We start from the raw sequence: 125,985 nt of genomic DNA, 5'->3' as shown, positions 1-125,985 counted from the left end.
TTATTAAACAGGTAATTATGCACAGACCCTGGGAACCACTGACTGGCCTAGAAGTTGTCTTCCTTGTCCACATGTGAGTCCTCAACACGCTGTTGCTTCATGGTCCCTGTCTGAAAGTGTTCCCAAACTGGGGACTCCCCTAAAGGCATAATTTTCCTCACTGCCATGGCCCACCCGTCTTCTAGCGTTTCTTCTTTGCCTCTTCTCCTCACACACACTGCCGGGTCCTCTCTGATCAGCACTCTGGTCAATGACCAGGAGCCGAGCAACATGCCCACTCTCGGCCCTAAATCGCTAGAACCAAATCAAGTTGTTCCTAAAGGGCTCTCCCCCCGGTCTCCTGGTGGTATTTGGCGATTTCGTCCCAAATAATGGACGCAAAACCCGCAAAGTCACTTCTCCTCTCGGCACACTGGCCGACCATCACCTTGGAGCACGCCGTGGGCCACATCTGCCTACCTGCTCTTTGTAGCACTGGCCTTCATCATCAGTGTTGCCCGGATGTTCTTGGTGTACTTCCTATGTACGGTAACAGGAAGACACTGGAATCTCAGCAGCTGGAACCCAAGAGAAGTTTCCTTCTCACTGAGGCTTAGTGTAATCAGCAGGGCGTGTGGAAGATTCTGCTCCATGTGGTCACACGGGAGCCCAGGCTGCCCGCTGTGCAGCCCTCTTCCACAGTGGCTTCCAAGGTCATATTCAGCGGGCAGATGCGGGGCAGGAGAGCGGGTCAGGTTGCACATGGGATGGTGTGATGGCATGCCTGTATTCCACGTGCCTTTAGTCACAGAGCCAAGCAGGGTCACAAAGGTGCTGGGAAGTGCAGCGTGGCTGGGTGCTCCGTGGAGGGCAGAGGGATCTGTGAACAGCTGGTCTCTTTGCCCCAAAAGGATGAGACTCTTCATTTTGCTAGCTAGCTTTTTTCCCCTCCCTTATTCTTCTAGTTGGAAATAGAGCCATCTCCTTTTCTCCTTCGGGTGGTTTGTCCCCAGGCAGTCCTCCAGAGACCTCACTGCCCACTCAGCCCAGGGGCACTTCTTTCTGGTCCACCTTTGAACCTTGGTGGGGCTCCTACCCTGCCGTGGGGAAGGAGCTCCAGGCAGCATAACTTCCTCCAGGGATGCAGTTCCCACAGATGTCTGCCAAGGGTCTTTTAAATCAGGCCTCAGGGAAAACCCTGGACATCAGACACTGATTAGGACTCTGGGACAGTAGGACAAGATAAAGTCTTCCTTCCTCCATCCCCAGGGTCCAGGGAAGGTGAGCCTGGAAGACAAGGAACTCACCTGATGGTAGCCAAGCATGCGCCCTTGAATCCACAGGACCGTGAGTGATAAAGAAGGAAATGGATGCCGAGTGGAGCCAGGGCGCTCTGGGCAGCTGACAAGCTCAGCCCAGGGGACTTAACATACCTTCCTTAACACAGAACCATAATCTCCGTCATAATGACCCCACCTTGTGCCCAGCAGCATGGTTTACAAAGCCCTTTACAGATAGTGTGTTATTGGGCGCCCGGGTGGCTCATGTGGCTAAGTGTCCGACTCTTGATTTCAGCTCAGGTCATGATCTCACAGTCCATGAGTTCGAGCCCTGCATTGGGCTCTGCGATGACAGCGCAGAGCCTGCTTGGGATTCTTTCTCTGTCCCTCTCTCTCTGTTCCTACCCCCACCTGTGCTCTCTCTCTCTCTCAAAATAAATCAACTTAAAACTTAAAAGTAAATAATGTGCTATTTACTTCTCTCCACAACAGAACGCACACATTGTGTCCATGCCTCCTCTCTGACTGTTAACCACCACCCTGCTTTGGGCGTCTGTCTCTCTCAGTGGACTGTTGGAACACACCCCCGGCCAGACTCTCTGCTCCAATTTCCCTCCCGCCGGTCCATCCTCTACACTGCAGCAAGAGTAATCTCTCCCACAAAGAAAGCTGTCCTCTCCCTTCCCCTCCAAAGCCTTCAGTAGGTCCCCTTGCACTTAGGACACAAGTCCCGATCATTAGCACTGCCCACCAGGCCCTTCATGATATGACTCCCGCCTGCCTCCAGTGCCATTTCTTCCCACTACTCATGCTGAACTCTGTGCCCCTGAAACACCAAATGGCTTTCGGTTCCCCAACTTCTGTGCAGGGTCCCACCCTTGTATCTTGAATTTGCTGCCCTCTCCCAGTTTGGTTTCTTGACTCCTCCTCACCCCTGAGGGGCCAGCTCGAACATCACTTCTGAGAAACCTTTCCCAATGATCACACACACACATGCACACACACACACACCTGTGTGCACACTCACACGCATGTGCACATACACACGCGTGTGCACAAACTCACACTTTGCACACACTTGCGCACACACGCACACACATGCAGTACTCATATGCACGCACACTCACACATACTTGTGCACACTCACGTGTGTGCAACACAGAATGCTCACATGCACACTCTCTTGTGCTTGCGTGCACATGCTTGTGCGTATGTACTCACAGATGCACACTTGTGCACACACTATGCACACACGCATGTGTGCACACTCACAGCTGCACACAACTGTGCACATACACGCACACACACAATACTCGTGCGTGCACACTCACACATACACTTGTGCACACACTATGCACACACACACGCATGTGTGCACACTCCCAGCTGCACACAACTGTGCACCTACACGCACACACACAATACTCATGTGCATGCACACTCACGCATACACTTGTGCACACACGTGTGTGCAACACAACAGCGTGTGCATTCTTGTGCTTGCGTGCACACGTGTGTGCGTGCACACATACACACACTTGTACACACACTGTACACACACATACTTGTACACACTCTGACATGTGCATGCACACATGTAAACACTTACATGCACACACACATTTGGCTGTGCCCAGATTGTGCTCTGAAGGCTCTATCACTGCACTCACCACACTGTACTGCCATGATGTATTATAGTGTCTGTTTATCTCACCAGATTGTCTGCTCTTATGTGGAAGGTTTATTACACATTCATCTTTATACCCCAGCACCTAGCATTGTGCCTGACATGTAGTAGGCTTGCAATAAATGATTATTGAAGCATTATTTCAACAAGCCTGCATTTTAAACCCGGGAAACTACTGCTCGGAGGGCTTAAGGGATTTGTCCAGGATATAAACTAATAAATGGGAGAAATGAAATGCTAATCTAGGTCTGTCTGATGCCTCAGACACTTCCAACTACTCCACACCACCTTCAAAGTGAAAAACCCAGAATTCTGTGAGCTGAAAAAGTTACATCTCCTGAGGGAATTTTTTTCCATTTCCTTTTGTTTTTACTTCTTTTGAATCGCAGATATTTTTTAATCTGAGGGGAAATATGGGCTTTTTCCCCAGAAACATGTACATACACAACAAATTTTGTGTGAAACATTAGAATATAATTAGTCAGAATAGAGTAGCTATTGCTGCAATAACATATAAACCACAAAATCTCAATGACATAACAAAAGTTTAATTCTCAGTCATATAAAGTTCTCTGTGAGTCCACAGGGGCTCTTTTTTTAAAGAATTTTTAAATTTATTTTGAGAGAGAGAAAGAGAGTATGAGCAGGGGAAGGGCAGAGAGAGAGAGGGAGAGAGAGAATCCCAAGCGGGCTCCATGCTGTCAGCACACTCATGAACCGTGAGATCATGACGTGAGCCAAAATCAAGAGTCAGACACTTAACAGACTGAGCCACCCAGGAGCCCCAGCAGGCTCCATCCAGCAAGTCAGAGCCATAGGCTCTATCGACCATAAGCCACTGTTATCTCAACACACACTATGAAATCACAAGGACAGGAGAAGAGAGAAATGAAGGAGGCACACTGAGTTTTAACTGCTTTTGTGAAAGTGGCGCATATCTGTGGTAAATCCCAAAATACCCACAAATTCCTTGCAACCTTGTACGCACACCACTTTGCAAAGGGACTCTGCTGTTCCTTCTATCAGTAGGTATGATTTGTGTCTCTGTCTCTTGAGTGTGGGTTTGGCCATTGCTTTGGCCAGTGGGACATTAAGAAACATGATTCAAGCAGAGGCTTAAAAGGCACTTCTGCCTTGGAGCCTGTCCTTTCTTGCTGTTCTTTGGAACCATGAAATCACCGTGAAGAAGACTGAGTCTGTTTGGAGAACTGTGGCCCACTGACCCCATTGCTTCAGTCAACAGCACTGATAGACAGAATGAATCCTCAAGTGGACAAGGCAATGCTGTATCAGCCAGCCCCCTCCCAACCCACCAGCTGGTTGAGGTTGCATGAGTGAACCCAGCAAGACCAGCAGAATGACCCAGCTTAGCCCAGACCTATTTGATAACCCAAAGAATTTTGAGTTAGTAAATGACTACTAAGTTTAGGAATTTTTGTTATGCAGCAAAAGCTAACTAATACAAAAATAGGTACCAGGGGGAGAGTATTGCCGTAACAAAACCTAAAATGTGTGGGATTAATTATGGAAATGGAGGATAGAAAATTAGTTATCAAAGACTGAAAAAATCAATGAACTCTTGGTGGATCCATAGGCATACAGTTATGAGTTTGTACAATTTAAAGGCCTGGAGACATATGATCATGTTCTAAAACCTACTCTTAGAGAAGAGAGCTATGGCCAGAGAGTGGTGAGGTGTGATAATTGTGCTATACCTGAATCCATCCTGGAACTTCTAAAAGGAGGGTAAAGCCTTGGAATTACAAACAGAAGACTTTGGGAGTCAGGAAAAAACAAAAAAAATAACAACATAAAATCCATACCTGATCGTAGGTTTCCTCGTGGACTCAGTTATGGAACCCCATGTCAGAGGCATGGAAAATGACAGTTATTAGCTTATCGTCAAGATCAAACAAGATGACATACGGGAAAGCCTGTTAAATTGCTAAGAACTCCCCACGAAAAATCTGTTTTATCACTGCTGCCTGAGGCTGCCATCCTCCTGGCATAACCTCAGGTGAGCAGCACTGTAAGCCACCAGGGGGCAAAGGACCCCAGGAGAGTCATTTGGGAAGGTAACGTTAGTATGAAACACAAACAACGAATTCTGTTTAACCAAGTGGCACATATTCTGGGTAGAGAGAACAGCATGCGCAAAAAATCTGGCGAGAGAGCACCTGAGTCATTCATGTAACTGGCCGCTAAAAATTGCAGGGTCCTCCATGAGTCCATCGGGTTGAGGAGGTGGAAGGGGAGCCTTGTCTTGCAAGGATGTGGCTTCTCTTAAACGCACGCAGGCGCGCGAGAGAACATGGATCTTTCTCGAAATGCAATTTTCTGCGTGTTTACAAATGATTAACTACCACAATCAATTGTGGCAAAGTTCGGGTCGCTGCATCCTTTGGGACAACAGCGAGATAGTGCCTTGTGCTTGGGGTAATGATAACTGGGATGCACACAGGGTGGTCTGACAGCAGAGTTTGTGTTCTGTGTTCTGGGCCCAATTAACGCGAAGGGATGGCCTCCCTCCATGGCCTTCCATCCATCCCTTTGCCGCTCTTGCTTCTCTGCCTTCCCAGCCCTAGCCCGGCCCCTCTGGCACATGTGGCAGGATGGGGTGCCGGCTGACACTCAAGAGTACTCCACCCTATGAGGGGAGCTAGGTTAAAGGCTTAATGTGTTCTATATCCACTCCCCAGAATAACCTTGATGAGTTGTTATCTCCATTTTTCAGAATAGAAAACAGAGAAATGAGATCGCTTGTTTAAGGAAATGCTATGCAGTCTTCCTCCCAGCGCATCGCCAAGCTGCCTGCTGCCTCCCCCGACCCCGGGTCCCCTCATCTACACCTGCAGCATTAACAGCAACAGGACCGTCTTCCACCATGTTTATACAGCCCTTAATGCCCTGCAGGTTGGTTTCATAAATGCAAGGTTAGTGCAGTTTGGACTTTAATTTGTTGATTCTGAGGAGCCAGTGGTGGTTTGCAGAGAGGTGTGTTTGGGATCCTTGGCCACTTGCACATTGCCTTTGAGTCTGTGCTATGCTTCCTCCAACCCCACGCCAGTGCCCCCCACCACAGGGACGGCAGGTGCCATCTCCGGCTGAGAAGTGGGGCTGACGCTGTGTCAGCCAGAACTGAAAATGTGAACACCTCCATCCGACACCCAGCCACGGGTCCTCTGGGAATCATTTCTAGACGTATTGAGGTGAACATTTGCTTGGATTACGCCCTTGCAAGAGAGTCTCATGTGACATTTTCTTTTAATCCCGTTTAAGGGGGACGCCACATCGAAATGGCAGGGCAATCGGCGTGCTACTCAGAATAATGAAAAGTCAAAGGAAAATCCCTCTTCCAGCCTCAAGTTTATTCACCATACATGAGTGGCACCTGCCTTTGCTGGGTTCACCCCTAGAGGAGTGAGTCCCTCTGACCTGCAATGTGGGAGACATGGTAGGTGGAAGGCAATGGTGTTGACTGAACTCTTTTCAGGTTGCTACCACGTGGGGTTTTGTAGGGTCACTAGCAAATATGGGAGACGCATGTTCAGTCTACCACTACCGATCACCTAGTACCCTTTCCGGCAAGGTCAGGAAAGCTCTCTGTTTTTCCCCAAACCGTGGTGAAGTTCCATGTAAGTTATATAATAGCAAACAACACAGATTTGGATAATTACTCTTTCACAGTTATTTTTTTTTAAGTGTATTTGCTTGTTTTGAGAGAGAAAGAGAGCACACAGGCAGGAGAGGGGCAGAGAGAGAGGGAGAGAGAGAATCCCAAGCAGGCTCCTCACTGTCAGCACGGAACCCGACGTGGGTCTCAATCCCACAAACTGTGAGATCATGACCTGAGCCGAAATCAAGAGTGGGATGCTTAACCAACGGAGCCATTCAGGTGCCCCTACAGTTACTGCTTTTATGATGCCTATTTATGAAGCACTTTCACAGTTAGTAGCCCAGTGACTCTCCCAACCCTGAGTGACGGGTAAGCCTAACTCTCCAAATTTCGTGGACGAGGGAACAGAATCAGAGAAAGTCAAAGAAAAATGGCAGGTCACTTACAGAGAGGGCACGTAGAATGTGCCAGGCACCCTTCAAAGTGTTTTAAATATTTCAGTTGATTTGGTCTTCACATCAGCCTTGTGAGTTGGGCACTATTATTCTCGTTTTATAGATGAGGAAAGAGGCTCCCAGAGGTTAATGATTTGCCACGGGTCACACAACTAGTGAAACATACCAAGAGAATTCTAACTCGGGTAGACAGGTTCTAGAGCTCAGCAGCTCCTCATTGACTTGCTCAAAGTCGCACGGCTAGAAAGAGGCAAAACGCGAAGCTTGGTTTGACTTCCCATGCTGCCTTCCACTTCGTAGTAATAGCTCCCACGTGCGAGTGTTTCCCACGGGCCTGTCCTCGTCGCCTTACTTAGGTTACTTTCCGTAAACCTCACCACCTTGCAAGCGAGGAAACCGAGGCCTAGAGGTAAAGTGACTTGCCAAAGGTGACAAAGCAGAGAAAGGATTTGAACCCAGGCAGTCTGGACCTAGAGCCCACGGTCCCCACTGACAGCCTGTCCTCTCGGCTGCTTCCCCAGATAGTCTGTGTCGTGTGCTGCACAGTTTTCCACCGTTCTCATTGGTGTCTGGGGTCACAGGCACGGTTCTGTCCGTGCAAAGTCTAAGGGGTTTCCAGGCACCACTGGCTTTCTGTTTACTTTGCTGAACTGTTTGCTCTGTGGGGACAGAAGCTCCCTGTGCAGACTTTTCATGGACCTCGGAGCCTCAGCTGAAGCTCCATCACGTAGAGACAATGAAGATATTGGTGCCGTGGGCTCGGAGGACACCATCAGAACTGATTCTTCTCTCTGCTGCCCTGGGCTGCCTCAGTTTGCCCGGCTCCAGGTAAGTGATGGTGACAAGTGATTCGCCAGTCAACAATGTGACAGGGAGTACGAAGCCACAAAATGCTGACCGCCTCTTTGTCGTGCGTCTATTGAATAAGGAGCGTCTCCTCGAGCAATTTGCATGCATTTGATAAAATAATATCAACAACTGTCTTCAGATTATTATGGAACCAAGCGTCTGACTTCAACACAAGTTCCCCTGAGAAACTGACATGTTTAAATATATTTTGTCACGCCGAGAATAGGATACTTGTTCTGTGTTCTGAACAAAGCTTCTTTGCGCAAAAGAAGGCCTGTCATGTATGGAAAAAAGAGCCAATTCACATCAGTGACTTTAATGTCTGAGTGGGACCCACTCTACCTTCTCATCAGCCCAAATTCTGTGGGTTCTCAGGTTCTCTCTCTCTCTCTCTGTCTCTCTCCCTCTCTCTCTCTCTCTCTCACACACACACACACTCCTGTATGTTCCCAGCAGTTAAGTTCTGACTGATTTATTTCATTATTTTTGGTATTGTTAATAGGATACAAGACAGGCTAAAGAAAATATCTTAGTGAAAGCTCAAACGTGGGCTCCGGTGAAAGATGTGCCAGTGACTTGGCAATTAGGAGATCCTCCTGGTACATGAGAAGCCCTTCCATGACGCTGAAATGCTCAGGTATCCCAGGCCTCCTTGTGAGCAGGCCTTCCCTGTGGGAAGAAGGGCTGTTCGTGCCATTCCTTTTGTTGATTCCATAAATGCTGTCTGAGCACAACCTCCCACTTAATGTGAGGAGCACCAGTGCCCATTGGACACACCCCCTGGTCTCACCTCTTCCCAGCACTCAGCTGCCACTGGGCACCACCCCTAAGACCAGAACGGAGAGGTTCACTACCCATTGGGCACTCAACAAATAATAGCTATTATGGATTATCAAGAATCTCAACTTGGCCCCATGAAGAACCAAGCTGCCAAGGCCTGCCTTATATGCGTGTACTATGTATACACAGAGAAGGGTTAAAGACCCAGGGATATGTGTCTGGAATGGAGGTTGAAGGGGCTCATAGCAACCTGACCCCCTGCAAATAGGAGTGACCCCTTTGCAAGACCCCTTGTCAGGCTCTAAGGATACAGAGATGAGTAAGACACAGAGAGCTTGTGTTCTCATGGAAAAACCCACCATGTGGGCACACGCTCTAGGTACAGTTGCAAGAGATGATACAGGGACAGGTGAGAAGCAAGAGAGGGAGTGACCAGCTCTACTGGGCATTCAGTAAGTCTGGAAAGTCTTCTAGAAAAGGATGGTATTTGAGCTGAATCTTTATATAAGAAAAGATGTTCGCCAAATGACCCAGGGGGTGGAGGGTGTTCAAGGCAAAGGAAGCATCACAGACAAAGGCATGGAAATACGAGAAGCCTGGCTTGTTCCTGAAGCTTCAAGTCTATTTCAGGAGGCCTCCAGCACGGGCCAAGGCGAGGCACTAGCAAAGACGAGATCACGTGGGAGTCAGCAGGATCAGAGTGGGTGGAGTGGAGGAGCACTAGGGTGGGAGCTAAGGACCTTGAACCTTACCCTCTAGCAATGGGGAGCCATTGCAAGGTTCTAAGCCAAGGAGCAGCACGATCATATTTCTATATTCGGAAGTTCACTCTGACATGGAAAGTGGAGGTGTCTTGTTTGATAGGCGTGGTAGATAAGTAGAGTGTCTTGTTTAATCCTCCAGCCATGCCATGAGATGGATATTCTCTGTTATTCACACTATGTAGAAAAGCAAAAGGGTCCTCAGAGAGGAGCAGAGGTTCACTCACGTTGTCAGTCTCAAACCCCCACCAGGTTTGGTGTTCTGGCCTCTACCCATGAGTTCCACTGGGCGGTCCCGAACACAGCAGGTATTTGAGTTCCATACTTGAAGTGGATGAACAGCCTTCAGTTCTGGCACAGGAGAAACTGAGACCTCCCTCATGTTAGCTCCCAAGAAAGGTTTTTGCTTAGTTCTTATAATCACGTCAGATGAAATAATCACATCGTCCTAAGACCTGTTGTTTATTTATCGCTGCTCTGTGCCAGCCACTTAGATGCATTAGCTCTAAGCCGTCACAGCTATTGGAGGTAAGTTTTATTGCTTACGGTGTTACAGAGAGGGAAACTAAGATTGGTAGATAAGGTAAATGTCACAAAGCTACTCACTTAATATGTAACAGAATATGGATTCAAATCCAATTGTTTGTTTTTTTTTTTTTTTTTTCCTGGTTCCAGAGCTCCTTTGTATCCCTGTACTATCCTGCCTCTCAAATGCATTATCCCCTCTCCAGCTGCATTGTGTATCTGACGTGCTGGGCCCCCATGTCATTTCTCTATCTCTGGGCCACACATTTGTTGCCTTGAGATGTTGCTTTAAATTTCATGTCTACAACAGCAAATGACAGAGAGAGGAGAAATTGAAACTCTGCCACCCAGAAGCTGCCTCTTCCAGCAAAGAGGAAGGATGCTATTTGCAAAGGGAATGTAGCTGCCTAACCAATTGTGTGTGACAGAGAGTTGTTGTGTCAGGGCATTTCTACAGAAAGCCAAAATATATTGACACACCCCATCTCTGTAAGTTGATGGCTTGCAATTTACTGCTGACCTAATCCTGCCTTCCTCGATGGAACCATCTTTATTTTGATCAGAAACTCCTGTTAGAAAGAGAGTAGGAGACAGGGACCCAGTGAAATATATCCTGATGTTGGCAATTGCATTCTGTACACCTCAAGGAAAGGCACATCCTTGCCATTCCTTATGTAGAGGGATATGTTACAAGGACTTGTAGAAGGGTATTTATTGTAGCGTTATTTGCGATTGCAAAACATTGGGAAAATATAAATGTCTTTCAAAAAGAAAAAGAATACATTGAATGCAACTTATGTCCTCTGATGGGACATCAGAGGTAAAGAAATGAACTAGATCTCTCTATGAATCAACATGGAGAGGGCCCAGAAGTAGAGCGTTGATTGACAAAAGCAAGTTGCACAATAATATGTATAGTATGAGTAAAGCACACAAAAACAATGTTATATGTTGTGCGTATATAATATGTAAAAATATTTAAAGGGCTCAAGGGATACATGTAAATCCCCGACAATAGTTCCCTCTGAGAAGGAGGAGAGGGAAATGTATCTGGGGCTGGTATCCAATGCAGATGTGTAATGTATAGGGTTATTTTCTATTAAAAAAAATTGAAGGAAATATACCAAAATGTTAATAATTGCCAATCATGGGTTATGACTACATGAGTGTTTATTATTTTACTTTCTGTACTTCTCCGGGCATGTTTAAAAACATAGAGAGGATTTTGAATGACAGAGTCATTTCAGTTGGTCAAAAGGTCCATCTGGTCTGTTTCCGTAAAAATCCGTGGGCATGAAATGAATGTGCTGTATCCCTACACAGAGGCCAGGATTTAAAGATGCAATTTAATGCCAGCCTTTCTTTCCAATTTGCATTTTGTAGTACTAATAAACCACACACATCCTAACTGATGTAATTTACAAACATACTATTTATTCAGCTGATTACTTCATTATACTGCCACCTCCATAATGAAAATGGGGTGCAAAAATGAGAGACCTGGTAGCTATAACTACTTTTTACCAAGTTCCTTCTGTAAACGATCATCTCGCCTATTAACAGGCTTTCAAATCTCAGAGAAGAAAATAATTGTGACTCTTAATACAGTGCGTGTACATTACCCATCCACTCAGTCTCAACTGTGCCCAGAATTGCCTTGATAGTTGCTAAAAACACAATGTAACCGTTTCTTAGTTGAAACAGGAAGAGGGTACCCTGCCGAGCTGTCAAATATATACTTAGGAGAAGCCGAATCACAGACAATATTGTTTTGTCAAACCCCAACAAATTAGTAGATATAAGAACACATTCTGAGCCCCACTCCTGGGGTGCAGCATCCTGCCTCAAGTAACCATTTTAAAAGTATCCACCTGTGGTTTCCAGGAGAGTCTTTGACCTTTCCTTAAAGATCCAACTTTACTAGGCAATTGATTTTTGCTGGTCTCTGGGGCGGTTTTGGAGATGGATTTCACTGTAGTTAATATTATCCTCTTTTTAGGACTTTTGCCAAGTGAGAATGTATTGTTAATGCCCTTGTCTGGAGTGATGTACTATGTATTTGAGACAGTGGAAACTGTGTGATGCTCTCCCTAATGACTCAATCTTGGACACAGAGATGAAAGAGACCTTGCATAGAGACAGAGGGCACTGGGAGAGTGGATGCTGTTCCTGGCACCCTTCCAGGCAGCATGGGGGAAATGGATAAAGAGGCATTAGAGTCCAACAGACCTCAGCTCAGACCCCCAGGACCACTGCATACCAGCTACGTGACTTTCAGTCATTTTCCTCATCTGCCCAAGTGGCGATGTCCTCTCGCATTGTCGTGAGGACTCAAGGAGATGGCCCAGGTAAAACACCTCACACAGAGCTTGACATGTCCTGGGTGCTCAGAAAATCTTTGTTTTTCTTTCTCATCTCTTTTGCCTTGAAAAGGAACACAGGTTGCAAGATTATGTTCTCGCCGGTGGAGGAAGGGTAAAATCTGAATGCACCCGTCATGGTTTTTGTTTGTTTGTTTGTTTTGTTTTGTTTTGTTTATTTTTTTTAATTTGTGTACTATTTATTTTTTTAATATATGAAATTTATTGTCAAATTGGTTTCCATACAACACCCAGGGCTCCTCCCAAAAGATGCCCTCTTCAATACCCATCACCTACTCTCCCCTCCCTCCCACCCCCCTCACCCGTCATGTTACACACGGAGTTAACTGGAGGCCTAGACAGATTCAATACCACGTTTGTTTATGCACTCCTTTACTGAATATCCCACCGAATGCCAGGAACTCCACAAAAAGCATCACCTTACTTTCTAGACATAGTTCATGTTGTTTGACAGCTCTATAGATGCGACACTGTCTGCCCCTTCCACCCACCCACCCTGCCCTCACCTACATCCCCTTATATGCTCTGTCTGCTCTGGACTGGCAGGGCACCATTGTCTCTTGGACTGCTGGTGGTGTTGCTGTCCCTCAAGGACTTCTCTCTGGCCTGTACCTCCTCTCAATAACAGTCTTATGCTCTCCCATAGCTTCTCAGGATCAGCTCCGTATCTCTAGCGAAAATCTCTCTTCGGAGTACCAAACCCACTTAGGAACTAGTTGCTGAATACTCTACATAGGTATTCCGTGAGCACCTGGGACTCAGCATGCCCGCCCACATCCTCTCCAACAAGCTCTTTTGCTCCTGTGTCCCCCACTCATGCACACACACGCACACTAGAACTAAGCATCAACCTGAACCCCTTCCTGTCTAACCTCTTCCTCTCATTTTCTATCCGTTCCACTGGAGCAACATCTCGTATACCTGCCCCCCGCCCCCCGCCATGTGCTCTCCCCTAGACATTGCCATGGTTCAAGTTCACATCACTCATTGATGCTACTGCATGAGCCTCCTGCCTGCTTGTCCCACCTCCAGGCTCTCCTCACCCTGGCCCAGCCTCCACACTACAGTGACGTCCTAAGGCAAACTCTGGCCCTGGAGCCTGCGTGCTTACAAACCTTGCCTACTGGATGAGTCCCAAAGAGCTAAGATATGAGACACGTTTCTCTTCTCCTGTTCTAAAATAGACGTGAGCTCCAGAAGGCAGAACCTATGTTTTATATTTCCCTGTATCCCCTGTAGCACAGTACCCCGAATGTTGTTCGTTCTCAGCAAAAGTTTCATGGACTCTTAACATGGGAGAGTGCCTTAAAGACCATCTAGTCCAAACCTCTCCTTTCCCTGGGCATAACGCCGAGGCCCCCAGTGAGGAAGGAATTGCTTCAAGCCGTACATCTAGCTGTGGTTGTATTCCCTGCTTATCTGTAGCAGTTTAGCGTTTATCAAGTACTCTCGCGTGTACTTTCTCAGTGAATCCCAGGAATGGCCTTGGGAGGGAGGCATGATTCTCCCATTACATGGATGAGAAAAGTGGAACTCACACAGGTCGAAAAGGCAAGTCAGATCCCCCAGGTGTCGATGGACTGTCTTCTGCTCTTGAGTTCAGTACTCTTTCGACGATAGCTGGCCAAAATGGAAGGCACTTATGGGTGTTCAATAACTGTTTGCTGGATGAATTAACCTATACTTGAATGATAAACTAATAGCCTCACGCAAATGAGCAAATATATATATATATTGAACGGATGGGTAGGTGGTTGTATGCATACTTAATTCTTTTTTGACACTTGATTCTGTTCTCTCATGATGGCCATTTAGAGGTGAAAGGCCACAGTCTCTTGAGTCAAATGCAGTCAATGAGAGCCTCGCCAAGAGCAGACACACACGGAATGTGGATGTCTCACTGATGCCTATTGATTGTGAACTTTCCAGCTGGTCCTCCTGGACCACGTGTGATCCCTGTCAGAAGAAAAGGGTGAGTACTCTGGCCTTGGGGGAGCTCTAAGCTTCCAGAAGCCCTAACTCTCAGCAAGAGTGGTGAAGGCACTGCTGACAGTGCCTGGCACATAGTAGGATCTCATTGAACGTTGGCTCACTGGATGAAGTCTGTTCCTCAGTGTTTCCAAGTAGTAGATCCTTTCTTCAACCTTCCAGCTACTTGCCTAGCATACTTATCCTTGCTCAGGTTAATAGCTTCCTAATCAGACTTCCTGCCTCCAAACTTGCTCTTTCAGTCCATCTTCATGGTACAACCAGGGGAGCTATTGAAAATGCAAGTGTGGCCTGTCTTTTCCCAGCTTGAAACCCGTTCAAAGTCTACCCATGGCTCTTGAGATCAGATCCAGACTCACGGTCTTCAAGGCCCCCATGACGTTGACCTGGCCGACATCTCCATAAAGCATCCCCCACTCTGGCCCACAGAACACTTGTCTCTCTCTGACCATTTCACACTCTCTCTCTGCCTTTATTCATGCTGCTTTCGGAGGCTGGAGTGACCTTTCCCACTTGCATTGCTGGCTAACACCTACTCATTATTTGAAACTCTGCCTACAGGCTACCTCTTTGGAGCCCTTCGTTGACTTCTCAGCCCTATGTGCTATTAGGTAGCCAACCTTCCAACACCTGTAATAGCTCCCTGTTCTTCCTGTCATTTACTTTTCCTTAATTACTTACCTTTCCATTAAGTGGTAAGCTGTTGAAGGTTTATTCAATTCTATACCTACAATGTAGGCCAATTTCTGGAACACAACAAGAGTGCCATAAATAGGTATTGTTTGATCGTGTGATATTTTCTGGCACCTCCATAAGGAAGGGAAGGCAGCAGTGGCACTTTCTGTTAGGCAAATAGGTAAACAGAGACTCAGAGCGGGCGGTTTGTCGGGTTCACCTAACAGCAGATAACAGGCCTTGAATTGGGGCCGCTGGCTTCTTGTCTAGTGTTGTCCCACAAGCAAACGAACGAACGAACAAATAAACAAACAAAAACCACCATAGTCCCTGCCGTATTTGTGCTTCAGGTTCCCCTGTCATACGAGGGCTGACGCGGGATCCCAGCTCTGAGAACAGCAGGTATGTGAGAGAAAAGAGAAAAGAAGAGGGTTGCCATTTCCCCAGCTCCTCAGGATATCAAAGCAGCCACGGGCTAAGACCCTAACGAGGCTGTAAAAGTGGACCCAGGACATTTACACAGTTAACTGGATCTTTGCAGAGAGCCAAGCAGGATCGTTCAGTTCCCAAAGTGAGCTTTATTGCCGAAATTATCAGCATTGATCCAATTATCTGTACAATTGTTTCATCTGCAGCATAAACCAGGAAGACTCAGCATGAGCCAGCCAGCCAGCCAGCACTCTTCACTCAGAGTTTGTTACGCACTGGCCCTCAGTGGACATCATCACTCTCTTCAGGGTCACTGGCTGCAGGGTTATCAAAACCTTTCAACCGGAATTTTGAGATGCCTCTCTCCCATCATTTCCACACCCCTCAATCCCATTTTGTCTTTGGTGCGTGGGGCTGGTCTTCTAGCAGTCTTCTTTGCAGACCTCATCCCTGTCCTGCCAGTCTCTGCCTTCTAGGACAAGAGACCCTCTGGGGTCCCATGCAAAGAAGCATGGGTGAATGGTTGTCTGTATTTTTTTTTTTTTTTTTTGGCAGGGACAGGTGGGGAGGGGTGTCCAGATGCCATACAAATAATAACTATGGTTGGTTAACATGTCATTCTGCAAAGGGGCTGCTACCCTGGCTTGTATGATTTCGTCGCACCAAACTCTTGCCTACAACTAGTATTTGGAAGCCACCCAGACGGGATCACTTTTCCCCCTATAATTGTTTCTCACTGCCTCATAGTAAAATACTAAATCTAACCTGAGACCTGGGGGGGCCCTCCCTTACTTGCCCCTGGCTATGTCTCCCTCCAGCTCTGGCCACCGCCCTCCTGTATTCTTCTCTCTGGCCAAGATGAACATCTTTTTGTTTTCTGGAACAAGGCACGCTCTTGCTAGTCTCTCAGGTTTGGTAGAGCAACTTTCTCCCCACAGATTACTCTTCTCTGCCCTCCTCACGCTGCCTCTTCCTGTTTGCCTGACATCTCGTTTCACCTTTGGAACCTCAGCTCGCTTGTCACTTACTGGCTCCCAAGTTTGTATCAGGGAGGCCTCCATCAATTCACAGAGCACTGTGTCCTTCCTCAATATGGCGGCCATCACGCTGCGTTGTCCCTGCCTGGCGCTCACCATCACTACCCCCACCATCTGCAGCGACCTCCTTGAGGGCAGGCCAGAGGGCCCGATTATGATTAGAAATACACAAGCGAGCCCTTATGGAGTGAATAAGTCATGGGGATGGAGGAACAGCCTGGGGAATATAGTCAATGGTATTGTCATCTTGTAGTATGTTGCACTTGTGGTGAGCACAGCATAATGTACAGAGCTGTGGAATCACCGTGTTGTGCACCCTAAACTAATGTAACACTGTGTCACCTGTACTTCGATTAAAAAAGAACCAAGCAAGCATCAGTACCAACCTTGTTCAACATCGGGTGGCTCAGTGTTTTGGAAATCCAATATTTCTGGAATAAACGAATAGGAAGTTAGAGATAGAGGAATATTGCCTGGTAAAGATTAAAAATAAAGAAAAATACCACTCTATGTCAACCAACGGGAATTTAAAAGTGATAACAATAAAGAAAAATAAGTACAAGAAATTGTGTGCCTCCTAGGTACCGGACAACATGAGATTTCATATTTAGATCCTCTATATAGTTGAAACTCCATAACCGTACATTTAGGTTAATTCATTACCCCTATTTCATAGGTTACCAAATTGAGATCGCAGAGGTTAAGTAACTTGCCAACATCACATAACAAGAAAGTATCAGAGTCAGATGTGTCTCCAATGTGCTTGCTTTTTGATTTATAAGACAGTGAGTAAATGAGAATAATTGAATCAACCCATTGGAGTAATCAAGCTGAGAGATTGTGGTGTTGTGTTACTGAACTGGCCACATCAGTCTACTTAATACCTTTTGACTCTGAAGCCCCAGCTTTTCCCACATTCAGCAAATCTTTATTGATCACTGCAGCTGCAGAGATCAAAGGCCAGGTCTCTGCCCTCAGAGAGCTCAGAGTCTAGTTGAAATAGCCGAGCAAACAGGCACTTGCAACACGGACCCTTCAGTGAATATCCCTCAGTTCCCGAGGTCCCTGAGTCTCCGCCCTTGGTTCACCTTCCTCCTCTCTGCCACAGTACAGACATGCCTACTTGCTCCGGCCCTCTCAGTTCAACGGGGAACCATGTAACTTCTCTGACAAGGAAGTTGAAGACTGTGTTACCAGCAGACCATGCAGAAGTCAAGTGCAATGTGAAGGCTTTGTGTGTGCACAGACAGGTATAAAGGGATGCAGGAGTGGGAGGGGATATCTAGCAAATGGGGTGATGGGGGCACTGGCCATTGCCTGCTGCTCAAGGTCAGGGTCATGGGTCAGGCCGGGAGCCCTCCTTGTCCTCTCTTCCCATGTATTATTTCACAAAAACAGCCCTATAAAATAGGCATCAATATTATTCCCATTTTACAAATTAACAAATTAAGACTTGGGGACGTTACTTGCCCAAGATCAGAGGGATCAGAACTTGGGATCAGAAACCTCGAGCCAAGTCTTATTTTGACTTTGTGACCTAGGAGAAGTCACTTAGCCTTTCTGCATGCCGGTTCTCTTAACAGAAAATCGGAAGTGACGTTAATACCTTACAAGCATACTAGAAGCATCAGGTGACACAGTGGGAATGAAAGCTCTTTGCAGACTCTGAGCCCTGCTGGCTCTCTCAGAGGCCTGGGGCTGAGGACAACATGGAAAGCCTACAGCCGTTCCATCGGGTGTTTAGACCACTTACCTCTGAAAAACGTTTGCAGAAGTAGCTCTTGACGTTTGCATTTCTGCATAACCAAGTATAGCGGAACCCCTAATGCATGAGAGTCAGTAAAAAGTTTTGATTAAAGGAATGAAGGGAGGAGCGTATAATACTCATCTATTGCGGAACTAAGTAAACACTTGTCTTTTCAACTCACATCTAGTTCATTCAAGCAAGCACATGTCTCTCTATTTCACCACTTCCCCAGCAAACGTAAGAGTATTTTGACCCAAGATGATCTAGATGGGAATTGCCACCTCTCTACGTTCCCTGTACCCATATGGACCGGGTGTGCTTCAGGATTTTTCAAGAAAGGGTTAGAGATTTTCAGAGCGATATCCAGGGCTTATTGCAAATGCAAGAATTCTGTCTAATAAATCTGAAAGACTTTTATAGTGTGTCCATGGACTCATTATGGCCAGTGTTCCATGATTCCGACCAGAGCCATAATGGTCATTCAGGCAGGCTTTAGTTTAAGTGCCTTGTAAGAAACATTTGAAGACCAAATTGAATTCTTCTGCTTTTGATATTGGTTAAAAATGATCAGACATCTCTAAGGAAACAGGGTCACCTGTCTTATAGGCTTAACCCCTGAGAATATACAAATAAGAAAGGGAGTCAAGTCAGAGGGGAAAGCATTCAAAGGAAGCAAAAGTGCCAACAGCCCTGGAAGGGAAGGGGAGATGACTTCCTGTTTTAGAGACAAGAAGATCGAGGCAGGTTAGGTAGCCCGTGGAAGGTCACACAGCTAGTGCTACTCACAGGACCCACCAAACCCACCTCTCCTCGCCAGCCTCGGGGAGAGAAGTCTAGATTTGCCTCCAGTCTGGCCACTTCGACCCCGGCCATGTAGACACTTTCCTTTTCCCCACCCTTAATAACCTCCCCTCAAAGTGGGTTCAGAAATACAACACTGGCCTCTTTGGGGGAATAAAGTGTTTACACCAGATAAAGGCCCAGCCAAATATCTGGCACATAGTAGGTGCTCATCCCCGTTTCCCTCTCGGCAGCCACGTGACTAAGGGTAACACCCTTTCTCCTTCCAGGGAGGTGTGTAAACCGCAGGCTTCTCTGCAACGGGGACAACGACTGTGGAGACCAGTCAGATGAAGCCAACTGTAGGAGGATTTATAAAAAATGTCAGCACGAAATGGACCAGTACTGGGCAATTGGCCGTCTGGCCAGTGGGTGAGTTACTGTCCTTCTGTTGTGTAGATGGGACGGCACAGAATTCAGTGAAATTCTGGAGGAGAGGAAGGGAGCTGATATTCACAGGGTGGCTCCTTTCTTCTTTTCCGAAAAAAAGAGACGTAGTGTAAGTGGATGCTTGTAGCTACTCTCTGAACACAGCTCCGGGGGCTCCAGGGACATGTCCTGTGGCTAGACACGGGCCGTGCGGAGGGCTCAGGAACACTAGAGACGGAGCTGTGCTCGGAGACCACAAGGGCCTCACACCAGGGCTGGGGGTGCATGTTTACTCAGCACCTGCCGTGTGACTGTGCTCCCTGCTTTCTCGGCATTACCTCTGAATCCTACTGACAACTTGTGGGGGAGGTTTAGCTGCTTCTCTAGTTCTAGGCCCCAGCATAGGGCCTGGCCCAGAGGGTAGGCTCCTAAGTAGTTAGTGAAAAAGTGGGTTTCTGAGGGCGCCTGGGTGGCTCGGTCGGTTATACGTCCGACTTCAGCCCAGGTCATGATCTCACGGTCCGTGAGTTCGAGCCCCGCGTCGGGCGGGCTCTTTGCTGACAGCTCAGAGCCTGGAGCCTGTTTCAGATTCCGTGTCTCCCCGTCTCTCTGCCCCTCCCCTGTTCATGCTCTGTCTCTCTCTGTCTCAAAAATAAATAAACGTAGGGGCGCCTGGGTGGCGCAGTCGGTTAAGCGTCCGACTTCAGCCAGGTCACGATCTCGCGGTCAGTGAGTTCGAGCCACGCGTCAGGCTCTGGGCTGATGGCTCGGAGCCTGGAGCCTGTTTCCGATTCTGTGTCTCCCTCTCTCTCTGCCCCTCCCCCGTTCATGCTCTGTCTCTGTCCCAAAAATAAACGTTGAAAAAAATAAATAAATAAATAAATAAATAAACGTTAAAAAAAAAATTTTTAAAAACACACGCAAAAAAAGTCAAATCTCGCTCCCCAAAGGTTGTCATTAAGGAAAGAGACTTCTCACGCGAGGAAGACTTGCTCTCAGCACCACTTTATAAGCTGGTTATTATAGTCCCCGCCTCCTCCATAAGGAAACTGAGGTCTGCAAAAGTTAAGAGAGTTCCTAGGGGTCACAGGACTAAGAGGGTGACTGAGTAGGCATTGCAAGCCAGCGGTAGGGCCAGACTGGACCCTGTAGGAGGGGACAGAATGACAGCTCGCTGGTCGTGGGACCTCCAGTGAGGCACGTATCTATGTGGGGCTTCAGTTTTGTCATCTGTAGCAGGCAGTGAATAATAACTTTCTCTCGAGTTCTGTGAGGATCAAATAAGCTCATATGATTATTGAGGACAAGCCAGTAGGCGGCAGCTTGTGTGGGGGAAGGACGCAGGCTGGCAGTGAGACCTTGGGCAGGTCAGTTACCCTCTGTGCCTTGCTTCCCTGCCTCGTAAAGTGGACATCATCACCATGATGGCTATCTCAAGGATTAATCTTTTTAAGGATTACATGAGCCAATACGTGTAAATCGATAAGAAGAGTCGCCTCCGCAAAGTGAGTACCACATTGCGTTGGTTAAAGAAAATAAACACTTAGGCGTTCTTATGATGCGTGGACCTCTGTCACAGGAAAGAGAGCCTATTGGACAATTCTGTTAGGAACAGAACCGAGGCCAGTGACAGAGGCTGAGAGAACACAGAGCTCCTTTCAACAAGAAAAGAGCTTTCAGTAGTCGTCAGAGCTGGTCAGGAACGGAAGCCTGCCTTAGGAGGCAGTGAGAAATAAGGCTGCACACTGATTTTCATCCCTTCTAACTACACACAGTGATATCTACTGCCCAGGGATTGGGGGGCGGGGGGATGCTATAGAAGGTGATCCGTATGTGGAGTCACACCCTGCTCTGTTTCTAGACATAGTCTAGACATAGTCTGTCTCAGCAAATGACAATTATTTGGTGTCTCGTGATGGAGATCATACGGAAATTAAGAATACATTTTCCTTGTCCCCATTTTACAGATGCAGAGACCAAGGTACAGAGAGGCGAGCTGGCTTGCCTGAGATCACATTACTAGTAAATGGCAGAGCAGGGATTTGACCCCAGGCATCTGACTCCAGAGTCTATTTTCTTATCTATTTTGCTAAACCATTCTCATAAGGTAACTGTGAAAATAGAGAACAGTAGCTACTTGAGGGGCAAGCAAGGGGTCTTAGGAGGGCCTCTAGCTTAGCATGGCAAATGCTAGTGAAGGCTTCCCACAAAGAAGATAAGGAAAAAAGAGATACAACAGTGAGTGGCTGGAATGGCATTCTGGGCACAGGGAACAGCACTGACACAACAGAGAAGGAGCAGAGTGGATTGGAAGAGGAACAAGCATCTCCCAGTGGCTGGGACTAGGTATATGATTGTGGTCCGGAAGGGCCCCACAGGAAGCTGAAAAGCTGGTTTGGACCAGATACTCAGGTTCTTGGACACTGTACCCAGGAGCTTCGGTTCCACTCATTAGGGTCTGCCAGCTGAGCTTACGTAAACTGATCACCCTAACCTCTTCCCCCTGTCCATGCCTTCCCTGCAGGATCAATCTGCTCACAAACAGCTTCGAGGGCCCCGTCCTCGATCACAGGTATTACGCCGGTGGATGCTCCCCCCATTACATACTGAACACGAGATTTAGGAAGCCATACAATGTGGAAAGCTACACCCCACAGGTATGTGGCAGGCAGGAAGCCACTGCAGGGCAACGGGGGGAACACACACTAAGGAGCCAGCTAGCACAGAGTCGAGGCCCAACCCTGTGAGCCGCTGAAGCAGCTTGGATGTATTACTGTTTTCTCTTCAAGCCTCAGTTCTTTTTTTTTTTTAATTTTTTTTAATGTTTATTTATTTTTAAGAGAGAGAGAGAGAGAGAGAGACAGAGCATGAGCAGGCAGGGGAGGGGCAGAGAGAGAATGAGACACAGAATCCAAAGCAGGCTCCAGGCTCTGAGCTGTCAGCACAGAGCCCGATGTGGGGCTCGAACCCATGAACCATGAGATCATGACCTGAGCCGGAGTCAGATGCTTACCCGGCTGAGCCACCCAGACACCCCACATTTTTTATTATTTTTAATCTAAATTTTAGTTAGTTAATATACACTGCAATATTGTAGAATTCATTGATTCATCACTTACATGTGACACCCAGTGCTCATCCCAACAAATGCACTCCTTAATACCCATCACCCATCTAGCCCATCCCCCCCACCCACCTCCCTTTGTCAACCCATAGTTTGTTCTCTGTCATTAATTATGCAGTTCCAAGGGCTAGGTTACGACCTTCTCCTCCTCCTCCTCCTCCTCCCCTTCTTCTCTCCACACGTACGTATTGGCTAAAAAAGAAAAAATAAAAATAAATGAGCCATGGACAAACACAACCTCCCCCGCGGTGCCCACTGGCACCCCTGGGGCCTCTACCTTCAAGGGAGGATCTCAGAGCAGCTGAGTTACCATCCCAGTTAAAATAGCCCCTGACCTGGCAGGACATACATCATAAGTGTCTCTGCATAGCCAGTGCTTTTGGAGTGCTGTGTCAGGCCCTGTGTGGTGTTGTATCCATACTGACTCAATCCTCAGAACAAGTCCAATGGGAGGGACAAACATCGTCTCTATTTGACACATGAAGAAACTGAGGCAGGGGGACCTGGGCGGCTCAGTCCATTAAGCGTCGACCCTTGATCTCAGCTCAGGTCATAATTTCACAGTTCGTGGGTTCAAGCCCTGCATCGGGTGCTGGGCTGACGGCACAGAGCCTGCTTAGGATTCTGTTTGTCTCCCTCTTTCCCTGCCCCTCCCCTGCTCTCTCTCTCTCTCTCTCTCTCTCTCTGTCTCTCTCTCTCTCAAAATAAATAAAAATGAACTTAGGAAAAAAAAAGAGGGGCACCTGGGTGGCTCAGTCAGTTAAGCATCCGACTTCGACTCAGGTCACGATCTCACGGTCCGTGAGTTCGAGCCCCACGTTGGGCTCTGGGCTGATGGCTCGGAGCCTGGAGCCTGCTTGCGATTCTGTGTCTCCCTCTCTCTCTGCCCCTCCCCCGTTCATGCTCTGTCTCTCTCTGTCTCAAAAATAAATAAACGTTAAAAAAAATTTTTTTTTTTAATAAAAAAAAAGACATTGAGCATACAGAGGTTCAGCCTGTTGTCGAAGGTTGCTCAACTAGAAAATGGCAGGGACGGGTTCCACCTCAGGCAACCTTACCCCAGGCCACAGTCGGACTCACCTCAGCTCCCTTCCTCAGCAGCTTAGTGTTATGGGAACTGCAGGCAACCAGAAGCCAATATGTGGGGGCAGAGACCATTGGGACTGGTCCCTCCAAGGACATCGAGGCAGTACCTTGGGCACAGAACAACGAGAACGGATTTTTGAGCAAACAGTTCATCTAAGTTCTCTGGGAGGCACTTCCCTGCCCCTGTCACTTTGTCCCCACTGCGTCGCCTTTGACCACACCTCATCAGCTGTCAGCTGCTCTCCCCTTACAACCTTCTCGCCAGCCTGTCTCTCTGACTCCACATTCAGCCCTTCCAGTCCAACCACCGTGCTGTCCCAAAATGATCTTCTGGGGGGCGCCTGGGTGGCGCAGTCGGTTAAGCGTCCGACTTCAGCCAGGTCACGATCTCGTGGTCCGTGAGTTCGAGCCCCGCGTCGGGCTCTGGGCTGATGGCTCAGAGCCTGGAGCCTGTTTCCGATTCTGTGTCTCCCTCTCTCTCTGCCCCTCCCCCGTTCATGCTCTGTCTCTCTCTGTCCCAAAAATAAATTAAAAAAAAAAAAAATGATCTTCTGGAGGCTCAGCTACATCCATGTTGGCTCATCTTGGATTGAGTCCAAATTTCAGACCAAGTAATACAGAAACCTCAGTGTTTTGATGACAGCACATTCCCTCACAACCCCTGTCCCTTCCCCTCACTGTTGCGTCTTCGTGGTCAACTACCCTAGAATCCCTTTACTTCGTAGAGTACCTCCTGTTCTTTTCCACCCATGTGCCTTTGCCTAAGCCGAGTCCCCAGTCCAGAATGCCCTCCTGCATTTCTGCCAGTTGAAACCCAAATCACGCACTCACCTCTGAGTATCACCCACAGTCTAACTCTCCTACTGGATTAGGAGCCCTGGGGCTGGGCACACAGTTGGCTCTGAGGTTCCTGTATCCAGGGGCTCCAGTTGAGAGCCCAGCACATGTTAAGAGTTCAGTGGGTACCTGTTGACTTGTACGGAACTGAGGTGAGTCAAAGCAAGTAAGAAACCTTTTCTTTTTTCTTCCCTTAGACCCAAGGCAAATACGAATTTGTGCTGACTGAATATGAGTCGTACTCAGATTTTGAACGTAGCATCACAGAGAGAGGAAAAAGCATGTCTAGTTCCGGCTTTGGTTTTAAAATACCTGGAATATTTGAAATTGGCATTAGCAGCGCGAGTGCTAACGGCAAACATTTTATTCGCAGAATCAAACGATTCTCTCACACCGTAAGTACCCTTTGCTGGCCTTCAGTTCCCATGCATCCATTTCGATTTTCATGCCCTGCTGTGTCTGTATTCCCCACTACTGCTAGGCCTAGCAACCAGCCTGTATTTCCGTGGTCCTGAAAAATCTGTTCACCAGAAAACAGGGTGGTCTTCCTTGAACTGACTTCTTAGAAAGGCCGGGCAGTGTGGCATATCATTATTTTCTTCTTTTATGTTCACATTCTCTCATTTTCCAATGAGCTTTATCTTGTGGTTTTCCTTAAACTTGAGCAGGTAGCTTTCCCAGACCATATCCACTCTGGAGACGTTTCAGGCTCTAGCGATCTAACTTCTGTCCTAAACATTCAGCTGAAGTTCCCCCTCCAGGATGTCACCCAAGACCCTGCTTGTCGCATGGCTTGGGGCCTCCGCTGGAGTCGGCCACACCATCATGCACCTGTTCCTCCCGCTTGCTTTCTGCTCCTCATCACTTTCCTTTCTGGGGTCTAATCTCCCCACCTGTTCTTTATTTAATTCGTGGCCATCTTCTCTTCTTACCCTTCAGCTACCCCAGTTGACCTCTGTTCATTCTCCCTCCCCACCCACCCCCCACCGCCCCCCACCCCACCCCACCACCAGGGCAAGCCACACACCTTCATGATTGCTTCTGACCTTTCTGTTACACTTTGTCCTACACAGCACACTCTTATGGGCATCATTACCTGGATGCCTCGCTGACACTCCAAGCAGGCTCTCCCTCCTACATTTTCTGTGCTAAATAGCATTTGTTTCCTTCTGGTTTTCCAACCTAAGCATTTCAGAATCCTGTTTCGCTCTCTTCTCATCTCCGCATTTTTTGGCCACCAGATCCTTCAGTGTCACATTCCAATATTTCTTAATCTAACTCTGATTACATCTTAAGTAGCCCGGACCCTTGCACCTCCTGCGTGGCCCCCGCCTTAGGGGTCTCCTGTCTCCCAACTTGCCCCTGAGATTTATGTGCTGCCAGAAAGACGTTTCCATGATACTCATCTAATCATGTGGCCTGTTCCCCCTGGCCCGTAAGATGAAGGTCAAAGCCCGTGAGTTGGTAGAAGAGGAGTAATTGGACTGGGAAGTATTGGGATATGATGTTGGAGAAGCAGGTGACAGGCAGCCTTGAGGAAGCTTGAGTTCCCGAGCAAGGAAGGTGCATTCTATTCTCTAGCCACTAAGCGTTTTCAACTTGGGTGAAATGTGTTAGAAAATTAATCTGAGTGGAACCTGGAGACCAGGTCGTCTCTAATGATTCATAGGAGGAGAAAGTGGTGAGGGGCTCAGAAAGGGCTCTGCTGCTGAAATACCAACCAGGAGAAAATGAGTAGTAAATGCTAATGGGTCTGTTACTGTCTTTGTTTTTCCTTCTAGGCTCTGAGTAACTTGGAGGCAGAGGCTGTTTCTTCCATCTTTAGACTTAGAATGGCACCTAGTAGGTGGTTAAGACTGAAATACAGTGATGAAGGGTGGTATTAATGAAAACGATCATACTTTGTTGGGGACAAAATGAAGAAACGAGAAAATACCATCTGTTTACTCCTTCCCTTTCTCCTGCTTAGCCCCTCCCTCCCTGCCTCCCTGACTCAAATATCCAGTGATAGCGTGCTTACAGTGTTCTGGGCACTATGGTAGGCTTGGGGTCCAGAGACAAATACAACCTGATTCTTGCCTTCCAGCTCACAGTCTAGGGGGAGAGGCAAACGTGTATGCAGTCAACTAATTCTTAATTTTTTTATATCAGTTGTAATGCAGCCTGGTTTGTGCTATAAAGGAAATATAAGCAAAGTGCAATGCAGTCCTGGAAAATGGTGTGTGTGTCTGGGAAATACAGGATAGTGTCACATAGGCAGCAACAGCTAAGGAGTATTGAAAATATTAGTAGACGCGTGTCGAGCCGAAAAGGGAGAGAAGAGCATTTAAGGCAAAAGGAACAGCATGTGCAAAATTGTATCATGAAAAGAATAGATTTGGCAAACAGTGAGAAGTTGGATTAGGGCTGAAGTGTGGTGTGGGGGGCAGAAAGTGGTAAGGTATGGGGAGGAACGCTTCACTACCAGGGGACAGGGTGTGAGTTCTTATATTCACCGTAAGGGAATAGATTGTATTCAGGAGACAATAGAGAGCCAATGCACGGTTTTGTTTTAAGCCCAGAGGGGCATTATGATAGAGGCATCCCTCAGAGCTATCGCAGGTTTAGCTCAAGAACACTACGATAAAGTCAATTCACAATAAAGTGAGCCCTATGAATTTTTTGGTTTCCCTGTGCATACAAAAGTTATGTTTACACTATAGTCTGTTAAGCGTGCAGTAGCATTATGTCTAAAATAACAATGTACATACCTTAATTAAAAATACTTCATTACTAAAAATGCTGACCATCATGTGAGATTTCAGCAGGGTATAATCACTGATCACCATAACAAATATAATAGCAATGCAAAAGTTGAAGTATGCAAGAATTACCAGAATGGGGCACAGGCACACAAAGTGAGCCAATGCTATTGGAAAACGGTGCCAGTCGACTTGCTCAACATAGGGTTGCCACAAGCCTTCAATTTCTAAAAATCACGGTATCCATGAAGTGCCATAAAACAAGGCATGTCTGTAATACCATCAGGGTTTTAAGACGTCAGCTCTGATTGGAACATTGACGGCAGGCTAGAGAACGGAGGGAGATGAGCGGGAAGGTTTTATCCAAACCCGAGCAGGAAAAGAAACCTACAGTATTTAGACAAATCACGAACAGAGCACTGCTTAGCTTGGAAGGGTAAGGAAGAAGGGAGAGTCATGAGTCTCTGGGGCAGAACTAGAATGAGGTGAGAGTAAGGATAGGAAACTCTCACCTCAGATTATTCTTGCACATCAGGATGTTTGCACATCACCTCCCATCGCCATCTCTCAGCCTATCCCCCACACCAGGGGTCACCAAACTTTTTCTGTAAATGGCAAGATAGTAAGTACTTTAGGCCTTGTAGGACCATAGGGTCTCTGTCACAGCTGCTCAGCTTTGCCGTGGTAGCGTGACAGCAGCTATGGACAGCGCATGAACGACAGGGCGTGGCCGCCTCCTAAAAAAAAGCTCTATTTATAACACCAGGCACCTGATGTGGCGTGCAGTCTTGTAGCTGGCTGACTCTTGCCACGCGCTGTAACGCCTAGCCTTCCTAAGGCACCACTTTCACTCTTTCTTGAGCGGCCTTTCTTTGGAATTTAAAAAGCCCAAACAAAGAGGCTGCCTTTGCAGGCAGGCAGACACTGTATCCCACCAGAGTGGCCCCAAAGTGCTCCTGCTGCTCCCTGCCATCTCTGCTTCTGGCCACCTACCCTTCTCGTTCCTTCTTTGCCGCCGTAAGGAGGTGAGTTAAGAGCAAACTCTCCCAAGCTGAAAGGACGTCGGAATATTTATGAGAAATGAAAGCTTGTCAAAGAGACCGTCTTCCCCCAAGTATCCTAGAGGAATCATAAGAGTGACGACCCCAGGCCAGGAACATCGGATGGTATTTGTAAAGTTCATCCTCTTGTTCCAGATTCCTAACTTTAAAGGTCTGCTTTTCCCATGTTGGTATTTCATTTAGAAAAGCACATTTCTGCACGCGCGCTCTGACCTTGAAGTAGCACGTTACAAGCTGAAGCCCAGAAGCCTCATGCTCCATTACGAACTCCTTCAGAGAGTCAAGCTGCTGCCCCTGGAGTACAGTTATGGGGAGTACAGAGATCTCTTCCGTGATTTCGGGACCCACTACATCACAGAGGCCGTGCTGGGGGGCATTTACGAATACACACTCATTATGAACAAAGAGGCCATGGAGAGAGCAGGTACGCTGCCCAGGGGACTATGGCCCTCCTGCCGGGGCACACACAAGCTCTGTGAGGAGGTGGGAGGAGAGTGACGGGCTTTACTCCTAGTTCCCTTCTCCCTCCCTGGCTGTAGTGTCATTTGCAGATGTCTCCTTTTTATAACCTGTTAGTGGGTCCTCCTCCGCCCAGCCCTCTGTCTGGGCAGTCCTCTTTTCTACAACTATTTCCTCTAGACAATAGCATCCATGTCTCATGGCTTTAAATGTCTTCGATATGTGGAGAACTCCCAGTGTATGTTTCCCCCTGGGTCTCTTCCCAGCACCCAAGAGCTCTCATCAGAATGTCCCCTTGACATCACCGTTTGGATGCCCAACAAACATCACGACCTTACTGTGTCCCGAAAGTCAGCTTTTGCTTTCCTTTCCCAAATTTGTGTCCTCCACAGTCATCCACATCTCAGAATGCTTTCACCATCCAACCAGTGGCTCAAGCCAAGAACCTAGGAGTCAACCTTGACTGTATTTTTTTCCTTCTCGTTGATTAGCAAGTCCCCTCAGTAACTTTGAGGCAAAACCCAAGATTCTGCACAAGCTTTGACATGACGTCATTGCTGCTGATCTGTAAACCCCATTTTAAGTAGCAGGATTGCAGATGGTTACCACAGCCACCTAACCGACATCCAACTCCTGATGCCCCTTGGCAATCTCTTCTCCCTGTGGATGTAATTACAGGACTTATCACTTGTAACCATCTGCGGGCCTAAGGTGTGATTCCTGCTTCCCAGTCCAGGGTTCTGGCACTTGCCACGTTAGGTGACCTGCCCTGGGTCACACCATTCACAGTGGAGGACCCAGGGCTTGGTTATAAGGCCACTGCACTTACAAGAGGACACATGGTCTGTAATGTATGTAAATTATGCCGGTGTGGCTTCATTCTCACTAAGGCCAAGGACACCTTCCTCCATACCACTGGTTTCCAGAGCACTTTTCTTATTTCCTCAAACTGCTTCCTGCAAAAGGATTCTGTTATCAAGCAAACTGGGGAAACATATAATGGATCCCACTTTTAGCATCCCACGAGGCTACTGCCACAAAATGACCTGTCCACCTCCTCTGATACAACGCTGGTCACACTTACTTGACCACAGAAGCACATTTTCTTATAATACTTACTATTGCAAAAATCACAAGAGATGTTATCATGAAATTCATATTTCAAGGAACATGCTTGGAGGGAAAACGGATAAACGCTTAACACCACTGGAGAACTCCATAGTCAGGACGACTGCTCTCCTCTCCTTGCCTGGCCTCAACGTACCGCGGAAGGTGCTGACCAAGTCACATCCAAGTTTGAGCAAGCCCAGGAGGAGAGCTTGCCTTGGGGAGAATTAGGGAGAAACAAGTGGGAAATGAGGCAAAAACGAAGAAGAAATAAGAGAAATCGGCCCCTTCTCTTTGCCAGGTCCTAGACCAGACACTTTAAATATATCGCCTCAATTAATTAATGAACTTGCCCTCTCTACTCCAGCAAAGATTAAAGAAGAGTGGGTCAGGGCAAGGCGGACACACTACAGCAAACTGTGCTTACTGGATCGACCCCTAGAGGCTCAGAACACAACTCTGAGCACTTCCACTCTCAGAGGGAGGACAGCAAAGACGCTCAGAGCCTTTGAGGACCCTGAAAGGGGAAGGTTCTGTCGCCCTCTCATGAGGCCTCCACCCTGATGTCATGGCTGCCTGCGTTGTTGGTCATCAGGCTGGCCACCCGTTGATTTGAACCTGAGTCACGCGACATGACATCCAGGAAGGGCAAGGCTTCTGGAATCGATGACAGGAAAAGGTGACAGGGTGAATTACCTTTAGGTCATGGGCCTCTTTTCTTGCTTCCTTCAGATTACTCCCTTAAGGACGTCCAAGCCTGTGCCAAGAATGATTTCAAAATCGGTGCTGCCATCGAGGAGGTCTACGTCAGTCTGGGTGTGTCCGTGGGCACATGCCAGGGTATTCTGAGGGAAATAAAAGGTAAGCGGCAGGGGCATGTGAAATCTGTGCTCATTATCTTTCCCTTCTTAGCATCCCCCCAAACCGAATCTTTCTTCAAGCTAAAGACTGGATATCCTAAGGAATTTCAATTAAAATCATAATTCACTCAATAAAAACTTACCTAGCTCCTACTATGTGCTGGGCATACAAAAGTGAATGAAACTGTGTTCCCACCCTCGTGGCGCTCACATGAAGTGGGCAAACAATTAAAGAAGCAATGGCACCAAACCCAGTTTGGAGAATCAGGACCGGCTTCCTAAAGGAGGGCACGTTGGAATTGTCACTCAGGGAGTAAAGCGGCAAGGTTGTTTTTAAGGCAGGAAAAAAATGACAATGGAAATTTATTCTGGGGGCCAGGAGCTGGCCTGGCTGGAGGCCGGTGGAGAAGGCGGGGGAGGCAGGTGAGGAGGCTGGTCCTTCCGAGACAATGGGTGGGGTAGAGTCTGGAGAAGCAGGCAAAGCCATAAATCGTGTAGCGGAGTCCGCACGGCAGGGGAGACCAGACTGGAGGGGGCAGGCATCAAAGCCAAGGGAACGGGAGCAGGGAACCTGGAGGTCATTCCAGGGAGCTGGGAATCAACACAGCAAGTAGAGTAGGAAAGAGGGACCAATCAGCAGGGCCCCTGGCCCCGGCCTCCGCTGCACCTCAAAGAGCAGTCCCCACCGACTCCACTTTACTGAGCTTGCACCGGGGATCGTACGTGGAGAAAGAGTTCCAACACCTGAAAGAAAACAAAATAAGACAACGACAAAAATGAACTGCTGGTCTAGAACCATCCCTTGCACTCTTGACTCATGTGTGATTGATATTGTTTATTTGCTCATTTTGGTGGGGCTGGGTTGGAAGATAGGTCCCATAAGGGAGACATGCACAGAACACAGGTGCTCTTTATTTATTTATTTTTTTAAGTTTATTACTGAGAGACAGAGACAGAGCATGAGCAGGGGAGAGGCAGAGAGAGGGGCAGACACAGAATCTGAAGCAGGCTCCAGGCTTTGAGCTGTCAGCACAGAGCCTGACGCGGGGCTCGAACTCACCAACCGTGATATCATGACCTGAGCTGAAGTCGGACACTTAACCGACTGAACCACCCCGGTGCCCCTAGGTACTCTTTAAAGAAGACTCATAGGGAGCACCTTGGTGGCTCAGTTGGTTAACGTCCGACTCTTGATGTGGACTCAGGTCACGATCTCATGGTTTGTGGGATCGAGCCCCACATTGGGCTCTGCATTGACAGCACAGAACCTGCATGGGACTCTCTCTCTCCCTCTCTCTCTGCTCCTCTCCCATGTGCACATTCTCTCACTCTCGCTCTCTCTCTCTCTCTCACAAAAATAAATAAACTTAAAAAAATAAAAAGGAGATTTGTAAAGTGATCCCTTGCACAGGACACTACATGGAATATTGGGCAGGACCCTCATCACTTGCCAACTCCTCCCTCCCTTTTGGAGATAACACCATCCTCGCTTCTGTGTTAAACACATCCTTCCTTTCTTAATAGTTTTACCACCCTGTGTATCACTAACCAATACAGCTCAGTGTTGCTTGTTTTTGAACTTTATATGGATGGAATATACTCTTTTCAGTTCTGGGTGGTGGTGGTGTTTTCGTTCACTATCATGTGTGTGTAACTACAGCTAGTTGCCATTGCTGCCTAGTATTTTCATGTATGAATATAATACTTTGTCCATTCCACTGTGGAATTTGAGTTATTTCCCGTTTCACGCAAGTGCAGTCGCTGCTGCTAGAGCATTCTTCTGTGCTTGTCTGGTACACGCATGCAAGTATTTTGCAAGGAATGCACCCAGGAGTAGAATTGTTGGGTTGTAGACCGTGTACTTTTTCTGGACTAGTGAATGCAAAGCTGTTTTCTAAAACGGTTGTACTGCCGTCCCCCTACCAGCAGTATACAAGACTCCTTTCTATGGTGCACAGGGTTGCGGGCTCAAAGCTAAGTGGTCACTTGACACCCGTTCTTTTGGCATGGGGTGAATGGACAAATTAGAATGGGAAGGACTCACTGATATGATTGAGGGCCTTCTGGGAAACTCTACATAGATCAAAATAATAATCATATTATAGTAGATGCTCTTTAGTGGGTATCTATCACACACAAAGCCCAGCTTTTACAAATTTTCCCGCCTCTGGTAGCCCATACAAAGAAGAGATGTAGCTTAGAGCTTCAGCAAGGCTACCTGGATAAACCTTTTCACCCCTAGTGCCTGAGATTTCTTATCTGCAAAATGAGGATTATATAGTTCCTATTTCATTGTGAAGATTAAGTGAGTTAATACAACACTTAGATTACTGGCTGACACATTAATGATCCATAACCTATCTCCCTATCAACCTATTTACGTATCTATGACCTATCAATCTCTCCATATATATGAATATCCATCAGGTATCTATCTTCCATAGACTCAGTGACTGGCATTTATAGATGTCCCCTCCTTATCCTGCCCCCAACTTGTGTCCTATTTGATTGGGTGAATTGCCTTTTGCCCTTTGCGTCGTGACTTCTTTGCTGGTGGGGATTGCATCTTGTCTACTGGCACCTCCAGGATGAGCTTAGGGAATATCATGGTAACTAGGTTGGGTTGCAGCAAATTCCAGGGTGCCGAAGTGGATCCCCTGACATGCCAGGTCTCTGTGTCGATTCCAGACAGAAACAAGAGAGACACCATGGTGGATGACTTGGTGGTCCTTGTGCGAGGAGGGGCAAGTGAGCACATCACCGCCCTGGCGTATAAGGAGCTGCCGACCGCAGACCTGATGCAGGAGTGGGGAGACGCCGTGCAGTACAACCCAGACATCATCAAAATTAAGGTATATCTGGGGAGCTGCTCTCTCCACCCTTTCCTCTATTTAGTAAACAGCTTATGAGGGGCTACTAGGAGCCAGCCTGGGGGATACAGAGCTCAAGAAGACCCACACCCTAATCTCAAGGCACACACATTATAGTAGATAATGTATCTGGAGTGGACCGATTACAAAATAACTGTTGAGCACCAGCTGGAGACCCCTGACTCCCTCCCACTCAGGCCCCCAAGTTGCTAAAGGAAATCAACCATCAGCTTCTAGTTCCAGCCTTCTTAAATTGATACTGTTTCCATTTGGTCAGAGACTCTCTCCAGGCACTCTTTGCCTATTTTAACATTCGTTCAACCAACAAATAGTTGCTAACTTCCTGCAGAGTGAGAGGAACTAAGCCGCTGGAGGAGAGGCAGAAAGATGCAAGTGTGAAACATACACTCTGTGCTAACCAGTAAGACCCGGGCAGCCATGACCGTCGTACAGGACAGGGTAATACTTCATGGTGATCAGTGACGTTTTGAGCACCGACTATATTCTTGACACTCTGCCAGGGTCTTTGGGCATGTTATTGCATCTAATCCTCAAATTGCGTGTGCTTACCTCTGTTTTGTGGCTGATGAAAATCGAGGTCACAGAGGGAGCATCCATCTGTGGCTGCTCAAGAGTCTTTGTTAGGTCTGGGCCCGAGACTTTGACCTCTTCCCTCCCCTCCAGACTTTCCTGTGGGTTTGGTGAATAAAAACTAATGATCCCAACCAACTGTCACCCACACAAGAGCAGTTTTGCAACCTTAAACTAAGAGGACGTTTGCTAGAACAGGACTGTCATACACATCAGCAGTAGTAGGTCCTTGCCTGTGGGGACTTCTGCACGGGGTCCGTGCTCCATCTCGGGCCATCCTCTCCTTGCTGTTGTCTGTACACTCACTGGTTGTTTGGCATCCACTCCACCCCACCCCCGGGACTTAGTCTTGCCGCCAAGGAGGGGTGACGAGGGACCGGAGCTCTTCACGTGATGCTCTGCAGCTCCCAATCCTGGCAGTTGCCCAGTGTCTTAATTTGTATGTCAAATGCATAGTTTCTGCAGAACAGAAGGCTGCCATTCAAATCCTGTCCTCTGCTGTTTTCAGTAGTGACACTTAGGATACAGCTGCTGACAAGCATCAAGGAGAATAAAGTCAGCTGTAGGTTGTCGGCAGCTCCAGAGAACTCTGGGGTTGGCTGATGGTGTGGTGACATTGCTTGGTATCACGGATGGGCATGGGAGTGAACAGAGCTCAGGGGAAAATAGATCCCTGGTCTTTAATTGTCACTTACACCTTACCTGAATTTTTTTTTCCCCAAAACCGAGAATTAATGGAGTTTTCCCTGGTCACCTACCTGAATGGGTTGGATGTGCCAGGCCGGCCACTGGGAATGTCAAGTGTCAGGCATGTGATGTGATCTGGTGTGTGTGTGCGTGTGTGTGTGTGTGTGTGTGTGTGAAAAAGACAGAGAGAGGAAAGAAGAGAGGAAGACAGGTAGGGCAGGCCAGCATGCTAAGCATCTCAGGCCTGAACATGGTCTTAGGCATGCAGCACTTTACCAAAGGCACAGAGGCCCAGCATGTGTGTGATGTAGTAGAAAGTATCACACTGTCAGGTGTGTGGGCTGAAAGGGGGAAAAGGTGAAGGAAGCAGAGATGTTTTCGGGAGTTGGGGAGGTGAGGTTACTGAAGACTTTTAAGCCCTTCCTTTTGTAAGTCCCTGCCGTGAGTTGGAAACGTATGTTCTGGACATCCCACTCTTCCATGCACTCTTTCCAGCTAGAGAAAACTGCAGATGCCTCCACATTATCTCACAATAATTCTTCTCTGCAGAGTCAGCCCGCCAGGTAGGTAGAGCGGCGACTGTTTTCCAGGACGGCAGAAGCCACTAGACAGGCGATTCCTAGACAGAGCGTTGGCCAGGGGTCGCATGCATAAAGCATTCTTGAGGATCAAGACCTGAAACACGATTGGCGTAGGAGCCAGGTGGGCGGGGAAGAAGAACACCAAAGAGCCCCCTCGCACTGTTCACTGATGGACTTTCGACCCAGAGAAACGGCTCTTTGCCCAGAGTTAACAAATAGCCGTGGACACAGAAAGAGAACTCCAAACGCAAAAGATTGAAATTACCTTCAAGATTCAGAAGACAAGCCTACATCTAAAAGTGGAAAAATAGAAGTAAATTTTGGAATGCATTTGCCTTTTTATCGTAAGCTTTAAGCAAATGAGGAATTCAGGAAAGAAAAAAGAGATGCTGAGATATTAGACACTCGTCAGAATAAAAAGGAAGTGGCTGACTACACATAACCAAAGGCACAATAGCAGAGGAAAGCCTACGTTGGAAACTGTAAAGAACAGAATTGACACTGCAGAAAATTGAGTCAGTGATGTGGGAAGGCGCCATAAAAACGTTCTCATAATGTAGCAGCGAAAGACAAAGAGATTAAAACAATGACGTAAAAGAAATATGATGGAAGAGAGTACAGAAGGAGAAATCTGCAACTCAAGGACTTCTTCCTGAGAAAGAGACAAGATTAAATTTGAAGATGGCATTTATCACGGACATAATAAGGGAAATGTCCCTGAGCTGATGACACAAAATGCAGAACACATTGAAAAGTGGGCAAAAGTACTGAGAACAAAACAATACAGAAACACATCCTATGATGTGATTTTTTTTTTTTTTAACTTTTAGAAACAAACCTATTCTAAAAAAAATGAAGGTGGTTCTGGTCTTAGAATTCTTTGCAACATGAAGTGCCTGAAGGCAGTGTAGTGACAATGTCGTGAAGGAGAAGCTCGGGGCCCAGAGAAACGGTCGTTAATGGATAAAAAAAATCCCAAAGACACTTTGCATTATTAAAGGAGTCACATAAAAATTGCCAGATTTGGCAAATGGAAAATATAGCATGTCTAGTTAAATTTGGATTTCAGACGAATAATGGATAATTTCCTAATATAAGCATACCCCCAAATATTGCATGGGACATACTGGTATGACCAAATTATTTGTTGTTTATCTGAAATTCAGCTGTAACTGGGGAGATTCTGTATTGGACTGGCAAACCTAGTCACAAACTCAACCACTCGTGAGCATTTTTATAAGTAGCCAGGGTGGCTAGGTTGTCGTCTGAGGTGCAAGCTGATGGAGAAGCTACTGTATAGAGCTCAGGCATTGCCCAGAGTAGAAGGAAAAGATATAGTTGTGAATGGTGTTCCCACAGAGGTCAGGAAGGCATTGGTTATGCTGCGGTGAAAAAACTTCCCAAATCTTAGGGACTGAGTACAACACAAGTTTATTTCTCAATCACACAACATGCCCAGAGTATATTGGGGAGGGGGCTTTTCGCATTGCCACTCAGGGATCCTGGCCACGGAGGCTTGATGTGGTCATATGCTCCGAAGATCACCGCTGCATTGGTAAGGGAAGGGGATATGTCCCTTCACTCTGTCCTGAAGGCTTCACCCTGGAAAGGATGCCCCCTCTGCTCTCTTTCCACTGCTCAAAACAAGTCATGTTGCAAACCTGCCCTTTAGAATGTCAGGGAATTGCAGCCCTGCTATGTATCCAGAAAGAAAAGCAGCTGATCACTTGGTAAGCAGTGATAATCACACCTTTCTGAAGATGTGACCACCGTACCTTTCTAAAGCGCTGTAGTCAAAGATTCTCTAACGGCAAATTACTCTGACCAAGAGAAGGGTTAAAACACAGATGTTGTGGTAACATTGCCTGGTAAGATAATGTCAGACTCAAGCCATTGGAGCTCACCCCCCAAAATAAGTTCTGGATGTCAAATAAGGAAACCATGAATGTAATTAAATGACAGGTAACACCCCCACAAGATAATTTTGCCACAAACAAAATCCTAAATGTATAAAGAATGATACAATTTCTAAGAAAGACACATTTCAAAGGAAATAGACAACTCTTAGCACTAAGATGACGAATAAATACGCAAAATGTTTAACTTGCCTAGGAATTAGAAATGAAAAAGTAACAACATGATATTTTTTTACCTATCAAATTGACAATGATTAAAAATCTATAATATTCAACAGGGCGCCTGGGTGGCTCAGTCAGTTGAGCATCCAACTCAGGTCATGATCCCCGGGTCATGCGATCAAGCCATGTGTAGGGCTCTGTGCTGAGAGTGGAGTCTGTTTGAGGTTCTCTCCCTCTCTCTCTCTCTCTCTTTCTCTCTCTCTCTCAAAAAAAAAAAAAATTGTAATACTCGATATTATTGAGAGAAATGAGATGGGCACTTTCATAAAATGAGATGAGAATATAAATTGAAACAACACTTTATATAACCATCTATACCTATGAAAAAATGTGTATCAAAGAATATTGAACACCATGGGGAAATGCCTATAATATGCTATTAAGTGAGGCAAGTGGAAAATAAACTGCACTTTTCTCATGCCACTGCTTTGGTGTAAATACCTGTCCATTTAACTATCCAAAAATATTCACTGAAAGGACGGACACAAACCACAATGCTAACCGTTCGAATCCTTTTTTGCCACTTACTGACTGCGTGACTCTGGTCCATCTTTTTAACTTTTGTGTGCCACAGCTTTTTCATCTATCTGTAAAATGGGGATACAGAACACTGTCTGCCTCAATAGGATTGTTGTAAAGATTAAATTAGATAATGTATGTATTTATTTATTTTTTTTTTTTTTTTTAACGTTTACTTATTTTTGGGACAGAGAGAGACAGAGCATGAACGGGGGAGGGGCAGAGAGAGAGGGAGACACAGAATCCGAAACAGGCTCCAGGCTCCGAGCCATCAGCCCAGAGCCCGACGCGGGGCTCGAACTCCCGGACCGTGAGATCGTGACCTGGCTGAAGTCGGACGCTTAACCGACTGCGCCACCCAGGCGCCCTGATAATGTATGTATTTAGTTCAGCACCGGATTACTGCTACCATTCCAGTAATTACTCGTTATCATTAAGAATGGTGATCACCAGGGTCCGTCACAAGGAAGGGCATGGAGTTTAATAAATAGCGAGGACCATCTCTTTGCAGCAATATGATAAATAAAAGGGCAAGTTCACAAGGGCAAGTGTGCGTAGGACCCAGTGGTTGACATGCGTAGTTAGGACTGTGTTTTGGGGGGAGAAATAAGGAAGAGAGACGGGGGAGAAAGGAAGAAGAGGAGAAAAGAGAGAAACGAACGAAAGAAGAACGGCCAGGGAACGAAAGAAGGGACAATCATGCCATATTAACTTAGAATTAAAAGGGAGCTATAGAGTCCTAGGAGTTGCTGCTCAGTTCCAAGGCAAACCCCAGTCTGCAAAATTTGGGGAACGCTGGTATAGGAATTGGAAAATGGGAATAATGAAGCCATTTTTATCAATAATTATCACGAGCTCGTAAGAAAAACAAAAGCTTTGGGTTAGAGTCCTGGAAATACTATTTAATGAGCTCTTTGACTTTGTTCAGGTCACTTAACCTCATCTGAAAACGGGGCTGATAATTGCTACCTTGTGAGGACGGAGTGGGCTCACGTTTGTGAACCGTCAGCAAAGCTTCTAGAACACAACACATGGAGGAGGTTTATTCGGGTTCTGCCACTGACTTGCTCTCTGTCCTGGAGCGCATCTCCGCGCTGGTAGGAGAAGGCCTGGGGGGTTAAAGGCAGCCTTACAAGGTGCTCTGACAGGGAATACGGATTGTTGGAGGAGCTCATACTGGTATACAGCCAACCCCCCTTCCCTCCCCCACGTGCGGCCAGCAGGCTGGACGCTTCTGCAAACCGCCTCTGGATCAATTCATTGACCACAAAACGGTGAGACAATGGGACCACCGAGGGGCCTTGCTTTGCCCACTGGAGCGAAGGTCAGCATCGGACGCATTAAGAAATGGAAGCAATTTTCTTCCCACTGGAGGCTTCTATTAGGTATGATTGCCTGCATTTAGACCCTAAACTCTCCAGAGCTGGATTAGGGCAGGAACAGAGACAAAATCTGGAGAGGAACCTGGCCCTGGAGCTGAAAGTAGGACCCAGAGGCTCCAAACATTTTTAACTACCTCTTTGCACTTTTTCCCAGGGTTTTCCTAGCCCACAGCCATCTGTGGCTTCCTCTGGTCGCACACTGCCAGGTTCGCTGGTGACCAGCAGCTCGCTCTCTGTGGCTAGGTTTCTGTTTTCCGCCCCTCTCCTCCCAGCCAGCTGCCTTTGCCCTGATGAAGCCTCCCACCCCCTTTCATTGGCCATCCACTTTTATTAGCTGTTCTCACTAAGCTTGGGGCTAGACCCTAGACTCTAGACCCCAGAGCTGAGCAGTATATAGTCCTGATCTCCAGCAACTTACCTTCTTAATTCAAGAAGGAAAAGAGATTTCAACACATAAAAAAATAATAATAATAATGAATGACCACAAAAGGAGCAAAGAGATGGAATTTGTATTGGGTAAAGAGACTTTGTATCAGATGAGCACTGGACAGTATTCTGAGCACTTCATAGTGGGAAGATATTCTGTGAACTTGGGAGCCGGGGAAAGGCTTCGTGACGGTGGTTCTTGCATGACGTGAATGATTCTTGCCAAGTTGGGACGGGGGAGCCATGTTGGGACGAAACTTCTAGAACAGTTTCAAAGAGCTGCTTGAAAGTCACCTCCTCTCCCCAACCACAGGCAGGTTAACCAGCTGCTCCTCTGCCTGCATTCCACGTTTCCACCGTTTCCGGACCTGCTGTGCTGCAACAATCTGTTACCGTGTCTCTATCTCTGGATTCCGAGTTTCTTGAGAGTGTGGATTTTATCTTACTCATTACTCATGCTTCATGCCTGGCACTTAGGAGGTATTCAGTAAGAGCTGACCTGATCTCAGATGAGTTTATCTGTGGATACTGGATAGGATGGTTCAAACAGAGGATGGGGCATCCATCCAGTTCCAGATGAATCCACCTGTCTCTGTGCACCGACCCCTTGCTCATTCCTGTGGACCCTTGCGTTATCCTTCTATTTGGTGAATATTTTCTGTTGAAATACATCCCTTTCCTCTCCCCAGGCAGAGCCTCTGTATGAACTGGTGACGGCCACAGACTTCGCCTACTCCAGCACAGTAAGGCAAAACATGAAGCGGGCCCTGGAAGAGTTTCAGAAGGAAGTCAGCTCTTGCCACTGTGCTCCTTGCCAAGGGAATGGAGTTCCTGTCCTGAAAGGTACCGTTTCCAGGCAACTGGTGTCCCTGTGAAAGACATTATCTGGAGGGGCTGGTGCTGTGGCCAGAACACATCATCAAATCCATATGCCCTCCAGAGTATCTCAAGAAGAGTTCTAGATCAATCCCTGGTCCTCTTCCTGAGGCCCCTGGGTCTGTCATGAAGTCCTCTTTGCTTTCTCAGGGGACAAAAAGAGCCCCCTGGCCATTTGGAGCCTCGTAAACTGAGCTTCTCCATGTTGAACAGGCATTCAAGAGACCCAGAGCTACTGATGCTCGGGCCCCCACCTGGATCCTTGTGTGAGAATCAGGAGAAAGCTCCTCATCAGGAAGGGTAAACCCTCTCCAGGTAGATCTAATCTGCAGCCAGGGTGTGGCTCACAACTGCTGAAGTCTCCGCCTCCTTGGAGCACAATGAGGTGGGATTGGACAGAGGCCCCCCCGCCCCGCCCCTCCACCCCCGCCCCTACTCAGGTGCAGCTCATGGGCAAATAGCACGATGTTCCTCTAAGGCAGATCTCAGCCCGAGCTGCGTGTGAGAATCACCCAGGGTGCTTTGCACAAACACAAAGCCCTGGGTCTCAGCTCGAACTCGTTAAAGTGAATCACTGGGGATCGGCCTTTGAAAAAGCCTACCAGATGATTGCACTATGGCATCAGGGCTGCGAAGCTGATCCACAGCTTAATCCGCTGGCAGACAGGATCCATGATTCCACCAGCTTACAAGTGGGACAAGTGTTAGCCTGTTTCCCAAGAAGTCAGAGTGCAGGCAACTAGGTCATCTACCCTGGCCGCCGGAATGCCTTGGTTCCAGCCACAATGGACATGGCAGGTGGCAACATCACGCAACTGAAGTAGCAGGCCTAGGCTGTGCACATCCTGACCAACGCATGGTGAGAAGATGGGGGGATGGGGGAGCAGCAGCAAGGATGGGCCCCTTGAACTTGATTCCTAACTTCCAGGGCCATATCTGGGGCCACTGCAATCAGCAGGGCAAATTTGGGGTTGGCTGAGGCCTGGGATCTTGTGTTCCTGTCATGATGGCCAAGGAAGAGTCCAGTCCAGCATGAAGCCAAAAGAGGGTGTCAGGTGCAGTTGGGTCCAGCAGATCTGCACCCAGGGAGGGAGCCAGCTGGAGTTAGGGCAGAACCTCTGTGGACAGAGCCAGCTCAACCGGGCAGAGACAGGAGAAGACCTGTTCCCAACTGAGGTTGGGGAGTATGTGTCTAGCTTCTTGGACAGGGTGGATGGGAGCAACGGAGACATAAGTGAAAGCCTAAGGCTGGAAAGTTCTGCTGTCAGGACAGAGACATCGAAGTGGGGAGGAAGTCAGCAAGAAATGGGATCTGCCCATCAGCTCAACGTCGTGATCCAGGGTTGCTGAATTCCCCTTGCCTTCATGTGAAATTTGGACCTAGAAACTGGAACCCATCTAAGGATGTGCACTAGTGTGAGAGAGAATACGAAGCCAGAAACAGAGTTGTTCATGGGCCTGACTTCTAAAGGATAATCCTGTGAAGGGACTCTGTGTGATCCAGATGTCACTCCAAGGTGACATGTTACAGATCAGCTTAAGGAATAACTTCCAAAGGGCCAGAATTGGCCAAAGGTGGGACGAGACATCTGAGGACAGTGAGTTCCCAATCACTGGAGTGTTCGAGCAGAGGCTGGACAATTAGATGGCTCGGGGTGAAATCGAGCACCAGTGACCATTGGCTTCCGCGACCACTAATGTAGCTTCCAACACTGGAAACTCACACCGCTGGGTCAAACATGAGCTCACGAGTAATTCCCCTCAGCAACTCCGTATGGTTCCCGGTGACAGGCAGTAACCACCCTTCAGGAGCAAAAGACCCTCAGGGAAGGAGTAGGTATTCTAAGCGTGGAACCTTCTTATCTTAAACCCTTCAACTAAATGTTTCCCCTATTTTAACCTAATGGCAAAGTGACGTGGAGGGCTGAACTCCAGGAATTCTGTTTCACACTCTGTCTGCATTGTCTTTTCAGAATCCCGCTGTGAGTGCATCTGTCCTGTTGGGTTCCAGGGCCCAGCCTGCGAGGTCACCTATGAGAAAAGTAAGGAATCTTGAGTCGGTTGGAAAAGGGAAATCTGGGCAGTTCTAGAGAATAATCGAAAAGGGCAAGAGCACAGGGGATGCTGGGTTGGGGGCCGGGTGCTATGAAATTTGAGATCCATCCTGGCTCCTGACTTCATCTTTCATTATTTTCACACCTGAGAATGCTTCATGTTATAGGACTGTTAATGCACGGCATTTGCAAGTCATTTCTTTGAATCCTTCTGGAATGCTTACCTTCTTTCTTTCTTTTTTTTTTTTTTTAACTGAACTTTTATTCAGTCCTCAAAATCCAGCAAGGATGCCCCTTCTTCTGTAAAAGTTCTAAGCCTCCACCCCTGAGTAAATTTAGTTAACTCTTCCTATGTGTTCCTGTAGCACTTTGAACATATACCTATTATAGCTCTTAGCACATTATGTTTTGGGTTGTGTGTGTCTTTCTCCCCAACGTGTGTGAGCAGAGATCATGTGTCATTTGCTTCTGAGTCCCCATGGCCCAGCCTAGTTGGTGCTTAGTGCTCTGGCCTGAATTAACAGAGGAAAGACTAGACTATCATTGGGATCCTTTCCAGCTCTCAAATTCTTTGGCCAGTTTATTACCTAAGAGTTCTGAATATGCCCCCACCCCTGACTCCTCCTTCCCTTTCCTTTCCTCTGTGTGGCTTTTGGATGATATCATTAAAAAAGGAAATGGCATGGGCACCTGGGGTGGCTCAGTCGGTTAAGCGTCCGACTTTGGCTCAGGTCATGATCTCACAGTTTGTGGGTTTGAGCCCTGCGTTGGCCTCTGTGCTGACAGCTCAGAGCCTGGAGCCTGCTTCAGTTTCTGTGGCTCCCTCTCTCTCTCTCTGTCCCTCCCCTCCCTCCCTCCCCCGCCCAAAAGAATAGAAATAAAAAACAAACAGAAAAACAATGAGGCACTGTACTACGTATCAGGCACCTTGATGAGTGCTTGGACTCAGCTTGTGCTTGAGTTTCTTCAGTAACTGTGACCTTGAGCAATTTACTTGACCTCTTTGTGCCTCAGTCTCCTCATCCGTAAAATGGAGCTGGTGGTATTAACTACCGCCTAGAGCTGTCTTGAGTTTCTCATGAAACCTCAAAGCGCTTGGAATAATGCCTAACACATGTAAGAGCAAAATAAATGTTGGTTAGTTTGTTTTAGAGCAAAATAAAGTGCATTTTACATAACACTAAATCTTTTTATCCTCACAACAACATGACAGAGTAGGTACCATCAATATCCTCATTTTATTGATGAAGACACTAAGGTTCAGTGAGTCACTAACTTGACCAGAGGTCACACAGTAAGTGTAGGAGCCCAGGTTCGGGCTCAGTGGATCTTGCACTATCCATTCTCCTCCCCAGTGAAATGCTCACCTCCCACCACCAGCACAAGCCCACACGGTCCTGTGCCCAGTGAGTGTGTAATCGCACAACCACAGGATTTCTCCTGGTTGGAGGAGACACTGGACACCTCCTGCTGTAGCCTTCTCATTTCACCAGTGGGGCAGGCCCAGAGATACTAGGTGATGTATGCAGAACTATACTGCCCATCAGAGGCTCGGCCAGACACCTGATGTATCAGGGTGGATGGAATCAGTTACTTGTCAGTCTCATCAGCAACCACAGAATCCTCATGGAAAAGGCAAATGTCAGGGAGGGGAGAGTGCATTATTTGTTATTATTTCATATAACACGCAGTGCTTATGGTATATAACAGAGTTCCTGCTTCGTACTTTGACAACAAGTAAACTAGCCAGCATCCTATACCTGGGAGGTGACCCAGCTGGGAAGCACTCGTGCATTCATCCAAAGAATGTTTACTAAAGACCCCCTGGGTGCCAGCTTAGGTGCTAGGGTTCAGTGGCGAGCAAATCATACATAGATCCTGTCATCGTGGAGATTACTCTTTAGAGAGAAAGACCGACGTCATTTGAATTGTCCCAGAAATACATTTAAAGCTGTAATTGTCACTGCTATAAAATGCTCCAAGAGCTTAAAATATGATGGATTGGTGGGGAGTTAGAGGTCAGGGAAGGCTTCCCCGCAGAGATAATCCTTCAACTGAGATCCGATGGGCGAATAGGATTAACCAGATAAACAGAGGAGGGAAGAGTATACTGGGCCAGGGAAACAGCATCTACAAAAGCTCTGTGGTAGAAGGGAATATGGCGAGTACCACAGTTTGCAAAAAGGACAGCTGACTGGAGAGAGGAGATCTGAGCAGACTCACCAAGCCTTTTGGCTTATACACCCCACCCCCAACCCCAGAGGGCACCAGGGTGTAACAAGGGTTGATTAACGTTTGATGACCTTCTTCCTTACAGATGTCCCCATTGATGGGAAATGGAATTGCTGGTCAGACTGGTCTCCGTGTTCTGGAGGACAGAAAACAAGACAAAGGCAGTGTAACCATCCACCTCCTCAGAATGGAGGCAGCCCCTGCGTGGGCCCTGCTTCAGAAACACTTAACTGTTAAGGAAGGAAAAGCTTCTAGCACCTACTACTGTGGGCTGCACATTGCGAGAGCTCTGAGCCCTTAGGACCTCAGGCCAGGTTACCTCATACCAGCTCCCAGCTGGGGCCATCCCAAGGGTAGAGGGCCGTGCCACTCAGCGTTTGAAATAAAGATGTTATTTGCAAAATGCACGTTGATTTGAACAAACAGCTCAACGTCAACTACACGTTGCTTAAGGGCTTAAGAATCTCGGTAATCCTCCCTTTGCTCATCTGTATAATTTTATCCCATTCACGTGTATTATCAGCCAGAAACTGTGTTAGCAGTTGTTCACACTGAAGTCCCACTGTGTGAGGGGCACATAGTAGGTACCCAATGATGAATCAGTGACTAGCTATTAAGTTTTTCCTCCCTTGAGGACTGCATGGTCTTATTCAGTGACAATAGCAGTGAATATGTATCGAATGATTACTGTGACAGCCTCGGTGCTCAGTGTGTTAATTCATTCCATCCTCATGACAGCCCTACGAGGTGGATGCTGTGTTAGCCCTATTCAGCAGCTGCAGAACTGAAGCTTAGAACAGTTAAGTGGCTTGTCTGGGGTTGCACAGTTAGGAAGTGGCAAAGCTGGGCTATGAACCTGGGCACTTGGGCTCCAGAGGTTTAGACTCTTAACTGTGATGCTCCCTTGCTCTCCGTACATGGGCATTTCTTGACGATGAATTTTTTTCCGAAATTAAATGTAGGAGAAAGTGGGATGTGTGTGTGTGTGCACACATGTGCGTGCCTGTGTTATTGAGTCTCCACCCCCTGCATCCCTCAGAGAGTGGATCCTGGTTCCTCAGCTCCCTTTGATGCTGAGCAAAGGAGAGGCAAGGCTGTGCATGTCAGAAGCAGAGTTCCGGGGCGGAGCTGAATTGCTGTGACATGAGCAGGTGCCTAGAGAAGGCCCTGAGCTGGAGAAAAGAGCAAGGGAAATTGATAACCGAATGAGAGACAGACAGAGGAATGCAGGTAGGAGATGGGGGGGGGGGGGGAGGGAGGGAAGGAAGGAAGAAAGGAAGGAAGGGAGGGTGGGAGGAAAGGAGGAAGGGGAGAGATATTATAGTGGCTAGGAGAGAGAACACGGAGACACATCAAGAAGTTCAAGTTAATGGCTCTGGGGCAGTGTGCAGCGTGAACCTTCCCTGACCTCTGTATGTTTCACTTTGCTCACTCATGATTTTGTGCAAATCCCATCTGGAGCATGGGGGGGAAGTTGCTTGAGGGCAGTCAATTGATCTTTAGGTTACTAAAAACCAGAATATTTGTATTGTTTAGATTGAGTCAAGTGATCATTTAGGCTCTATCGCTCTCATTCATTCCATCACATTAAAGCATCCGTTTGTATTTTGTTTACTCTTGGATGCTCCCTGTCTTTGCAGAACTGGGGCGGGGGGGGGGGGGGGGGCGCGTGGAGGGGCCGGAAATGGTTGAAGGTGAATTGGTTAATCCGACTCATTTTCAATCAGTTTGTTTCCGGCCACGTCATCTGCTTTGAGTTTGCCTCTGGGCTAGGCGTTGGGGCCTAAGACCTTCACACATTCATGACACCAAAGCATGGGTCAGCACCCACCAGTCGGGCCTGACCAGCTATCTGGAACTGAGTCAATGGAACAAACACCGGAAGGAGCCGATTCTTGGAAGGGGGTTGTTGTAGCAAGCGTGGTGATCCTGCCTTGCCCTCTCGCATCCCTGTGTCCCTGCAATTGAGCTGACGGCTCTGGGCCCTTGTTTGGCTTGATATTATTGCTTTACCGTCTGCTGTTATTTCAACAGGCTAATCCAATAACGTTTTATCTCTTTCATTATACCGAAGCTGTATAATTTTCTTGAGTTATAATCTATCTTCTTTTAAGATTCCCCAGAGACGGGAAAGAGTGGTTCTGTCTTTGGTTGATGGGAAACTCCCAGGAAGCCCACACTAGCACATTGAAGCCAGCACCGCCAAATTAAATTCTGAATCTCAATCACAGCCACCGCTTCTAATGGGAAATTTAAGTTGATTATGGAGATGACAGCCCAGGTTCACGTTTATTGCATTTAGCAGAAATTGTTTATCCTATTAAATATGGTCTTGAAGGAGAAACAATTGAATTTCGGAGCACCGGTGAATACCCAGGTGACGCCTAGGTACCGCTAAACTGTGTAATAATTATATTCTTATTCGTGGGCTGAACTTCCCCTCGTGACTCTTCTTGCAAACAAATGCATTTCGGAGGAGGCTGAAACCTAATGTAAGAATTAAACAAAATAAATGCAAACTGTGCTTTTGGCAAACCTTGGCTGCCATAGCCAACACGGACATACCTGTGAAGGAGGCACGAGATCCGTGGGGCCCAGACCGGGCAGGGTAGTTTGGCAGTGGTCCTGGAAGCTGGAACACAGCACAGTATACCTGGGTATGGGAGAGTTTTGCATCCGAGAACGTGAATCTCTGAAACGCTGGGAGCTTCGCCGAGCGCTAGATGTTGGGGCTGGTGGGGGCGGGGGAGGGGTGGCTCTCGGGCTCTGCTTCCTCTCTGTGTGACCTTGGGCTAATAACATAACTTCTGTGGGAATAATAATGATGATAATTATCTTAACAATAGTGATAATAATAATAGCTGCCAATTATAGAGAGCTGCTCAGTTTATGAAGTCTTTTAACCTACATTATCTCAGTTAATCTTTATCTGGGTTTGATGGGGTAGATATTAATATAATCATCAGGTGACAGGTAGAGAAAGCTTCAGAGGGAAACAGGATCCTTACCACGAATGGGCTGCCTGTGGAAATCAAGGTGGGTGGCTGAGGCTGGGACAAAGAGCATCTCCTGGCACAGAATCCAGAGGAGAATGCCATCTTTGTTTTAAAGAAGAGAACTTTGGGCTGTTCCCAGGCAGTTATTCGAAAAGCTCTCAGGAAAGAGTGAGCCTGCAGGAGAAAGCCCTTGGGACACCAGCCAGGACTCCCTGGGGACATTCTGATTAGCATCTTGAGGGGGAAAGATTTTGTTTTATGGACTAAAGATGTCCTTAATGACACCACGTCTACTTGCCAGCATGTCTAGGCTTTAAGGACATTGTGTTATAATTTACTCATTTACCGTCTCCTGTTCCTCCTCAAATACAATGTCCATGAAGGAGGGATGGTGCCTACTTTTCTTTTAGATCTCAAGAACCCAGTGCAGTGCCTGGCACAGCAGGCAAAAATAAATAATCATCGCATGAATTAATTAACCAACGAAAAGGAATGGGAGTGGGCCAGAACCTTCCTTGGCCAGTGAGAAACTTTCATGAATTAGTGACACGTAATGGTAGCCTCATGAAAGTTGGTACAGGGCATCCCTGGGATAACCCACATGGGAGTGGCTGGGGGAGGCACGTTCAGCCAGCTTTGTGGGCAGCGCTGCAAAAAAGATTGAAATGAAAGAGGCAGAGAAATAGTCAATGTCAGATGGGGGCTGCTGGGGCTCAGGTAGGGGTATTGGTGACACCCACTCGCGACCACCAGAGATCTCCGGGAAACCTTTACAGAGGAAGGGAGTGGGAAAGTCTGTAACCCTTGGTGGGGGCAAACCTGAGAAGCACATTTCCAGGTGGCTGTCCAAGCCAAGGCTCCAAAGGGTTAAAGGCCCGCGCCTCGTATGTGGCAGAGGCAGAAAATGAACAAAGAGTAACTAAAAAGAAAATACATTATCTTCTAGCATTCTGCCTCTACCTCATTTTTTTTCATCTATGGATTCGTTTGAAACCTAGAATGCCCACCTAAAGCCAGCAACACACTGGGGGCGCCCGGGTGGTTCAGTAGGTTAAGCGTCCTTCTCTTGATCTAGGCTCAGGTCATGATCTCATGGTTTGTGGGATTGAGTCCCATGTCGGACTCTGTGCTGACAGCACAGAGCCTGCTTGGGATTCTCTCTCATTCTCTCTGCCCCTCCTCTCTCTCTCTCTCTCTCTCTCTCTCTCTCTCTCTCTCTCTCTCTCCTCTCTCTCTCCCTTTCTCTCTTTCTCTCTCTCTTAAGAATAAATAAACGTAAAAGAAAAACAGTAACACATTGGCCTAGCATACCATACGTCTTTGAGATTCCCTGTTTAGCGAATGCTGTCGTGAAGTCAGATTTTTCTGTCTGGTGTTTTCCTCTTTGAGTCATCTTTCCATATTGAGGTGTTTGGAAATTCAGGGTTCACTGAGATACCCAGGGAAAGTCCCAACCTCGTAGGCGGAGATGGAAACACAGAGGAAGAGAAGCCGAGTAGTGTAGTTGTTAGAAGTGTGCACTCTGGTGCCATACTGCCTGCATTTGTGACATTGTCTGGCTCTGTGGCTTATTAGCTGTGTGGCTTTATGCAAGGCTTTGTGCAGTGCCTTCATTTCCTCATCTGTAAGATGGGGATGGTCACAGTAGCAAACCTTCTGGAGTTTGGGGAGCATATGTGAACGCCTGGACAAAGTCAGCACTCCATAGTTAGCTGTATCGTTAACATTGTTATTTCTGGGGATTCTCAAAACATCAACAAGAACAGTGGTTGGTTGGTTTGATTTTTAAAAGTAATTTAAGACTGTTTTAAAAATATTTTAGTGCTGGGGCGCCTGGGTGGCTCAGGCGGTTAAGCCTCCAACTTCGGCTCAGGTCACGATCTCGAGGTTTGTGAGTTCGAGCCCCGCGTCGGGCTCTGTGCTGACAGCTCGGAGCCTGGAGCCTGCTTTGGATTCTGTGTCTCCCTCCCTCTCTGCCCCTCTCCTGCCCATGCTCTGTCACTTTCCGTTTCAAAAAAAAAAAAAAAATCAAACGTTAAAAAAAATTTAAAAAAAATATTTTAGTGCTAAACCTACCATAAGCATGAGAACAAGAAAGACATAAAATAGCTTAGCTCCTAGGAGATGTCTTCATAAAGGACATGGAAGGCTTTTATAGCCCAAGCTCTGGGTTATTAAGGGGAAATGTAACAGCATAATAACTAATATTTGCAGAGGGCATTACCAGCTACAAAGAACTTTCACATACCTAATCCAGTTTAATCCTCTCAATGTCTGCAAGAGGAGGATGTATTATCTGCCTGACAGGTGGTGAGAAGGAGCCTCGGAGAGACTGAGCAATTTGCCTAAGACCACACAGCTCGAAAGTGGCCAAACCGCCCCAGTCCCAGGGCTGTGTCTGCGTCTCCCACTGCAGCGGAAGCAACGGCAGTGGCATCACATAGCAGGTGCCTGCCTGCCTGTCTGCTTGCATAGAAGAGGCAGAGAAAGGCCCGTGGTCTGGCATCCTCGCAGTGGAGAAGCAGCCCTGCCTTCCAAAGGGCTTCTGGGTGGCTCCCTCCGTGAAGCCTCTGACTCTTGCTTTCAGCTCGGGTCACGATCTCACAGTTCATGACTTCAAGCCCCGTGTCGTCTGCGCTGACAGTGTGGAGCCTGCTTGAGAATCTCCCTCTCCCTCTCTCTCTCTGCCTCTCCCCTGCTTTCTCTCTCTGTCTCTCTTTCAAACAACGCAAAACAAATTTCAAAAGAAAACAAAGGGCTTGCAGGCAGACAGACAGAGATGTAGGACCCAATGCCATCACTTCCCAGCTGAGTGATCCCGATCAAGTCACTTACCTCTCTGTGCCTCAGTGTCCTCATCAGAGTCTTGGGCCAGTCGTCTTGATGGCACAGTGTGAGGATTGAACGGCATGACATATGCAGAGGGGTTGTCGCCATCCCAAGTGCCTGGCACATGCTGGCTACTCAACTGCCTTTCCAATCTTGGGTGCAGAATGAACCAGCACTGCCTTCCATCTGCCTCTTCCCCCCCCCGCCTAGCATCTGTCTCTTTGGGGGCATATCGACCGCATTTTACAGAAAGGAAAAGGAGAAGGAATAGGGATTGCGTTTGCAGGGGGAAATTCTTGGAGGATTGTCAGAGGGAGTCGAGTGGCTGGTCTGACATTCACCTCCGGGCAGGAGCCCACTCCAGAGCCCAGGCACTGCCATTATCACTGGCTGCACCCACCCGTTATCTCACGTCTCCACCTTGCAACCCCAAGTGTTCCTTCATCCATCACTGGCCATTGTCTGGTACCCACTCCCCCTTCCCCCCACCACCTCCTGCCTGATGGACCTCCTTGTTAATAAGCCGGTGTGTTCGTATCCTGAAAACTATCTGATTCTGGTCCCTTTTATCCCAAACACCATCCATCCATCAACCGCTTGCTCTCTATGCTTGGTTAGGAAAATGGGAATGGGGGAGGGAGACAAATAATAGATAAAACTTCTTAGCTGCTATCTCTAAAGAAATAGAATGGATAAATAGATCCATCAGGCATGTATCATGCCACTGGACAGCGAAGTCCATTTGTTAAAAACTGGTTAGGCGAGAGGATTTATCTCACACTTTAAGCTGCTAATATAGAAGGGAAACATGTTTTCCTTTATCTCTCCCAGGGGAGGGAGAAACCCCAAGGCCACTAATGCAGAATTTTTAACTCGATTTGATGGGCTTTCCTTCACTAAAGTGGAAACGGTGGTCTCTCTCTCTGAAGTTTACCCAGCCTCGTGGGATGGTGTGGGCTCTCCCTTGATGCTCCAGGAAGCTTGCAGGATCTGGAAGTCCTGTGAAAATGTCTTCTACAGGGTTCTCTCTCACAAATTCCTGACACGACAGCACAGAGGGACCAGAGAGAGAACAGCATCCAACAAGCTTTTACTAGGAAGCTCCTATGTGTCCAGCACTAAGCTAGCCAGGTACAAGGGCTCCAAAGGTAAACATGAGTTTCCACCTGCCCTGCAACAATTCACTAGTGTGGGGAGACAGACGAGTAGGCTACAGTTATAGCCTGCAGAAAATGCTGGAATATAGAGCCATATGAAGGAGTAGCACCCAATGAAGTGTGGGCTAGTGGAAGAGGTCAGGGTTGAACCTAATCTCCACCCTGAGAGTACTGGCAAAGAACCAGGAGAAGAGGGAGCTGGCGGGCAGGGGGCTTCTGGGTAGTGTGTGCAAAGGCCTGGAGACGACAAAGAGCCTGGTCTGTTTGAGGAACTAAACTGGACATCATTCATTCAACAAATATTCGTTGACCCCCTATTAAGGCCAAATACTATTCTAGGCACTGGGGGTCTAGCCATAAAAAGGTTTGCATCGTAATGGAAGGAGGCATACCAAGAAAAATAGAAGACTAAATGAGTCTATTTAGTAGTAGTACTAAGTGCCATAAAATAAGAATAATAAATGAGGGTAAATGGCCCTTGGGGAGGAAATACTTCAGCAGAGACTTCAGTGAAACAAGGGCATGAGTCTTGGATGAGCTGATTTAGGGGATGAGCATTTTGGGCAGAGGGGATAGCAGATGCAAAGGTCCTGGGGCATGAGAGAGCTTGACATGTGTGAGGAACCACAAACAGGCTTTCATGGCTAGAGCAACATGATTGAGGGAAGGAGTGACTAGAAGGAAATGAAGTCAGAGAGCCAACAGTTAGACATATAGGGCTTTGTACATCCTGTTAGGGGCAATAGATTTTATTGAATGTTTATTTTTGAGAGAGAGAAAGAGAGAGAGCAAGTAGGGTAGGGGCAGAGAGAGAGGGAGATAAAGAGTCCGAAGCAGGCTCCAGGCTCCCAGCTGTCAGCACAGAGCCTGATGCAGGGCTCAAACCCACAAACTGCTAGATCATGACGTGAGCCCAAGTCATGACGTGAGCCCAAGTTCAATCCAGTTAACCAACTGAGCCACCCAGGTGCCCTGGGGCAATAGATTTTTAGTACAAGTGCCTCATAGAATCTGAAAAAGGAGTCCAAGATGGAGTGGTACATTGGCATCAGATAATAGAGAACCTTGTGAATCCAGTTAAAAACGCTTGAGCTATACAACAATGGCTGTGGGGTGTTGAACCACCAAGAACACTGGAAATGAGCTGAAAAGTGGCCATCTGTAGAAATTTCCCCAGGACCAAGCACCAGCTGCCTTCAGGAAAGGCTCAGTGAGCAAACCAAAGGTCTGATCTCAGCCGTCCCCAGCCTAAGAGGGACCAGCACTCAAACCAAGGAGCTGAGCAGTAATCACCACCCCCACCAACCCACCTCATGGGTTCCCATCCCCGTAGCTTTGTTGCATGCTATTTCCTCTGTGCTATTCTGCCCCATCTTGACCTTTCTTTCCTTGTCTAATCCACACTCACTTCCTAGGTTCCACTGGCCATCCTCTCCTCCTCTGGGCTGTCCTCTCTGCGCCCCCCCCCAGCTGGGCTAGCCCCCACAGCCCTCTGGATATCCTGCTGGCATCGGACCTATTGCCATTGCCGGCCTCCTGCACCCGACCAGCATTCTTGCAGGGCTGGGACCACATCTGATTCATTTCCGTGTCTCCAGCACCTGGCTCAGGCCTGGCACAAGAGCTCACCATGGTGCTTTGCCCATTTCCCAAGTGCAGGGGTAGCAGCCCTGAATGTCTTTATGGAAGAGAGGCATCCTTCCGCTAATGCACATCACATCCCCTTTTTACCATGGCTCCCGACAGCTTCCTTCTGCCATCTCTCATTTCTGCAGCGTGGTTTTTGAAGCCTACCCTTTCTCTCTGTCCATTATCTTCACCCTAAAGGCATACAGTTCAGAAGAGATTCATTGAGTCAACTCTTTAGATCTCCCTCTATCTCAAAGAAGAAAAAAAGCCCCTCCTTATTGCTTTTCATTCTGTCATTAATTTACTTTCCAAAGACACCTTGTCAGGCTGAAGATTATATCTTTAAGCCGTGTTTTTACATCCACTACCTATAAAGCCTTAGATTATAGGTCTCCTGAAAGGACCTGAGGTAGAATACATTTGATAAGCTTTATGCCCTTTGCTTGGCAAGAGTCAGGCATTCTTGAAGAGGGAAAGGCACTGATCTGGGGGAGGGTCGCTGCTTCTGAAACCGCCCCTGCCTTTGTATTGTGATTTCTGAAACTGCTAGGGATGCGGCATCCTCCGAGGAGCAAGGCAGAGGCTGGCCGTGGTTCTCTGGCTCTGGTGACCGAAGACAGCATTGCTCAGCTGGTGGTTTGGGCTCACATGTGATCCAGGCAGGTGCTCAATCCCTGTGTTGTCATCTCCCACCTAGATGCCCACATTTGCTCCCTAAGGAGCTTCTTTGCCTCTCCCCATGCCCCCGGCACCATCCTACAAGTCCTTGCCTTGTCTTACCAGTCCCTGGTAGACAGCATAGAGCAAAGGTGGGGGGCGTGGGCTTGATGTAGCACATTCAAATCTCGGCTGACCATGAGGCTCAGCCTTGCCAAGACTCAGTTTCCTTAGCAGTGAAATGGGACTCCTAAAACATATCTGAAGAGGTCCTGGATAAGGCTGAATGAGATAACAGAGATAAACCGTATATTGGCTGTCCTTTTATTATATGCCTGTTCCCATGAACATGTGATGAATCCTTGATGCTCAAGGATTCTCAGCCTTGACTACTTTCTTCTTTCTTTTGTTAATCGAAGTGGACTTGATAACAGCTTAAAAACTGCTGATGTCTGGCTCATGCCTCCAGACACTTGGATTTAATGGGTCTGGGGGTGCAGCCTCTGGACAGCAAGGTTTTTGAAACTCCCCAACTGAAAACTACAGCTTTCAGACCAACTTTGAATGTCCTCTTGTAAATTGCCCCCTCGCCCTCCATCAGGTGCTAGTGGGTAAGCACCGCTGCCCGGTAAGTAATGAATAGAAACTAATTACTAATGTAAATCAACTTTGAAAGAAAAAACAAATTCATGACAGGATGAGGAGCAGTAAAGGAGTTGTCTTCTTTTAGATGGAAGATCTGATGACTTTAGAAATGAAACTGCTAAACTATAAATTTTAATGAACACTGGTAACAATAGTAATAATAAGGGCGTTGCTAATAATTCCATATATGACAGGCACTGGGCTGGGGTTTTTAAAATTTTTTTAATGTTTGGGGCGCCTGGGTGGCGCAGTCGGTTGAGCGTCCGACTTCAGCCAGGTCACGATCTCGCGGTCCGTGAGTTCGAGCCCCGCGTCGGGCTCTGGCCTGATGGCTCAGAGCCTGGAGCCTGTTTCCGATTCTGTGTCTCCCTCTCTCTCTGCCCCTCCCCCGTTCATGCTCTGTCTCTCTCTGTCCCAAAAATAAATAAACGTTGAAAAAAAAAATACTTTTAAAATTTTTTTAATGTTTATTTATTTTTGAGAGAGAGAGAGAGCATGAGCAGGGGAGGGGCAGAGAGGGAAGGAGACACAGAATCTGAAACAGGGTCCAGGCTCCGAGCTGTCAGCATGGAGCCCAACGCGGGGCTTGAGCTCACGAACCATGAGATCGTGACCTGAGCCGAAGCTGGACGTTTAACTGACAGAGCCACCCCGGCACTGTGCTGTTTCATATGACATATTTATCTTCACTTTCTCCCCCATTCTCCATTCCCAACTCATGTGCACACACCCCCAAGGTTCTTTCTCACCTTCAAACTGTATTACAGGCTGAGCTTCTATCTTAAAGGCCTCTTCCTTCTTTGCCTCGTTCAGAAATCCTTCAAGGTCTGGGTCAAGCCCCATCCCATATGTAAAATACACACCAGGGAACATAAACCTCTGTCCCACCTGGCCTCCTTTGGCCCTTCCTTTGGCATTAACTCAACAATTAATTCTCTGTATCCCTAAAATCCCTTCTAATTGTTTCATGTATATGTCTTATTATTACCCTAAAGAGATCGAGGATTCTGAAAAGATAGAGAGCACTAGGATATATCAATCAACAGATGTTTTTTGTCCCTACTGGAAATGCAGATTCCACTGCCAAAGAGCTACCCATCTCTAGGAGAAACTTAGAGGTAAACAGAAAAGCCTGTTCAACACAACATATTCTCTATTTGAGACATGACTAGAGTATGATGGGGATACTGAGGCAGGCTGGTGTGATTGGCTTTCCTGCAGGTGGTCAGGGAAGGTGCGCTGATCAGCATTTTTTGGCTCCACTCTCCAGTCTGGGGTGCTCACCCATAGGAACCACATTTTTGAACTGACTCTTGAGTTCAGTCCCTCCCCTCATCCTTGTTAGGTCTCCCCCAATTCAAGGAACAGCGTTGGCCTCTGGGGATGCATTGCTGATCCAAACAAACCTAATCCCTGCCCTCACAATTAGCATCTCGGGGGAGACAGATCATAAATAGTCACAGGAGATATGGCAGCCAGTATACAGTTATTAATTGTGAAAAACACCATGAAGGAAAAGGATAGAGTGCCCTGAGAAGATAACTGGGGGAAACGTGTTATTTGTGGTAAGAACCTGAACAGAAGAGATTAATTGAGGGAATGAAAGAAAATAATGTTGAACCCAGATCAAGGAAAATTGACGGAACTCAAGTCAGTCTTCATTTTTTTTTCTCATTATTTCAGTGTATCTGCTGCTTCTACCAACTAGTAATGGTTCTGTGAATGAACAAATATTGTGATCAAAGAACTGAGACCATTCTCATCATACTTTGTTTTATTGGCCATTGATCTGCTTGCCTCCTACTTCTAACATCCTATAAGTCCCTCTAAGGCATGGATTGAAATCTCTCTGTCCCCCCCCCCCCACCTCCTCTCTCTCTCTCTCTCTCTCTCTCTCTCTCTCTCAGATGATCTGAAGTGCTGTGAGCAGGACTGAGGCCCTAGTTGACATTCAGTGCCCAGTTGTTGAATGACTGCATCTTGTGGGTAATAGGACAGTTAGTTGTAGGCGGCACAGGCTGCTCCTACTCCTGGAAGTTGGCGGGACAAAGAAAAAGTCCACGCTGATTTGCATTTCCCCTCAGCTGAAAGAAGTCTTTTTCCAGTGGTCAATGCAGGGGGTGCCATCCGCTGCATCTGTGCCCAGAGGCCCTCAGCAAGCCTGGGTCTGCACTTTCCACCCTGGACAGGAGTTGCCTCCATTCTGGGGTGCAGGGTTATTGCACTCTCTCCTCCTTTCCTGGGTGCCCGCTCTGCAAGCAGACCAGGAGCTCCAGCAGCTCCAGCGACCATCCGCCTTGACTCCTGCACAGATAATTTCCCAGGGGAGGAGGAGGTTAGCATACAAGAAGCAGCTCGGATTATAAGGAGGGAGGCCCATCCCGTTGCCCAAGAGTGGTCTGCAATCTCTCCTTGGGGAAATGCCTGGCGTAGCCAACCAAGACCTCTGTGCTCACCGCCTTGCACTTAATTTGAAACTCTGGATGGAGGGAGAGCCTCTTCTGAGAGCCCATCTCATGAAATTGGAATCCACAGTTGCATGGAAGATAGATAGCAGAGTGAAGCAGGAAGACACGTTCCTCCGGAAGAATGACACGGAGCCACTGGAGGGTGTGAAGAGCAGGGAGCACAGCCCAGCCAAGGATTCACAGACAAGGGCCAGCCTGACAGCCCTCTGGAGGGGCTCGAGGGCTTCTGACTGAGGGTCTGCAAATCAGAGCCCCTCAGACCCTGATGCTGGGGCCACGGTGGGTGACAGGGTCTGCACAGAGCATCAGAACACAGGCACTGATCAAGGGTTGCCTCTGGAAGTCCAGCTCATGCAAAATCCCCTGGCCTGGGGCTGCTGCCTCCTACTGGCTCCGGGTCTTTGGGCAGACCCTCTCTCAGCCTGAGTTTTCACCTCTGTAAATGAAAACGATGGACTAATCCACTGGTGTTTTTCCATCATTTTTTTCATTCCTGTGTTTTTTTTCCCTTAAAGGAAATCTTATGTGAGCCCCAATATGACCACCAGATGAAAGTAGAGCTGATTTATTTGAAGCTGGGGTGTCTATCTGGCTTGCCCTGCTCCCCCGGGGCAGCCCCTAAGACTCCAAGTTTCCTCAGATCCCAGTGTGAATATCATTGGCTTAGATTATCTTTGGGCCCCTTCCAGCTCTGTAATTATACTCCCCGGTGGGACAGCCACAGCAGGCTTCTCTGTCTCTGTTTTTCCCACCTCTGTGACTTGGTCTTCACAGGAAAAGGTTTGCTGGGAAAATACTTAGGGACCAACGTCAGTGGGTTCCCATGGGGGCTGACTTCCCACTCTTAGATTTCCTTACCAAATTAGTCTTTGTCAGGCTGAACGTTCAGTCTGATGTCCCCAAGGCTACCTGATGTCCACACTGTGCTTGTGACAAGGTCAGTGGGGTACCTGTGAACTGCCTGCAATTGACTGAATGTAATATTGTAGGTTAAATGGGCTCTGAGGAGGAGGGTCCATCCTCTGGGTCCTGCCACCACCCCCAGATCATTGGCATCATGCCCCCTTTCTCCGGTGCCCATTGTCTGTACATATGACTCAGCATGGCCACAACTAAGCCTGGCATTGGACCATTGAAGAGGCACATCTAGGTAATCCACACTCCCTGTCTCTCTACCTCTGTAATATTGGACAGGGATGCAAGGGATCCAAATGAGTCATTCGTTTGGGGGCCCATGCTGTAATTGTGATTACCCAGGCAGGACTCACGTTTGGCCCTTTAAGCCAGGTCAGGCTGATAACCATGAACACATCTTCCCTCCCCGCTCTCCAAGATAATAGTCAATATAATCATCTCAGACTCTCTGCCCTCATTTCTGAAACTTCTTGACTCTTAGTATATACATCAGTAGAATGTAACAGTTAAGAGCTTGTGTCCTAGGGTGGGTCCAAACCCCTAGATCCAAATCCTGGTTCTGACACTCCCCAGCTGGGTGACTTTGAGCAAAGTATGTTACCTTCCTCCTACCCCAATTCCTCATCTGTAAATTGGGGCTAATAATGGTACTTCTAACATTCTTTGGGAGGAAGAGATGAATTCATGCCCATGACGTGTTGAGATAGTGTCTGGCAAAGAATAAGGGTTAGTTACTCTTCCTGTTCACTGACCTTTGGTCCCCTGGAAAAGCTGCCTAGCCAATGGGGCAAATGAGGGTTGAAACCCAGTCCACACTCTGCTTGAAAAGTCAAGAATTCCTTGGGCCCTGGAGCTCGTCCGTATCAGCCCTAAGAAGTTTCTCTCTTTCTCCCAATTTACCCACCTATCGGGGAGTGCCTTTTTTCAGTTTACGGAAGGAAACTGTGCCTGTCTTTGCCCTGGTAACTAGTCTACTTGTTTTCTATTCCCTGCATCCTCCTTCATAAAGACCCTGGAATTCACTCACCATATTGGCTCACCCCTGTCACAATTCCTCCTGCAGGATACAAAGAAGCTTGCCAAGATTTAATTTGTGCTCCCTTCAGCAGTAGAAGAGGGATTTAGAGAAGACACCAAACCAAGATAGATCCTCTGCCAGTGGAGTGATCTCCTCCTCTTATTTATAATCATAGAGCCTGCCTCATGTTAGCTAGTTTAACATCAACGCAACCTGTGATGAAGGTACTGCTCTTATCCCTCGTTTTATGGGGAATTCTCACATGAAAATTGGCAACATTGGCCTTCAAAGGCCTCTCTGCCACCAGAGCTCTGCCGTCCTGCTTCCCTTGAGAACTACTCCACCAATGAGGTGATTATAACCCACCATCAGCTCATTTTTACAACCAGGCTCCTACCCCACCTACCATGGGCATCAACGGTTTGGGTTAAGAGTAGTGCTACCGTAGATGTACCCATCCAGACTTTCTTTTTTTTCTCCTTTTCTTCGCATCATCTTCATTGCAGTTGCCAACTGAGGTTGATTTATACATTGATTTGGTAGCCCATGTGTTTTGGCCATCATTCCATGTGTAATATAAGTAGTTTTGTATGTGCAGAAAATTGAAAGCGTGGGGATTTGAGCATGTATAGAGATTCTTGAAGCTTAAAGGAAACTCAAGCAAGAAAGATGAACCCCAGAAAAAAGAAATGGCTAACCAGTGTCCCACAGTAAGTTAGTGAAGTAGTTGGGGCTCATATCCAGGTCCTCAGACTTCTTATCTTTAAGGGATATGGATTTCTCATCCTTGTTTCAGAGCCTTCTTCCCTGGTACCAGTGAGTTCATGCTGTGCGACTATACACTTAAATCTTACCTGCCACAACCCTTTTGTTTGTAGTCATAGCTCCTTGCACTGTAATGACAGTGAGTAAACTCTTGTAGTTGACCCCCAAAGATGTGCTCAAGTCCAAACACCCATTACCTTGTAAGCACAACCTTATTTGCAGGTAGGGTCTTGGCAGATTAAGTCAAGTTAAAATGAGATCCCAATGGATTAGGGTGGGTCCTAATCCAATGACTAGTTTTCTTAGAAGAAAAGAAAACAGATGTAGAGTAGAGAACACCACGTGAAGGCACGCAGAGATTGGAATGACACATCCACAAGCCAAGGAATGCCAGGGATTACCAGCAACTGTCAGAGGCTAGGAGAAAGGCATAGAACAGATCACTTCAGAGCCTCCAGAAGAAACCAACCTGGTCAATACACCTGAATTCTGGACTTCTAACTTCCAGAAGTGTGGGACAACAAATTTCTGTTGCTTTAAGCCCCCCAGCTTGTGGTAATATGTTGTAGCAACCCTAGGAAACTGATATATCCCTCCTGAAATGAATTGTCCTGTCCATGTACACCTTGGCAAAACAAAACAAAATAAACAAATGAAAATAGTTCTCATCCGAGAGAGGGTCTTGATAGCTGGGAGAAAGCGTAAGAAGCATTGAAGGGGGAAGGAGGAGTCGCCCATAAAGCGCAGAGTGCTGTAGCCAGAGTAGTGGGCAAGAGGACACACAAAGGGGGGTGCTGGGAACCCCAACAGTCCTTTCTGCACTGGCGCCTCTGAGCTACGTCAGGCTTGAATCTGAGTGAGGGTACGTGGGTCTTACCCTTCTGCTCCATTTGCTCACAGGCAAGGCCCCGGCGACCCAGTGGGCACTGGCACTCACAGCTGGTGCCCTTGAGGATGGGCTCCCCATTGTTGAAGCAGGGTCCACAGCGGCAGGCATTGAATTCCATCAGGTACTGGTCCAAGGCCCGGCGCAGGTTCTGGCGCTTGGCCTCCAGGGGCCCCAGGTTTGTATGCCGCAGCACCTCGTGGATGGGCTGCATCTATGGGTTCAAAAAAAATAGAGAGCCCTTCCCTGGGCTTCCAGCTTCCCAGAGCCCACAAACTGGCCGTCAGGCCTTCCCAGGCCTGCTCCATGCGAGGCACAGACCTAGAACTCTATCTCACTGCATTGGACCCTCACAGCCACTCTGCAAAGCAGGTACTAAACTCCAGAGACCCTGAGTGTTCGAGGGACTAGCTCAGGATCACCCAATTAAGTGCAAGAGCCATTCTGAACATGGGCCTCCTTAACTCTAAAACCTGTGCCCCCCCCACCCCCCCAGAAGAAGAAGAGAACTCAGCAGCTATCTGCACCAACTCATCGCCCCCCCCCCCAGCACTTTTAAAGGAAGCAGGAAGAGTGTAAAGTATTATGTGTGTTTAGCGTGTGTTTGGTTTGGTTTGGTTTTGGTTTTTAATCCGTAACCTCCAAAGCAGGAATTATTAAAGTCCTTGATAGGTAGTTGGCAGTGCAGAATACTTCTCACACTGGTATGAGTGTGATGGTTGTATGTGGGGGGTGGGGGGTAGAGGTCCTTGGCGTCTGGGGCCACCTATTCCAGGAATGACTACAGGCCAGGGTTTCTCAACCTCAGCACTACTGCATTTCCAGCTGGATAATTCTTTGTTGGCAGAGGAGGGCTGTCCTGTGGGTTGTAGGATGTTCCGAAGTGTCTCTGGCCTCTACCCATTAGATGCCGGTCATAACTTTAGGTTGTGAAAATCAAAACTGTCTGCTGACATCACCAAATATCCCCTGGGGGGCAAAATCGACCCCTGGCTGGGAAGTAGTGGATGGAGGTGAGAGCCCTGAATCTGGAGACAGAAAATCTGTCTTCGGATCTTGGCTCCACTGGTTCCAGGCTATGTGATCTGTCAGGTGACACAGGGAGCCTGCCTTCTTTGCCTCTACAATGAGAACAGTGCTCTTGCCTTCCAGATTTACTGTGACGATGAAAGCTGGTAGACTGGAAAAGCCTGTCGCGGAGTACAAGTTCAATAAATGCTGCTCACACCCTCATTATGCAGCCTAGAACTCTTTTCTAAGCCTGAGCCCCATTATCTATGAAATGGGAATAATAACCTTCTTCCTAGAATTCTTATGAAGATCTAAAGAAATAATGAATGAGAGATGCCATCATGAAAGGGAAGAACAATATAAAGTAAAGCACCGTTTTGATTAGTTAGATGGGATGATAGGGGGATAAAAGCTGAAATTTTTCAAATTGCATGTACCTATGGTGGTCGTCAGCATGCTTTTAAGGCTATATATTTTAACACACAGTCAAAAAGTGAGAGCTCCTTTACAGATCTCTCATTTTATAGGACAGTAACCTGAGGCCCCGAGAGAGGAGCGATTTGCCAAGGTCGCAGGGCAATTCAGAGGTAGGGACTGAGCCACACTGGGGCAATCTCCCTCCTCCAGAATCAAAAGTCAATGGAGGGCACTCACAGTGGCCTCGAATGGGTTCCTGGAAATGTGTACAGAAAGATCTGTGACAAACAGACCTTGGCTTGTGGTCACAGGCCGCAGCTGAGGTCACCAGGCTGGTCATGTCAGGACTGGCTGGGCGGCCAGCCAAGGGCAGGCGACCACTTACTGGAAGTTCAGAAAGTTCGGCCCCATTGTTAGGAAGTGTGTGCAGAATGGGCCGCCCTGTGGCCCTAGTTAAAGATGACTCTTAATTTCAGGGAAGGTTAGGACCATTGGGCCACTTCCCTGTGACCTTCCAGCAGGACTCAGCACTCAGCCCCCCATCTCTCACTTCTCAATCCCAGACGCTTCAGGGAGAGGAAAGGGACTCCTTGGGAAGGGCAGGTGGGGACTGAAAGAAGGGAAGAAGGGTGGATAAAAAGAATCTTTGAGCTTGGAAAGATATTGGCCATGATCTTCTTCCCATTTTATAGGTAAAACAGATTCCGAGAAGGCAAGTGGTGTGATATTAGCAACATGATGTAACATAACACATAATAATATGTAACATAGCATCATAACATAACATAATTCCCATATTCACTCAATCTCAGTACCTGCCATAAATAATCACCGCTAAGCTACCATGGGGATATGCAAATAAGACACTGTCTCCTCTCTGAGCATCAGGTTCCAAATAATCCCCTGGCTAACCTCCTTATCTGTAGTCTGTCTCTCTCTCTTCCCAGCCCTTCAGTTCATTCTTCATGTATCTGTAAGCATCCTGTTTTTAAAATACAGCTCAGGGCACTGGGGTGGCTTAGTCAGTTAAGCATCCAACTTCCGCTCAAGCCATGATCTTGTGGTTCTTGAGTTCAGGCCCCACATCAGGCTCTGTGCTAACAGCTCAGAGCCTGGAGCCTGCTTTGGATTCTGTGTCTCCCTCTCTCTCTGCCGCTCCCCCACTCATGCTCTCTCTCTTTTCTTTCAAAAGTAAACACACAATAAAAATATAAGTAAAATATATAAAATATAGCTTTAGCGTTGTCACCTCCCTGCTCCACAACCTACCAGCTCCTTAATGCATCAAATCCAAACTTCTCAGGGCCAAAATGTGTTGTGAAGAGATTGTGAATGTTAGAGTCTGTGGGACAGAGCTCAAGTTGGTCTCTGCCATTTACCAGCTATGAGATTTGGCCAGCTTACTTAGCTTCCATCAGCTGTTTCTTCAACTGTCATTCACTAAATACCCACTACTCTCTCCCTAACCTTGTGATGTAATATGTTATTATCTCCATGTTATAGACCAGGAAACTAGGGCTCAGAAAATGAAGTAACTTGTCTAAGGCTATACACTGAAAAGGTGGCTGAGCCATGATCCAACTTGTATCTTTCTCATCCCAAACCTAGGCTCTCTTTCCCCAAGATGGTATTCGGTCTTCTCTAAATCATTAACATCAGACTTCCCCTTGGGAGCTTTGTTCAAGGCAAACACAAAGTTCACCTCTTGTCCGTGAAAGTTTATATATTGCTCCTGATATCAATTTTACACTTTTTGACCAAATGACTAATAGCTTGATGATAGCAATTTTCAGACCCTATATGAATTACAGGTGCGTGAAAATGGTCCCTTACTTATTGGAGAAGAAATGAGATCAGGGTTAATCCATCTGACCTCTTTCTTCATAGACAGCAGGGTGTTATAATAGACTTTTAGGTTCAACTGTTGGTATATATTTTAAGAAGAGAAATGTATCCATACCCGGGATTTTAAATATATGTAGAAAATGGACAAGAGTCAAGAGAAAATGGGCGAGAAAGTAATCATAAAAACCCAAAATACAACTCTTTTCTTAATGGACTATCCTTGCGTATGAATAGAAATGGTTTGACAACTGGTAGACCGATCCATTTCCTTTGCAACTTGAATACAATTTTACTGCCTTTCTGAAGTTAATGATTTAAGGCAGGGTTTCTCAACTTCAGCGCCATTGATGTTTGAAGTCAGATATTTCTTTCTTATGGGGGCTGTCTGTGCATTGTGAGGTGTTTAGCAGCATCCATGGTCCCTAGGCACTAGATGCCAGTGGCACCTTCTAGCTGTGACCACTGAAACTGTCTCCAGACACCGCCAAATTTCCTTTGGGGAGCAAAATCGCCCCCCATGGTTGAGAACCATGGCTTTAAGGAAGGTGCTAGGGTAGAGGGATGTGAGAAACTGGTCATGAAGTCCAAAGGTCTGAGATCAAGTATTGCTACTTATGAGCTTTGTGACTATAAATGGATCACTAGTTCTTTGGAGCCTCAGTTTCCTAATCTTTTAAATAGTGAGACTCACCTCTGGACCAGAGGTTCATTGTGATAAAGGGATGAGATCACTGGGAGCAAGGGTAGCAAATACAGCTTGGTACCACAGCTTGTTCTTGTATGGCCTTTGAGCTGAGAATGGTTATTACATATGTAAAAGTTTGTAAAAAAGAAGGAGAAGAATTTGTATGAGAGTTTGTCTGTGGCCCACACAGCCTAAAACATTTACTATCAGCTCCTTCCCAGAAAAAATTTGCCAACCCTCGACTGAACGAATGTGACTTTAAAGTCTTTTCTGTATAAATGAAAGTTCTTATTTTTAATGTGGCCTAATTCTGAAGAAATTCTGGGACCACTAGTGTAAAACTAGGCTCTGCCCAGATATTAAGCTTCTGCTCCCGGAGGTCGTGTGGCCTGGGTTTAAAGTCACAGGCTCCCTGTAGTCAGGCGGCGGGAAGGCCGCCAGATCAGTGTCCCGTTACATTTAATCTTGTTCTTTGATGGGCTCATAATAAGAAATATGAAATGATCTGGTCTGCTTCACTTTCATTCCTCATGGACGTAGAGTTTCTTCAAGTGCGAAAAGACTTACCTCAAAATCAATAACAACAGGATTATACTTTAATGACCTCCCCCAGGAACGATACGTAATGGTGCTCCCGTTTTGAGTCAAGCCACCGCCCCAGCCAGAATTGCCACCTCGCACTCGAGAAATGATGTCTTCCACGGCCATGGCCAGCCTGTCTTTGTCTGCCAGCAAGAAGATAAGTGCATTAGTTCAGTTTCCAAAAAGCCAAAGGACTGGTTGGCAAGCTCCACTGATGAGATTTGGGACAGTTTATGTGCTCCCCTTACAGCTGTCTCCCGTTCTTCCACCTTGCTCAGTGAACTAGCAGGACAACCAGAAGGGAAGGACCAAGACCTAGAACTAGACCCATCCTCTGAATTAGAGCAGACACTGGGAGGACAGCCCAGACCAGACCCGCATGGCGGAGGGACAGGATGGGGAAATGGATGAGGATTCATTCGTGCACGCATTTATTCATTCATATGCCACATGTGTACTCAGTGCCTGCTACCTGCCAAGTAGGTTCAATTAAGTATCATAGGTGCTGTGACAAATGTCTCTATGGGGCATAGAAGGGGCATAGAGAAAAAGGCAGTTAGATCTACAGCGGGGAGGAAGGATTGTCAGGACAAAAGGTGAGTTGTCTAGAAAAGTGAATGACCAGGTAAATGGAGAGAGGAGGGAAGGGCATCGCGGAGAAGAAAGTATTTGACTTAAGGCCCCGAGGCATGAGTAGCCAACACAGTGGGAGTAACCTGAACCCCAATACATTTGATGAGTGAATGAATGAATGAATGAATGAACACTCACTGACTTATTCAGGAAATGCCAAAAATATCCGTATACAAGTTTCTCTAATAATTGTTCTTTGAGCTTGGTAACTATATTGTCCTCTCTCGGCAGACTATGACCCAGTGGGCTTTTATCTCAACAGTCAACTGTCCAGGTTCTGTCTGTACATTCCCTTCATCCCAGTTCTTACTTAGATCTTTGTCTAGTGCTCGAAATCTAGAAGTCACATATTTCTAAGGTGATCTCAGTACATGGTTAATTCAAAATAGAGCCACAACCGTTATTGGTTTGGGGTATTTAGCAGCTATACAGCATGACCATTGACTGAAATGGAACCAGTTGAAGGGGAAAATAGTGTCTGTGCCCTGAGTGTGTGTCCAAGGAAAAGTCTAGCTTCTCTTTTAGGGACCCATTACTAAATACTTACTAGTATTGCCACCTCCAGTTTTTTCACAACGTTCTGCTGATAAATGTCCTTCAGTTTTTATGCTGTCTGTGTAATCGTAGTCAATGCCCACAAAGCCTCCGAAGCATTTCTTGATATCTGTGCTGGTAATGCCTGTAACAGGGAGACAGAGAGATACAAAATGCTGAGATGCTTAAAGACTGTGAATACGTAACAACCAGCTCACAGCAGGAAAAGCTAGCTTTGGTTTTGGAGTCTCAGAGAGCTAAGGTGAAATCCCAATCCTCTAACCCAATCTCAGTGTTCCCTTCTGTGTGGTTCAAACCCAGATAATTCTGGTAATGAGAAGGAATATGTATTGCACATACTAGCTGCTCAAAAGTGCTAGTTCCCTTTCCTTTGCACATTTTCCACTGAGCCTCCTCAAGGCAGGGATTCTGTCTCATCCATCTCCATAAATGCCTGTGCCTCACACAGTACCTGGCCCGTGATCGGCACCATTTTCGTGCTGCCATTTTGCACTCGTTGTTCCTTCCTCTCTCTTTCACCATCTTTCCGAAGTCTACTCAAGCTCCAGTTCAAATGTCATGTACTCCATGAAGCATATTTGGATCAGAATACTTCCCTCCTTCTTCAGAACTACCAGTGTGTTTGTTTGGGCATGAATGATCATATTTGCACAATTCTTTTTGCCCAGGTCTTCCTCCTACCCTGGAGAGGCCAGACTGCCTTTAGAAGATGGATAGATCTCCACGGGAAGTTGGGCCTGCCTTCTGACCCCACGAGAACTGTGAGTCCCACATTAGCTGTCTCCATATTTGTTTACATCTGAGGACCCACGGAGGAATCTGAGTCTTCTAGATGAGGCATATAATTCTCAAAGCACTAAAGTCATTTTGTCCCAAGCCCTCGATCTGTAAATGAATAGAGCTGAGTTTCCAATCCTTGGTCGGGCTGGCAAGGTAAGGCTAGAAAAGTCAACTAGAGCAAGATACCGGCCCTCGCTACAGAGTCCAGCTTTATCTGTGGCTAGAGGTCAAGGATTTGTGCCTTATTCTCCACTCTCTTGTCGGCATAGCAGCACAGTGTCTGTTGTGGACGAGGCGCTCAGTAACTACTTTCAGAATAAGTGGTTGATGGGTGAAAAAGGTGAGTAAATAAATAAATATATGCCATGAGTCCTTTGGTATGGGCTTCTGATGGAAAGAATCTCAGAAGTCAGGAATCCTGAATTTAAATCTCAGTCACTTAGATGAGTGGATAAGGAAATTATGGCGTATGTATAAATATGCGTGTATGACTATTACATACATCTGATTATCATATGTGATATATATGATATTCAGCCTTAAAAAAAAAAAGAGAGATCTCGTCATTTGCAACAACATGGATGAGCCTGGAGAACATTATGCTACATGAAGTAGGCCAGGCACAAAAGGAGAAAAACTGCATGATGTCGCTTATATGTGGACTCTAAAACAACCAAATAAATATATACAGAAGCAGAGGTAGTTGCTGGAGGTGCAGAGGTGGGGTTGGGGGTGGGAGGGACGCTGGTCAAAGAGAACAAAGTTGCAGTCCTGTAGGATGAGTAAGCATAGAGATCTAATTGCAGCCTGATGACTATAGTTAATCATACGTATGAAATACTGAAAAATTGGAAAGTGTGGATTTCAGGTGCTCTCATCCCATACACACAGGAAAAGGTAACTCTGTGAGGAGAAGATATGTTAATTAGCTTCAGTGTATGGGGCACCTGGGTGGCTCACTTAAGCGTCCAACTTCAGCTCAGGTCATGATCTCACACTCCGTGAGTTCGAGCCTCGCATCAGGCTCTGTGCTGACAGCTCAGAGCCTGCAGCCTGCTTCGGATTCTGTATGTGTCTCTCTCTCTGCCCCTCCCCTGCTCATGCTCTGTCTCTCTCTGTCTCAAAAATAAATAAAAACATTAGTTTCACTGTAGTAATAATTTCACTCCATATATCAAATCGTCATGTTGTATGCCTTAAATATGTACAAATTTTTTTTTTTTAAGTAAAATGAAACCAATCCCAGTCATAGGCACCCGGTGTGCATTGAGAAAAGGCCGGTGATGGCACTGGGCCTCACTTTCCCGTTTGCAGAGAAAGCAGCTGGATTTGCCCATCTCCGGGCCCGCCTGAGCCGCAGCCCCCTGCCTGTGGGCACGTATTTCTGAATCACAGCTGAGCTCCTGGTGCCTGGGAGGCTGGACGCTGTGAGCACCAGCACTCAGCACCAAGCACAGGGCTTCCTCGGCCACTTCTATTCAAGCACTTTTAATTGTTGATGCATTACTAATTGAGGAAGATTTAGCATATTTAATTGTTTTGATTAAAAAATGCTTCCCCAGTGATCAACAAAAGCGGGGGAAAGGAATTCACAGGCAGAAGCCAGAGTGATTACAAGTGGGGGATGGTGGAGAGCTGTGGACTTACAGTGCCAGGGCAGGCTGATGGGGCGGAGTGGGGGAGGCTGGAGGCTGTCTGCAGAGCCCTTTTGCTCATGCATGGTCTGCCACAGCCTGCCATGTGCAACAGGGGAAAGAGAAATCCAGTTCGATTTAAGCAGCACCGCCTCACTGCAAAGATTTGCCTTCCGGGGACACCGATGTAGGGTACCAGCCAGCAAGGGAAGGTGTGTGACTTAAGGATCATACGACGTGAGAGCTGAAACCATCCTTGGACACCTAGCCACATTCTCTTTTCTGGTTGAGACGCCCTTGGTTCATACAGGTTAATTATCTTGCCTGAGGTCATACAGTTAAGAAATGGTGGAGCTGAGGGGCGCCTGGGTGGCTCAGTCGGTTGAGCGTCCGACTTCGGCTCAGGTCATGATCTCGTGGTCCGTGAGTTCGAGCCCCGCATCGGGCTCTGTGCTGACAGCTCAGAGCCTGGAGCCTGCTTTGGATTCTGTGTCTCCCCCTCTCTCTCTCTGACCCTCCCCCGTTCATGCTCTGTCTCTCTCTGTCTCAAAAATAAATAAACATTAAAAAAAAAAGAAATGGTGGAGCTGAGATTCAAACTCAAGTCTGGCTCGCTTAGAAGCCGGTGGTATTTTCACTAATTCCAATTATCGCATCAGACTAAAGAATTCTGCTGTTAGAGAGAAAAATTTAGTAAACACCAACTGCATACCATCCCTGGCACATCGTGTGTTGGGCAGTGTAGGCACTGTGAGCCAAAGTAATAGGAGTATGATACAAATCTAAATAAGTAAGCCTTTGTCCTTGAGAAGCTAGCAGGTTTGGGACAATATACCAAACAAAAGCGAAGGTGTCTCCTGAGAGTTGCGTGTTCCAGAACATGAGAGCTGGGAATGGAGTGCCTCATCGGCAACCGTAGGAGCTGCTCAATCAGAGCTATCTACAGAACACCCATGGGAAACCACGCCCAGTAAGCTGGGAGGTGGGGGGCAGAGGAGGTCAAATGCAGGGCCAAGATCCAGGACTTGAAACCACTCGAAAGCCATATTGGGAACTGAGACACAGGGCCAGAGGTGTCTTGCTTCCGTCAAGCAAAGAACAGAGGAGGGAGAGGGGACAAAGAGCAGAAAAAGGCCTGGAATCGTGCGGCACTTGCCCAGATGGGTGTGGGCACGGGTGGCCTGACGACGCAGCTGGCTCTTGAACAACATGGGGCTTGGGGGTGCTGACCCCTCACACAGTTGAAAAGCCGAGTGTAACTTTGACTCCCCCAAAACTTAACTACTGATAGCGTACTGTTGACGGGAGGCCTTACCGTTAACATAAATAGTCAATAAACACATATTTTGTGTGTTGTCCATATTATAGAGTACATTCTTACAATAAAGTAAGCTAGAGAAAAGAAACTGTCGTGAAGAAAATCATAAAGGAAGAGAAAATACATTTACAGTTCTGGACTCTACTGAAAAAAAAATCCACCTAGAAGTGGACCCACACAGTTCAAATCCATGTTGTTCAATGGCCAACAGTATTTATGGAACCAAACAATGATCTGCCACGGCTTCACCCCATCCCATCAGGCTGGACTCCCTAGATATCCACTTTGGACCGTACTGGCATTTGTTACGGTTTTTGAACTTCAGGGACCCCTGGAGTTGATGTTTCCCAAACTGGACTACATAGTGAGATGGTTTGGAGTGCTTATTTAAAATACAGATTCCTGGGGCACCTGGGTGGCTCAGTCGGTTAAGCGTCCGACTTCAGCCAGGTCACGATCTCGCGGTCCGTGAGTTCGAGCCCCGCGTCGGGCTCTGGGCTGATGGCTCAGAGCCTGGAGCCTGCTTCCGATTCTGTGTCTCCCTCTCTCTCTCTGCCCCTCCCTCGTTCAGGCTCTGTCTCTCTCTGTCTCAAAAAAAAATAAACGTTAAAAAAAAAATAATTACAAAAAATAAATAAATAAAAAATAAAATACAGATTCCTGCGTCCCACCTGTATCAATTCTAATTCTGTATTTCTGAGTAATTAGCATTCTGTCTTTGAAAAAATAACCCAGATGATTCCTATTCAGTGCATCTGGGAACAGATGTTGAGTACCACGGTTTTACAGAGAACTCTGGTGGCCTGTCACAGAGCGCTGGCCTGTGCCCTGTCTCAGTCAATGCCTTTGTCAATGCCGTGGATATGGACTTGGCAGCCAGGCTCATCATATGTACCCAGAAGAAGTAACTATGAAAAGCCAAGGATCATTCAGATAAAGAATCAGGATTCAAAAAGCCCTCGGAAGGTTTGGAAGGATAGACAGACCAAGCGTAGTGAAATGAGACTCAGTTGAGAAAGCTGGGGAGAAAATACCATGCACGAGCACAACAGGGAATGGGAACAGCTTAGGAAAGCAGAAAAAGGCTGTAGAGTTTTGGATAACTTCCAGCTCAGGAGGACGATGAAGCCAGGTGAAATGCCAGGTGAAAATTATAATCAATTAGGTAAAGGAGGGGAGCATCTCTCTCTGTGCAGCTTAGAGAAACCCAGAACCTGGAACAAAAGTCTGGCATCCACATTTTAAAGGAAATAAGAGAATATGACATTCACTGAATATGATTCAGCCTTAAAAAAAAAAAAAAAAAAGGAAATCCTGCCATATGCAAGAACATGGGTGAACCTTGAGGACATTATGCTAAATTAAATAATCACAGAAGGACCAATATGCATGATTCCACTTATATGAGGCATATAAGATAGTCAAACTGATAGAACCAGAGTGTTGAATTGTGGTTGGCAGGAGTTGGGAGCGGGGAAATGAGGCATTTCTTTTTCTTTTTTTTTATGTTTATTTATTTTTAAGAGACAGAGAGTGAGTGGGGGGAGGCAGAGAGAGAGAGGGAGACACAGAATCTGAAGCAGGCTCCAGGCTCTGAGCTGTCAGCATAGAGCCCGCCACGGAGCCCACTGCGGGGCTTGAACTCGCGAGCTGTGAGATCATGACCTGAGCTGAAGTCGGACGCTTAACCGACTGAGCCACCCAGGCACCCCAAGGCATTTCTAATCAATGGACATAATGTCTCAATTATGTAAATTCTAGAGATAGAATTGTCTCTATAGTTAAGAAGACTGTATTGTCCACTTGAAATTGTGTTACTTTGTTAAAAGAGTAGATCTCATGCTAAGTGTTCCTACCGTAATAAAACTAAAAAGGAGGAAAAAGGAAATAGGGAACATCCTTTGGGAATGTTTGAGGGGATTGGGGATGTTTACCTGAACAAGAGAGGAAGGGTCTAAGATAAGTAGAACAAGATTCAGCTCACTGGAGGGTTATCTTGAGGAAGAGGAAGTAAGCGTATTTGTGTGGCTGGAACGAGGGCCAAAAGGACAGAAGTTACAGGAGGACAGATTTAAGCTCAGCGTCAGGTAAATCATCATCACAGATCAAGGAGATAGGAGTTGTTTCATAAGGCAGTGGGCACCCCATACCAAGAGGGTACCAAGCACAGGCTGACTATTCGTCTGTAAGGAGCACTGTGGAAGGGCTTGAAGAGTTGACCGGTGGTCTTTTAAGGTCTCTTCCAAAGCCACGATTCTGAAACTTTAAGAACATACCAGAACACCCAGGGAACATCTGAAACACGTTTGGTAAGTACTTAATGACTCCTTGCTGTGTGCCAGGCATCTGGAAATAAGGAGGACTCAAGAGTGTCTACTCTCAGTGAGCTCACAGGCAAGGGTGAAGAAATGGAAGGAAACAGTTATCACCCTGTGTGATGAGGGCCGCAGAAGAAGGCAACAAAGTCAGAACTAAGTCTTGCTTGGAGGTCAGAGGAAGGATATCGGAGGCCAGTCTGAAAAGATGAGTAGGGATTAGCCAGACAAAGTGGGGACGCGTTGAGAGTAGAGGGAGACCATGTGCAGGCCCTGCATCCCCAGCAGCAAGATTCTGCTCAGAAAAGCCACCCTGACCTAAAGTCCAGAGTAGAAAAGAGAGAGAGGTGAGGTCAGTGTAGGAAGTCCTGGGAGCCCCGGGTTCCTTCCCGCTCTGATCTGGCCTCAAGAAGAGCTGTTGTGGTGACCTCCTGCAGGCCAGGAGCCCAGGGGACATGTCCCTGGCCGCCACGTCTAGTATGTCTTCCCAGCCTGGTCTTGACTGTGGCCCAGGCGTGGGAGCTGCTCTCACACCTCCACGGAGAGGCTGTATCACTGTGGCTCAAAGGCAGGACCAGGCAGCTTGACTTCTGAGGTGGCAGAACACAGCAAGTCTGTCACTCTTCAGATGAAAACCATCAGGTGGAAAACAGCAGGTGTAAGACATTATTTATCCCTTTGCAACAAACAAATGCCATTCAGGTTGTGGTCATCTGTCTGCTGTGTTGCTTTGCTACATCGGTTGTCCCCAAAGACAGCCTCGGAAGGAAAGGGGAGCCTCATAGGGTCCATTTCATGCGATAATATTGGAAGAGATGATTGTTTAGCTGGGAAGGATAGGCTAACTTACCTGCCCCTTCTGTGCTGTTTATCCACTGAAACTCAAGCTTCTCCCAACCACCTAAGAATAATAGCGTAAGTCCCTCTGTGCCTTTCACATGCTGTTCCCTCTCCCACTCGACTCTAGAAAGCCTTCCTTCTCTCCCAGGGATCCAAATCTGTGTCTCCACGGTCTCCTTGTGTGTCCCCCACGCCATCCCAGTGCTTCCCTCCAGCATAGTATTTAGCGAATCCTAGCAATTGTCAGTTTCTTGGTCTGTTCTTCCAATTATACCACAAACTTGTAAAATTGTCTTCTGGGTTTTACAGGTCTTGGCACAGACCCTGGCATGTGACAAGCCCCCAGGATTGCTCAGGGATGGGCTGATTCCAGCCAATCTAGACAATACCTCGAAAACATTTCGGTAGTCACAGATCTTCCTTTTGGTTGATGATACACACGACATCTTTGTAACATCTCACACCTGATTAAGAGATGATATTTTATAAAGCACTTTCACTCTGTGTTATCCCATTGGAGGCTCACAACAGTCTTAGGGAGCTGGGAGCATTTATCCATTCTGTAGGCTCGCTGGTTGGAAAAAGCAGTAATTGTGGTGAAGAATGTGAACTCTGTTCAGATATGTTACTTGAACCTCTTTGGGCTTTATTCTCCCCGTTTGTAAAAACGGGGGTGATAGTTTCCGCACATGAGTCCCTAAAAACAGTGTCTGACACAATTCAACAGGTCTTAGCTACTATCATTACCTTACTTGCCCCAAATTCCAAAATAAACAGGCCCAGGAATCAGGGTGTGATGTAACGTGTGTTACCTCCAAATGCGGTTGCATTTGGATGTTTCCTTTCATCACATTAGTGTTAACTGTGCAGAGAAATGTTCCTCATGTGGCGTGAGTAGCAGTGGCCTTCCCGAGCCCCTCATTCCCTGAACACCTCATTCTACAAAGCGGCAATCTGTGCTCCCCATGGGTGTTGTGGGACTACAACCTCAGGTCTCTCTCCTGACTGGTAACAGCTATCTTCAGGGACTCTGGCCCTTCTAGATCATTTTGGCCATACACAAGAGGCAGTATGGCGGAGGGGGCTGAGGTGGCCATGACAAGAGTGAGTATAGCAGAGATGTTCCGTCTCCCTGGAATGGAGACCACCTGAGCTAAAATTCACCTCTGCACACCAACTATCTGAGCAAATTGTCGAACCTCCGTGTGCCATGGTTTCCCATCTGGAAGGTGGGGGCTTTTGTAGAGTCTGCCTCATAGGGTTGTTTGTGATGGTTAAGTGAGCGAAGCTGCACCAAGTACAATTCTTGGGATTGTGCCTGGCTCAGAACCAGCCATGATGGTCAAGTGTTCCTGTGATTACTATTGCAACAAATGCTACAGCATACCCAGACTGGGCTCGTGGTCCCTGATGCTAAGCTTGGAAAATCAGAGAATGATGGAGGCCGAGGCGTTTGTCAAGACAAATTTTCTTAATCAAGCTTTCTGCAGTATAAACTGTTCTGAATGAGTGAAGACCGAGAGAACGCCCACATTTGCTAAGTACCTGTTATGTGCTAGGTAAAGCTTTCCCATGTGTTATCTTATTTCATAACCACACATCTCTCCACGACAGGTACAATTATTCCCATTTTTTTTAACGTTTTATTTATTTTTGAGACAGAGAGAGACAGAGCATGAACGGGGGAGGGGCAGAGAGAGAGGGAGACACAGAATCGGAAGCAGGCTCCAGGCTCTGAGCCGTCAGCCCAGAGCCCGACACGGGGCTCAAACTCATGAACCACGAGATCGTGACCTGAGCTGAAGTCGGAATTATTCCCATTTTTAAGATGAGTAAACAGAGGCTTAGATAGTTTAAGTCACCTGCCCAAAATTCTACAGGAAGTAAATAGTAGAACTGGGGTTGAACCAAAGTCTATGTCCAAAGCCCATGTCCTCCATGCCACATTATGTCACCTATGGGAGAGAGAGCTAAGGGTGGCGCTGGGGAGTAATTTTGACATCATCACACCTTTTTCCCCTTTCAAGCTGGGGCTCTTTCCAAGATAGAGCTAGAAATTCAAAATCAGGACAAGATCAGGAGAATGGTGCTGAGGGTCTCTTAGGTCTATGTGTATGCAAGTGACTTGGGGGGATGGGGACAAAGCCAAGACACCAGGAGTCTGTCAGTCAATCAATACCATCCATCACTGTGCAGTCTGGTTGTCATGGTAACTGGGGATAAAGCCTGGAGCCTGTTAGAATCTCGTGCCTGTCTGTTCAGGGTGACTGGTTGGTTAGCAGGCACAGCAAAAGACCCTCTGGACCAGCCCAGACTATTTAGCCATAAAATATAAGACACTTCACCATCAGATTCCTGCCCACCTCACCCTCTGCACTGTCCAGTCCAGCCCAGACTCTTTAGGAATCTACCCCAACGCTGCAGAGTAAAGGAAAGCTCCAGAGGAGGCCCAGCATATATGGGCTTGCACTCTGAACCTCTCCTGCTAGAAAGACACTGAGCCTCTACTGTGCACCAGCTTCAGCCTATGGACAAGACTCCGGGAACGCATCATTAACAAGATGCAGAATGGAAACAGGCAGCTGCAATGGTGTGATGTAACTAGTAAATCCCAGGTGCACTGGGGTTCAGCATCTAACAACACGCCCAACCCAGGGGAGCCTGGGTGGCTCAGTCGGTTAAGTGGCCGACTTTGGCTCAGGTCACGATCTCGCGGTCCGTGAGTTCGAGCCCCGAGTTGGGCTCTGTGCTGACCGCTCAGAGCCTGGAGCCTGTTTCAGATTCTGTGTCTCCCTCTCTCTCTGACCCTCCCCCGTTCATGCTCTGTCTCTCTCTGTCTCAAAAATAAATAAACGTTAAAAAAAAAATTAAAAAAAAAAAAAAAAAAGAAGAAGACGCCCAACCCAAAACTGTGGAGACAGAAAGACTGCCTGGAAGGGTCCTATCTAAGCAGAGACCAAGAATGGATAAGCATGAGCCAGGCAAAGAAGAAAGGGTATGGGGAGGGGAGCAGAAATCCAGGTAGAAGAAACAGCACGTTACTTCTTGTAAAGCCCCAAGGAGAAAGGGGGTATGGTTAAGTCGAGAGACCAGCAAATAGTACGGCACAGCCCAGTGGTGAGTAATGGGCTGAGCAGGGCCACACGGCATGCTCCCTTGAAGGCCAGCCATCTTATCTAGTGGCAGGAACCGTCCCATTCTCAATGGTCACCTTTGCATGGCTCCAGCAGCTTGCTATTCTGCTACTTGTCATCCTCTCTGTGGCTCCCTGGAGGCCAATACTGACTCCATTTCCAGGTTAGCGTTGTTATCACTCTTCCTGCCATAGCTCAGCCACAGGATTGCTCTCATTAATGCACTGGCCTCAGGGGCCAGCCCTCCACATCAGAGTCTGGCCTTTGGGTGAACCTAGACACTCATCTCCTACCACTCACCCTCACCCGTTTGCTGCTTCAGCCACTGTCATAAGAGGCCCTCCACCCAGAAAGCCCTAGCTCCCTTCTCCATCAGGCAAGCTCCTCCGCCTGATTTTTAGAAGTTCAGAGTCTAGAAAAGGGGAGGGTCAGAAAGGGTGGTTGCTCCCTCCTTTGCGCTCCTACTATATTTATTTCTATTTGAGCATTTTCACGTTGTATTATTCTCAGCCCCCAACTGACTGCACGTTTTTCCAGGGCATGGATTTGTGTGTTTCATCTCTGTGTCCCTGGAAATCATGGGTTCTCAATGAGTATTGACTGGATGAGTGGTTGGAAGGATGAAAGGATGGATGGGTGGATGGATGAATGGATGCAGATTAGATTATGAGAAGTGTTTTCCTCAGAGATTAAGTGTTTCCTGCCTCCTACTTTGGGTAACAAGGAAAAATGTTGTTTTCTACTCAGTACCTTCCTGAAAGGGAATTATAAGCAAGCAACGGCAACAATATGTAAATGTGATGGAAAGTATGAGAATTTGAGGGACTTAAATTACACATTCATCCCACCCCAATTACTCTCCATACACAGTTTAATCATCTGGGCTGCCTCTGTCTCATTCTTGTAAAGGAATAAAAAATGCACAGCCCAGGGGCCCTCATTCCTCTATTCTGCTGCCTCTGACAGACATTACTAATTGATCACAGCACTGTCGGGCTGAGCCCCTGTCTCGTGTCATAATCTGGGTAGCATTTGCTATAGAAACCACTTGCCATCACTGGCTTAGACACTTTTTCTGACCTTCAAGCTTCTGAGGTTCACCTCTTTGAGTGCTGTGGGTGCCAGCTCATCATGCCGGTTCCTGGCTCTGTGACTGCACCTAAGTTTCAGAACAGACAACCACAAGCTGGGCAATTTGACCATTAACAATTCTCCCAATTACAGTGCCCAATCAGTGGGTTGAACTGATCCCAGACTTCGTTTAGAAAAGAATATTGAGTATAATTCTCGCTTAGTTATGTTTGAAACCTGACTTAGCCACCTTCAAAGCTATCACCAGCGGTTTAATTTTTTTTAAGATCATAACTTCTAAAAAATAAAAATAAATAAAAAGATAAGTGAAATAAAATAGCCAGATGTGGGGCGCCTGGGTGGCTCAGTCGGTTAAGCGTCAGACTCTTGATTTTGGCTCTGGTCACGATCTCTTGGTTTGTGCGTCCGAGCGCTGCATTGGGCTCTGTGCTGACAGTGTGGAGCCTGCTTAGAATTCTCTCTTTCCCTCTTTGTCCCTCTCCCACTCTCTCTAGTGCTCTCTCAAAATAAATAAACTTAAAAATATATCGGGGCGCCTGGGTGGCGCAGTCGGTTAAGCGTCCGACTTCAGCCAGGTCACGATCTCGCGGTCAGTGAGTTCGAGCCCCGCATCAGGCTCTGGGCTGATGGCTCGGAGCCTGGAGCCTGTTTCCAATTCTGTGTCTCCCTCTCTCTCTGCCCCTCCCCCGTTCATGCTCTGTCTCTCTCTGTCCCAAAAATAAAATAAAAACGTTGAAAAAAAAAAAAATATATATATATATATATATATATATATATATATATATCCAGATATACCCCAAGAAGCACTGACCTGGGAGTTAGAAATCCTTGTGTCAAACCTCACCCTGCTTCTAGCCAATGCCTTCACCTTGGACACACCATTTTACCTGTCAGTGCCTGGTTTTCCTTGTTTGTAAACCGGGACAGCCATAGATGGTTCACGGCAGTGCTGAGAGGCCTGAGTACCGTGATACGCACATAAGCACTCAGCAAGCTGCTGCCACAGAGCTCAGGTAGAACGCAGTGAACACTCCATCTTTCATTTCCATTTGGATAAACAGTTTCATTAGATGAGACTTTCCAGGCCAGTCTTGGCAGTTATCAATTACATTTCTCTCTAGCTTTCTACCTTGTCTGCCCTGCTGTGATGGTTAATTTTATGTGGCGATTTGACTGGGCCATAGTCGTGCCCAGATAGTTGATCAAACACTGTTCTCGGTGTTTCTGTGAAGGTATTTTTGGATGAGCTCAACATTTAAACCAGTAGACTTCAGTAAAGTCTATTGTTCTCCCTAATGCGGGTAGGTCTCATCCAATCAGTAGACATCCCAAATAGAACAAATAGGCTGACCTTCTTCTGCGTAAGAAAGGATTCTTGCTGTCTGGCTGCCTCCAAGCTGGGACTTGAGCTTTTTTCCTATCTTTGACTCATACTGAACTATCAGCTCTTGCTGGGTCTCAAGCCTGCCGACTTTTGGACTGGAACTAAACCATCGGCTCTCCTGGGTCTCCAGCTTGCCAACTGCAGATCTCGGGACTCGCCAGACTCCATAATTGTGTGAGCCAATTCCTTATAATAAATCTCTATATCCTATTGGTTCTCTGAAACCAGTCAGTTAGAATACCAACTAATATACCTCCAAATATTTTCCTTATGGCAGCTGATGATTTTTCCTTTATTTAAAGTGATGAAATACATATCTATATTCAGTGGAACACACTAGATGGTATTTTTAATACTTTTTTCACTACCCCCCCCCCAAGCTAAGCAATAAACTTTACTCCATGATGCAGCCCACACACATCCAGATAAAATCAGTTTCCATACTTCATCATACTCTGTTTGATGCACTCTGGTATTTTCCATCTTGTTTTATTCTATTTCATTTTGTTAAATGCTGGTCATGACCCACTAACTTTCTTTTACAATCTACTAATGGGCCATGCCCTGTAGTTTGGAAAATCTTAAGAAACACATCTCTAAGACATTGTAGCACGTGGGGTAAGGTCACGTGTTCTTGAGTTTGACCCCTGGCTCCACCAGTTAATAGCAGCGTGATCTTGGGTAAGTTATTTAACATCATTGAGCTTCAGTTCTTAATTTGTAAACTGGGGAGTATAGTGTCTTCTTCCCACGTCTTTTTTTAAAATTTTTTTAATGTTTATTTTTGAGAGAGAGAGAGACAGAGCACAAGTGGGGAGATGCAGAGAGAGAGAGAGAGAGAGAAAGAGAGGGCGACACATAATCTGAAGCAGGTTCCAGGCTCCGAAGCTGTCAGCACAGAGCCTGACTCAGGGCTCTAACCCACGAACCGTGAGTTTATGACCTGAGCCGAAGTCGGACGCTTAACCGACTGGGCCGCCCAAGTGCCCCTCTTCACAGGTCTTTCTGGGGGATTAAAGGAGATAGTATATTTAAAATGTTTAACCCACTGTCTGCCACATAGTAAATGCTCAGTAAACGTTGGCTTGTCTTGCCATCTCTACTAGACTAAGCCTACAATATATGGTATCAGAATGAATGACGGAATGTGGGGAAATGTTGGGGGGATAAATACTTGGACAATACACAAACTCTACAACAGAAGATATTGATTCAGTACTAATGGAATCATGTTGAGCAATTTACTTAGGCTCTTTGGACCTTAGTGTTCTCTATATAAAATTGGGGATATACTAATACAACTCCTCGTAAGGTATTACAAAGATTATCTGGAATATTAGAGGTGAATGTGTTGTACATGAGCAATATTAGGAGTTACTATAGGCAAATATATTTTATTATAACCAAGTATTTCCGTTATCTTTAAGTACAGTGAATTTTAAAAATTAATTCATTTTAGGTGGTAACAGACTTGGTTTTCCACATAATAAATCATTCCTGACTATTATCAGATGATTATGGCAAAGAGAACCCCTGTTACTTTCCACTCCCCCTCAATGAGAGGAACCGCACTGTTACCTAGACGGTGCTGACTGTGTTTCTATTTGTTGAATGAAAAGCTGAAGGAATGAATGAGTAAAGGAAGGGAAGAAAGGGAAAGGAAGAGAATGTAAAACTATACTTGACATCAACTTCTCTGAGGTTTTAACTGTGTTCCTGTGGCTTTTTCTACCCTGTGTGTTAAGTGGTAGCCTAGCTGGTCCAAGGACCCTAGCTGGGAGGTGATGATCGATGACAGGCAGAACGTACCATGCTCTCGCTGGAAGGGTCTTTCCCAGGGTCACTTTTATCTGGCATCCATCAGGGGGAGGAATGATGGAACACAGGCACTGATTTGGGCAGAGTTGTTAACACTTTGAAAGATAGTGACGAGAATTCACAGTGACCTTGATAAATGGGAGAAGCAGTCCCTCCAAAACTGGATGAAGCTCCAGGGACAGAAATGAATGACCTTGATCAATAAAATGGGCAGGTGGGGGAGAAGGCATGATTGCTGAGGCTCCAAGTCTACAGCAAAAACATTGGCCACTGCAGGCCGGGCACAATGATAATGATTTCCTTTCCATTTGAACATTGTTTCAGAGCTGACCAATTGCAGAGCCCTGTGAAATAGGTTGTCTGGTTATCCTCACTTTACAGATGAGAGGGCAGTTAACATTATAGAGTTAATAACAGAAAAGCTAAGAATAAGACATGTGGTGATAATAAAACAACCATAGTGCAGCAACGGCAGGAAACATGTTTTAACTCTTAACACACGCCAGGTACTGGGCTACACGCTCACATATATAGTTTCATTTCGTGTTCATAAGACTCCTATGAAGTATGGACTCTCGTTGTCTCATTTAGAAGAACAGAAAACTGAGGCAAGAGGATGACTAATTTGCCTGAAGGTCACTTAGCTAATAAATGGTGGAGACGAGATTAGAATCCAGGCAATCTGATTCAGAACTTTTCTCAGCAATTGATATTTGTTGGGTGCTAAATATTTTCTGTGGATATGTCCGCTTATTCCTTATAACCACTGTGTGATGAACGCCGTGAATACTTCCAGCTTCACAGGTTAGGAAATTGAGACTTGAAAAGATTAAATAACCTGCCCGTTATCACACGGGTAGTAAGTGACACAATCCTTGTTTTCAACAGCTGTGCTGCATTACTAATAGCTTGCATTCAAGGGGAAAAAATATCTAAACATTTACCACACAAGATGCAGGTGAATTATTCCCAAACAAAACTTGGTTATTGTTCCTACTTGGGTCTTGAGGAAGCTGAGCATTAGAGAAATTTAGTACCCTGATCAAGGCCCTGTAACTACTAGATGGTAGAACCAAGATGAGCACCCTTTGGGTCTGACTGCCAAGTTTGGATTCCTTTTTACCACATCACTAGCATATATCTTCATTCTATAGTCCTTGTTTCAATGATTTTACAACCTACTGACCCCACCTAAAACTGTAATCCATAATAGTAACTGCTGTTTTGACAGTGTTTTACCTATCACAGCGCTTTAAAAAAATATCTTGGGTTAATTCTTCTAACAGCCTTTTGAAGTAGTTTATTATCCATATGTTAGGGACGGGAAAACTGAGACTCAGAGACACAAAGTGCTAGTTTTTAGATGGAAGCATCTTCACGAAGAGCAAAGATATCTCAGAAAAAAATATTTTTACCCGCCCCCCCCCCCACTGCCTGCTGGTTTTTATGGGACCACACAGGGCTTCCTTCACAAGCGAAACATCAATAGCAATTATTTTCTGTAAGGTCTTCACAGACTTCTTTCAATATGGCCAAGACCCATAGAATCATGAACCTTTGGGGTCTTGAGGACCATTTGTTTACTTTCTATTCCATGCATGGTTTCCATTAAAGCATCCCTGATAAAGGTATCCAGTCAGAGTTACTTGGATTCTTAGATTCTGATAGGAAACTCTATTTTATGTTGCACTGTAAGAGACAGAGGGCCCAGAAGCTGAAACAGATGTGTCAGGATTCATCTACATTAGCCCAAAACCAGGCATCCAGAACAGGCCACAACCATCTTTGTCCTAAAGATATTTATGGAATATCCACTAGCCTCTGATACTTTTCTCATTTTACATGTCAGTGTGGCTGGAGGGAACCATCAGTGAGAACACGGCACAGCCTGGTGAGCAATAGTCATGGGAATGGAGAGAAAAGCACAGATTGTAGGTACAGACTAATGAGATGTGTGGGGAGAGGGAGAATAAGTCAGAATTATTCCCAGGATGTGAGTCCTGACAAAGGCAGCTGGGATAAAAGGGAAAGAAGCCTGGACTGTAACTCAGAATGTATTGTCTATTTTTCACTTACTACTGATAGGGCTTTTCAGCCTCAGTTCTTTCATCTGTAGAAGTAAGGAAACATTTCCTCTTGCACAGATCTTTGGAAGATTAAGTAAGAAGTTTCACAAATGGCCAACAGACATGTAAAGGTGCTCAGCATCGCTAATCATCAGGGAAATGCAAATCAAAACCACAGTGAGATACCACCTCACCCCTGTTGGGATGTCTATTATCAAAAAGATAAGTGATCACAAATGGTGGTGACGATATAGAATAAAGAGAACCCTGTGTGCTGTTGGCAGGAATGTAAACTCGTATAGCCACTCTGGAAGACAGAATGGAGGCTCCTCAAGACATTAAAAATAGCACTACCACATTATCCAGCAATCCGACTTCTGTGAATATATCCAAAGGAAATGAAATCACTCTCTTGAAAAGATATGTGTATTCTCATATTCATAGCAGCATTATTCACATTAGCCAGAGTATGGAAACAAAGTAAGTCAAAAAATGGACGAATAAAGAAAGTATGGTATAGATATACAATGGGATATTATTCACCTTTAAAAAGAAAGAGATTCTGTCATTTGTGACAAAATGGGTGAACCTGGAAGGCATTATGATAAGTAAATTAAGCCAGACATAGACAAATACTGCAAGGCAGAACCTCTTCCCCCCATAAAATCAACTTCATAGAAACCGAGAATAGAAAAATGGTTACCAGGGGCTGGGGGAGGAAGAAATAGGGAGACGTTGTTGAAATGGTACAAACTTTCACTTATACGATGAATAAGTTCTGATGACCTAATGTACAACATGGTGACTGTAGTTGATAACACTATATTATATAATTGAAATTTGCGGAGAGAATAGAACTTAAATGTTCTCACCAAAAAAAAAGGTAAATATGCAAAGACAGTGTGTAGGTTCCTCAAAAAATTAAATATAGAACAATTCCACAGCTGAGTATCTATACAAAAAAAATGAAAATACTAATTCAAAAAGATATATGCACCCTTATGTTTATTGCGGCATTATTTACAATTGCCAACATTTGCTATTTCTTGTCTTTTGCTAGTAGCCATTCTGACAGGCTTAGGGTGATACATCATTTTGGTTTTGATTTGCATTTCACCAATAATTAGTGATGTTTAACATCTTTTCATGTGCTTATTGGTCATCCATATGTCTTCTATGGAAAAATGTCTTCAGATTCTCTGCCCATTTTTTAACTGGATTGTTTATTTTCTTGTTCTTAAATTATATGAGCTCTTCATATACTTTGGGTATTAACCCCTTATCAAATGTATCATTTACAAATATCTTCCCCATTCAGTAGGTTGCCTTTTCATTTGGTTAATTGTTTCTTTCACTGAACAGAAAGTTTTTAGTTTGGTGTAGTCCAAATTGTTTATTTTCATTTCATTTCCCTTGCCTTTGGAGTTAAATCCAAAAAAATTGCCAAGACAAACTGCTTACTGCCTATGCTTTCCTCTAGGAGCCTAATGGTTTCAAGTCTTACATTCAAGTCTTTAATCCATTTGAATGGATTTTTGTATATAGTATAATATAGTGACCCAGTTTCGTTCTTTTGCATTTAATGGTCCAGTTTTCCCAACATCGTTTATTGAAGAGACTTTCCTTTACCCATTGGATATTCTTGCCTCCTTTGTCATATATCAATTGTGCATACATTTGTGGGTTTATTTCTGGGCTCTCTATTCTTTGCCATCAATTAGTGTACCCATTTTTATGCCAACGCCATACTATTTTGATTACGATAGCTTTGTAGTATAGTTTGAAACTAGGGAGTCTGATGCCTCCAGCCGTGTTCTTCTTTCTTAAAAATGTTTTGACTATTCGAGACTGTTTGTGATTCTGCAAAATTTTTAGAATTATTTGTTCTAGTTCTCTGAAAAATGTCATTGGAATTTTGATAGAGATTGCATTGTATCTACAGATTGTTTCAGGTAGGATGGACATTTTAACAATATTCTTTCAATTCATGAGCACAAAATATCTTTCCATTTATTTGCATCTTCTTCAATTTCTTTCATCAGTGTTTTATAATTTCAGAGACTTTTGTAAGGTCTGTACACTGAAAATTATGACATCCTTTTATTGTCGATGCATGGTTTCATGCTGTCTTTTAGGGAGAAGCATTTTATCTAAAGGACATGTTAGAAGAAAACAGCCTTGTGCATCCTCTGAGGTGAACCCAGAGAGGATCTGAGGCAAACCCAAGGACAAAAAATTCCTCCAGAGCAAACCAGCCAGTGCGTTCATTTAAATCATTCCATACCAAGGTCAGCTCTTTGAGGATATGAACATATACAACACGGGATGTTTCTTAGAAATAAGCACTTTGTAGAATATAAATATTATTAAAGTTATACGGATCAAAGATACATAGAAAAAGACAGTAACAAAGAAGAAAGAGAGAGAAAGAAAGGCATCCAAAGAGAAAGGGAGAGAGAGACGATGACAAAGAAGAAACTAGACAAACATCAAACGTGGAGAGAAGGGTGTGCATGATTCTATTTGTCAAAGGGAAAGAAGGTAGATATTTTTGTTCTTTGTAGGTTAATATGTAAATGGAATTCTGATTTATTAGCGGTCTCCAGCAGATGAGGTGATGATTAGCACATTTCCATATTTATAGAAAAGCAACACTAACTTTCCGGATTTATAGAAAATCAGCTCTTCACAAATAGCAAATTGTGCTATTATCGACATATGGTTTTCTATAAACAGAGCTGAGGTAATTATCCCTGGGACAATTTGTTGGTGGGCTCCTTTTGAATATTAACCACATTGGAAGCCCATTTCTGCCTCACAGATTTTAAAGAGGAGGGGCCATGAGACACCCCAGACAATTAATTAGTAATCCAACACCAAAGACAGAGCCCAAATGAAAGGCTTTACCCAGGACCACATGGTGGAAAGACCATAGGTCCAGGGCTCTGACGCCAGCTTCCTGTAGCCCTAGGCAAAGTAATTAACCTCCCTGAGGAGCCTCAGCATTTCTGGGCTAAAACTGGGATGATACCAACCTCCAAATTGGCAAGAAAATTCAATGACGTTGTACACAACAGGACCCGGAACCCAGTAGGTCGTCAACAAATATTAACTATGTTTCCATCCTTACATTATTGAATGATTCTAAAAATACCTGCTTGAATTAAGCTTTTCAAACTCCTTTTTTGTATTGACCTATCTTAAACTATTTGTTTTGTATCATGACTCCATATGTGTATGCATATCTTTGTTTAACTGGAAAAAAAATTTATTGAAGCAATAACCTATTTTCACTACCTATAATCCTCTATGATATTTTCTATTCTCTCCTTTGTTGTTGTTGTTCAAAATGTTTTTTGTGATCCATACTGTGGGGTTGCAACCTGTAGTTTATGAAGTCCTCTGCTGCAAGAGGGTAGGGACCATATTTAGATTTACTCACCATTGTACCCCTAGCATAAACACACAAAAGATACTCAATAGATATTTGAAATTATAGAAGAATGGATACATGGATAAATGGATGAATTAATGAATGGCCCTCACCAGGAATCTAAATTAATGCCCTCTTTAAAACTCTATGTCTCGTTTTACACTCTCACTACATACTGAGCGTTGTTTTGAGTGCCAAAGAGATAACATGTCAGACATGATACCTGCTTTCAAAGATCATGCTATCTAGGAGGAAAATATTTGCATTTGGAAAATTATATTTTGAAGACTAAATAAGTGTGGAATTTATATGAATGTGCTGAAGAGATGGCCAGCCTGGGCTGGCGCAGTCAGGGAAACGTCTTAAAACTGGGTGAATTTGAACTTAGTTTGGAATATGGATAGATCTCTCCACCCTCACTCATTGAGTAGGTTGGTGGTTCTCAAACTGCAGTGATCATCAGAATCACCTGGAAGGCTTGTCAAACTACAGACTGCTGGTTCCTTTACCAGTTTCTGATTTGGTAGGTTTGTCATGGAAGCCTGAGAAGTTATCATTCTAACAGGTTTCCAGGTGATGCTGATGATACCAGTTGGAATCCACACTTGGAGAACCCACTGTTCTAGCAGTTTTTGGAGTGAGACCATGAAGGTTGTTGACCCCATGCTAGGGAGTTTAGGTATTCAGGATTTGGGGCAAAGAAGGTATATCAGTATATCTGTAAAGTAGAGGGATTATTCTGGTAGCAATTGTTGAGCATGGATTGGAGGGGTGAGCCTTCCCCTAGAGACCCTTTAGGAGCCAATGCAGTGATAAGTGGAAGATGGAAACCCAGCCCACCACTGTAGCAGTGCAGATGGAGGAGAGTGGCAGGATGAGGGCTGGTCAGGAGTCAGAACTGAAGGTTCTTTGAGATCTCCAGGGGTAAAGAAGGAGGAGGAATCTGGGATGACTCCAGGTTTCTAGCATCACTGACTGATTGTACGGCAGTTCCATTAACCAAGAATCTATATTTGTAATAAGTTTTAACATTTTAAACAACAAAATCCCAGGGGCGCCTGGGTGGCTCGGTCGGTTGAGCGTCTGACTTTGGCTCAGGTCATGATGTCACGGTTGACGAGTTTGAGCCCCGCGTCGGGCTCTGTGCTGATGGCTCGGAGCCTGGAGACTGCCTCGGATTCTGTGTCTCCCTCTCTCTCTGCCCCTCCTCCCCCTCATGCTCTGTCCCTCTCTGTCTCAAAAATAAACATTTAAAAAATTTAAGTAACAAAATCCCAAGTATTATTTATTATCAAAGAGTAACTGGAATGTAATAGAAAACACATAGTTTTGGGGAGCCAGACAAGTCCGAGTTCAAATCCTGTTTGTGATGCTTCTCAGCAAGTGATTTCACCCTTCTGGACCTCAGTTCCCCGTAAATAATAATACTCTCAAATGGGTTGGTGACTACATTGCACTTCACCTTGTTCTGCCCCCAGTCCATTGTCACCTCCACACATCTCCCTGCTCCAATTACAGCTCTGCACGATGCAGCCTCCTCCCTGAGTATTAGGTATGTTACCTTATATGGTTGTCACAAACAAGATGGTACGTGGCTCATAGTCAGTGCTCAGAAAAATGCAAAGCCCATCCTCGTGTGTGCATTGACCACTGTGCGCCTAAAGCTTCTGTTCTACTTACCAAGCGATTCCATTTTTTCTTTGTCAAGCACCAGGATGTATTCATAAACGCCACCCATTGATCCAGACGTTATGTAATGAGTGCCATAGTCGTTGATGAACTTGGAATACATGCCGTAATTGTACTGCTCCGGAAGCTCCATTAATGACTGCAGCATGCTTTCATCCAGCACAATATTGTCCCTTCTCATCTTAAAATGAGCAGTCTGCACCTTTGTGGAAATTCTCATGAAGTTATATTTCTGCCATCAATCACCGCCGTCGAGTAAGGGAGAAGAAAGAGAGTACTCATTTTACCATATGACATAACGCGAAAGGTCAGCATTTAGTAGCTGTGGGAGATACATGTGTTTATAAACGTGTGAGCATCAATACCCACAATGGAGTGTTATTCTATTTCACAGGCATATATAAAACACCCGTGTGTGCCTGACCGCCTCTCTCATGCCTGCATCTCTGTTCCCACTGACGCTGTTCAGGTCCTGTTTGCCTCAACTCTCAACTGGGTTGGTTACTGCAATGTGCTTCCTAGTACTGGTGACTGTGTTCTGCCCCCATTCCATTGTCACCTCCGCCCATCTCCCTGCCCCAATTATAGCATTGCATGATGTAAGCCTCTTACACAAGTATTAGGTATCCATTAAAAATTATGTTTGGGGGGGTGCACTTGGGTGGCTCAGTCGGTTGAGCGTACGACTTCGGCTCAGGTCATGATCTCGCTGTCTGTGAGTTCAAGCCCCACGTTGGGCTCTGTGCTGACAGCTCAGAGCCTAGATCCTGCTTCAGATTCTGTGTCTCCCTCTCCCTCTGCTCCTGCCCCACTCACTCTCTGTTTCTCTCTCTCTCTCTCCCCAAAATTAATAAACATTAAAAAAAATTTTTTTAATGTTTTTTAATTGTGCTTAGGAGTAGTTTTGATGACATGAAATTCTAAGATGAGTTATTTATGTAACTTATTGAACAAATATCTGTAAGAGTCTGTAGTCACTGGCATTATGCTTGGAGCAGAGGACACAATCTTGGATGAGACCGGCCCCTGCCATCATGAAGCTTACATTCTAGTGGTAATCTTGTACTGTTAAGTAATGAGGTAAGGCAGGCTCCTGAGATAACAGGGGTCGTAGTGGATTGGTTTAAGAGGGAGAGGATCATGTGTGGGCATTACTTCACTTGCTTTGAAGCAATAGTGAAATTTTGAAAAGGCCACCTGCTTTGAGAAAAGTCCACATGACCATGTGATCGCCAGATCTCAGAGCAACACTTTCCCTTCAGAGCAATAGCTGACTTAAGGCAACGCTCTGGAATGTACCTTGTATTTGTTGAAGAATTTTCATAACTGTATTTTCATGATCCAGAATAATTTTTTGAGCCCCAACTAAATCGCCAGTTCTGGTATCAGGGTTATTGAGGCTTTCTGGTAAACTTTTAACCAACTCAAATAGTTGGCCAGAGAGAGAGTTCTCTGGCCCCTGATGGTTTCTCCTCCTTAGACCCTACTTTTTCCCTTCCCACCCTGTGCTGGCTGAAGTTCTGGCAATCCCAAATTTGTGGGAGGCAATCTGCCGTCTGCAGACCTTTGCACAATGCTGTTTCCCAGGCCCGGAGCACCCTTTGTTCACTTCCATCTCCCTTCGTCGGGACAACCTGTTCTAGTCTTTAGAGCCCCGTTTAGGTAGATGTCCCTTCCTCCAGGAAGCATTGCCTGGCCGCTCAAGTTCAAGGGAAGCTAGTGGTGAATGTTTGATGGATAAATGAATGCTTGCGTGTGCCAGTCCTCTGATCTATTCAGAAAAGCAAGGCTGGCTTTCGAATTCTTCCCGAGCTAGTTTAGAGGGCCTGGCTGTTTCTCTTGAAGGCATTCCTATTCTAAGTATTCCCCTGTTTACTCCAGGTAACCATGAAAAAGAACGGGGTGAAGCGGGAAGAGTTCCAGTCTTATCATTCAATTTTATTCCCTTTGTGGTGATTCTGTGTGCAAAAGTGTAATAAGAAAAACAAACATGATTACCACTGATCAGACATTTCCAATTACACAAGCAAATGAAGGTTCAATTACTACTGTACTTTTTTAATGCAATTAAGGTAATACATGTTCAGTGTAGATTATGGAATACTGTTTGGCACAGGCATTATGCTTTAGTACCTTGTTATTATACTTGTTTAACTTATTCACGAACGAAGAGTCTCGTGACCCGGATAAACCCACATCCACTGTTGTTTCAGGGCTGCCCGCGGGGCCCACACCAACAACCACTCCTGCCGACACAGACCTGTCATTCTTTACTTTAGAAAGAAGTTCATTTGCATCACTGTATAACTCTGAGGAGAGTCTAGTATCTGCCAGGGCCTGAAAAGAAACAGACGTTAGCTTTGTGCGCCAGAGTTGTATCTCGATCTGTACTTCATATTGAAGTCTTTGCTCCGTAAAATATTTCAAGTTGCAGAATTTTGTTAAGTTTGTTTATTTGGAGAGATGGAGCGTGCGGGCGCACGCAAGAGTGGGGGGAGGGGCAGAGAGAGAGGAAGAGAGAGAATCCCAAGCAGGCCACACTGTCAGTGCAGAGAGGATGTGGGGCTTTAACCCATGAACCATAGACAATGACCTGAGCCAAAATCAAAAGTCGGGCACTTAACTGACTGAGCCACCCAGGTGCCCCTGCAGATTATTATCATTATTTTAAAAGGCTACTCCAGGCATTAGATTGATCCTCACTAAAATTCTGAAAACATAGCAGTTAGTTTAGTTATTATTTAGTGGTTGTGCTAAATATTTCTTTAAGGGGCACCCGCATGGCACATTTGGTTAAGCGTCTAACTCTTGATTTCTACTTCGGTCATGATCTCCTGGTTTGTGAGTTCGAACCCCGCCTGGGGCTCTGCACTGTCAGATTCTCTCTCCTTCTCTCTCTGCCCCTGCCCACCACCCACCCCTCAAAATAAATAAATAAATAAAAATAAAATATTTATTTCAGTACGCACACACACTCATGATTCTCATAACATGCTGTATTGTTCTGAGTATGGATTTTTTTTTTCCACCTGACTTTCCCTTCCTGTAGAAGAGGCTGCCTTTCCCTACAACAGGGACACCCAAAAAGCCGCATCTGGGCCTGGATCTGGGAGGAAAGGAGAAAGGGGGCCCAGCAGGTGGTGGGAGTTCTAGGCAGAGGTTTGCGTCCACAAATGTCAGGTTACTTCACTTCAGGCACACAGCACAGCGGCATTTCTCTGGCAACTGGAGCAGAGTCATGACTCGCGCCTTGCCTGAGCCGAGAAAGCAAGGGTTAAGAGCACGTGGGTGGTTCCCTCCTCAGTCACAAGAGCACGTGCGTGTCGCGATGGAGTCGCTGTTAGTTTGGGTCCCGTGTGTCTGTGACAGACGACTCAGGGTGGACGTGTGGCACAGGGCATTATTTTCGAAAGCCCAGAGATTTCAGAATCCTTGGTTGCCACAGCATAGCCTAGTCTAGCTGGCCGGACACATAAGCCCCACACCATCCTCGAGGTTAGGAAAATGGCATTGTCTGTGTCTTCCGGCTTGGCTTCCCATTGGCCTGGTGGCATTGGTGAAAGTAGTGGGGAAGCGGACGCCATAAGCCTGGCCTCATCCTGCCATCAATATTTATCTCTTGAGGAAGTTGGGGGAGGAGGATGTGACCAATAATGGGTCGGAATCCCTGGATCCTACATCTCTCTGTAAAGACAGAATGCATAGGACTGTATAGACACAATGTGTGTGATCTGTCTTGCCTTCTAAATGACATATAGCCGGGCTTAGTTCAGATAGATCTGGGTGTGAAACTCGTCTCTGCCACCTACAGCTTTGGGCCTGACGCTTTATCCCTCTAAGTCTTTGAGTCTTTTTCATATCTAATGGGGCGATGATACTATCTACCCCTTTGTGGTGTTGTGAGGCTTAGGTGAGAGAATTTGTGTGCAAGCCTAAGATCTGATGCATGGCAAGCGTCCAGTGAGGTGCAGACATCTCACCCAGAGGGTGAAGGGTACAGAAATGAATGACCTGGGAGTAGGCGCTGGGGCTGGCCATGAGCGATGTGGTGCTCCAAGGGACTGGGGAACCACACAGTTTTGGAGGTAGAGAGAATTTAGGGATTGTCAGTATTTTGCAAGCAAGCACTTTTCAACAGCAGAACCCTCTCTGTACACAAAATCACCTACAGAAAATCAAGACAGGAAAACTATCAGAAAAAGATAAATACCATATGATTTAGCTTATATGTGGGATTTGAGAAACAAAACAAATGAACACAGGAAAAAAGAGACAAAAAAAAAAAAAGATTCTTAAATGCAGAGAACAAATTGGTGGTTGCCAGAGGGGAGGTGGATGGGGGTAGGGGGGAAATTGGTGAAGGGGATTAAGAATACACTTATCATGGTGAGCACAGGGTGATATATGGAAGTGTTGAATCACTATATTGTACACCTGCAACTAATGCAACAGTGTAGGTTAACTATACTGGAATGGGAAGAAAAGAAAAAAGAAGAAAGAAAAGAAAAGAAAAGAAGAAAAGAAAAGAAAAGAAAAAAAGAAAAGAAAAGAGAAAAGAGAAGAAAAGAAAAGAAAGAAAAGAAGAAAAGAAAAGAAAAAGAAAGGAAAAGAAGAAAAGAAAAGAAAGGAAAAGAAAAGAGAAGAAAAGAAAAAAGAAAAGAAAGGAAAGGAAAAGAAAAGAAGAAAAGAAAAGAAAGGAAAGGAAAAGAAGAAAAGAGAAGAAAAGAAGAAAAGAAAATAAAGGAAAGGAAAAGAAAAGAAAAGGAAAAGACGAAAAGAAAAGAAAGGAAAAGAAAAGAAAAGAAAAAGAAAGAGGGAGGGAGGAAAGGAAAGAAGGAGGCAGGGAGGGAGGGAAGGAAGGAAGGAAAGCAAGAAAGGTGATCAGTGAGTAGCTGCTCCTGGTGAAGCAGGGGCCTTGGACTCAGAACACTGCCCAGCCACCTCCTGTCCTGACCTCCAATTTACATGGCAGGAAACTGGGCCCAGGGAGGGGCAGTGAGCTGTGCAAGGTCTCAAATACTTACATTCTAACAGATTACAACCTGGTAATAAGTCTTCTGACTAGCAGCCCAGAGAAATGGACCTCGAATCTGTTTCATTGGTTTGGGAATGGAGCCAAGATCTAGCAGGTGGGTGGTCACCCTCATGTTGTGCCTCTTTTTGGCCCTGCCCTTGCCTGTCCGTGCCCTTCAGCACAGAACATGGGTGGGGGCAGACGTAAAGGGGCCTTCGGACACCAATGAGCTCTACAGGAAATAGAGTCTTCCTAAGCAAGGCGTCCATCCCCATCAACAGGCCTCTCCCTCCCTACCCCACAGCGGCCTGTGAGCACCCTGTCCAGACTCACTTCGAAGTGGTACTTGAGGAAGTTGTAGGGTTTCCGGAAGTACTTCTCATCTTCTCCGTAGTAGAGACGCTCACAGGCAGGGTCATAGCGAAGCGCTCTCCACTCCCCGTTGTATACTGTCTCACACTGGCCCCCGTAATACCTGGCATCGTACACGCTCTGAGTTTCCTGCTGGGTCAGGATATTGTACCTAGAGTGAAAAGGCAGGCAGCTGCTGGGAGAGAACACTGAAAAGGCAAAGAGAGCATAAAATATCCCCTGGAAGACGTTGTTGCTGGTCTGAGCAATGGTTTCACAAACTGTGTTCTCTGGAGCCCTAGGGCTCCTCAGAGTGTCTTAAGGGCTACTTTGCGTGACACGGGGAACCAGAAGGGCGGGGCCGGGCCCCCAGGTTCCGTTTCACCAGAGCAGCTGAAGGTTCCATCAACACCTAGAATAGGGCGCCCCCAGAGAAGGCACTCCTAAAAATCGGGTGTTTGAGTTAAAGAGTAATACACGCAGTTATCAAAAATCCAGGCACAGAGCCGGAAGCCTGAGCCCACTTCCTAGCTCTGCCACACCTAGCTGTGTGATCTTGGACAAATCACTTAACCTCTCTGTGCCTCGGTTCCATCATTTGTAAAGAGCAGTCAATACTACTGCCCTCAGAGAGTTAAATATGAGCTGCAACATACAAGGAGCCATAAAGTACTTGGCATATATTAAGTAGCAAGTAAACGCTGGGTTTTGTTTGTAGTGTTTCAGGAAAAAGGCTTTGCTGGTAAAAAAAAAAAAAATAGACTTGACATATTGGGTGTAACTCACGTTGCTAAGTTGAGAATCTGACCCTCAGAAAGGCCATTGTTTTCAGGGCGGCCTGGAATGTCAGAGGGTACAATTTGAAAATCATGGAGACTCCTGTTGAATTTCCAGTTTGGTCAAGTACCAGCTCTGTGAATTTGGATACATTATAGATGGCTTTCTGAAGTTCATTTTCCTCATTTGAAGAACCGACAGAATAAAACCACTTCTCATGGTTTTGGGGGCGTCTAAATGAGAGCATTAAAGTAAAATGGAAGTCCAGTTGATAGTCCATACTATGCACTCAACAAGGGATACTTCCTCTCCCCTAGCCCAGTACCCTCCCAGAAATACTTTCCTTTGCTTTTCTCTCTGGGGCATTTCACATCCATCCGCCTAGGCACTACATTTTAAGCCACAGACGGTAGAACCTTACATAGGCTTAAACAGCGTTACATAGATGAAATACAGCTTTAATTTTCTAGGAAAAGAGAAAGTTAATGGAACAAAAACATTTCACTTTGGCTAAGAGATCCAGGACCTAACCATCAAAACCTCTTATGGTATAGATAATAAAATGATTTCTTGTCTCTGCCTCTCAAACTCCTATTCAGCCTTTAATACCCAACTCAAACATTGTCCCCTCTAGCTGGCCCTCTTTGATTATCCTGGACAGACAGCTATTCCTTCCTCTGTGTTCCCATGGCAGTCAGTGATTACCTCTGTCATAACATGTGTCATATTTTTTCATTCCCTCCATGAAAAGACACAAAGGCAGAAGATGAGCAGGAGGTTCACTATGAATAAAACCTGTCTTGAAGAAATAAATGGGTAATTATAGAGCACCCAGCATATAGTAGAAATTCAAGGTATGTTAACTTCCTTCTTCCCTTCCTCTCTCCATCTCTTCCTTCATATTAATGGAAGTGATGTAATAATAGCTATGGTGAATTGAATACACATTCTACCAGACGTGTAGCATGTGTTAACTTTCAACCTCCTGACAATTTTGCAAATGCAGAGACTGAAGCTCAGAAAAATTAAGCAATTTGCCTATAGTCACAGATAAAATTTTTTGACGCTAAAATCTGTGTTCCTTCCCTTTACTTCTCTGCTTACTTTTCTATCTTCTCGACCATTGAACATGTTTCTGCCTTTGGCTTATAAATATAGGCTCTCCGGTGAGCCAAACAAAAAGTCAAAAGAATAATTAGCTTTAAGACGTACTATAACCTCGAAGCATAAGAGGTTACTAAGACTACTTGTATTTAGACAAGCTGGTTGCAGAAACCCCAATGAAAATAAAAAGATATAGAGAAATGCCACTTTTTGGAAATCTATGCAGAAATACACACATGCACAAAGATACATGTACAAGGATGTCCACTGCAGCATTGTTTATAATAGGGAAAAAATGGGAAACAATATAATCATCTTTCAATAGTCAAATAAATTTTCATGTAGTGATACTATGGGAGAAGAATCAGCAGCCTTTTTTTATAAAGGGCCAGACATGAACTATTTTCGGCTTTACAGCCCATAGGTCTTTGTTGCCACTGCTCAACTCCATCACTGTAGGGTGAAAGCTGTGTTCCAATAAAACTTTATTTACAAAAACAGACAACAGGCCAAATTTGGCCTTCAGGCCATAGTTTGCTGACCCCTGTTATGGAACATTACGTTGCTTAGAAAAAGGCAATAGAAAATATGGGGGGAAATCTTCCAAATATATTAAGTTAAAAAGGCAAGTTACATACAATATGTATAATATGATCACATTTATGTAAAATATGCTTATGTCTATCATGCACAATACGTATAGGCACAGCTTCCATACAATGTATATTTTCGGTGCATTTTTTACATGATCTGAAAGTCCTACACCAAACTGTTACACAGGGGTCAGTTCCAGGGAAGGAAGTGAGAGAGGGCGATTGGGTGGGATGCGGGTCAGGGAGGGTGAAGGAAGGCTTTCATTTTTTTACCTCAAACATATTTTCTTTCTGTAGCAATAAATTAAAAATTTTTAAACTGGGAAATGCTTAAATTAAAAAAAAAATAGATATCAGGATAGGCTTCTGAGATCTTGAACAGAATAAAAAACCAGCTGTTGGGAGTGGGCTTGGGGCCATTCTGCTGATTTCAGTGTTCCGTGTAGGTAAAGCACGCTCGTGAAGTGTATTTCAATGCTCTTTTGAATCACACAAGAGCAAGGTCATGGTCTGTGATCTTTTTGCCAATAAGCAGGGATTCATTTTCAAGTTAACACCTCACTATTTCATGCTTCCACTCTGTTTATCCCACAGTCATGATCAAAATCAATAAGAATCCCCTTTGATGAGTATTAGGGGCTGAATTGTGTCCCCCTGACATTTATGTGTTGAAGTCCTGGACCTCCGTACCTCAGAAATTGACTATTTTGGTGAGAGGGTCTTTACCTAGGTAATTAAGTTAAAATGAGGCCATTAGGGTACGCCCTAATCTCGTATGACTGGTGTCCTTATAAGAGGTGGTTAGGACCCCGACACACACACAGGGAAGGGCAATGTGAAGACAGGGAAATGGCAGCCATCGACAAGCCAAGGAGGGAGGCCTCCAGAGCTGTGAGAAATACATTTTTGTTTTGTATAAGCTATACGTTTCTTTTGCCATTGCAGCCTGAGTGGACCAATATGCCACCTTAGGGGGACAGAGAGAGTTGCCTCACAGGACACTCGGCAGAGCAATTCTCCTAAAAGACCCTCTTGTGTTGCTAAAACTAATACTCGTGATTGAAGAGAAGCCATTCCCTGGGCCCAAGCAGTCAGGAAGCAGGACTCACCCCAAGGCCGCACTCTCTGACCCTGGAATGGGGTCATACAGGCTGCAGTCGCTTTCCATGACCCTGACATCTTCACAGTCATCCTCGTCAGAGCCATCAAGGCAATCCTTGTCTCCATTACACACGAGGTGGCGTTTCAGGCAGCGACCTGAGAGAGGAGAGGCTGTGGATGCTTCCAGAGCCTCCCAGACTCCTCCCTCTTCCCATGACCCGCATCCAGAGTCACCAAGCCCCCCTACTTCTGAAACAGCCCCTCCCCCCGCCTTCATCATGTCGCATCCTGTCTCTGTCCTCACTGCCTCTGCCCTCCTAGCAGCCTCGCTGTCTCCCACCCGTAGCCCCCACCCCCTGTTCAGGCCCTGCAGCAGGCTCCCCTCTAGAATTCATCCTCCATATGCAGCGCCAGTGACCTTTCTCTACATCCTTCTGTGGCTCCTAGATATTCCCATTCTTCCAAATGCCACGGTCTAGCCCCCAGTTCCCTACCTGGCCCAACCTCTACCTCTCTTCCCAAAGCCCTGACCTGCAATCATTCTGCACTATGGCCAGCCCTTAAATCCCTGTGCTTTTGCATATTCTTTCTCTTAGCAAATCCATTGCTCCTTTCTAAGTCCCAACTCAAGTGCCCTTTGGAAGCCTGCTCTGACTTCCCAGCACAGGTTTGAGCATCCCCTGCCAGAGTCCCCTTGGACCATGAGCAAACACCCATTACGCGGGCTATCATACAATATTATCATCACTCCTTGTAGGTCTCTCTCCCAAAGAGACTAGGAGTACCTCGAGGTCAGGCACATCATCTTTTCATCTCTGTATCCCCAGCAGGTAGAACACTGCCTGGGACATACATGCCCAGTCGGTATTTATCCAATGAATGGATGAATGAGTGAATTGTACCTTTTCTAAATGAATCAATAGATGTTCCTACAAACTTACATCAAAATTACTTGGGTTACTCGTCAGCTTAAAATGCAGATTCCTGAGCCCCATCCCAAACCTACAGAATGCCAACTTCTAGGGGAAGGGCTCAGGAGTCTGCATCTTCACAAGCTCGTGAGTGACTGTTTTTGCACATTAAGTTTGACGGGCGCAGCTGTTATCTCACTGGAACGCTACTCACCTGTCTCCTTACACTGGAAATCCTGTCCACACTGCGCTTGCTCTGGACAAGCTGTGGGACTCTGACAGCTGGCTTGATCCCAGACATCACCACTGCAGATGGTTCCCCCAAACTTGTTTGGCTGCAGGAGGCTCCGGAATCGGTACTAAATCAGATTTTGAACCAGACACATTCATTGTCTATCAATCAAACAAGATTTGTGCAGGCGGGTGTCAGCTCAACATAAGGAATAACTGTCTCGTGATTGAGAGGTGCCTAAAAAGCTGTCTTTGGAGGGGATGTTCATAACTGGTGGTGTTCAGCCAGAGGTGCCTCAACCATCAGCAGGAATATTGAATAGGGCCTTCAAGCATCCAATGAAAGACTCAAACAAAATATTTCTGGGGTCTTTTTACTTGAGAGGAAGGACCTTCTCCCCTCCCTTTTCTTCAACCACTTAGTACCTATTCATCTTTCATGATTCACAGTGTACCTCCTCTGAAAGCCTTCCCTAAGTAACATATTCCATAGTTCCCTGCACCTCCTTCTCTCTTCCCATTTGTCATATAAGGTCGTGATCCCTTGTCTGCTTATTCATTTACCTTTCTTACTAGTTTAAGAACCTTTTGCATGGTGAGGAGGAGTGGTGAAGGAAGGACCATGTCTTATTGACTTCATACACTTGGCACTTGATCTAGGGTCAGGTACGCAGGAGGCACTTTTATGAGATGTTTGTTGCTTTCCCTCTGTACCATTTCTTCCAGTCATGGCATCCTCTCTTTCCTTGGAACATATCGCATATGGCTTAGGTGGGGATGATCTCACCCCCCAAGTCACAGGAGTGTGTGGGTATGAACCAGGCCAGGTCAACCAGGGCACCGTATGCCAAATTACAGTGATTGGTTTAGAGATTGGTTCATGGCTCAACCTTAGGGCAATCATTATTCTCTCTGAAGATTTTCTTTTAGAACTATTAGAAAAGACCATTTCTTTTTGCCCAACTTGCTGGGAACTGTGGGCATCAAGTGGTCATGTAGCCTACTTATGTAAAAAGAGACCATCCAAGAAATGAAGACATCATCTCAGTCCCTGGGTTCAGCTTTGACTGCATATGAATAAATCCTTGTTGAAGGAAGTATGGAAGGAATAAAATTCACACCAATCTTGGAGCTCTATGGTTTCATGATACTGCTTTCTATATGGTGCATAGCTTTGGGCACTAGTGTAGAAAGAGGAAGCTGAACACTAGGATATTCAGAGAAATATGAGGTTCCATTCCCACCTTCAAGAAGCTTAGAGTCTAGTTGAGGAGACAAAATAGATAACAATAGAAAACATGCTGTATGGAGAGCTCCATGTAAAGTGTCCAATAAGAGAATGTGCGGTGCCATATTTTCTGCTGCCTCTTGCCTTGGCTCAGCCCACAGGCCCCTCCTTCAAGAAGGTTCATAACTAAGTAGGAAAGCAAAGGTTTGAGCAACAAGAAAAGTGAGTTCCTGGCCTAATTCTTCCTTCCTGCCTTCCTTCTTTCCTTCGTCTTTTTCTTTTTTCTTTCTTTCTTTCTTTCTTTCTTTCTTTCTTTCTTTCTTTCTTTCATCTTTCTTTCTTTCCTTCTCTCTTTCTGTCTTTCTTTTTCCTTCTTTCTGTTTCTTTTTCTTTCTTTTGTTCTCTCTCTTTTTTCTTTCTTTCTTTCGTCCTCTTTCTTTCTTTATCCCTTCCTCCTTCCCTTTCTTTCCTTCCCTTTCTTTCTCCTTCCTTCCTTACTATAGCTGATACACAATATTACATTAGTTTCAGTTGTACAACAGAGTGATTCAACTTCTCTATGTTACACTCTTCTCACTACAGGTGTAGCTCCCATCTGTCACCATGCGATGCCATTACAATAACACTGACTACATTCTCTGTGCTGCACCTTTCATCCCCATGACCTACTCATTCCATAACTGGAAGCCTGTATCTCCCACTCCCCTTACCCATTTTGCCCATCCCTCTACCACCTCCTCTCTGGCAGCCATCAGTTTGTTCTCTGTATTTATAGATCTGGTTCTGGTGTTTGTTTTTTATTCCTGAATCTCTTTCTTACTTGCTATGTAAAGTATCAGTGCCTGGTACTTTGTGCCTCAGTTTCCAAATCTGTAAAATGAGGTGGTTGACCTAGATGACCTCACTAAGTATAGCTACTGATGATTCTTTCACCTGTGTTCATTTACCTTTGAGTTTCTATTTCCTAATATGTAAAGTATGATGACCCCTCACTTTGAAAGGGTGTTGTGAGAACTAAGTGAGAGAATGTGTGAGGAAATCACCTGGCCCTGTGTCTAACATATCATTGGTGCCCATTAAACAGAAGTGGTTCCACATCATTATCAATGGAGGTTTTCCAGAAGGTTCCAGTGGGTACATGTGGAGCTGCAGCTTCCCCCTCCCTCCTCTTGTCTACTTCTGCCTCCACAACTGCTCATTGGCAAAGAGACAGAGGTAGCAAAAAAGGTGAAGAGTAAATCTGTCCATTTGCCTTTCCTACCTCCCAGTTAATAACAGTGATAAGGGATTTATAAACTCAATGAGAAGGGAGTGTGATTAACAATTGGTTTGGAAATATGAGGACATTTTAATTCTCTTCCAACCTCTTGCCCCACAAATCAGTACATAAAGAAGTGCTTAGCGTACCAACGTACAGCCAAATCTCCTTCTCACTCTTTAAAAAGTTCGTCAGAGTTTTAAGAGCTGCAGTTACCAACACAACGATGATGATGGTAACTACCATTTATTGAGTGTGTTTGTTGGCTGGACACTTCATATTCTTTATCTCATTTAATCCCCACAACTTTAGGAAGTCAAATAGTATTCTGAATCCCATTTTAAGCTGGGTTAGAATTCCAGTTCTGCTACTTACTGTGTATGTGTCACTGGGTAAATCACTTAACATCTCTGACCCTCAGTTTTCTCATCTATAGAATGAGAGATATGGGGTCTTGTGAACATTAGCGATAATACATGTAAAGAAGTCAGCACTTTGCCTGCTGTCTTGAATATACTCAGTAATAAGAGTTACCACATCAATATTATTTTGTTAGCCTGCTGTTGGGCTACTCCAGAAGGATTTATGACTGAATGGGAATTGGATTAGATGGCCACTAATATCGCTTATGACTCTCCACAGAGTGGAGGGGGAAGCAGGAGAGTGAAGGGATCAGGCACATGGGCATTTTGGAATCAGACTGACCAACTGTCAAATCTAGGCTGTGCCTCTTTCTTTATGGGTGACCTAACCAAAGACCGTGGTATCTATCCGTCACTTACAGTTGGCTATGAAAGTCAGCTAAGAATTTATTAAAGCATCGGCACAGTGCCTGGTATATAGAAATGATTTAATAAACGGTAACTATAAATGACATTATCACCTTCCCCTGGTTCCTGTATTGGAATGATGGTGCAGTCATGAGGTTCATTCCCACTGACTCCCCATTTTCTAGGTCGTTATCAAATAATGAAGACATTGTGTTGCCGAAAGGTTGGTGCAGATACTCCCTTAGGGATTTCTCCATGCTAGTGCCTGTGTTGGTATCATTAAGATATCATTTTCTTTTCTAGCTAGTCAATAGTATTTCTTTCCAGAAATGCACATCTTTGTTTGGGTGATTTTGAGAGGAATAAAAACCATATGAATAAGAAGAAACTAGGATGGTCTTTCCCTTACATAATTAACAGAATTCGTTTTAAGGATTACTTTAAAGACACGTATGTCTTTTTGAGTCATTACTTTGAGAAGTTCAATTCTAATTTGAATAGTAAGTCATTCACCTGTGCTCTCTGCTGTCTACACAGCAACACATGAGGGGAAAACGCAGTTTAGGATATGTAATAAGCTAAATAATGGCCATGCAAAGAAAGCAAGTCCTAGTTCTTAAAAGTTGTAAATGTTACCTTATTTGGAAAAGGGGTGTTTATAGATATTATTAAGGTTTTTGAAATGGAGAGATTACACTGCATTATCCAGGTAGGCCCTAACGGTCATCATGGTGTTCTTATAAGGGGAAGGCAGAGGAAGATTTAACACAGACACACAAAGGAGACACACAGAAGAAGAAGAGGTAATGTGGCCACAGGGGTAGAGAGCGGAGCCCAGAGATTGGCCCCAAGTCAAGGATTGTTGGTGGCCACCAGAAGCCAGAAGAGGCAAAGAAAAGATTTTCCCCTAGAGCCTCCAGAGGCAGCATGGCCCTGTCAAACTTCTGGCCTCCAGAACTGTGAGAGAATACATTTCCGTTGTTTTTAAGCCACCCAGTTTGTTACAGCAGACTCAGAAAAGTGACACAGGATATCAAAGCAAAATGAGATTCTGGGAGCCAGATATCTTTGAACGGGGCAGTCTGGGATTCCTTGGCATATCTCAGAGACAGGAGAGGCAAAATAAATAATTTCAGGCTTTGAAGCTGAATAAATGAGGTCCCAATTGTGTTCCCATCCGTAATGATTTTGAATTCCATGTGATTTTGAACAACTCATTCACAAGGTAGCCCTGCATGTCACCAAAGACTGGGTCTGGAGGCCCACTCTTCAGAAGCTCAGGGGAGAGAAGAACAAGTCTTGATTCAGGCAGTGGCAGCTGGTTGGAGAGGGAGGCATATGTAGTAATTATACAAACAGCTAACATTTATTGAACACTTACTATATGTTAGGTGCCATGGAAAGCACTGTGCATACCTTACTCATTTAATACTCACAAGCGTATGCTGTAAGTACAATTCCTACTTCCATTTATAGATAAGGAATCAGAGGCATGGAGAGGATAAAATATATGCCCAAAGTAACATAACAAATAAGATGCAGAGTCAGAATCCGAGTGGTAGAATCAGAGCTTAACCACTTAGACTTGACAGTAATGTACCGATAGACAATGTTCAGGCAATGGTGTTCCAACTGGGAGAGGTGGGAGCCTGGAGACATCCTACCCTGGGTACATCCAGTAAAGGCATGCGTTGTCTGTAGAGATTTTAAAATAGTAATAAAACAGGAGTTATTCTGCCTTTTATTATTACCATGAGCCAGTAATTATGAACAAGGTCAGAATTTTAATACTCTGCCCTAGCAGAGCAGGTGCTCCCAAAGTCCCCCTTTCTTTGAGATGACACTGGGTTTAGTGACCATTTTGGACCATTCAAAACCACTTAGGTGGGCAAGATAGACTCTTGTCTGTTGATTGGGTGTGTCAGCCTTTTGAAGCCATGAAAGTAGAATCCTCAGGAACATTCTCTGGTTTATCTCAGCTCCCCACAGGTTATTAGCCCCTCTAAATGACCTTCATCGGAGGGCAACAGGTTGACCAGGATCCAGAGAGGCACGGGGATCAGTGTGCCTCTGTCTGAATGGCCCCCTCTCTGCACATCAGCCATTAACATATACATCTTATGTAGCCTCATCCCATAATGACCTATAAACAAAAGCAGAAAAAGTTCCACCATCTATGTGCCCATGGCTTCCAAATACCTATTTCTAGACCTGATTTCGACCCAGACCTCAGATTTATAGACCTATTTATCTCCATTTAAATGCCTAGTTCACCATTCAAATATCGAATGCCCCCAACCTGGTTAAAAATGTCTTACCTTTTTGTCCTGACATGGAAAGCATTCTGTCCACTCAGACCAGGTGCTCAGCTGACAGTTAAGTGCTGTCAAGGTGGAACTCTGAACAGCCCGACTTACTCTCCTGTAAAGAGGAAAGACCCTTACTTCAATTTTTAAGATTTATATTACGGTAATTTTTATTTTTGTTGTAAACTCAAAAAGGTCTTTTCATAGGAATATATCTTAATAATATGAAAACAGATTAATTCTTCCTCACCTGTACTGAGATATAAATGAAAAAAATTGTATATATTTTAAATGCACAATGTGATGGTTTGATGTACATTGTGAAGCGATCACCACAATCAAGCTAATTAATACATCTATTCCCTCACATAGTTACGTGTGTGTGTGTGTGTGTGAGAACACTTAAGATCTACTCTCTTAGCTAATGTCAAGTGCACAATACAGTACTATTAACTGTAGGCAGCATGTTGTACATTAGATCCCCTGAACTTACTCATCTTATAAATTTGTACACTTTGACCAACTCCTCCCCATGTCCCCAGTCCTTTGTAACCACCATTGTACTCTCTAGTTCTTTGAGTTACACTTGTTTAGATTCCACATAGAAGAGAAATCATGCAATATTATCTTTCTCTGTCTGGCTTATTTCACTTAGCATAACGTCCTCCAGGTTCATTCCATGTTGTTGCAAATGACAGGATTTCCATCTTCTTTAGGGCTAAACAGATGTTGAATTTTTTTATCTTTTTTTAAATCATTTTAAAATTCAAGTAAAATTAACATACAGTGTTATATTAGTTTCAGGTATATAAATGTAATAATTCAACAATTCTATGCATTACTCAGTGCTCATCAGAGTAAGTGTAATCTTAATCCTCTTTACCTATTTTACTCATCCCCCTACCCACCTCTCCTCTGGAAACCACCAGTTTGTTCTCTGTATTTACGAGTCTGTTTTTTTCCTTTTTCTCATTTTTCCTTTGTTCATTTGTTTTGTTTATTAAATTTCATATGTGAGTGAAATCATATGGTGTTTGTCTTTGTCTGGCTTATTTCACTTGGCATCGTACTCTCTAGTTCCATCCACGTTGTTGCAAATGGCAAAATTTCATTCTTTTTTTATGGCTGAGTAATATTCCGTTTTATATATATATGCGCCACATATTTATCTATTCATCTATCAGCAGACACCTGAGTTACTTCCATATCTTGGTTATTGTAAACAATGTTGCAATAAACATAGGAGTGCACATATCTTTCTGAATTAGTGTTTTCCTTTTCTTTTGGTAAATACCTAGTGGTGGGATTCCTGGATCCTACGGTAATTCTATTTTCAGTTTTTTGAAGAAATTCCAGTCTGTTCTCCACAGTGGCTACACCAGCATGTGTTCCCACCAACAGTGCTTGGGGTTCCTTTTTTCTCTACATCCTTGGCAACACTTGTTAGTTCTGGTGGTTCTTATTTCAGCCATTCTGAAAGGTGTGAGGTGGTATCTCATTGCAACTTTGATTTGCATTTGCCTCCTTTTAGTGATATGGAGCATCTTTTCATGTAGTCTGTATGCCTTCTTTGGAAAAATGTGTGTTCATGTCCTCTGCCCACCTTTAATAGGATTATTTGGTATTTTGATGTTGAGTTGGTGTTGGATATTAACCCTTTATCAGATGTATCATTGGCAAATATCTTCTCCCGTTCAGTAGACTGCGTTTTGTTTTCTTGATGGTTTCCTTCGGTGCACAAAATCTTTTTATTTTGGTGTAGTCCCAATAGCTTAATTTTGCTTTTGTTTCTCTTGCCAAAAGAGATATATCTATAAAAATGTGTCTACAGGTGATGTCAAAGAGATTACAGCTTATGCTTTCTTCTAGCAATTTTATGGTTTCAGGTATGGCATTTAGATATTTAATCCATTTTAAGTTTATTTTTGTGTATGGTGTAAGGAAATGGTCCAGTTTCATTCTTTTGCATGTGGCTGTCTAGTTTTCCCAACACCATTTGTTGAAGAGACCGTCTTTCCTCCATTGCATATTCTTGCCTCCTTTGTCATGGATTAACTGATCATAAAAGCATGGGTTTATTTCTGGGCTCTCTATCCTGTTCCATTGATCTATGTGTCTATTTTTGTGCCACAAAAATGTGTCTGTTTTAATTACGATAGTTTTGTCATATATCTTGAAATCTGGGATTATGATATCTCCAGTTTTGTTGTTCTTTTTCAAGCTTGATTCAGCTATTCAGGGTCTTTTAGGGTTCCATACAAATTTTAGGATTATTTGTTCTAGTTCTGTGAAAAATGCTGTTGGTATTTTAATAGGGATTGAATTAAATCTGTAGGCTGCTCTGGGTAATGTGGACATTTTAACAACACTGATTCTCTTAGTCCATGAGCACGGAATCTCTTTCCATTTGTTTGCGTCACCTTCAATTCCTTTCATCAATGTTTTACAGTCTTTGGAGTACAGGTCTTTTACCTCCTTGGTTGAGTTTATTTCTAGGTACTTTATTATTTTTGGTGCAATTGTAAGTGGGGCTGTTTCCTTAATTTCTCTTTCTGCCACTTCATTATTAGTGTATAGATGTGCAACAGATTTCTGTATGTTAATTTTGTATCCTACAACTTTCCTAAATTCATTTACCAGTGCTAGTAGTTTTGGGGGGGATCGTTCAGAATTTCCATACATACTATCACGCCATCCACAAAGAGTGAGAGTTTTACTTCTTCCTTACCAGTTTGTATCAGATGCCGAATTCTTTAATTTGTAATGTTTGCCCATTGATTTGGGCATCTAGGTACCTGCAGAATGTACAACAGTGCCACACTATATTCCCTTACCCTTCAGGTTACCTGGTGGGAGTGGGGATAGAGCAGGAAGGGTGTGTCAACAAACACAGGGATTCTTACTTGAAAGGCTTGGCAGTAAGGGCGCTTCCAACATTTGCATGATCTTATCTTCCTTCTTAAGAATTGCATGTACTGGGGCGCCTGGGTGGCTCAGTCAGTTAAGCGTCTGACTTCGGCTCAGGTCATGATCTCGCAGTTCATGAGTTGAAGCCCCGCATCAGGCTCTGTGCTGATGGCTCAGAGCCTGGAGCCTGTTTCAGATTCTGTGTCTCCCTCTCTCTCTGCCCCTCCCCCGTTCATGCTCTGTCTCTCTCTGTCTCAAAAATAAATTAAAAAGAATTGCATGTACTATTTTTTTAAATTTATATCCAAGTTAGTTAGCATATAGTGCAATCATGATTTCAGGAGTAGAATCCAGTGATTCATCCCCTAATACAACACCCCGTGCTCATCCCAACAAGTGTCCTGTTTTTAAAATGAAAGATATGTGGCCTCGTGCCCTTTCTCTGTTTTCCTATTTTTTTATTGAAGTAAAATACACATTATGTAAGTGCGAGTATCCTAGTCATTTTTACGTGTGCAGTTCAGTGACATTCAGTACGTTCATATTTTTGTGCAACCATCACCACTGTCCGTCTCCAAAACTCTTTTCATCTCCCTGCATTAATTTTGAGATGCAAAATTTAAGCAAAGGAAAAGGCTGTACAAGTTTTCCTTCCAGCCAATCACAGTTTTGAGAAATGAAGAGTGAAAATTTATTGTGTTCCTACTGTATGCAGGTGTGATGCCGGAGGGTTTATATAAATTAACTCTTTTAAATCTATATCAGTCCTATGTGGATCAAGTTATTCTAATTTTAGAGAGACAAGTACAGAGGAGAGCTTGCAATTTTGTACATTAATGTTGCATCCTACAACCTTACCGAATTTATTTATTACTTTTAATAGTTTTTTGGTGGAGTCTTTAGGGTTTTCTATGTATAGTATCATGTCATCTGCAAATAGTGACAGTTTTACTTCTTTCTTGCCAATTTGGATGTGTTTTATTTCTTTCTAGTGTCAGATTGCTGTGATTAGGACTTCTATGATCATGTTGAGTAAAAGTGGTAAGAGTGGACATCCTTGTCTTATTCCTGATGTTAGAGAAAAAGGTCTCAGTTTTTACTGTTGAGTATGATGTTAGCTGTGGGTTTGTCATATATGAACTTTATTATGTTGAGATACGTTCCCTCTAAACCCACTTGGTTGAGAGGTTTTATCATGCATGGATGTTGGATTTTGTCAAATGCTTTTTTCTGCATCTTTTGAAATAATCATGATTTTTATTTTTCATTTTGTTAATGTGGTGTATCATGTTGATTGATTTATGGATATTGAACAATTCTTACATCCCTGGAATAAATCCCAGTAGATCATGGTGAATGATCCTTTTATTGTGTTGTTGAATGTGGTTTTATTCATATTTTGTTGATGATTTTTGCATCCATGTTCAGCAGAGGTGGCTTGTACTTTTCTTCTTTGATAGTGTCTTTGTCTGGTTTGGGTATGAGGGTAATGCTGGCCTTGTAGAATGTATTTGGAAGCTTTCTTTCCTCTTCTAGTTTTGAAATAGTTTAGGGAAAATAAGTATTAATTCTTTAAATGTTTCATAGAATTCACCTATGAATCCATCTGGTCCTGGACTTTTGCTTGTTGGGAGTTTTCTGACCACTGATTCAATTTTGTTACTAATAATTGGTCTGTTCAGATTTTCTATTTCTTCCTGATTCAGTTTTGGAAGAGTGCCGATTTCTAGGCGTCTCTCCATTTCTGTTAGGCTGTTCAATTTGTTGGCATGTGATTTTTGTAGTAGCCTTTTATAACCCTTTGTATTTCTGTGGTGTCAGCTGTTACTTCTCTTCTTTCACTTCTGATTTTATCAATTTTGGTACTCTTTTTTTCTTTTCTTTTCTTTTTAAATATAATTTGTCAAATTGGTTTCCATACAACACCCAGTGCTCATCCCAACAAGTGCCCTCCTCCATGCCCATCACCCACTTTCCCCTCTCCCCCACCCCCCATCAATCCTCAGTCTGTTCTCTGTCCTCAAGAGTCTCTTATGGTTTGCCTCCCTCCCTCTCTGTACCTTCCACCTCCCTTCCCCTCCCCCATGGTCTTCTGTTAAGTTTCTCAAGATCCACTTATGAGTGAAAACCTGTGGTATCTGTCTTTCTCTGCCTCACTTATTTCACTTAGCAAAATACCCTCTAGTTCCATCACCATTGCTGTAGATGACATGTCATATAAAGGGCTAATATCTAAAATCTATAAAGAACTCACCAAACTCCACACCTGAAAAACAAATAAGCCAGTGAAAAAAAAATGGACAGAAGACATGAATAGACACTTTTCCAAAGAAGGCATCCAGATGGCCAACAGACACATGAAAACATAGTCAATGTCACTCCTTATCAGGGAAATACAAATCAAAACCACACTGAGATACCACCTCACGCCAGTCAGAGTGGCTAAAGTGAACAAATCAGGGGACTATAGATGCTGACAAGGATGTGAAGAAAGGGGAACCCTCTTGCACTGCTGGTGGGAATGCAAACTGGTGCAGCTGCTCTGGAAAATGTGTGGAGGTTACTCAAAAAATTAAAAATAGAACTACCCTATGACCCAGCAATAGCACTGCTAGGAATTTACCCAAGGGATAGAGGAGTGCTGATGCATAGGGGCACTTGTACCCCAATGTTTATAGCAGCACTTTCAACATTAGCCAAATTATGGAAAGAACCTAAATGTCCATCAACTGACGAATGGATAAAGGAGATGTGGTCTATATATACAATGGAATACTACTCTCTCTTTTTTTCTTGATGAGTTTCGCTAAAAGTTTATCAGTTTTGTTTATATTTTCAAAGAACCAGGAGAACTAACTTTTTCTGAAGAGTCAGAGTAGCAGAAAGCCCAGTGGTTAAGAACATGGGGTTCAGAGTAAGAGGACTGACTTTGAATCTTGCCACCTGCTGACTTTGAAAACTTGAGCAAGTTACTTAACATCTCTGAGCTACAGTTTTCCCATCTGTAAAACTTGGTTAAAAATAACATTGCCTAATGGTGTTATTGAAAACATGTTAAAATGCTTATGAAGTATTTGTTAAAGGTTGGCTTTTGTTATTACATGCTAAGATATCCCATGGATTATCTCATTTAATATCTATAACGACCCTAGGCTGTATATATTATTAGCCCTACTTGTATAGAAGAGAGTTGAGATTTCTAAGAGCTAAGTAGCCCCAGAAATCATAGCCCAAGGGTGACAAAGGCAGAATTTGACCCAGTTTGATGGCAAAGACCATGTTCATTTCCCCATAATGCGGCTGCTTCCTCATTTTATAAATCAGCCAACAAAACTGAGACAGTCAGAGCCTTGCCTGGAGTAACAGAGGTAAAAGGTAGACACTGGCCTGTCTACAAGGCCATGTTCTTTCTGTTACCCTCTGCTGCCTCCTCAGAGGTTAAAGAGCTTACCCGGGTCACACAGGGTAAGGTGGACAAGCCACAAGCATGCCTGGCTCCAAGCCTGAGCTTCTTCCCACAGCGTCATTGCTTCTACCGCAGTGTCACAGCCTGGTCAGCCCACTGAGCAAAGTAGGAAGATTGTCTGTTACCACCAATATTATCATAACTTCTGAGAGTCAGGCAGCCTCTACGGTGACAAATGGCACAATTATCACCTTAGTGTAGAAAAAAAAAAGGTGCTCCAAATCTGACGCTAATCATTCCATGAGCTACTAGTCAGAATGAAAGATGGCGTCCAGTCTGAAACCCTAGACAGGGATCCAGGGGATAGTCAGGAAAGTGATGTTCATCTTTAACAATGGTTTCCAAACTTAGATCCCAGGACGCTTCTACACTCTAACGTATTACTGAGGACTCCGAAGAGCCTTTGTTTAAGTGGGCTATCTACTGATTCAAAATTCAAAATCGAAACAGAAAATATAACAATATGTCCTTATTTAAATTTATCATAACAAACCCATTACGTATTACAATATATGCCATAATTTTATTTGAAAGCACACTTCCAAGAAAAATAATTGGTGAAACGCGTGTCATTGTTTTACACGTTTGCAAATGTCTTTAATGTCTAGGTTAGTAGGAGACACTTAGATTCTCCTTTCTGCTTCTTCACTCAGTCTGTCGCTTTACGTTGCTTTTGTTGAGGTTTAGGAAGAAAAATCAGCCTCATATATTTATATATTTATGGAGCTGAAAATTCTAGATGGGTGAGGAAATTTTCATACTCCTTCTTAGGTAATTGTGGGTGTTCTTTCCTACTACACTACAACTTGACAAGTTGACAATTTCTTTTTCTATTTTGTTTTTTTAATGTTTATTTTTTGAGAGAGAGAGAGAGAGAGAGACAGAGTGTGAGCAGGGAAGGAGCAGAGAGAGACTGAAACACAGAATCTGAAGCAGGCTCCAGGCTCTGAGCTGTCAGCACAGAGCCCAACGCGGGGCTCAAACTCATGAACCGCGAGATCATGACCTGAGCTGAAGTCAGATGCTTAACTGACTGAGCCACCCAGATACCCTGACAAGTGGTAATTTCTTAAATGTCAGTTGCGATGTGGAATCTGAAAGCATGTCAATGAATTTTTTTTTTTTTTGCACCCCGTTGCATTAAAGTCCACTGGTCTGTGTGTACCTTGAATGGACCTGCCACTCACACATGATTTTTAACATCAGGCATTGGAAACTTGGAAACTGATGGTTCACTATGCATATCTTAAAAATAGTAACACATTTCACTCTACAGTATAAAAACGTCAAATTTATTAATATCACCAGTGATCTCATCAAGCTCATAGTAGTGGATATGGTTTCCAAGTTTTTATTTATTTTTTTTAATGTTTATTTATTTTTGAGAGAGAGAGAGAAAGAGAGAGACAGAGTGTGAGTAGGAGAGGGATAGAGGGAGAGGGAGAAACAGAATATGAAGCCGGCTCCAGGCTCTGAGCTGTCAGCACAGAGCCTGACGTGGGTCTTGAGCTCATGAACTGCAAGATCATGACCTGAGCTGAAGCCAGATGCTTAACCAACTGAGCCACCCAGGCGTCCCTCCAATTTTTTAATTTTTGTTGGAAAGCTCACATGTTGTTATTTGGTTATTTGGTTTCCATGAAGTGATGGGCTCCCTGTTCAATGTCTACCAAATAGCTAAGCCTGAATAACCACAGCCTCGCAGCTATCTTGTCAGGTAAAAACAATGTTCCAGGAAACAAGTGGCTACTCTGATGTAACTATTCCAGCAATTGCTTTTTCTCAAGACAATCATCATACTTCAGTGCAGTAGAAGTTCTTAATGCATTCTTCCCATTTTGTCACATAGAACAGCTAAATAACATGTATTCAAAGATTGAGGTTTAATAAAATTAATAACTTTTACTGTTTCAGGGGGGACTTTCTTAAGGAAAACTTCATTTCTTTCCTGTGAGTTTGCTGCCACTGCCTTGATTTGTACCACGACCAAAGTAGTTTTATCCACCATAACTTTTGCACCATCAGTGAAAGTATGAGCACGGTGAAAAGGCCAACTGACTTGGTATTATTGTGATACTGTTTTGAACTCACAGACTCCCTCTGAAAAGATCCTGGGGACTCCCTGGGGTCTATAGACCACACTTTGAGAAACTCTGATCTATCAAATGACACTAGTGTGTAAAACCAGTGCTACTATCCCTCCAAAGAAAATTTCAGTGCTCAGCTCACAATCTTTCCCTCTACCGCAGTTCCTTCCATCGCCGTGGGAGACCTCATCATCCCCATAAATGAGCTATCCAACACTCTGCCCCTCAGTCACTCCTTGTCCTCATCTCCAGTGACCTTTTCCTCACTCTGCTATCTTCTATGGTCACATCCTGGTCTTTCTCACTCTCTGAAACAGCTCCTCCTCCAAATCACTAATTCGTCAGTCATCTGTGAATAGTTATCTGGGGGCTCCACAGTCTCTTCTCCCTCTATATTTTATGCTCAAGGATTCCCAGTGCACTTTTATTTGGACCTCTTTGGGGCTTTTAGTCTCCTGACACCTAAGCGTTCTCTCAGTAAGATCCTTTCCTATTTTCATTTCTCTTTATAACGAGTTTTGATTCCATGGTCTGTCATTTTGAAATCATAACTGTGCCCTAAATTCCTGGACTCCACTGTTCCCTTGATCACACCCACCTGTAAAACCCAACCCTGAATGGACTATCGACCTCATTACCTGGTTAACTCAATCTCGTAATAAATATCAGTTCCTAGGGCAATATTTTTCAATACCCAGATAAGTTATATACCTGCCTTCATATGATGTGGTCAATCTCTGCCCATTTTCTCAAAACTTAATTATCACACTTGTAATATTTGTGCAGTTTCTGTCTTCACCAGATTATAAGTTCTATGAAGGCAGATACTGCCTGTATATTTGCTGCTGACGTTCCAGCACCTATTATGGTGCCAGATACAAGGAAAGTATTCAGTGAATATTTAGGAAAGGGGGGAGGGGAAGAAAGAAGGGAGAGAAGGTGGGCGGAAAGCAGGGACGATGAGGAAGAAAAAAGGAAGAGAAGAAGGAAGGGGGGAGGGAAGGGAGAGGAGACGGAAGGAAAGAAAAGAAGGGAAAGAAGGAAACCAATTCATGGGAAATAGAATGACATTGTGTAGAGACTTGTTTGAACTCGATTTCCGGTTAGAAGCTAAGTAAATAATTCTGGTAACTAGACATTCAAATGGCTCAAGGTTCTGCCCATCTGTCATTTTTCTGATAGATTTCCTAATAATAAAAGCTTGAGGTATAGGAACATGGAGAAAGACAGGGTTCTAATCATCAAAAGGTGGGAGAGAAGGTACAGAGTAAAGGTTTGGGAACAGAAAATGATTCCAGCATTAGTTTGCTTCTCACTATGGAATTGTCAAGGTAATGTCAGTGCAAGCCCACTGAGACTGCATTATGATGTCAAAATGGAAGGAAACAGTATTAATGGATGGGAGCAAAAGCCTAGACAGAGCAATGCTGTGTTGCTGTCGTTTTAAAAGCTTTGTGACATGATGTCTAGACAGAAGCACATACAGTAATGCTATCACTGAAGCAAGAGTACAGAAGGTACACAGAACCATTCATTAAGTCATTACAAGGCTCCAACCTTTTAGCCAATATCAATATGTCCAGCATTTTCTCTTATCAGCCCAGTGAATCTTTAAATGTAGTTTATTTTTTGCTTATTACAAAAGTAATACATTCTCTTTAAAGAGAACATAGAAGAGATTATAAAAGAAAAAAATGCCCCCAACCCTGCCACCATTAATATTTTGTTCTATTTCCTTTTGCTTTATTTTCATAATATAATTGAGGTCATACTGAGTATTACATTTTACATCCTGATTTTCCACTTAATATCATAGCAGAAATGTAAACTACTTATGATGACTACACATGGTTCCATTCCTCTAACATCAAACAATTAGATTATTGGGCACCCAATGTTTCCATATCCTCTTATTTCCTGAAGATATATCCTGTGGAGTGGGATGGCTAGGTTGAAGGATACAGGTGATTTTAAGGCTTATGACACTTACGGCCAAATGGCTTTGCAAAATAATTGTATCATTTTTCAATCACTTAGGGAACCATGAATAAATCTGTGGTCTAGTAAATCTTGGCAAATAGTTTTAACCCGTCTCCAAAAAAATAAAAGAAGCGTCTCCTAGCTGCTGAGAATCTACTCAAGCAATAACACATTTCATACAGAGCACTGGGAGTCAGGAGCCTTTGATTCTCATTTTTAGTTTATATCTACTTTTCTATCTACTATGAGCAAGTTTCTTTAACTCTCTGGCTTTTAGATTTTTTAATCTATAGAATCACCCCCGGTCAATATAGTCAATTGCAGGATTTCTCAAAGTGTGCTCTGTGGCGTGCTCAACCTAGGGTTGAGAAGGAAGAGAAGAAAAATGACATGGTCAAATACGTTCAGATAAATTGCATACAACATGCTACTCTCAGAAATTTAAACTGCAACATATTAAAGGCCCTGAGAAGTCCTGCATTCTAATCTACCCAACCCAGCATTTCCCCAATTTTTTGAACACATCATTTCTTTTTTTCAGGTAACGTCTGTAAGATTGTGTAACACAATTGAGGAAACACTGATAGAACACCAAGTGATTTTGGGTCTACCAAACTTGCATTGCAACCCAGTTTCTGCCCCTTACTGAACTTTCATTTTATTATAACTGAAAAATAGTATAATAACCTATGTCTTGAATATGGAGTAAGATCATGTATGTAAAGCCCCAAGCACAAGCCTGATGTACATGTCAGTTTCTACTCTCTAATCTTCTCAACCCTGCACATGCTCATCAAAACTGCCCACCTTCATCAAAAAGGTATTGAATGTCTACTCTGCATAGGGCTGTGGGTTAGTGAGATGCTACCCATCTGCTTTTTAAAATAGAATGGCACATTGGGCAAAGGGCCTAAAACCTAGAGTTAAACGTGGAATCTGCGAGTCAAATACCTAACCCCAGAATGTGGCCACCACAGCAACTGAAATCAAAAAATGATTAATCAGCTACCCATTTTAGGCTAGAAGATTAGAAGGCCTAACCCCGATTATTGCCAGAGGATCATCCTAATAAATTGGCTTAGCTTATATTTAAGGCTGATTGTCACTGATTATATAATCTTGAGGCAGATCCATTCAGTTCTTACAGGGAAATCACATCATGAAACTGAGGTACTTTAAATGGCCTTTGAAAGTTTGCTGAGTCTCCAGCGACCTCCATGTTGCTAAATCCCGTAGAAAGTTTTCTGGCTTGGTCTTAACTTCCCCCTCTGTTAGCCATTGTTTCCTTCTTGAAATCATCCGTTCTGGGATTTCTTCAGCACCACACTTCCCTGTTTCCTCCCTCCCTCTGTGGCCCGTTCTCTTTGACTTCTCCAAAAACTGGAATGTTTCAGGCCCCAATGTTGCATTTCTTTTCTCTTCCTGTTTCCCTCACTCTTAGGACGGTGAGATCCATTTCCTTGGCTTCCCTTGCCTCTATGCTAATACCTCCCAAATGTAAATCTTCAGCCCAGACTACTCCTCTGAAATCCTCTTTTCTTTATCCAGCTGCCCCACTTTAGATCTCCACTAGGTCGGTGCCCCTGGGGCATGGCAAACTTAATGGCTCCAAACCTCAACTCTTCCTTTTCTACTAACCAACTTCTCTGGTTCACCCACATCCAAAAGTAGAGCCATCATAACACGCAGTTGCTCAAGCTAAATACTTAGCAATGGTCTTTAATTCCTTCCTTCCGCTCGCCCCCGTATCCAGTGCTTTGGAAATGTCTGTCCATTTTACTTTCAAGATACGTCTCAAGTATCTTCCCTTCTGCGTACCTCTGCTACCAGCACCCTAATTTAAGGCACCATTATCTATCATGAGATCACTGCTGTGGCCTCCTGTGGGCCAAGACATTCCACTTGAGCTTCCTCCAATCCCTTCTCTGCACAGCCACCAGGATGATTTTCCCCCCCTGCACTCCCATTTTTTAAGACCCTCCGGTGTTTTCCGGTTGGTTGGTTGGTTGGTTGGGTTTTAGTACCCATAGACTGAAGTTCAAAATCCTCATCATGATGTCAAAGTCCTCTGTGATCTGGTGTCTGCCCACTTTTTTGACATCCTGTCAGGGCACAATTCCCTGCTCTCACGCTGTTGCCATCCTTCAGTGCCATGAGCATGATGGGCCATTTCCCACTGGAGGGTCTGAGGACATGCTGATCTCTCCATTCTCCCTTTTCTTCACATGGCTTCTCCTGCCCATCCTACATCTCTCAGGTTAAATACCACCTCCAGAGAAACCCCACCCACCAGGCTGTCTTTCAATTGCTCTAATATCCTCTGTCAAAAGGATCTATTTGTTTCCTTCATAGTACTTATCACAGTTTTCTTACTGAAATGTTTTGTTTACATGTTAATTCTACTCTATCGCTACACTGTAAAGTCCGTGAGGGCAGGAACATTTATCTGTTTAGTTCACCACCTAGTACCTAGCATACCAGGAGTATGGAGAGAAAGGAAGGAAGGAAGGAAGGAAGGAACGAACGAACGAACGAACGAAGGTGTTTCCTGTGTGCTGGCAACACACAGAATTCCACACAGAACTTCTAGCTCTAGGAATGTTCCAGGCTTTCCTACAGAATGTGCATAATACTGTTTTCTCCACACAGAATAATCGCACCTCATTCATCTGGCCAAAACTTCCCAGTTCAGCTAAGGCTTATTATTCTTCCAGTTAGCTTTCCTTGACCTGCCCGCCCTATGCGAACATCTTGCCACCTACATAGAGCTTCTCATACTTTATCTCCATTCCTGCATGGCACATTCTGCAAGGCAGGCACATGACTACATTGTTCACCATTATAGCCTAGTGCTAAGTATAGTACTTTGCATCTAGTAGGTTGCATCTAGTAGGAGCTCAGTACCAATGTTGAGTATAAGTATATTATCTCATTTAATCTTATATTATCTCATTTAAGTTTTATAAGAACACTGTGGGGTAGGAACTATTACACCCATTTTATAGGCAAGTAAAACAGATTCATGGGGAGATAAAATAAACCTGCTTAAGTTTATATAGACAGTAAAATGGCAAAGCAAGGATTCCAATGAAAGCTGTTTAACACTAAAACATATGTATTGTTTTAGCATTCCAAGGTACACTATGAAGGGTTTCTGACAAAAGGGAAAGAGAGTAATAAAAGCAATATTCTAAAAGCTTACCATGTGCCAAGTTCTGTGCTAAGTACTTTAAATTTTTTTTTTTCAACGTTTATTTATTTTTGGGACAGAGAGAGACAGAGCATGAACGGGGGAGGGGCAGAGAGAGAGGGAGACACAGAATCGGAAACAGGCTCCAGGCTCTGAGCCATCAGCCCAGAGCCTGACGCGGGGCTCGAACTCCCGGACCGCGAGATCGTGACCTGGCTGAAGTCGGACGCTTAACCGACTGTGCCACCCAGGCGCCCCTGTGCTAAGTACTTTATATGAACTCTCTTACCTCCTGTAAAGTGCTCAATGAAATACATATCTCTGTTTCATAGATGACTAAGTTGAGCCTTAGAGAGTTTATTGTCCAGGTTCTAGAGCCACTAGGTGGTGAAGCCAGGACTTAAACCCAGGTTGATCTCACTCCATAGCCCATACCCAATGCCATTTGAAGTATAGCTAATAGTTAGTTACCCTGGACAAAAGTGTCCACATTCACAAGACTTGCTTCTGAGTCAAAGCCACTACTCCAGTTATTCATGTGAGTTAAAAATTCATGTAGCTCTAATACATACTGATTTCCAGTTATCTGGACAACCTTTGAAAATATTCACATGGCCCTGGCCCAGGATAGTCGGGTAAACACACTGAGATGCCCATGAAATAGGCAAAATAAAGAGGAGAATCGTGATTTAAACTTCTTAGGGTCCACTGCCTGTATGACCTATTTAACCAAGGAAAGGAACAAACCCTTGTGGTCATTCCATGTTTGGAATCCTCACTCGTGTTTCATCAGTCACCCTAAGGAATTTTGTTCATTCTTCATCAATAGACATTTTTGGTTGAAATTGTTATATTTGCATTGCTTATCAAAATATGTGTTTAGTTTTGGAAAAAAAAAACCACTTTTTTTTCCTGGGGGGCAGGTGTAGCAGCAATGGTGGTAATAACACTGATCTGGCAGTTAGAAGACCTGACAATTCCACTGGGTGGCTGAATCATGTAGAGCATGTCAAACTGCTTTGTTTCCTTTCTGGCTCTCAATCAGGGAATAGTAATTACAACAATCTTAAAGGGACATAATGAGGATTAATCGGTCAGTATTCTTAAAATGCCTGGCAGAGAAGTCTGCTTGTTATGTAACATGCCCCTTCTCTTTCTGGGGCTCAGATTCGTTACCTGCAACACAAGTGGATTAAACCAGATGTCTGAGTCAGTCCTAATTCTAAAGACCTGCAATATAGAAATGAAGGAAGCAGCCAACAAGAACTTTAGAAGAGTTACTGCAAATATATCCAGATATGTAAGGAGAATCATGAACACGATGATAAGTGGAAGATGTAAAAGAATACCAAATGAAACTTTTAAAGCTGAAAATCATTACAACAGAAATGAAAATTCATTGAATGGTTTAACAACAGATTAAATACTGCAGAAGAAAAGATTGGCAAAGTGGAAGATACAGTGATAGAAACTATCCAAAATGGAACAAAGAGACAAAAGACTGCCAACAACAATTAAATAAAGGACAGAGTCTCAGTGACCTGTGGAATAATATCAAGCTGTCTAACCTATCTGAAATTGGACTGTCAGAAGGTAAAGAGAAAGATTATGGGGCAGAGCACATATCTGAATTAATAATGGCAACACTTTTTTTGCCAAATTTTGTGAGAACTATAAACCCACAGAACCATACCAAGGTACATCATAAACTGCTGAAAATCAATAATAAAGAGAAAAATCATAAAAGCAGTCAATTTTTTTAAATGACATATTACACAAAGAGGAAGAAAGCAGATTTTTCCTCAGAGACTATGCAAGCCAAAGATAATAGAACAACATCTTTAAAGCAATGTAGCAGGAAAAGAAAACTACTCCCTTCGAACTTAATTTTCAACAAAAAATATCCTTCAAAATAAAGGCAAAATAAAGACTTTTCCAGATCACTAAAAATGGAGAATTCACCACCAAAAGTCATTCTGCACTGAAAGAAATGTCAAAGGAAGTTATTCAGGCAGAATAAAAATGATATCAGAAGTGGTAGGATATTACCTGAAGGTAGGCTGTGATAAATTAATGATGTATATTGTAAATCTTATAACAACAGCAAAAAAAACAGTAGAATAGCTACTAAATTATTTGGAATTAGAAAAAAAATATTCAATCTAAAAGATAAAAAAAAACAGAAACAAAAAACAAATGAGACTAGTAGAAAACAAATAAAAAGATGATAAATCCAAACAAATCGGTAATAACATTTTATATAAATGGTATATGTAAACACTATGATTAAAATATAGATTGTTACCCTACCACCCAGCAATTGCACTACTAGGTATTTATCCAAAAGGTACAGGTGTTTTGAAGGGACACATGCACCCCAATGTTTATAGCAGCGCTATTGACAATAGCCAAAGTATGGAAAGAGCCCAAATGTCCATCGACAGATGAGTGGATAAAGAAGATGTGGGTATATATATACAATGGAGTATTACTCGACAGTCAAAAAGAATGAAATCCTGCCATTTGCAACAACGTGGATGGAACTGGAAGGTATTATGCTAAGCAAAATAAGTCAATCAGAGAAAGACAAATACCACATGTTTTCACTCATATGTGGAATTTAAGATAAAAAACAGATGAACATAAGGGAAGGGAAGCAAAAACAATATGAAAACACAGGGAGGGAGACAAACCAGAAGAGACTTTAAAATATTGAGACCAAACTGAGGGTTGCTGGAGGGGCTGTGGGTCAGGGGAAGGCTAAATGGGCAAGGAGCATTAGGGAGGACACTTGTTGGGATGAGCACTGGGTGTTATACGTAGGGGATGAATCACTGGATTCTACTCCTGAAATCATTATTGCACTATATAAAACACAAACACACACACTAAAAAATTAGAAAGAGAAAGAAACTTTTTCAACCTAACAAAGAGCATCTACAAAATAACTATAGTTAAAATCATCCTTAACAGTCAAAGCCAAAAGTTTTCCTCTTAAAATTAGGAGTAAGACATGGGGCGCCTGGGTGGCTCCGTCAGTTAAGCGTCCGACTTCGGCTCAGGTCACGATCTCGCGGTCCGTGGGTTCGAGCCCCGCGTCGGGCTCTGGGCTGACGGCTCAGAGCCTGGAGCCTGTTTCGGATTCCGTGTCTCCCTCTCTCTGCCCCTCCCCCATTCATGCTCTGTCTCTCTCTGTCTCAAAAATAAATAAACGTTAAAAAAAAAATTAAAGAAAAAAAATTAGGAGTAAGACAAAGATGTCCAGTCTTGCCACTTCTATCAGCATAGAACGGAAGGTTCTGCCCAGGACAATTAGGCAAGAAAAACCAGTAAAAGTAATCCAGATTGGAAAGGGAGAAGTAAAAGTATCTCTATTTGCAGATGCCATAATCTTGTACATAGATAATTATAAGAAATCCACAAACAATATTATAACTAATAAATTATTTCAGCAAGCTGCAGGATATAAAAGCAATGTACAGAAACAATTGTATTTCTATATACTAGCAATAAACAATCTGACAACGATATCCAGGAGTCAATCTCATTTACAATAGCCTCAAAAATATTTAGGAATAAACTTAACAAAGGAAGTATCGGACATACACTGAAAAGTATAAAATATCATAGAAAAAAATTAAAGAAGACCTAATTAAGTAAAAAGAAATCCAATATTCATGGAATGGAAGACTTGGTATTAAGGTGAAAACACTCCCCACACTGATCTGATCTGTAAATTCAATGCAATGCAATTTCAAAATCCCAGGGGTTTTTGTTGTTGCAAAATTGGCAAACTGATCCATACTCATATGAAATTGCAACCCAGAATAGCCGTTAAAAATAAAGAACAAAGTTGGAGAATTCATACTTTCTGATTTCAAAACTTAACTACAATCGGGTGGCTCAGTCAGTTAAGTGTCAGCCCTTGATTTCGGCTCAGGTCATGATTTCACAGTTCTTGGGTTTGAGCCCGAGTCAGGCTCTGTGCTGACAGTTCAAAGCCTGCTTAGGATTCTCTCTCTCTCCCTCCCTCTCTGCCCCTCCCCTGCTCTCTCTCTCTCAAAATAAATAAACTTTAAAAATAAATAAATAAAGTATGAAGAGTCAGATAATTTAAAATAAAATTTGGGGAAAAACTCACCACACAAACAATAATCATAAGAAAGTAAGAATATGATATTAATAATAGACTGCAGACCAAAAACAATTGCTACGGATAATGAAAGTCTTTCATAATGATAAGGGGGAAAATCATCAAGAAGTCATACTAATTCTAAATATAGATAGATAGATAGATAGATAGATAGATGTAGATAACAGAGCTTGAAAATACATGAAGCAAAAATTGAAGGAACTGAAAGGAGAAGTAGACAAATCCACAAATATAGCTGGAGATTGCAATATCACTTCCTCAGTAATTAATAGAACAAGGAGATGAAAAGTTGAGCGACATTAACAACCAACTTGATTTCATGACTTAGCACTACACCCAACAACAAAGAAATATACACTTTTCAGCACACATTATATATTCACTAAGAAATCCTATTTTTTATCATAAAACAAATCTCAATAAATTAGAAGGATTGAAAATTGTTTAAACTTTTTAAAGCAACACACATGCTAAATGTATTATTTATATAAAATATTTGAGGTTGGATATTACAACTTATTTTCATTACCATTGTTTTAAAATGTTTTTTCTCAACCCCATTTTTTGTTGTTATTCTTTTATTTGTTTGTTTGTTTTTATATATAATTTATTGTCAAGTTAGCTAACATACGTACCATGCGCTCTTGGCTTCAGGAGTAGATTCCCATGATTCACCACTTACATGAAACACCCAGTGCTCATCCAACAAGTGCCCTCCTCGATGCCTATCACCCATTTTCCCCACCTCCCTACCCCACTTCCTTCCACCATTTGTTCTCTGTACATAAAAGTCTCTTAGGTTTGCCTCCCTCTCTGTTTGTAACTATGTATTTTTTTTTCTTTCCCTTCCCCCATGGTGTTCTGTTAAGTTTCTCAATTTCCACATGAGTGAAAACATATGATATCTGTCTTTCTCTGACTGATTCATTTCACTTAGTGTAATACCCTCCAGTTCCATCCACGTTATTGCAAATGGCAAGGTTTCATTCTTTTTCATTGCCAAGTAGTATTCCAGTGTGTGTGTGTGTGTGTGTGTGTGTGTGTGTGTGTGTACCACATCTTCTTTATCCATTCATCAGTTGAAGGACATTTGGGCACTTTCCATAATTTAGCTATTGTTGAATGCTATCAACGTCGGGGTGCATGTGTCCCTTTGAATCAGCACTCCTGTATCCTTTGGATAAATTCCTAACTATTGCTAGCTCATAGGATAATTCAATCTTTAATTTTTTGAGCCACCCTGTTTTCCAGGGTGGCTGTACCAGTTTGCATTACCACCATTAATACAAGAGGGTTCCCCTTTCTCCATATCCTCACCAACATCTGTTCTTTCCCGAGTTGTTAATTTTAGCCGCTCTGACTGGTGTGAGGTGGTATCTCAATTTTTCTATTAAGAGTTAATAATAGGGGCACTATGGTGGCTCGGTTGGTTGAGCATCTGACTTCAGCTCAGGTCACGATCTCATGGCTCATGAGTTCATGAGCCCCTGTGTTGGGCTTGTACTCACGGCTCAGAGCCTAGAGATTGCTTTGGATTCTGTTTCTCTCTGCCCCTCCCCTGCTCACACTCTGTCTCTCTCACCCCAAAAAAATCAACATTTAAAAAAAATTGTTTGAGTTTATAATAAGCAAATGGTAAAGAAGACCTTATAAAAATAAAAGTATAAAACTGTATTTAAAAATATAAAATTTAAGAAGTATAATCTATTTCAAAGTATAAAATGTATTTTAAAAATAAAATAAATTTTACTGAAAAAATTAAAGTGTGCCATTAAAATATAAATGTATAGTATCTGTTTTCGCTGTGAGGGTTCACATAAGATTTTATTGGGGGCAAAAAGCATGCCACTGTTAAATTTTTTTAATGTTTTGAAATCACTGACCAGTCTTGAAGATCCATGCCAATTGGCACATTATACCTTTGTTCTGTCTGACTTTTGTCAACCAACAGACAGAATGGACAAAAACAAAATGTGACCATAATAATCACACAAAACTGCTCGCGATAGCCAGCATTGAACTGAGTGCCTCCTCAGGACTAGGCGTTGTCCTAAGTACCTTCATCCATTTTTTTTCTCTTAATTTCCTCCCATTTTACCGCTCAGAACACTTACATAACTTGCCTGAGATCACACAGACAGTAAATACCAGGGCCATAATTTGAACCCAACAGAATTATTTCACCATGTAGTTTTCCATTTTCAAAGCGAGGGTCAGATATACTGGCATTAGATACAAAGACCTCATGATTTCCTACTTCAGCACTTTGTAAAGTATTTAATTGGTTCTCTTTTGCCTTGACTTCAAATTTGCCTCTTCACTGGTCTGTCTTGTTTGATAAGTTCATCAAACATCAAGACTCTTTGTTCATTTTCAAAAAGGATTACAATGAGAAGCTTTTATAATTAAGAGTATCTCAGCAGAGATTTCCTTCACTACCGTTCTCTTGCCTTTATCTCCTAATTCTTGGAGGTAAATTTTCTGATTTTTCAAAGGTGTTTTTGCTTTAAATACAAATTGCAAATTAAGTGCTTATAAAAATGCCTTTCCCCCTTCTGAACTGTTACGTAAAGGCAATCGCTCCTGCTCTAGCATTTAAAAGCAATGATTCAAAATTAAATCACTCAATAAGAATTTGACTAAAATAGCTCAACTTAAAATCTTCAGTGTTTGGAGACAAAGACTGCTTTCATGCTATCCCAAAGCTGAAATAAGGGACCCTTTAAGCACCACAAAATACTTGATGTTAAGATATAAAAACCTGAAGCCGGGTTGGACGATTCAAGGAAATGAAATGGGCAAAATTGCAATGTACATATGAAAATATCAGTTCCATCCATTTCCCTACAGCGAAAGGTAAACTCATTGTAAGAATGAAATGACCCAGCATCTCTACAGTTTTGGCTTTCCCAGGATGAGGTTATTAACATTATCTGACTGTATCCTCCCTGAAACACTATGAGAGGGAATTTGTAAGACTCACAAATGGATAAGTAGAGGTTCATTGTCCAACATTACTCAAGAGGATTGTTATTTATTAAGCTGAGTATATTTTATATCTAGGACCTTATTTCATATTCATTGACTCTTATAGACAAGGCAGCATTACCCTCATTTCCAGATAGGGGAATTGAAGTTCTAAGAGATTAAATGATCACTCCAGATTACCCAACTCTTGAGTATTAGATCGGTGGTCTGTAGACCGATCCATCTGACTCCAAGGGCATGTCCTTTTCACTGTCCTGCACTGCTTCGCCGGATCCGTGATAACATGAAAAGAAGTCACATTCTATCCTAGAATAACTTGTTGCAAACATGGAAGTGCCTTCGCTCCCCACCAGGTGATCCCTCTGTGCAAATTTTGTAGATTTAGGGCCAACTCACCGGTTCACCTTCTCCTGGATAGTTGCCCCAGGCTGACAAGTCGTCAAAGACAGGATGAAAACAGCAGCAGCAAGCATCTCAACCACCCTGTATCACTGAGAAGGAATAAAACTAGTCAGAGAGTTGGAGTGAAAGATGTCTTTGCGCCAGAACCTGTAAGAGCCATCGAATGTTCGGAACTAACAGAATTCACTCAATTCTCATTGAGATGTGGTTAATTAGTGACTAGGGTATTGATTAGCCAAACACCCTAAAATCCAGGACACCAAAGGTCACTGTGTTTCAAACCTTTTGAAAAGTAATATCCATGTGGTTGAGGAAAGGAGGATTTTTGGCCAATACCAGTTTAGCAAGGAAGTCTTCTTTTCGGAATGAGGCAAAGCCAAATCAAGATACAGTTGCAGAATTCGTGGGTCTTTTTGAGTGGCTCTTGGAACTTGTGAAGTCAGATCAATTTGTTTTGCAAGACTTATACAAGGATAATACTGCTGTATGAACTCGTTCGTAAACAGCCGCCAAAACATAGGAGATGTTGATAGTTACATAAAGATTCTACAACGTGTTGCCAAACATCTGGAGCCTGAGAGCGGTGGTAATTGAATGGACCTTCCGCTTTTCATCTAGACATTACATATCATTAAGATCCGGCATATTTGTGTCTTGAGGGGACCAGATGTCCTCAATAGACATCTCCAGAAGCATTCTCTAGAATTATAGTAACAGCCACACATCTGCACTGATATCATACCTATATACATCCTCTTACTCTTCCAGACATATTCATAAATTAATTAAATAAGTAGAAATGGAGCGACAGAAAATAACTGAACATGTGGCAGGCATTTCATACGTCTTATTTTACTGAATCCTCACAAGTCAACAAGCTAGAAATGATTAATTTCATTTTGCAGTTCAAATGGAGGTTCAGAGAGGTTAAGTAACTTGCCA

At 44.6% G+C, this 125,985-nt stretch overlaps 2 protein-coding genes across 2 annotated transcripts; one reads left to right on the top strand and one right to left on the bottom strand.

Annotated features, from left to right (window-relative positions):
• Positions 1-7,666: 7,666 nt before the first annotated feature.
• C8B (complement C8 beta chain) lies at positions 7,667-45,435 on the top strand. Its single transcript, XM_045477551.1, has 12 exons — positions 7,667-7,845; positions 14,129-14,285; positions 17,552-17,693; positions 19,261-19,402; positions 21,924-22,056; positions 24,644-24,841; positions 28,432-28,672; positions 30,547-30,675; positions 33,363-33,526; positions 40,558-40,711; positions 42,718-42,786; positions 45,116-45,435. The coding sequence occupies exons 1-12, from the start codon at positions 7,754-7,756 to the stop codon at positions 45,265-45,267; spliced, it is 1,773 nt and encodes a 590-aa protein (XP_045333507.1). The 5' UTR covers positions 7,667-7,753; the 3' UTR covers positions 45,268-45,435.
• An 11,260-nt stretch (positions 45,436-56,695) lies between these two features.
• On the bottom strand, positions 56,696-125,218 carry C8A (complement C8 alpha chain). Its single transcript, XM_045477549.1, has 11 exons — positions 125,038-125,218; positions 103,883-103,985; positions 98,292-98,436; positions 97,175-97,322; positions 93,574-93,763; positions 90,360-90,563; positions 88,218-88,458; positions 66,716-66,847; positions 65,521-65,678; positions 60,987-61,209; positions 56,696-57,247 (listed from the first exon to the last, which is right to left on the bottom strand). The coding sequence occupies exons 1-11, from the start codon at positions 125,112-125,114 to the stop codon at positions 57,096-57,098; spliced, it is 1,773 nt and encodes a 590-aa protein (XP_045333505.1). The 5' UTR covers positions 125,115-125,218; the 3' UTR covers positions 56,696-57,095.
• Between the last annotated feature and the right edge of the window lie 767 nt (positions 125,219-125,985).

Source organism: Leopardus geoffroyi, chromosome C1, assembly GCF_018350155.1.
Source record: "Leopardus geoffroyi isolate Oge1 chromosome C1, O.geoffroyi_Oge1_pat1.0, whole genome shotgun sequence".
Taxonomy (NCBI): domain Eukaryota; kingdom Metazoa; phylum Chordata; class Mammalia; order Carnivora; family Felidae; genus Leopardus; species Leopardus geoffroyi.
The sequence above is the reverse complement of the archived record's forward strand: the minus strand, read 5'-3'. Positions and strand labels throughout refer to the sequence as shown.

Excerpts from the sequence above, each read along its gene's own strand:
- C8A (XM_045477549.1), bottom strand. The coding sequence starts at position 125,114 with ATGCTTGCTGCTGCTGTTTTCATCCTGTCTTTGACGACTTGTCAGCCT. Across the intron at positions 97,323-98,291 it reads TTTCCAGTGTAAGGAGACAG|GTCGCTGCCTGAAACGCCAC; the intron begins GTGAGTAGCGTT and ends CTCCTCTCTCAG. Across the intron at positions 93,764-97,174 it reads TCAGAGAGTGCGGCCTTGGG|GTACAATATCCTGACCCAGC; the intron begins GTGAGTCCTGCT and ends TTTTCACTCTAG.
- C8B (XM_045477551.1), top strand. The coding sequence starts at position 7,754 with ATGAAGATATTGGTGCCGTGGGCTCGGAGGACACCATCAGAACTGATT. Across the intron at positions 22,057-24,643 it reads TGGAAAGCTACACCCCACAG|ACCCAAGGCAAATACGAATT; the intron begins GTATGTGGCAGG and ends TTCTTCCCTTAG. Across the intron at positions 40,712-42,717 it reads TGGAGTTCCTGTCCTGAAAG|AATCCCGCTGTGAGTGCATC; the intron begins GTACCGTTTCCA and ends TTGTCTTTTCAG.